At 41.5% G+C, this 101,566-nt stretch overlaps 1 protein-coding gene across 1 annotated transcript; it reads left to right on the forward strand.

Moving 5' to 3' along the window:
• Positions 1-15,514: 15,514 nt before the first annotated feature.
• LOC133008282 (potassium/sodium hyperpolarization-activated cyclic nucleotide-gated channel 1) lies at positions 15,515-83,132 on the forward strand. Its single transcript, XM_061075791.1, has 8 exons — positions 15,515-15,873; positions 22,690-23,113; positions 45,388-45,549; positions 56,269-56,487; positions 61,830-61,976; positions 66,119-66,359; positions 74,259-74,423; positions 82,036-83,132. The coding sequence occupies exons 1-8, from the start codon at positions 15,515-15,517 to the stop codon at positions 83,130-83,132; spliced, it is 2,814 nt and encodes a 937-aa protein (XP_060931774.1).
• Positions 83,133-101,566: the final 18,434 nt, after the last annotated feature.

The raw sequence follows: 101,566 nt of genomic DNA on the forward strand, positions 1-101,566 counted from the left end.
GGCTAGGTCTAGATGACTTACACTTTGTTTTGCATCATATTTAATCTATTCCATCATCTGAGCTCCACCATCACATCAAGGGACACAGTAATGTGGTATCTTGAAAATACCAGAGCTTGGACCCGGTAACAGATATCACACGTCAAGACAAAGCATTAGAATTGAACAGTAGCTGTGAAAAGCGACGTGTATTAGCCCTGATAAATTCACCCAGAGAAAATGGGCAGTAAAATGCAGTAAAAGGAAGATTAGCTCCGTTTGTCTTTCCCCCTGTTAAACCCTTAATATTTAAGGAGGATGAGACAAGCAGGATAATAAAAAAGACTAACAACTGTTCCCTCATCCTCTGGGGAAATAGGAGTTGACGGAGATGAGGCACTAGAGGAGCTCTGACACCTCAAGCTAACACTAGAAGTTAAAGGAGTCATGCTGAAGTGATGCTGGTTAAATGTTGGGTCTACTGGTGTCAGGCCTGATGAGCTAAGTGTGCCATTAGTGATAGATTCATTAGCCTGGGATCGAACTGGGGCACCTTGCCATTGTGGACCTGTTAATTATTCATAAGGAAGAGCTCAAAGGACTTAGACCTGGATTTAAAGCTTTGTCCTGGGCCTCTGTTGACCCTAATGAATCCTGAAAGATAGAGATGCAATGTACAACCACAGTCCCTATACGTCACCATAACAATAACCTATCCCCTTACATATTCATGCAGTAAAGCTATAGGGTTATGAGCATCAATAAGTCTGTATTTACTTAAAACTATAAACCTACCCTGCTCACTACAATCGCGCTTTACTGGATCCTAAGCATTTTGCTCAAGGGCACTTTGGTAACATGGAGCTGCAGTGGTTCCCCATTTAATTTCAACCTATCTGATTAATTAACCAGCAAATAAATCACATGTTTAATCAGGAGTGACACCACACACTTAAAAAACCTGATTCCCTTTGGTCAATGAAACATGACGAGATTGTGTCACTGAGCAGCAGCTTCTTATCTCACTTTCAGTCAGAGAGCGTCATGAATATTGCATCAGTTTGGGATTCTGTCGCAATCCAAGCCAATGCAGTGCGTCACTGACGGATACTGTGTCATGTCAAAAAACACAGATTAAAGACGTTTTAGGTGAAAAGTGTTATCAGGACAATTGCCATTGCTTTGTAGCAATAGAACAATCCACACGTAAAACGTAAATGTATTTTACATGAACAGGTGGAAGCGTGTATGTTGCATTTAAGCCCCTACAAGGAGTTTTTAACTGGTTATCAAATGTTTTTATTTTAATATTGATGCCTCTTTATGACCTAGAACCAAAAGTGAGATAATATGGGAGAAAATCAGCTAGGTTAAAAGCTAACCAATACACACCAGCACTCCCGAGTCTGTTCCTCGCCAACTCCCCGTCCCTGACAAACGGTGAGATGGATGAGATCAGAATGAGCGTTACGATACATTACCTCATCACTCTGCATCCTTCAATCAGAGGTGTGTGAAGGTGTGGTTTGATATTCCAGCCGACTTTAAGTCCCTGTATATCAAGTGCCTTGGTACTGTCTCAGGTGGGATGTTCCATTTGCCCACAATTAGAGAAGGGGGTGTATAGTCTTCTCGTACCTCTATAAATGTATTTAATACTCAATGGTTATGTTAAATAGGCTCTAATATTGTTAGAGGGTTGTCTTTACTGACAAATGGGTTTGACATTAGTTGTGATGGTTAAGGTTAAGGTAAGGGACTAGGGAGTGTATTGTACCTATTGGTGTCCTCACTTAGATAGAAGTACAAGAATGTTTGTGTGGTTGATTGCACTGTTTATTCAAGAATGCTAACCAGAGGTTGTTATAAGTGATGTTAACATCTTGTTCTTACACTGCTGTGTATCAGACAGCCTGGAACAACATGTGCATAAAGGAAGTTCCACATAATAGAGCTATTAAACTGAAGCCAATCCTGAGACAGATTGCCCACATGAGACTGTAAAATCATTAGCTCCTAAAGTAACTTCTCTGAAACGACACCACATTATCCCCCGCAGACACGTCTCCGCTGTGTTTCTGTCAGGAGCTGGCGGTTGCACGCGTGGCTAACAGGCCTTTTCTCACCGCGGATGTTTTGACATGGCAGAGCGGGAAAAGCATAGGTGTGATTACTAATCACAGCAACCGACTGAAGTGTCCCAGGAAGCCCTGCCAATCAGCCAGCATGCAGAGCAGCAGGACCCTGGGACCGGCTCAGGCACCAGAACTAATGTTCTTAGCTGCAAATGTGTCAGACGATGCAAAATGGCCACTGCAGGAATGGTCTATGACCTGTTGTTATTAAACCTCTGTGCTACAGCATTAGATCTCCCTGTGTTTGTTTCAGAGATGCACTTTTGACCATTTTATATGACATTGTCCTGTAAAGTAAAACTACTCGCCAAACTTTGACTGAAAATATAATGAGGGAATGCAGACAAGATTTGTCAGTGTGCTAAAGTGTTGTACGTGTAGCTTTAGTAAGATGGATGCTTGAATTAAGGGGCAACGTGTCTCCCCTTCTCAAAACTATATGAGCTCTAACACAATGCTATGTGTATAATCCAAGTGTTTAGTTAAATTACCACCTGCAGTATTAACAGTGTTACCTTAAAGGAAATAGTACATTATTATTTTGTTAAGTTACATTTAAGATGAATTATAGTCAGTTTTTTTAAAAACTGATTGAGCCATGTAACATGTATAAGGGGTCTGAATCCATTTGTTTAGTGTAGATGAGTGAATCTACACTGATTTTCAAGACTTTTGCTTCATTTACATATTTTTATATATTTTATGCCTCAGTCTTTCAGCAAAATATGACATGGTATAATACAATACCAATATATCTGCCATCAAGTGCGTATTTCAGAAGTGTCAAACATCCAGTTTATAGTAGTTGGGATTTCCAGTGCTAAATCCCTTTTATTATATAATTCATAAAATGACCAGGGTTATTCTTTAATAATCATGCAACTCATCATCATGTATTTCACAATGCAACAGGATGAGGCTCATAAAAAATATAATTTGATCCTTATCAACGATGAAACTATCAATTAATTGAACAGGACCTCTGTGTTCCAGGCGACACTGTGGCTGCTTATACACACACTGGCATCATCTTGAGGATTTGTCAACCCGGAACATAATCATACGATTGGTGGAGCTTGTTGGGGACAGCTTGGGATTAAGCTCTGCCCGAGGGCCTGAATTCAAGACAAGAAAGTTCAGAGATTAAGAGGCGTGCGGTCGATGTGAAATGACCCTGACTGCTCCTTGACCACCTCAAATCTCACAACCTCGCCACCTTCATCACAGCAGAGTTCTCACGACACGCTGATCTGCTCTGTAACAGATGCAGTTAACTGGTGCTTAGACAAACACACTCTGCTCTTATTGATCATTGAAATTCACACCGGCACATTCACCAAGCTGCATGTTCTTCCAACGCTTCCCCTTTGTTTCCCCTTTTTGTAAAAATGTTGTGAAAAGTATAATCAGGCCTGAACACTGTCATTCTGCCAAGGTGAGGGCACTGTATCTGGTAAATGGGCCGAGCTGCAGGGAACCTTGCTCTCTTGGCTGATTTAACCTTGCTGTGTTGCTGCTGAGGCAGCAAGACTGAAACACCAGGAAGCCTCACGGCCATGACAGACAGTACAAAAGAGCTGAGAGATGCACGGGTCGGGGTTTAGAGAGGACAGCCGATAAGGTAACAGGAGGATAAAAAGGGAAGGGCTGGCGTCACTTTTGAAAAATATGGTTTGAGAGGAGTAGAGTCAGCGAGGAGGCTCGGTGTTTGCACAGAAGAACGAGGGATGAGGCAGTAGACGGATGAGAGGAGAGGCGACGTCACGGGTTATGTATTTGCGGCGAGTCCTGAAGAGTAACCCTTCACTTCATTTCCCCAGCCTTGGACCAGGAACACATCGTATCCTCTTGCCCTAAAACGTTCTGAATTCATCTAAAGTAATTCCCTCCTCTTGTTCCCTACCCCAAATGCAGACAGACACACACATATGCCCATGTGTGCACACACAAACACACATATGGACACACACTTGTCTGTCTGCAGCTGGCTGTGGCCTGCGCTGTCTGGGAGCTAGAGTACTTCAGATCACCATGGATTAATACGGGATTTTCCCGACAGCCTCTAAAATCTCTGGCTTTCAAAGTTTAGGAGATTTGACTTTTTGGAGCCATAATTAACATTTGGATTCCTCTCATACTCAGCCAGCCATGACGTAGCCATTGTTCCCATCAGGGGTTTCAACTCGCTCGTGGCATGGCAGACGTGTATGACCAGCATTTCTGAAATGACCCATGGATTATTCATTTACCCTAAGAAAGTAGAAAAGTCACTCTATAATCATGAGGAAATGTTAAAACTGCAGACTGCAGGTCCATCCACTGTCAGGTAGAATCTTGCCTTGGAGAGAAAAGCCAAACCAACACACACGATGAGACCCAGAGCTGAAATCTTCACCCACACTAACTCAGCTGTTTATTCAAGATTGAAGAGCTTCATACAGAAGTATATTACAAATTTTCATTTAATACGATTTTTTTCATTCCCTAAGGATGGAGAGTTTGTAGGTTGTGTGTGGTCTGTGCACTCAGCGGTCTCTGAAGGTGTGTGTGACAGTCTTTTGTATGCTGGAGGTAATGATGCCATCAGAGAGGCAGTGCTAAGGTGTGAGAGTTCCCAGAATCATGTTCTTATATAAATAACTCATTCATTTTTTGTAAGTAAAAGACTTAAAGGGATATATCACCAAAAAATGTAAATCCACCCATTATCTAACAACCAGATGACAGTTTAGAGACATTTATATATTTTTTTCTTTTACTTCCATTGCATTGGATTTGGCTGCAACGCTGTTTACCCCTGAAACTCCTAAAGTGTTTTGTGGACTCAAACACTTCGCCCACCCATCCATCGGCATTGTGAGTAGATAATGAGTGAAATTTCATTTTAAGGTGAACTATCACTTTAAGACAGAGACTTAGTTAGGGAGTTAGGGACTCATGCCTGTTTGAAAGGGCCTGTGTTAATGCTGGTTATATCTTTCTTTATGAAAGTATGTAAGAACCCGACCTGAGGAATCAGTTGTCGTTGCCGGTTTTGTGATCAACAACGTCGCTTAGGTTAATGAGTCCCCTCCTCTGCTGCTACAGAGGGCTGGTCACCTGTTCATTCAACATTTATCGATAACAAATGTATTACATGTCCAAATTACACCAGAATCTACAGTGCCAATAAGATGAACTGTTCTCGAGACACACAAATTACAGAGAGAGATTTCTGGAACTAGTACACAGACAGTGAGAATAGGGAGAAGCCGTTTTTCTTTCCTGATTGCTGCACAAAATTGCTTCCAAAGATTCATAGAGGTAAGATGCACCGTTCGCCTCTGACTGAGCCAGAAGCAGAAAGGTGTGATGGGCAATCACAGATGCATTAGCGGAGCCACTTTGAAAACACATGGGTGGGCCAGAGTCGAGGAACAGCGTAAAGACGGAAAATGCTGTGTTCCTTACATCTTTGATGTGCGAGTCAAATCACAGCTCTCATTTCTTCACCTGCTCTTATTTCAGCTCAGCGGGTATCAACTCTGCCCCGACAAATCATTTGTCCTATAGGTTATCAAACATCTGGTCCTCGTGGAGCAGAAAAGAAGATGGGATGACGGCGAAAGCAAACTTGGCAGGAACGGACAGTTGGACAAATCAACAGTGCTGAACCCACAGAGGAATAACCTGTGACAGCCACGAGAAGATCGCCATCAGATTCTTGTTTGGTTTTCATTACGACCAGTTTCTGAAAGAATGGAAGACAGGGTGGAAAAAAAACCACATTGCAACTTTCTTAAATTGATGGGAAACCTGATTTAATTTCTCCATAGGGTCACTCAAGTACTGCAGTTGAATCTGGAAGAAGATCTACACACACACACGCGCACACACACACAGACGCACGTGCATACTGATCAACACTTTGCTCAGCAAGGCTGGGACGGGACACTCCTCCATGACTGTTCTGAAAGACGCCACCCATCAAGGGATCAACGGACGTCAGTAAATCCATTACTAAAAATACTTGCCAATCCTTTGGGATTACTACGCTTAGCAAGTGGACACTGTGTATGCCACAAATCTGGAATTAGGCAATGAAATCACCTGATCCACTGTCTAGGCACATGTGTCGCCACAAGGCAAAAGGTGCCTCTACCTGGGGGCACTCACTCAGGTGACCTGCATCATATGTTACAGTCAACTTTAAATAGGTCCGGTACATTTTTTGTTTGTTTGTTTGCCTGTTTGTAAGCAGGAACACGCAAACACCACCTGACAGATGAAACCAGTGGATGGATCTGGTAATGCTCAGGGAGGAAGTCTACATTTTTCTCAGATCGGGCCGTGAATTTGGTTTCTCTTTCTTTAACATTGTGAAATAAGGAGTTTTGCATGATTTTCATTGATTTATTCAGTGATAATTCAAATATCTTGATGAAAATAATTAGGCATTGTAAGGGGTCTGATATTTAAGAGTCTGTCCAAATGAGGCTTCATGAGGAGACTGCGATGGCTGAATGCATTGAAAATAGTATACATCCTTCTGTGTTAATAAACTAGACACTAGTTCTGTGGTTAGAACTCGGCACAGTAGACACACATGAAGAGAAAATCCATTATAAAAGCAATTACATACACCTACTGTTTATTTGAAATTCAACAGGCAGTAAAAGGCTGCAGTTTTATAATGCTGTCAAAGCACTTCATGTGTGCATATTATACTGTGATCGTCGGATGCGTGGTTTGTTAGGTTTAATAAGCAAGACAAGAGAGAACCAACCTGTTGCTGCAGCGTTCCACCCCGGATCACTTCTCTGGTTAGTGATGGGGGGGGGGGGGCTCAGTGGTTTCACAGTGGTGTGAGGTTCGTGTGTGTGTGTGCACAGTTTGATGAGCCTTTAAGAAAACCACGTAAATAATTCAACTTGTAATAGGCCTCAATTATGAGCCCTCCAAGCTTATCGTGATCAGGTGTTGGGTCACATTGTTGTGGTGATGCAGGGTTGTGTCCGCGCTAGGCAGGAACTAACTGTGGCTGTGTCTCGATTCTATAATGCATGATACTTACGACACCATCGTGCTGTAAACACATCTTCATGGTTTACTGTTTGAACGGCGAAGTCATTGTGAAGCAACCTTAGGAAACCACTGACTATCACACGTAACACAGAGGAAAAAATTAGATTACTTTCTACCTAGCAAATAAATTATATTTAATTTTTATATCATATTTATAATAATATACAAATTAAATGATTTTGTTTTTGCAGCTATAGGCATCTCTTTCATTCTCTTATTGTGTTGCCGCTGTGAAACAATAGTAGCTATTCATACTAGCTTTCTTCCAAGCACATTTACTTTTCCTTTTTTTAATTGTATATATATATATAAAGTAAAAACAGAAAATCCAAGCAACACAGTGTAATTTTTTTTGTTTTTTAATTAAAATAAAGGCTTCAAAATCATTTTGATTGTACATAAATTAACAACAGGCATCTCTGTCATTCAATCAAATTCAATCAAATTTGATTTGTATAGCCCATATTAACAAATCACAATTTTTCTCATAGGGCTTTAACAAGGTGTGACATCCTCTGCCCTTAACCATTAACCATTCCTGCACCTCTCCCGAAACGCCTGCTATTGCACAATGTAATTCTGATTTACTGTGCAGGCACACGTTGCTGCTTCTGTCATGCACCAACAACCAGAGCCAGAGTTAGCAGCGAGGGAATAGAAAGAAAGCATCTCGCCATTCCCATATCCCTGCAGATCCAGGGCAGAAAGAGAATAGGACGTTGTTGAAGGAATAAAAGAAAGTGACCAAACCGAAACCAAAGAAACGGTACAAGAGTGAATATGGGACCAGCTTTTACTTGTTGCTAAAACCACCTGACCTGGTCTTGTTGCAGTTAGAATATTAAGTGATAAGAAATTGAGTATTCAATTATATGGATTAATTGATTAGTTCATATACGGAAAAAGTAATTGTAACAATTTAAATAATCGTTTGAGGAAGTTTCTAATAAGCAACATTCACTGAATATGCGTTGATTTTTATAGTTGTTTACAGGAAACGGAGTATCTATAATATAAAACCAGTAATAATAATAATAATTTGAGTTTTCAGACATCCAAAAGATCAAATGATTAATCCATTATTGAAGAAATAACTATCAAAATAATCAAAAATGAAAATAATCGTTAGTTGCAACCCACAATTAATCTACTGAATATACCAGTACAGGTCAGGCACCTGCCCCAGTAGAACCATGCCCCTATGGAACCTGACAGGACTGTTACAAAAAACTCTCCGTGGGACACAACATCTCTTCCTTACGTTGCATTTTTAAGCGTCGGAATTCACGGGTATGAGCTTAAAGGTTAAATGCAGCTGCAGCCTCATAGCTGATAATCTGCAGAGGTTAAACAAGAGCTCAGCTGTGTGGATCTAATTATGATATGGTAATGCCAACCGTCACATTAACCCCACTAACATGTCACGCTTCACTGATTTGATTGAGGCGGTAAGTCACACCCCTCTGTCCTGTTGCAACTCGCAGTGTATGGGGATGCTCTTCAAGTGTTTTCTTATAACTTTTAGTTTGACAAATAAATGTTTTCTATGCTGTGATAGGATCCAGACTATCAAGTAGTAGGAATTCTTCTGTACAAATTCATAGCTCAGTGCTAGAGTGACACAATGGGATGCCGTGCCTTTGTCCATCCAGAAATTGGGTATCGCATTAAGATGTTCATGATGCTACACCCCATCATTTTATGATAATCATCTTTTTGATTGAGCCTCCTAATGCTTTCATTCGCTCTGTCCCTTTGCTGATTAAGTCAACCTTGGTCTCGGCATGTCAGCGTCCAACGCCTCGGCATCATCCCTGATGTCCATGATACTCTGATAGTCGCCGCTGGAGACGGACCAAAGCTCACAATCCTATTACAACTCTACCATCTTCCCCAGCCCCAATCACGGTTTAGTTAAAGTAGTCAGTCAGGGGACATGAGTCCAAAGAGGACAAGCGAATTAGTAGTCGTGTCTGGGCCGGGGAGGTGGAAGATTTGTGTTCTTAATTCGTGTCCTTTATTGAGCTCTGTGTCGCAGGCGTTTCAGTGATCATACAATAGGTGATTTACAAGAGAGGGAATGTTTTCATCCAAAATGTACTATATGATGACCAAGATTAAACATCTAATCCAGTGGATGGTGACAGAAAAGATTTATTCCATTTTCAAAAATGATGAAATGCCTTTTTCTTTACATTTTGTGACTTTAAGATTTACTCGACATGCTTTCTTAAAATGATTGTAACCAGGAATGTTGTCTCTGTGAATGAGAAACTATACATTGAATGACTTGCAGAAAATTAAAAGAGGCATACGGGGTGGGGGGTGAGCATTGTAACACAATGCTTCCATGCTTTAGCAGACTGATGCTATTTGGGGCATAAGAAATGGCTGGCAGTGCGGGAGTATGTAAGGTTTCATGTCCAGATGAGGTATTGACTGTAAGCGGAGATGACTGGATGTAATCTTAGAGAAACAATGCAATATCAGCAGAGCCAATGAGACCATCAGAAGAATCAGGAACTCATTATTTTACCCAACAGAATGGAGTGGGACATTGGGGCTGAATATTTTTTTCTGGATAGTCTGTATTACAGTATATATTGTGAGGCCGGATTAAGACCCAGCAGCTTAAACCTGATTCAACATACAGTTTATTCAAATGTTTGATGTAAATATGCATGAGATTAGAAATCCAAAGCATTCACTGAACATGATGAAAAATGTGGATTGAAATGTATATTAAAATAGATAAGCTTTGTGATTGAGGGCATCACACCGTGTGGTTACTTGTTCGGGGCTGATCCTGAAGCACCAGATGTATTGACCACACGTGGGGCCGATGCAGAGAATTGGCCAAATCAAAAACAAGGTTTACCATTTCCTACTGTGACGCACATCCTCTATCCTGTACGTATGTTCTTGTTGTTTTTTATCCCTGACATGTGATTGGGACATCTGGGATTTGCGCTTTGTTCAATATCAGTATTACTTTAAGCCATAAATGTTATGCAACATTTTTTTTTCTCTCTGAGTATCCCCCCTCCCTGCCCTATTAACTGTGTAATTGAAGTTACACAAGCCTTGTGTAGGGGAAACAGTTGGCATGCCAGCTAATCCAATTCAACACAAACCCAGATGAGGGAGAAAACGCAGACACACACACACCCACACACACACACACACACACACACACACACACACACACACACACACACACACACACACACAAAAAGGCAAGGAATGTCTGTTTTAATTAGAAAAACATTTGGATCATTACATAATAATCCACTGCCAAACATGCAAAATATCCGAGCTAATGTCCTGCATGGTGATGTGCGCAGCCAGCTGTTGTTTTGTGCAGCCACGGAAAGGCCGAGTGCACGAGTGGGTTCAGCGTGGGTATGTCAGGCCACGGTGTAGAAAGAGGCACAGCAGCTTTACTCACTGGTGCGCTCTGACTTCACACTTTAATCAGGATCTCACTTATTGCCAAGTAGGTTTTTAACGTACAAAGAATGTGCACGACAAACATATTACGTAGAAAAAAATAGAGGGAGAGAAAAAAGGAAAGTATCGTTGTTGAAAGAGAAAAAATGCCAGAGCAATGACTAAAAAGATATACAATAAATTAAATATACTAAGAATAAGTTATATATATTATATATATACAGATAGATAGATAGATAGATAGATAGATAGATAGATAGATAGATAGATAGATAGATAGATAGATAGATAGATAGATAGATAGATAGATAGATAGATAGATAGATAGATAGATAGATAGATAGATAGATAGATAGATAGATAGATAGATAGATAGATAGATAGATAGATAGATAGATAGATAGATAGATAGATAAGATATAAGATCAAAACTATATAAAATATAAAGAATAAAAATATCAAAAAAAATAATATAAAATATGTATAACGTGAAAATATATGGGGAATATATTACGGTTATGGTTCACTCAACATTTATTTAGTCATATAAGAATTTTAATGCTTAGCAATAACTCACAATAAAAGACAAAATAAAATAAAGATAACATAAAACAGACAAAAGTCTCAAAAGCCTTAAAAAGACCTGCAGCAGTGGTGGTTATTAAAAGTACTAGTGGAGGAAGTACACAAACATTTTACTGAAGTAAAAGTACAAATAAATAGACAAAATTAAAAGATTATATTCAGTTGTATTCATTTATCATATAATTACAATATTTATAAAGAATGCTGCCGAAGATGCTGAAAACACTTGGAGTGAAAAGTACAGATATTTGCTGATATATGTAGGGGAGTAAAATAATAGAAAAATACTATATTACAAGTCCTGCGTTCAAAATGAAGTTGTCACGACTCTGGCCTTGTCTTGAGCCTTTGAGGAGAGATATTATTTTGTACTAATCCTTGTGGATAATCTTTTGTTGGATTCATGGTTGTGTTTATGGATGTCAGCCTTATTCTTTTTCTTCCGTTTGGTTTTTGGATTTGTGAGTTGTTGGCACTTCCTGTTTTATTTTGTAGTTACCAGTGTTTCTCATTTCAGAGCTCTTCACTTCCTTCCCTCACTTCCTGAAAACCTCTGATTAGCTTCACATGTGTTAGGCCTTACCTGAGTGTTGAGTGTGTTTGTCTGTTCTGAACCAGCTTGTCTGTCGGTTTTCTGTCAGTGTTCCTTCGTCCCAGTGTTTGTTCCACACAATTTTTGACATTTGCCTCAGGACACCTCTGTCTGACCTGCTCACAGAAGACAGTTTATTGGAACTGTCAGCTTGTGGGTCCTCATCTGTGATCAGTGATCACTCTTGACATAAAAAGTACTATCAGCAAATGCTTATTTAAGTTTTAAAGTAAAACGACTCATTAGAGAAATGTTATATTATTAATACTAATACATACAGGAGAAGCAGTTGTCATAGCAAAGTTAATTTTTATGACCTCTGCCATTGAGGTGAGGTTTTATCGGATGTTTTGCTGTTTGTTTGCAGGATCACACGACCTTTTCCATGACATTTTGCTTTGTTTTTTCAGTTCACATCTATCAGTGTGTGCAATTTGCTACAGACCCAAATAAAAATATCGATCTAGTACATTTAAATGTGGTTTAAATGGACTGTTGGGCTCTAGTGAAGCTATACGCTCTGCTGAGTTCTATTCTAGTTTATATGCTGTACTATTTAATCTATAACAATACATAATGTTTATTCACTGAAAGTTTTTTGAAAATAAAATTAAACACACACATAATTTTAAAAGGTAAAAGTAATAAAATATATGCATTAAATGTAATCGTACTTAAGTATATTTACTTGAGTGAATGAAAGTAGTTACAATTCAGCACTGACCCAGGGATACACGTACTTTACTAATTTAAATATAACCAACATGGATAAATATACTGTATGTTTGTATGTATGTATATATGTATATGTGTGTGTGTACACATACACAATCACAGTATTGTACAATGTCTTTGTGTATATAGGCTGTATGCATGTTTGTCAGCCAATACCACAGCTCCATGTGAATAGATGGTGCAGTGGCTTGACATTTTAGTAATATACATTTATGCAGTATTTACCTGACAGAAGGGGCAGCAGTGGATTTCCCTGCAGAATCTGTGGTGACTCCAGCACTTTTACAAAATGCTCTGCCTGTTAGCAGGGATGTCTGTGCTGTATGTCCAGAGCAGATGGGTTTTTGTGGCACTGCAACAAAGCCACCGGGAAGCGAGCATGGACCTGGGGTATCCCTGCAGAGAAACAGCTCGGTGTGCTCGTATGACCTCCGCTCCTCTTCATCCACTGATGCAAGCTAGTTATTAAGATCTACACCTGATTGTTGGTTTGTAAGCGAGATAACATAGAAATGACAGAACGGATTACCATGGAATTTAGTGGTAGGCTGTGGTCAGGGAAGAAGTCGAATCACAGGGTAGATTCAGAAATCACTTTCTTCTTTCTGGCTTCTTTTTTTGACATTTTCACTGTTTTCCCAATGAATAATTCATGGCTCTCTGTGAAAAGAATCTGATATATTTAGAGAACAGATATCTTTAGATTTGGTGCAGCTTGATTGTATTGAAGGGGCCTGTTGGTGGAGGTGGGCGCTCCTCTGAGTACCATTCTATATTTCAAAATCAGATCATCTGCAAATTCATTGTTGATCAATCAACATTCGATCTATAAAAACCTTTAAAACAACCAACGCTCCAAAGATATCCAATTTATACATATAAATATATTAAATAACATGTATACAACAATATAAAATATAATATATGAATATATATATATAGTATATCCCCCACTAACTTCAAACAAGCACCAGCCACAGATTGCACAGGTAGGAGCTGTTTGCACTTTTTAAGTAAAGAACAACTACACGAGGATTTATTTCACTCTAGAGAGAAATTGCAGTCTAGTTTTTTAAAGCACCATAGTGCACTTTCTTAAATTCAACTAGCTGGAAGGGTTCAGAAGTCTCCAGACTCATATTACTCATACGAGTGTTAAGTTGTTGATGTTGTAATCGACAAGTCACCACTCAACAGCTTCTGGTGTTTTGCGCCGTCCTTCTGCTGTCGCTGTTCTCCATAATAAGTGTCCTCCAACACTTTACTCCTCTGCTATTTTCTCCCAACTCAGTTTTTTTGTATGTGTTTGTGAATCCTCCAGATTCACCTCCCTGTAAGATTTCCTCTCTTTTTCTGGCAGGGTCTGTTTTCGGTTGCCCTCCATCTTCATTTATTTTGGACTGGTGCCCCAAATAAGATGCTGGTTTCTCAACACAGCAATAAATCCCCTAATTTAATTATAAATGTCTGGCCAAACGTTGTCGGGGCTGCAGCCTGTTGTGTAACAGAGTATTTGGTTATAATGCATTCTGCAAGACATTTGGCATCATCTAATCTCATCCATCAAGGAGGTCACGTTTCCAAAAGCTGCTGAATGGATTATTGCAAACCTCAGTGAAAGGACGTGAGTCAGGGAAGAACCCGATAAACTTTGGTGTGTTGATTCCAGAACTATACCTGAGTTTGGTCAGTGGAGAGTTTGATCACATGTCAGCTCAGGTCGTTGTGGGATGAATTGTCAGTGCTGATTGGCTCTTGTGACATTGTGTCACACTCATTTCTTGACAGAGTTCAAATATATTTCAACCAGGGCGATGGAGGCGAATGATGTGATTCACGTGCCGGGTGCCGTCAAACTATCTTTTGGTCCGAGTTGAAGTATTTCAACTCAAGCGAATGTCGTGAATGGTGAAATTAGCATTGCCTTGAGTGACAGAAGCACTTCCATTGAAGCACTAACCCTCATCGAGTGAAAGGTTAGCATCGTGCTTAGTGTGGGAGTATAAAAGAGAATGAAACAACCATGTATTCAACTCTAATTCTGCAAGTGGGCAGTGATGCTGTGGTATTATTCCGATTAAATGTTAACCACACAACTCAAAGAGTAGTTTGCATTATTGCTTAAATGATTATAATACCCTAAACATAATGTGTATCATAACCACAGGTACACGCCTATACAAACCCACATTTCTTCGTGACAGTTGCAATGCATTCGGCTTGCAACTATATAGTGCAATCACAACCTACATGTAGGATGGTATCTGCAACACCTTGAGAAGGTGCGATATCCTCAAGATGTTGCAACTTCTCTCACGTGACCGGCAGCATCAACTCAATGATCCCACACCGACGTTAACAATCTGTTTCACCGTGTTGTCTTCTATTATCACTCCTCTGCAGGAAGCTCAACCTAACAACATAAAGTGTATGAAATGATTTTATTTTTGAAAAAGAGAGAAAAGAAAACATGTCTCATTAACTTCATGTGACACTGCATACATTCCCTCTGCTCCCACAGTGTTGGCCCTCACCTGCTTTGTGTGAAAGTGATGACAGTGGAGAAGAGGGTGGGGGGGGGGGGCGGGGGGGCGCTATCATGAGCCACATTATGTAAATAAGGTGCAGGAGCATGTGCCAGTTAAACCGCAGTGCTGTGAGAAGTGAGACTATACAGGCGGAGGGAGGCTTTGGACGCCAGAAGCCGGGTCCGTCGGTAGATGGCGGTAACCCAAGAAACCTGATCCAGCGGGCTCTCGGGCACTCTGTCTCAGTTTGCAGCACTGAGCGGTGAAGGCACAGAGGAGCCGATCACTTTTTGAAGGACACTGAAACACGGAGAGACACCGGAGAGCCCGCGCCGCGCGTCCTCTCCAGTCTTTACGCGCAGCCCTCCTCCCGAGCCGGAGCCGGAGCCGTTCCGTCCTGCCCTGCCTCGTCTCACAGCAGAAGCGACGGGACAAGCCAAGGCACCATGGAAGACAAATCCAATTCGTTCTCCAGCAACAAGGAGGAGAAGGCGGATGGGAATAATGTTTTTCAGAGGCAAGACTCCATACAGAAGAACAACACGGGCAGCCAGAACAGCAAGGACCACGGCAACTCCGTGGGCTTCAAGGGGGAGCGCGGGGAAGAGGCCATGGTGGGCTTTGACGACCTGGAGGGGGAGTCCAGGGCGCACGGTTTCATGCAGCGGCAGTTTGGGGCCATGATGCAGCCGGGAGTCAATAAGTTCTCCCTGCGAATGTTCGGCAGTCAGAAAGCGGTGGAGAAAGAGCAGGAGAGGGTCCAGACGGCCGGATACTGGATCATTCATCCATATAGCGATTTTAGGTAAGGGGCTAGAAGAAGAAGGAAAAAAAAAAAAAAAGACCCCCACACCCCTCCACCCTTTCTCCTCCTCACCCCTTTTCATCCACCCCTCCCGTCACCCCTGGGGTCCATACACTCTCACACATACCGCTCTGTCATCGCGCCCCCCCACCCCTCCACCCCTCCTTCCAAAGCCATAATCCATCTCCTGTATTTAGGCAATCAGGCGACTCCGCTGTCATAAATGTGCGTGTGTGCGTCCGCGTGTGTGTGCGGTCCATTGCGGCATTTTTATTATAATAAGCGAGGGAATGTGTCGAGGCTACCCAAGGTGTGCGAGTCAGATGTCCTTGGAAAAAGCCCGGTGAATGTCAGTGGTTCGGAGGCGAGGGACGCGCGCACCAGCCCCGGCTCTCACACGCACACTCGAGCCCACAGACCCCCAGTCAGATCCAGTCAGATCCGTGTCTCTTCATTGCGACAGATTCCGGCTCTCGTGTCTCGGGGCGACAGTACCTGGACACAACGTGACAATGCCACTGCACCACACCACGGCTTGTCAACATCAAGTCATAGGCGGCGGCCTGTGTGCAGAGCGGAGAAGATGCACAGAATGCGGTGAAAAAAAGAAAAGAAAGATACCGTACAGGGGATGAATTTAAAGGGGGAAATGGCCGTGTTTTGAATGCATTAGTTGAAACTGATCTTGGGATCTGTTTGACAGCGCTGGTGCATGCATGAGTGGTGGCTTGTTTTCATTCTGTGCAGCTGCCCTGCTGGGGAAATGTGCTGGAATGTGTTTGTTTGGAGGGAGGGAGCTTGCAGAAAGCCTCATGCCACACTTGTTTCCCTGGCATCCCCTAAATGCCACAGGGACTTTATCTCTGTTTTTTTTAATTTATTTTTTTCTCTATTGGCCATGGCTGAATAAACCCACAGTGCATTGTCCGACTGAGAGAAGCTCAGATAATCCACATGAGAAGGTATAGTGAAACCTGCTCGTCATCTGTGGCCCAGTGACTGCGTTCAGATGGTAAACAAATGAGATCAGGTTCAGGCAGGACTGGTTGTCCACAAGCCGCATGTTTACAGTTCACCACTTAACCAATTAAGCATTAGTCTGTGCACTAGTGTCCCCTGGCACGGCACAGCACGGCTCAGCATGGCTCAGCACGGTGGTGATACTCCCCCCCCCCCCCCCCCTCCAGTTGTCTCTGCTGTAGCAACGTGCCAGGGCACGTAGACAGAGCTGTCCGTGGTCCTGAACTTAGAGCAGGCCTTAAGCACTGAGTGTTCTCCCTGCTGCTGATGGAGCCGGCATTAGGAGCATATGTTCCCTGGAAGTTGAATTGACTCTTTCACTGCGGCTTTATAACTGTGTAGCTCTCTGCAGAAGGATAAGTAGATCACATTGATATGTTTTAGTACAGCACAATGTGCATATCGGCTCCAAACTCCATCAGTTGTCACGAGGCATTATGTTTTGTTTCACCTTTGGACTTACCCCATATGACTACACACAAGAGTGCTGCTAACAGGGATATCCTGAGCTCCCCACACAAAAACACAGGCATATGCACATGCCCATGTGCGCACACAGATGTACAATGATGGTGGGCACGGATTAGTAGCACTACACAACAGTCAATGAGCTTAGCAGTCTCTGAAAACAATTATGTAAGGAGATTTGACCCCTGCTTCTGAAAGATGGCCAAGGGTAGGGAAGGAGCTCTTCACTGATGATGCCTACAGTACCTTTTTTCAGTTATTAACGATTTATTCAATCCATTGCAGTTATGTTTGAATGTGCTTAAAACTAAATAAATATAAGCAGGGAAGGCAGATGAGGCAGTAAATTCCTACAAGGGGTATGAAGGAGTTAAAAACGTTTTTCAAGTCCATGATTCTCAATCTGAACAAACTAAAACCAAACATTTAGACAAAACAAGAACAGGACAATCTGAATAAATACATACCTCAGTCACACGATCCAAGAACAAATCCGTCAGTGTAGCAACCAACATCGCATCGTAAATCCATCCTATAGCCATCAATGATTTTTAAAGGATCTTTTAAATAAGATTAATGTTCCACATAGTTTAATTTCTGCAGTTGTTGGGTTAGGGTTAGAGTTACCCTATTCTGATTTTCCTATTTAATACAAGAGAAGAGGAAAATTAAGAGTGAAAGTGCAGGAAAAGGCTTCATACGAGGAAAAGATTGCTGATGTCACTGTACTGCACATATGTTCAGTACAGTATGTTTCAGAGCTTTTTCTGACTGTGTCGAATCAGAGACAAATTGGGTCATCAATGGGGGTTCTGTCATATAATCTCTGCTCAAGGACTCTTTAATTTCTGCTGTATTAGAAAAAAAACCTAGAAGAGGAAGGGGAACGCCACCTTAGGTTCATGTCTAATGTAATTTCCTTAAGAGAAGCTCCACGTCCTCTAGTGACGACACAACCCTCATATATACCCTTGTATATATCGTATAAGAGTCTGCATCCTGACTCCAAAGTGGTGCTGTGAGGTTGTATCTTAATTATTTTTGGGGCTTTTACTGTTTGTGCGTATCACTAGCAATCTTTGCATAATTAAATACACACATACAGCCCCGCATTCATTGCTGTTTCATTCTCTCACTGAAAAGTCTTGCGTAAGTGCCGTCCATGAATGACACCACTATCCACATGGGCTTTATATTGCTTTGTGGGAGTGTTTGAAACTTAATATCCAACATATTCTTCGTACACAGTGGCTGCTTAAAGATTAATGGCAAGTTAGTAATATTCATTATTCATAGATCTTTAGAGGGGCCTCGTGCACGGCCTCATACACCTCTGTTTATGCCGAGGAGAGGCCTTAGTGCCAGTCGAAAACACTCTGGTGATGTTGTTTCTCCCAAATAACAGAATAGACACTTGGGTTTGTTTCAGCCATCACATCTGCTCATGGTGCAGTGACACGTTCTTGTCGTTTTGCTTGACATTGAAATTTGTCCCTGGTGCCTTTCATTACCGGTGCCGAAAACGGAGGGCAATTTATTCTCAGCAATCTCCCCAGAACCATAAATAATGACTCATGTTTATGTTATAAATATGGTAAAATAGCATTAATGCGTGATATCCTAGGACAGTTTCTGCAATAACTGCATGTGTAGATGTCCAAATGTAATTATACCTCTTTATTATCCCGATAAGACATTCTTCTATTTAAAGTTTTAAGGATGTTTTAACCATTTTAGCATTTGCAAATACATTTATTGATCTTGATATCTAGAGGGAATTATGTGGCAGATGTTTCTGTACCAATATGCACAGATACATAATCATTCCAACTTGTGACCTCAGCAGCACAGTTCATACCCATTACGTTGCAGATTGGCCTGGCTCGGGCTGTGCTGAGTAAGATCGTGTGGGGTTCCCTCAGCTGCTTGCAGGAGTAGTCGGACATTGATTATGTTGTATTCGGAGGAAACGTACAAGAACAAAGCGGGTCGGCTTCATGTGCAGCAGGATTAGTACGATAGAGATTCCTCTTCCTGGTTTATTAATCAGCCACTGGGCTGCCAAGTTATCAGATGTCACTATATTATTATGGCTATAATGATATTACAGAATATGAACCTCTATCTACAAGTTTACATTTTGTTGGAATCTGGATATGATCTGGATTTTGTGGATCAAAATAAGTATGTTTTGGGGGTCTATCTTTATTCCGATATTATATGGTAGTATATTTTAATTTTTTAAACATATTGGAACATTTATTTATTGTAAACAGTTTGCAGAAAGTGCACATTGTATGCTCTAAATCCACCACAGTAGTGGTAGCTTCAGTATGCGTGTTTTTTCTTTCATGGCATTAACCAGCACCTTCAATTGCTTGGTTCATTGAGCTGAATTCTAAGAGCTGAATTGTTTTTCCTCTTGGTTGGGTTTATCATTTGAAAGCCTTTTTTTCCTTTTTTTTACCTGTGATGTATTGGTGTAACATCGGCACATTTCTCTTTCTCAGCTCTTGCACTGTGTATAAATCAGCCAGAGGACCCGGTGCTGTCTCTGCAGCGATACTGCAGCACCCACAGTGTTTGGGAACAGTGATCTAGTGATTGCATCTCCCACTTTATCAATCAGAGCCAAGGCTTGTGTTTCTGAGCGGATTTAAAAATACCAAAAATATACAAAACGCTGAATACCAGATAAAATTATCTTTCAAAGGGCAGCAGAATGCAAAGCTCTCCTTGATGTGATTCCATAGCTGGGACGGGACCTGGGGTGTTCGTGTGGAGGTGAGCGTGCGAGAATAACCATGTGAATAGGAGTGGGGTACTTAAGGTGCGCTGCTGGAGCTGTCAAACCTGAAGGAGTAGTCACTGAAATCACTGCTGGTGCTGGAGCTGCGTGTTACAGTCGGGTGCACTGCACTCGTTTACTGGTTTAACTGGGACTGGCTTCATTCTGAGATTAGGGTCACTGGAGCAAGAGCCTGATACAATGATGTGGCGAGAATTGGTCACAGTGGTAGAGCTGTTAAAGAACGGAGGCAGTGGCATGATTTTTTTACCAGCAAGTAACTTAGAATTGCTTTTCAATGCGAAATGTCACTTAGTCTTCAAATATCAGATCTAATCTTCATGTTTTTCAAGTCTGATACGAGTAAAACTTCTTCCGAGCTCCGCTGCTTTAATTCAACACACAGAGAAACATTATGTTTTATTCATTAGATAAGTGGGCGTCTCAGAGGTTAAGGCCAGTGTACCACCTACCTCAGCCAAGAGAGAAATGGAAATAACTCAGAGATGTGGGCACTCGGTGGGATCTCATTTTCAACACAGGGCAATTGATTATGTTAATATGGGAGGAAAAGATCCACCATCTAAATGATTTGAAACATAGTCATTTAACAGATAAGGATAATGAATTCTGCAGTGGTATGTGGGTAATACTGATTTCTCCTTTAAATGCTCACTCGTGGTTTTGAATGAGTGTCAGAGGTACTGGAATTTTGTGTTGTTAAATTTTCACATTTTATTATATAAATTACTTACTTTGACTCTGAAAGGTATTTTTATTTGTTCTAGATTATCACTCTGTTTAACCACAGGCTAATGAAGCTATCTTAAGTATTTCCTACAAATTAGAAGATCTCTTTATAGTCAGAATAATGAATAGTTATTTTCATCTTGTTCTGAGGCCGTTATAGAAGATGGATTTTAGCAGATGTTTTGACTTGAAACCACGTATTCCATTTTCATATATAAATAATGAAAGTAGAACATATCTTGCACGCACATAGTGTATACGCATTAGCCTAGCACGTCGAAGTAAAGGGTATCGACACACTGACATGTTGTATGTTGCGAGTATTTACACTTGGGAGGAATGAAGAGCATCACAAACCCATCAGTGCGTCATGCTATCTGCTCAAGGTGTTAAGTCAAGGCTCTCCATAGAGGGGTCCACTCCACAGGCCTCAGTTCGATGCCTGCTGGTGTAGAAATACTGATTAAGGATATCACAAACCACCTCGCTGACCGCTGTTTAGATGGAGCACAGACTATGATCGGACACTTGATCTGTGGATATTTATAAATCCAAGGCCTCTGCTTAATTTACTTCCCAAAACCGATCCATTACTGGGTGGCCAGTCTGCCAGACAGACAGGCAGGCAGCCTGCCAACTAGCCAGTCCATTTCCACCTTTGACAACGAGTCACGACCGGACGGCGAGGCGGAGCAGAGGCAGGCTGCAGCGATGGCGTCAGCAGAGGTTTTAGCATGAGATAGGATTCCTGAAAGCATCTATTTTCATTCATGGTTGCTCTGCCTTTATGCCTGATGAATCACGTCTGACTCTGATCATCACCAAACAGAGGGCAAGGACATAAACAAAGCCAGACTTTTGGTAACAACACAAGCAGATGAACTTGTCAGAGTTCCCCTTGACAGCTTGTCAGGGCCTCAGAGACTCGCAACGTCAGCACCACAGACCAGAATTTTCTACTTATTATTCTCAGTTTCAGCAATCTGTGATCTATTGTACAGGACATGTGTATGCACACAGCTGCCATAGCAGGAAATAACTCAGACAATAACAATTGTTAGGATTTTTTTTCAGGGATCTTAGAGAGACAGTTGTGGGTTTGGTCAACTACTCTGGTTGAAGCTAAAATCTGCCACCAAATTTTTTTTAAATAATAATTCATGTTCCCCAGATGATGCACCAGATACATTCTGATACCTATACCAGGATCAGAGATGCTGCGGAAAATGCCGACTCAAGCATCGTCAAATACGCTAATCTATCCACGGGGAAGTCCCCCAAGTTAATGACTGTGTGGGCCATCTGCAAGACTTTAGTTAGAGGGGATTCACTAGTGTTGCCAATAACAACAACAGCAACAGGCCGTACTCAGTAACAGCCAACACACAGATAAATCGGCGAAATGGGAATGAAACATCTCTACAACCGACACCTAAGATTGAAGATACCCAGGTTTTGTTCCAACGGCGTCATTAAATCAAAATCTCACTTTATTTCCAACACCTGCTCCGTACTCTCATGTTCTTCACTTGCATTACATTCATGTTTATATGATTTCCTGCCTCCCACAAAACATCTGATGAAAAACCTGGACAGTTTTATATTCTCAGGACATTCTCTAAAGATGTAGTTGGAATCCGTCTTGATAACTTGTTTTAAACTTGTAGAGTCTGACCTGTTTTAAGTCAATTACAATTGTTACCGACACATTCTCCTGCTTGATGGACTATTTCTAATTGAATGTCTCCATGTTTTCTGATTTGTATGTATGTGTGCGTTGCTCCTCGCAGGTTCTACTGGGACTTGATAATGCTCATCATGATGATGGGCAATCTAATCATCATTCCTGTGGGAATAACCTTCTTCTCAGAGCAGACCACCACCACCTGGCTGGTGTTCAACGTGGCCTCGGACACAATCTTCCTCGTGGACCTGGTCATGAACTTCAGGACGGGCATCGTCAACGAGGAGAGCTCCGAGATCATCCTCGACCCCAAGATCATCAAGATGAATTACCTGAAGAGCTGGTTCGTCGTGGACTTCCTCTCCTCCATTCCAGTGGATTATATATTTTTAATAGTGGAGAAAGGTTTTGACTCTGAGGTTTATAAAACGGCCCGCGCCCTGCGAATCGTCCGCTTCACCAAGATCCTCAGTCTCCTGCGTCTGTTAAGACTGTCCCGACTCATCAGATACATACATCAGTGGGAGGAGGTGCGTATATATATTCTTTGTTTTTTCATGAATGCTGAATAGAATAAAAAAAAAACTGAAAAAGAAATTGACATAAGAGCTGAGAGCCCGGCAGTGACTCAGAGTTCTAGTGCACTGTATATGCCTGTGATATATTTGTGCAGCGGGGTGTGTCTCTCTGTGGCTGGGTGCTCTCCCCAGCAGCACAGCAACAACCTTGAAAGGTTAATGCACAGATATAATTGTGCATGTAGAAAACTAATGGGTGCTGTCAATCAGCACCGGTCAGAAGGCTTATCTGTAGATAACAAGTGGGTTTGCAGTTTCAGCTCAGTGATGGATGAAATCAATTCAAAAGGAGAAAAGGTAATTGGCTCCACTTCCGTGTTATAGTTAGAACTATATACTGGATACACATGGATCCAGGGTATAATATAGAGTGGTTTAAAAATTGAGAGAGAGATTTATAGCGGAGGTTAAAGCAACTACACCATGGATGTTTTGCTGGTGTGGTTGTTACGTGACTCTGGTGTATTTCCTGTGAACACCCACAAGGTTAAACAAACACCGGACATAACCCAGAGCGAGACATTATAACCCTCCATCGAGTCACTGGGCTGCCTGACTCAGACTATTTAACCAAGCTCTAGTGTCCTTCTCCTCATCCTCCTCCACCTCCTCCTGCTCATCCACCTCCTCCTCCACCTCTTCCTCCTCCTCCTCCTCCTCCTCCCGGTAACGATTTCATTACACTGACTGATCTAAAGATTGCGCTACCCCACATCACGACCCAACCATTTCAGCAGCTGCAGCTATGACACTGTGGCCGAACCAATGATGTTATTTGCCCTGAAATGCAGCTCAGTTCAAATGCGAATAGGCGACCATTACACCATTAACTGTAATGAGCCGGCCTCACGCTCCTCCTGAATGTCCTTGCCTGTCCTGCTCCCCGTCCACCTCCCACCCTCATTGTTATTACTGCCGCGGTTATCCACGCTGCTTGTTGTTGTTGTAAGGGCACATACTGCAAGGTTCACTGATACATCTGCTATAATGATGATGCAGGAATGGATAATTCACCGGGTAAAGATGTGTTTGGCAACGTAAGAGGTTGAATAAGTGAATATTTACAGAGCAGGAAACGATCACACAAGTAGCAATGAACATCAGACTTTACAGATATAATATATACAGTAACTGTGCATCATTAAAATGTCTAAAAAATGACCAGAGCTACTTTCAAGGACGTAACTATGAGTTGAACATTGTGGGGGTTGAGGACGTACTTATCGGGGGGGTTTGTACAGTCAGATTATTTTGATAATTGGGAGGGTTAGAGCCCCCTCAAACAACGTATTACGAAGGGGAAATGCACAGTTAGCTCGTCAACAGTTTTATCCTTCCACTGTTTGTATTGGTCACTTGTAACAGAATACTTTTGGCCATTAGCAGCGTAACTTTTATAACATCACCTCATCCGTGAACATGAATTTGCATCGCATTGTGTAGATTCTCATCGACAACCGCGGTGAAGACAACAACTCCCGTGTTCCCACTCTGCTTCACGATATCTACAAACTAGGTCTCCTGTTATTGTTTTGATTGAGAGACCCCTAGTGGCCAAAGTAACATATCATTTGTTTAATCGACACATACAGCGCTATTAGTGCTTTGAACAGCACTGTATAGGTTTAGTGTCATTCTCTTCCTGGATAGGGCAACAATGAAAAACAAAAAACATGTTTCAGCAAAGTGTTATTCAACCTTTCTGAAATATGGGTTTAGGATCCACAGACACACACAAGCGCACCCTAACAAACTCACTCACCCACTGCAAATGATATTCTGAAAGTGAGAATCATATGGATTTCACCCTGACATCCACCCTATGTGGGAAGTTTTGTCATGAAATTCAGATAAGGGCAGCAGCACATTATGCTGCAGTATAGTTTGCAGAGCTGTGTGCAGTGGGAGGATGAGACGGTTTGGACCGGGGTTAGCAACACAAATAGATGGTGCCGCAAGGTTAATGAAAATCTGCAGTGAACATGCAGGGAGGCAGTGCAGTATAGCAGAGGGATGTGTCATAATGCCTGGATCCAACAGTCGAGCTCAGCCCTGCACCCTTGGTTCCTCTCTCTCACGCTCGCTCATTCCTCTTTGTCTCTATCCGTCTTCCTGCTTATCAAATTCTTCCCCTTTACTTCTCCCCCTCTCTTTCCCTCCCATGTCTTTTTCACACGAAATGTCATCCTCCTTTAGCACTGGTTGTCTCAAGACGTCGTCGCTTCTAACTTAAAAAATACAGGTAATGTATTGAAATCGAGTCGAGTTCAGCGCAATGACATTATGTGGACACGCCCAATGATATAATGGCGACTCAGACACATCCACAGGAGACGTGAGAGGAAAGACAAGGCACTCAGTGGAAAAATCCCAAGCTGTCGTAACGTGTTAGGTGCAGGGCGCAGGATCAGAGCTATAATGGAAGGACAAATGCAGTCTTCTGCGATCATAATGGGTTTCAAGCAGTGAACCATCATTACATCAGCCTTAGGACGGACTCAACTTAGTTAATCAGTCAATTTCTACAGTAAGTCATCCTCCAGCCTTGATGTCTGTCATTTCCCTCAGCTGTTGTGATCTCTCTGCCCCACTTTTTCACTTTGTTGCCGTTTCTTCTCTCCATCTGTGAAGCGTGCAGGCCGGACGGTCAGCGACGAGCTGTAGTCAGTTTTTTATCAATACTATCGGGAAAATTCATAGGTTTCATTAACCCTAATGAGCAACAAGCAGATGGAGATTGATGTTTGTTGAGAAAATGATTTGATGGTTTGTCTCAATCTTTTTTAATAAGTATCTATGAGCCCTTGTGCTGAAGAAGAAACCTCTTATAGGCATTACTGCTGGGAAGTGGATGCTGAGTATTATAGTCAGGATCTGATGCATCTCACGTGTTTATTTATTGTTCACCCTCTTATCGACATGATGCTCAGAGATAGATATTCAAGTGGTTGGAGTGTGTGTGTTTAAGTAGAACAAATCTAACTTCATTTTGGACCAATTTGACAGTAGATGATACTATTTTTATCTTGGTGCATGATTCTCCGTGGGTCAAATGCAACATGAACTGTGCCACACATGAAGCCCAGTGAATTGTAGTTCTGCAGCATTTTAGCATCTTTCAGCTGAATGTTTTGGTTTCACATCCACAAATTGCACTGCCTTGATTCAACCCTGCAGTAACTAATGTATATCTGATCTTAATAATGTCTCCGGAACATTTCCCACCCCGACAGGAAACAAAAGCCCTTAGTCATAGTCTTCTACCACTAATTGTGACCTCCTGGGAATCATTAAAGACTGCATATTTAACAATTCAGTGAAATAATGAGACTAGTCATCGAGGGCACTTTTTGCCCTTTCGTTTTTAATTTCACCGACATTTGTTTTTGATCTTTCAAGGACATTTTGGCCCTCTACTCCTCTTTATTAATTATTCTACCTCCCTTATGTTTCTCTTATTATTTCATACCCTCTCAGATAAAGAGCTAATTATCCTAATGACCTTACAGTCACAGTAGACTCCTACTACTGGTGTTACCTTCGAATATCCACTAATGCAGCAGAGATCTTTGGGAGTTTCTTCCTTCCCGGGAACCGTTTGAGAAACAACCTCATCCAGTGCTGAATTTTAATAATGAATACCAACAGCAGACTGAGAGGGTATAACATTTTTAAACTGCTGCGGCGAATCCCCATAGCTCCCAGTGCCACATCTGGCTCATCACAGCCACCAGGCCTCCTGCCAGATCCCGACTCGAGCTCAGGGGCTCAGGTTGGGCTTGTGGCAGGAGACCGGTCCCCCAGGGGCGGCCCTGCACTTTTCAGAGCCCCGGGCAGAATCTGTCTGCTTCTCCACCCATCAGTAACAAATCAGTAAACATGATCCTTATTAAGTTTGCCAACATACTGAATTACTCATCTTCTGTAAATAATGGCATATTGGGATCAAGAACATCAACAAACCAACACTAACAAAGAGCAGCTCACCTTCAGGCTAAAGTTTATGTTTTGACTACGTCTAAGCGTTTTGAATGTACATCCGTCAAAAATACAACTTCAATTTAACTTGGCTCCTTCACAATTAGTTCCATTTTTAAAGTCTTTTCTCTGCAGAAAGACTCATCAGTGATTGCCTTGTAACACATCTGCTGGGACCTAATTATTGTTTCCCTCTGTGATGCTGCAGTGGAAATGTTAATGAATACATAACTATAACATTTTGACAGCTAATTTAGCAACCTGCATAAAATCAGAGGGCTCACGTTTACCTAAGCTTTTATAACTGAGGTTAATTATTGAATATTTTTCAATAAACAGTATTTCTATTGATAAATTATAGTAGCTCTGGCTTTGTGATACCTTCCCCATATGATACTGAGGGAGATTTGTCCCTGGCACATTCTGAGTCTGTGTGTGTACTTGTTTTACACGCAAGCATGAACCCGACCTTGTCATGACCCATTAGCCTCATGGGGACCAGGGCCAAGTCCCGATGAGCCAAAACTTAAGTTCTAGGTTGTGTTTATGCTTGGGTTAAGGTTCGGGTTATTCATGAATTAGTAATGGTTAAGGTTAGGGAGAAGGTGTTGGTAAGGCTGTCCACAGTGAATGGAACTCAATGCCAAGACCTAATGATGGCTGCACAAAAACCTGTGTGTAATATGGAGACAGTTTGCCTTTAATTCAGGGTTTGTTTTCATCTTCACTGAAGCAGATATTGTGTGTATGTTGTATTTGGTCCCATTTCAGTCAACTGTAGTTTGATACTTTGTCCCACCTGCTTCACACAATGATTCCCACCTCCTACAGTTGATGATGATCTACCCAGTTACACCTGCACCTGCTGTGACCTGGTTTCTTTTCTTATTTATATTTATTCCTACGAAATAGTGCTGAATCATGGCATTGGCAAAAGCCACAGTATAGATGCTGGCAGGTGTTTCCCTTTATTCAAATGTTTAAACATTTCTGGAAGTATGAAACTTTATCGTCACCTCCTGCCATCATGTCATCACCGGAGTTGCCTTTGCTGTAGAGGGACACCCTGACATATCATTTGTTAGTGACTTTTGCCAATCGCAGGCACAGTCGGTGGGTGGATGGGTTGTTCATCACGTTGATTTGATCCCTGGCACGCAATAAGGGCTTTATTCATATTTTATAGGAGAATAAACTGAATTTGCGTGCTGCACTTAGCAAGTGCTTGTGGGACGAGGCAGCTCCGGCAGCCCCAACGTGCAGCTCCAATTTGTTATCGTGTCATTGTCATTCAAATTGTTGGGCTTCCTGTAAAAATAAAACATGTATCGACAAACATCAGATAAGATTGTTCTTTTCAGTCATGACTAATATATAACGCATATTTTGCACAAACCCTAACCCTCTGAATACACAGATACTGGTTATGGCGGATGTGTTTTTCTCTGGGCTGTATTTGGGAGGTAGAGTCTGCTGCAGCTGCCTGCAGAGCATGATGCAAGGGATCTGTTTAATTAGAGTGTCTGCAGGGATCCGTCGTCCCGAGCGAAGGTGCACAGTTGATTCACAGCTCAGTCGGTAAATTGATCTGAAAGGGGGGAAAATGTGAGCTGACTGACCTGGGTATCTAGTTCACTGCGTGGGATCAGTAGAGGAGACTTTAACTACATTACACTGGCTAAATGTGGTCTCCACTGAAGTCACCCATGAACTACTGGCTGACAGCAGGCATTTGTTTCCTCCTCTATATTGAGATAAAGCATTTTAAACAGACGATGTGGATATTGGTATTTTTTTAAGGGTAATTGTTGAATTTAAGACAGGACACAACGTTAAAGGCTTAAAGTTTTGTGATTTAGTGTTTTAAGAAACTGTAATTTAAAGGTTTTTGTTTTTATAAATTAAGTGTAAATGCCATAAAAACACAGTAAATTACTAAAATATTAACCGTATAATAAATGTGGTCTGGGTTAGGGTGTGTTAATCTGTAAATTAATATAATGGGGAAAATGGTCTTAAATATCAAATTATATTGTATTTATTTTGATGCAGTGTGTAGCATATACAATCTCAAATAATATATCTACACATACCGACAAAATTAGGCTTCTACATTAAAAAAAACAGACGTTTGAAATCAAGGTATAGATGATCAAGCCAGAGTTTACTGTCGTCTCCCTCCTTAGCAACAGAGGAGCCGTCTCAGAGCAGTTTTACAAAGTGTTTGGTGGCTTGAGGCCCCCGCAGTCTAAGTGCATAATCTCTCCCTCACTCACACACAGAAGGTGTGCTGAATCATGTAGTGCTGAATCATACGTGAGGTTGAAAGAGAGACGGCAAGACCGATGGAGGAGGAAGTGTGTAAAGAGAAATGTGTGCTGTGTTTTATCTCTGTGTGTGTGTATCCTCATCATACAGCAGCAACTGGGATTCCTGTACCACGTTTCCCTGATTGATTTTCTATTGCGTCGACCCGGCTTCTTTCTGTAATTACACCTTGTAGAATGACCCTAAAAGAAATAAAGGAGAAAGGTTTTTAAATGTGATCCGATAAGGGTTTTTTTCTGGCTTTACATTTAGGACACGCGATCCACCTTTGTTCTTTTGAAGCTGCACACACATGCAATCTATCACAGTGACTGTAGAGCTAAACAAAAACCTGTTTAATCTATAAAGAACGTATACAATCCATTTATCACACAGAACATCCAATGACATTTATAGGAGGATAATTAGAAGGAGCCTGGCCTCATTACCACGTTTTCTCAAATGCCATTCGGTTGTAACACACACACACACACACACTTACACACACACACTTACACACACACACTTACACACACACACTTACACACACACACACACACACACACACACACACACTCACACACACACACACACACACAAACACACACACACACACACACACACACACACACACACACACACACACACACACACACACACACACACACACACACACACACACACACACACACACACACACATGCACACACAGCAGTGAGGAGCAGGGATGTCACTGGCTGCAGGACTCTCCTCTGTGGTAGAGTGGTGTCGCAGCAGAGCCTATGGCTGATGACTGTATACAACTGTTCCCTGTTATTGGACGTGATTTGATGTGAGTTGATGTGATGTATGAGGCTGAGGACCGTTGAGGGACTGTGTCATATCCGTGTTTGTGTGTGTGTGGGTGTTTGTATATCTGGATAGCTCATACCCTGTAGCTTAGACATGGCATATGGTAGCTTCGTGGGACAACTGATCTTTTTTATTCCTGTATTCACAGGCAAATACTTAGAGAATATCCATCCAGCAAAGACAAAACTGAAAAGAAATGAAGCTTTTAAGCAAAACAAAGACATAAATTAATCATAGGATCATTAAAGTTTACAGATTAATCTTGCTTGAAACTGTGAGTGGAGAAACTCTGACCACTGATCAGTTCTACGGAGTTTAGAGCAGGTGTGAGTTAGCCCAGATTCTGTGTTCCTGCTAGAGGAGGCGCACGTAGCCAAGGATGCACAGCTGGTCGTGTCCATTTAATGTCCCAACAACAACCCGGCACAGTGGGCGCTGCAGTGCAAAGCACAGAAAGGTCTGATATCACGTTAAGGTACGCTGAGGACACGGAGGAGCTACTTTGTTCTGTGCCTGGAGACGCTCGTGTCATTTATCAAACAGTGGCAGCAGCCTGGAAGTGCAGTTCTTAATCTGAGGTGTTGCTTGTTAGGTTTCTTTCCAGTGCACGGCAGGAAGAGATACCAGTCTGGTTGAATGAGGTTTGGGAAAACGGCAAAGACGTCCGGATAAACGTGCAGATTTGAATGGGAATGTGCAAGTTCCTAAAGAGAAACCTAGCATCATATCAGTCCCACCAATATTTTACATCTATTTTCTCTTTTTAGTATTTTTAAATTGCAGTGCTTTAAATGTTTGCTTTGTATTCCTCTTGTATTCCAATTTATAAATCTATCTCCTAATGCATATTATACACAATATTTCCAGGTGTAGGTAAATTATGAACTCTATTTTGTATACACATGGAACATTTTCACAACGTAACTGCACCTTGAAAATGCATCTGTTGACAGTATTGTGCTGACTTTAAATCAATTAAAAGCCCCTTAAATAAAAGGATGCAGTGGGTATTTGACCTTAGCTTAAGTACTATAGCATATAGTAGAAATTTAAAAAAAATTGGACCTATGACAGAAATGGACAAAAGGAATGCAAGTCAGTTATGGTGTCCAGACAAATGTAGCCACATTTCAATGTAATATCAGTAAAATAATAATATAATTGTCTCTTAAGCCTGTGCAGAAACACATTTGCTGTCCAGTCCTGCTAAGCACTTGGCTGCGGAGAAGTGAATTCACTTTTTCCTCCTCTTCTCATGCATTTCTCATCGGCGCTCAGGCTCCACAGTGATGTTTGTGCATGCTTTGTTGCATTTGGTTCAGCAAATCTTAAAACATTTATTTACAGACAGAAATAAGACGTTTGTATATTTTATGTTTTTCCTCAGGTTCAACTTTCTGTAAAGAAAGCTTTCTGTGAGGGCCAAACAGGATATCGAGATGATTTTTGTGATCCTCGGCTTTGCTCATACTTTGGAACCCCAACCATTTTACATTGCTGCATAGCATGGCCCGGTGAAGTGCAACTATCTGACTCATACCATTCACAAGATGTGCATTGCAAGCCATAATTTCTGTAAAAGATTTAGGATTAATTGAAATTTCAGATTGGGCCTCATCTATTCCATTGAGGTATTTAACATGTAGAGTTGATATTATCCTTGCTAAATTTAGTTTAATGAAAGCTTTCACAAATCTTTCTTTTGAAGCAGCTTCTACACTATCTCTCTCACTTTCCTCCCTTTTGGTCAATTTGCCTCCACCCTCAAACACACACACACATCTACAAACAGACGAGCAAGAAACGTCACACACACACACACACGCCTAATGGACTCCTGCAGTACAATTTTGTGAAGCAGACAAAAATGAGGGACAGTGCTCTTTTTTCTCTTGCTCTCATGCTGTCTGTGCTCATGTCTTCTCTGTTTTAAGACGCAGCTCTGACCATGAACATAATGCGCCTTGATTCCTTGATCTTGCTCAGCTCGCAGAGGGAAGCTCACTCTTGGCCCACAGGGTGGAAAATCCCAGACTCCAGCGCCTGCAACAAAGAAAGACGAGTTCCTCTCATCGTCCCCTGTAGATTTAACCCATTTTCCCTTGCCAGTACACTGAGCACTCCTTCTGTTGCTAGTTGGTCTTGTTAACTGCAGTAGGGAGTGTTAATTGCTGAACCATATGGTTTCAGAGTCCAGAGTTAGTTGTAGGAGCAGTGGAGAGAGAAGCAGCGTTGCACGGTATGACGATACCAGAAAAGTATCGCAATACCATGTCGGTTAAAACAGAACAATACCTAATTTTACTAGATTGTGTCGACGCGAATAGGCGTAGTGGGCGTGCAAACTGTTTTGAGCTTTCATGATGACAAGACCAGAGCTCATGGGCGCAGGAGTAATTATTCATTATTTTTCTTCAGTAGTCGGCAGTTGGGTAAAGCCCAGGGACACAATAAATCCTTCCTGTAAAAGCTGCGTACCCACAGACACGGGTATTTGGATGTGATAAATAACATAGTAGCAATAAGCCCTCAATTAAGAGTCAATAAACTCAGATTTATTTAATGACACAACTTTTTTCACTATAACAGTTTGATGAGGCAGTTAAGAGCAATGATAATGTTTAAATGTTACTTCTGCTTTACGAGCTGCTAAATAGAAAATAGCAAAAACAACACCAGTTACATATCATTAATTTATACTCGATCAGCGCTGGTAATAGTAATCCTGCATGTCAATTTCAATTATTCCTACTTGTATGTGGTCAGTAGCACAAACAAGTGTATGAAGTGTTATTTAACACTTTTTGATAAAATCGCAAAGAAAACAAATATAAACAAAAATAATCCATACCCCTCCGTCACAGAGGTCTGCTCTATACTCATCTACTGACGACATACTCTAATTTTCATATTTTGTAAAATTAGACATAATTATGGCAATTAATGAGAACAGACTTTCCCTTGGCCATACCGGGTTTTGCAGTGGTATTGTATTAGTATCAAGGTACTCTTAGTCACATGTTCACATTGTAACAACACAGGAGACAAGTACAGCTATGAAGACACTTATTATACAGCTTAACTTTATTACCGGGTTAAATATATTCCAATCCACGATGTCATTAAAACATATCACATTCAATTGTGGATGTCAAATTGTTAAGTAGGGAATGAAAATGTGTGTTGTTTTTCCATTATCCTCTGATGAGACAATCACTAGCTGCTAAACTCCAGTGGCATTGTCATCTCTAATGCTCCTTTTCCGCTGGTCTAAAAAACACACCAACACCAGCTCAACATCTGGCTTCTGTCTGCAATGGAAATGGATATAAACGGCCTTCACTCCTGGCCAGGCAGTAGACACAGGCTTTTATCGGCTTAAACAATTTATTTCCTCTCAGCTGATGCAGTTTGGCATGTATGTATGTATGTATGTATGCATGTATGTAATTTAAAAGCTGCTATAGTATCATGCTGGTGCTGGATTTCATTTTCATCCACACCAGCTTCGCAAGTCACCGTGCGTCATGCCCTCATTGTGAGCATATGTATGACATTTAAAAAGCTGCATACTCATCCACTGAGACTATACCTCTATTTATCTCTCCCTCCCTCTCTCTTCTCGTCCCTCACTGTCGTTGTCAGTCTGCCTCTCCCTCTGCATTTGACGTAGGATATATAAACAGACATGTCTGCACAGTGTAGACAGTGAGACAGAAAGGCAGTGACTGGGGGGAGAAAGAGGAGGAAGAGTTTGTCAAGAAAAGGAGGACAAATCTTAAAAAAAAGCAGTAGAAAACAGTAGTGTTTTAATCATCCGCATTTCTTTTGAAGGATTAAATGAACCAGGTTTCATGCTATACAACATTAGTGAATTAGAGAAGCGAGCAACACACACAGTGCCCCCCAACCACTGCCATCTTCTGTTATCGAGCATGTGCTGTAGCAGCCCCACAGCAGTCAAACCAAATCAACATCTGCCATTTCTCCCGACATCTGCTGGTTATTTTTAGCATAATTTTGTTTTTAGGATCATGTCATGTTTTGATACTCCGCACCGACATTATTCTTATTTCTTCTCCCGATTTGAACGAACCCCCTCCAGAGTTCCGAGCGGAGAAACTCGTGAGTGAACAGTGCTTTGATCTCCTGTCCATCCCCATGGGATACCCCCACCCTCACCCACCACCCCCACCCGTGAACACAAGTCTCCCTCTGCATGGTGTGCACGATACAGTAAGCAGACAGATGACAGATATAGTCTTGGGAGGGGGGCTGATGTGATAAGAGCGGAGATTAGGCTAATCGCGGTTATTTTTGCTTTGTGTGTGTGTGCGCATGTGTGTGTGTGAGTGAGTGATGGGTATGCCGGGGGGTATTTGGGGAAACGGATGCATTGGTGATCCCTGCTTGTTAGCTGGGGAAAGCTATTATAACCTCTGCTCCACTGTCCATACTAGTAACGGTTGTTCTCACCACTGACCGAAAATTGCGGAAAAAAACAGCAGAAAAAAATCAATCCCAGTTCCGAAAAGTCGAGGGTAAAATGTCATGATTTTTTAGAGGAAAAATAAAAAAAAAGGAATTGAACTTTCTTTGATTTAAAGGTAAAAAATAAACAGTTTTTTGTTGAAATCCAGAAGGCCATAATCAGACCCTTGCAGGACTAAGTGTCAGTAACCGACCTGCCTGTGCCCCCCCCCTAACCGTGCTCTGACTGCCCATCACCAGTGTCTTCCAATCCGGGGACGACTGAGTCAGAGGCGATAGCCATAAGTAAGCGAGTGAGTAATGGAAAAGTCTCGGTTGTCAGTCAGTGCACGTTCATGTGTTTTGGGGGCGTGGCTTTGCTGAGAGGGCCAATGGGAGGGGGGGGTGTATCGGTGGCATTTCATCAAAGTGTCGCCTGCCCTCGCTGGGTTTTCCGAGATTTCCAACCCTATCTTTAAAATCTGAAACCCAATGATATTAAATCACTTTAATTCAAGTTAAGGCAAATGGAACAACCTCTTAGTTAGATGCTTGCATCATTACAGCTTTGGCATCTTGCTTGAACCACAATTCGAATGATAAATCCCATGTTTAAAATAGTTCCTGATATATTTTCAGTCAGTTTACCAATTAATCCTCCCAGCCCTACATACGTGACTGATGCAGGAGGCACATAATGATCCATTGGTTATTTAGGAGTGGGCGACAAAATGTTTGTAAGACATCCTGTAATTACGCCTAGTGCAAATGAATTAATTAGTGACTAGTGATGCATTTGGTGTTTGTCTACTTTCACTTCCCAAGAGTTAATGTAGTGGTGGATTGATGTAGACTGTTGGATCAACCATCTCTCTGTCATGACGAAAGCCGTGCAGCAGCAGTTTATATCGTCTCGTTTCATTTTAGAAATACACACTACTATATAGATATGTATTATTATAGTGTGACGACACTGCAGATTAGATTAAGCAGCATCAGGTGTAGCCATGATGCAACAGGCAACACAGTGGGAGGTATGTGAGACCAGATAACGTGCTGTAGCTTTACTGTGGATCATATGACTGATTATAATACGCTGCCCTCATTGTGCTGTGTATTTACAGCTGAGCTGCTATTGAGCTACCTGTGTATAGCACTTGTTTCCCTCTGCAGTATAAATGGTCACTTTTTGGATGCATCACACTGAGAGGTGACAAGGCCTGTGTTAGAGTCTCCAAGAAATATCAAGTGCAGCTCTGCCTATGGATGATTCATCAGTGTGAAATCCCACCGCGAGGCCGGCTCTGCCCATCCTGGGACGTGAGGCAGGTGTGTCTCAGTGGTGGACTGTGGGAGGAAGGCTCCGTCCTGCTGGTGTTAACCCGATCAGGTCACCCTGTGCAATCCAATCAAATCCTTCCTTCTCTCACATGGGCACTAATCTGCCCTGACTGCCTTCTTAGCACAACTACAACTCAGGCTACAACACTCAGGCTTCCTTCCTCTCTCTCACTCCCCCCACTACATCAAAGACTTGTAGTCTTCTTCCCTCCTTTGCAAATTTCTTACTATTTTTCCTTTTTTTTCAATATCTGTCTCTCTCTTTCTTTTTTTTTGGTCTTTTTTATATAATTGCATCATTGCCTGTAATATTATTGTATTAATAATAGTCGCCCAAAAGATATGAAAGCTTTACTCCTCCAAATTTGGTTTGGTTTAGTAAATCTGGATTGAATATTGAAGATTTAACATTACAGGTGAGTTTGACATTTTGGAAACACATCAACTTTATTCGTTTACTCAGCATCATTTAAGACATGCTGGCTGTAGAAAGAGAAAGTGATGAAGATTTTATATATTGAGATGTGTTAAAAGTTGTAATGTAAAAGTAAATATATCAAAGTAACTAGTTATATTACGCAAATAAAACAGTGGGTTTTTGAGACACCGAATAATATATTATGTGATGATATATAACACTGCAGCCAATGGATCAGGAATAAAGACCCCAGCCGCACCCTAGGATGTTAGGGACACACACCAAGGATGCTAAGTTTGAGCATCTGCTGCTGGGCGCCAACATCTGCTGGTGGTCAAACTAGTTACTAAGACCTTAAAACATACAAGAGATATTCACCATCTTGTCCTATGTCCTAAAAAAGTTCACATACAGTACATATACACATTAAAGCTTTATAAATGAAGGATCCTTGATGACCGACCTGCATACAAACCAATGAGATGTCATATTCATCCTCCGTCACCTTCCTGTTGCCTCTTGTTTGTCTCTGCCCCTCCGCCGTCTGTCGGCCCTCCATCACAGACAGACTGACAGACTGATTGACTATGATTTAATTCCTGGAACGAGGCTGTCAAACTGTCGGGCTGAAACAGACTTGCACAACCAGACAATTCGTGTGGAAAGAGGGGTCGCATGGGAAAACGGTGGTTCTCCAGCCAACTGGCGCGTTTTTGAACAATATGTCCACTCGCACTGCAGAATTAATTCTGTGTCTCTCGTCGATTTTCTGATGAGCTGCGACGTCGCTCGTGTTTGGAGATGTCGCTCGTGTGTGTGCATGTTTTCTTAGAGGCGAGCTGATGTTATTTTGTCGCCACTGCTCAGGTTGCAGGTACAAATCAATAGAACATTCAACCTCTTCCTCACCCATACATACATTCACTTGTTCATCAGACACACTGGGGCCTTTTCCTGCACATAGAGAAGCCTTGCAAGAAGTTCCTTAGAAGAATGTGCACAAATTAGCTGCATACATTAATCCCCTCTGAGAATAATGACCACATAGGGACATGTGGAGGCTTAGCAGAGAGTGAGGGTCACACGTTTTAAAGGTACAGGATTCTTATAGAAGATTTGAAGTCAGTGTTCCAGTCGTGAAGCACTTTTCGCCACACGGTTTCCTGCGTCCACGCTTCACAAAATGAGTTCCATGCAGAAAAACAGCATAAACATGACTCCTGTGGCTGTGGGAGCCTGCGCCCCAGAGGATGCTGCCTCTGCCAACGCCGCTCTGAATGGTAGAGCACAGATTAAGGCGGAACAGAAGCGTCGGGGTTATCACGCTCACACGACCAAAATAGACGCAGAGCGGGTGAGACAGCGGGCAAGGCAGCGAGGCTTGCGGTGGAGTGTGATGTGCTTAGTGGAAGAACAAGAGAATACTGCTGACGGACAGAGAAATGATGGAAAACGGAGCGGATGAGCGGCAGAGCTCCCATAGGAGAGGGAGAGAGAGAGCGACTCAGGCAGGAGGAGTCTTTATTCCAACTTGTGACTGACACATCAGCCAGAGATGACTCATCCAATTAAATGAATGCTTTGATTAATGGCTGGCACAGGCTAAGCGGGTAAAGAATGGCATTACTACACGTTCTACAACCATCTATTTTAACCTTACACTCACAAGCTTAAACGTGCATTTAGCACCTCAATTTAAAGACTAGTTGTATTTAATGATAAAAAAACCAGGCCCTTATACTGATGCTGCATTCAGATATTTAAATGGTGAACAGAATCTATATCGAAATAAAGCTCAAAATAAAAACAGGAGAGAAACTAGAGTTGCACTCAGAGAGTATACCTCAACTATAGACCCAACAGTCCCTTAAGGAAATCACATTTAAATTCACTAGATCCAGATTTTTATTTGGATCTCCAACGAATTGCACACCCTCATGAATATCAGTCCCTTAAATGCCAGATTTCTTTCTTGCATCAAGATCCATGAATTATGACCTGAGAAGTTACCTAAAATATATAAAACCTGGATCCGCCCCCTGATCCACATCTAAATTTGACTGGGGCGTCCTTGGGCCATGCCCGATTCCTCCTCAACATTTTAATGGGAATCAGTTTGGTAGTTTTTTGCAATATCCTGCTTAGTATTAAACACTGACAAAAACATAACCTCTTTGGAGCAGCTGATAATGATGTTTTCTTTCCAAAAGAAAGAAATTATTATTTTCTTGTGATATTCTCTGGATAACTTCGCTTCTCAAAGTGTTTGTCAAATGTCTGTTTTTTCTCTTTCATTAAAGAGCTTTACAACAATCAGGTTTTAACAGCTTCAAATGGTAACCAACTAAACAAGACCAATGAGTTACGGGCTGTATATGGGATGAATCACCTCGTAAGAAAAGGATTTGTATTTATGACTACTAAAATAATATCAGGGGAAAAGACAGAGCCTGATATTTCTATTAATGATTGTTCTCTTCTCACAGAGAGTTTACAGATTTCTATTATCTCGATATACAGATTCTGAAATGCATCAGCTATCCGCTTTCTAAAAAGTATCTCTGCTTGGGTCTGTGTGGGGAAAGGTTAGACTCGTGGGCTCGTGGGTCTGTAAACGGAAGACGGAATCTTGGCCCTGAAATCAACTGTCTACACCGGAACAAAATATTGTCTCTGGGTTCAAAGATCAACACAAAGGGTTATTGCAGATGTTTTATACAAAACATCCATCCGTTTGTTACGCGTACTTCTTCCCCTTTGAGGGCCATGGGTGGGGCTGTGGCCAATCGCAGCTGACATTGGGCAGGAGGCGGGGTACAGCCCTGGACATGCCGCCAGCTTATCGCATGCCAACACACAGAGACGAGCAGCGATTCCAATTAACCTAACCCTGATCTGCACGTCTTTGGACTGTGGGAGGAAGCCGAAGGACCAGGAATAAAAACCCATGCAGACACGAGGAGAACATACACACACAGAAAGAATTCGACCAAACCAGGATTCAAACTCAGAGTGTGTACCTGATGTGAGACAACCATGCCAAAAACTGCAACATGTACAAAACATGATCAGCTAAATATAAAATACTCTGAGGCCATGATCACACATGTGCAAAGTAATCAGTGGTGGACATTTGACTCCCGGTCCACTTCCATCAGCACGAGCGAGAGGGGCGAATAAAACCTTAAACTGCGTATGTGTGACTAATCCATAATATATATATATATATATATATAATATACATATACTGCATAGTAATCATGCAGTTGCTTAAAAATAAATGCATTTTCACTGGTAATACTGATGTCCTCTAACCTCCTTCCCTATTACTTCTTGGATTCCACTCTGTGGTGGGCGTGTAAAGCAGAAGTGCGTGAAGTGAAGACGTAATGACCTCCTCTTTCAAGAGTTGTGTTACATTAATAGATCTCCACTTGTTTTCTGGCTGTGCAAAGATCCCATCGATTACCACCTGCCTTTTAATTAAGTCTCTGCCTACAAATTACTGCCAGGCCTCATTACCCAAATGTGCTGCCTCTTTGCTAAAGATTCACTGCTCTTCTTCTGCACGGTAAATCATTGTTTTGCCGTTTGTTTCTTTGACGTGATCGAGAGGAAGCCAAGTAGAGTTCCTGCTCATCTTGTGCCTGTGTTGTGTGCAGATTTGCAGACTGATTAGCTTGTCCGAGCATACACTACGCTGCCTGAAGCTCTGAAATAATGCCAAGGCTATTTATATTTATTTAATGCTGTACTATACATATATCAACATGATTACACATAGCACATTAGAGCAACGTGAATTACGATTACTTCCAGCGAATTGCTTTTCTTTAGGGGAAGAGGGCGGCCACGGAAATGTATTTATGGAAATTGTCCATTTTCAGATTTGTCCACAAAAACTAATTATAAACTGGGAGATTCATTAAAAAACGAGATGGAAACAGAAGAAGAAGAAAACACTTTGCTAAATCCCAGTGAATTCCCCCGTACATGATAATATGATTTTTCAAATCCAAGTTCAACTGTAATTTTGTGCTTAAGCAAAACCAGGAGAGAGATCCAGAAAGGAGATTTGCAAGACGACGCTAAGCGGGAGAATTCCAGATTTTCCTGGAAGCAGTTTTGTCATCCTCCAATGTAATAGCCAGTGGTGGATTTAATCCCCTCAAATTAGTCCCTCGCTAATCCTCACTAACCTCAAACAGAGGTCACTTGTGTCCAATTTGAAGATGCATAAAGAGCACTTTGTAATTGCGTGTTCCAGGCCCACAGCTTGATGATGAGTAATTCTCCTGCATGTTCTTTTCTCCGCACATCAGATTCAAAAAGTCAAGTCTACAGAATGCACACACAAACACGTCAGCCTATCAGACAGCTGTGCTGTAAACCCGTTTAAAGTCAAAGCAAAACACATGTTGGATCACAATTGCGATTTTCATACTCACGCACTCACCCTCGTTCAAAGAAGTGTATGAAGCTCCTTTGTTCACGTCTCGTACTCCTCAATTCTGTATTTTGATGAATGGACGGGGAAGGGCCAAATGTGACTGAGCGCTGATCTGGCGAGACACAGCCGGCGTGTGACCTTGTGTGGCTATCACATCACATCTTGGCTGTTTGACTGCACTGTATTAGAGGATTATGTCGACCTCTGCCCCTGTCCCCGGTCAAACTTAAGCCTGATGCACTTAATTCTAAGCCTATATTCTGCCCATGAAAGCTGTGAGTGATGGTGTTGCTTTTTGCTCCGTCAGTGCTTCTATTTCCTGGAGTAAATATGGTGCATGATGGCTTATAGTGGCAGGGATCACTTAGAAAACCAAAAAATCAGAGTTTGAAATTCAGAGCTCGCTTGATTGCCTTTTTGGGACAATGTTCTCGAATATGGGTTTAATGTCACCAGCCTCCTCTCTGTGTATTTATATTGCGAGCAGGTGAGTTTTACATGGTTCAGTTCAACCTGAGACACGCACGGGCACAGTCGTTTTACTGCACAAACACTGGATACATGGATTAACACAAACAAACGGCCACAGTCCCTAAACCAAATCAATACACCGATGAAGGAGAAACACAAATACACATCAGACCATACAAATGCAAAAAGATGCTGGGTCCTGCATGACAGCACAGTGGAAGCTTAAACTAGTGCTTCTCCTGAGCAGCAACCAATCAGAAGCCTTGAATCTTGTTGCTCAACTTCTAAAAATTTTCAATGGGCTTTGTTTCATAGTTTTTTTGTTCTTCTGTAAAACCAGGGTTGATGCTCCCAATAGATAGTTATAATGTTATAATGGCCTCTTCAATCCCTCATAGCTGTTCTGCTCTGCTGCTTGAATAGTTAAAAAAAACCTGCAATGATTCCTTAATGTGCTGTACTTTCCAGCGGTGCTAGATCACTAAACACACAAAATGCTGACCAAAGACTGTGAAACATATCCTGAAAATGCGAATTTTAAACAAAGTGGTACAAACCCATTCTTTGTATTACAAAGTAGATTTGCTACATGGCCAGATGGTTTTTTATCTTAATAGATAACAGCAACTGAAACTTTGCATAGTTTAATTACCTCCAAATATATTCCTTCATCACAATGAAGGTTAACCTGTATAATCCTCTGGCCAGTGATCTCCACTCCGCGTGTCTATTATTAGGAGCGCTAATAATAGACCACTACCTTGTGGCTATACCTGCTGCCCCCTAGCAGACTTGTTAAATTGACACCCCTGAAATACAAACCCAAACAAAACCCACATCGCGTTAATGAGTTTCTACATCTTTCCCTCCCCGGCCTTGGTGAGTCAGCGTGACCCCAAAGGTCGCTGAGGCCTCACAGCGAAGTGAAATAATCCCAGGGAATTTGCAAAATCCTCTGTAACCTTTTGAACACACACACGACCTCCTCACTTGCTGCACCCCATTTCCCCGAGGTCCCTTTGTTGTGGTATTTAAACTCCCACAGCAGTTGAAGGAGGATAAGTGCAGAGCAGCATTTGACCCTTTGCTATTTCTTGCCTGGTGTGAATCATTTTCAATTCAAAGAGGCAGCAAAGTGCCGCTCGCTGTCTTCCACGCCTCAAACCCTCCAGGAATATGTAGTTACCTTTTTGTCTTTCTTTTGTGTCTAGCTCTATTCTTTTATATCATCAAATTGTGATGAATGTGAAGACACACTCACAACCACACACAAAGAGAGAGAGGGAGAGAGATAGAGAGAGTGTTCTGCTAAATTAAGAATAAAGATGTAGGCAGCCATCCTGTACGCCAGTTGCTAATTTTAGCCCTTCAGGCCAGTGCACTGTTTCTCCCCGTGGATGAGTTGAGCCGTGGAGGGATCTGGGCCTCGGCTCAGCCTCTTGTTCTCTCCTCTCCTCCGCGCCTGGTCACTGTCCTTTGTGCAGAGAGGTTACGGAGCAGCCACAATGGACCAGGGTGGAGAGCTGTGGAATCAAAGAGCTTCTGATGGGCTTTGATTGGTGAATATTGCAAACGCATCGGTGAGACTGGATCAGAATTGTGCCTGAATATACCAAGTCCTCACTCAGGCCCTCTGTGTTTTCGAGAGTAACTGCACAGAATGAGATGAGGATGTGAGTTTGCAATTGGGTCAGAGGTGCTCAATATTCCAAATCTTCAGGTAAACAATCCTGAGGTTGCAAAACATGGCTGAAGAGGAGAATAAGTGAACAATTAGAATGGCTGCGAGTAGAGTGCATACAGCACCATCATCAAGGCCAAACAATCCAACACATAATACTTTGTCCAAAACAATAAGATCTGTGCATTACTCAGATTAATTATTGAAAATGTTGCAACAAGTGAAATATCACTTTTATCTGCTCCTTAAACTGCAGATACAAAATGTAATTGGATCTTGCAAGACACAGGCTCAAGTTTGGTGGAAATCAGTTTGGTAGGTTTGTCGTAATCCTGTTAAACAAATCTCCTCGGCGAAGGTAGTAGAATTGGAATAAAGATTGACGACGTAATGTGCAATATAAGTACTGCAGCTCATTTAATTTCTTTCTCGATTTCTCTTTCATTACCTCCGCAAAAGAGGTTATGTTTTAACCTCTGTTGTTTGTTTGTATACAGGATTACGTTAAAAAACAACTAAATGGATTTCAACAATCCATGATAGGAGGATGTGCTATGACTCAGGGAAATATCCATTAAATGTTGGTGCACATCTGGATCAGGGGGTGAATCCAGGAACGTGTTTTGTCATTTCCTCTAAAATTGTAAGATGGGATGTTTTCCAACATTTTCGTTTATATCTCTGAGAATAATTCATGGATCCTGATAAAAAAAATCGATCATATTTAGGAGACCGAAATTTACTGTTGGGCCTTGGCAGAGGTCTGTGCTCTGCTGAGTGCCATTCTAGCTTTAGAAATGATTTCCATAAGTTGTAATTGAATATAAATTTAGGCCTGTCTGACTTCAACACCCCTAAACAACTTTGACACTGATTTAAAAATTTACAAGACAAGAAGTACACAATTTCTACCTCTATATAATTCTATTTTGACAGTGAGGCGTCCCACTCTCCAATCACTGCAACTATTATGAGCAGACTGGGCAGTTCACAAGAAATGGAAAGCCATCAACTTAAGTACAGATAATTACCTGCGACCTCATATTCAACAAATTGGCCAATGGGTCAGGTTTATTATGCAAAACCCATCAACTTTGGAAGGAGAATCAAGCTTCAGCGTGAGGATGAGCGTTGAATAACTTACCTGGAAAGAAGTAATGGGTTTCACATGCTAATGGGAGACTCATGAATTAGAGCCCCAGCCAACCGGGAATGAGTCAATTCTCTTTGCCCAGATACAGTGTAAATGAAATGGCTTCTCAACGCAGATATGGTTACTCATCCTGCTGATGACTTTCTATTCTGAAAACTTCCCGCAGTGATTAAAACAGCCGCACGAGTGCTAACACTCGCCCCAGAGCCGGCATTTAAAAAGAACACCCACTTTGTGGCTGATTATTCCAGAGGTCTGCACACTCTCTTCATCGTTTAGCATTTCATTCTCTCCACATTACCTCCTCTGTGCTGTATGTGTGTTTCCTACACTGGGTCTGTGTGTTTTGGACAGCAGCCATTTTGGATTATGAACAGTCTGACATTTGTGAATGCAAGGATGCACACATATAAACACACACACACTTTCACACACATGGCTACAAGCACAATGGCACGCGATGCCTCAACTTCCAAGTGATGTCTTACCTTTATGAACGTTTTAAGTCTTAATTATGCTGCAGAAAGATATGACTGTTTTAAGCCATGTAACTGTCACTACCCACTTACTCCCATGCATCTATAATGGCATGGGTGTTAAGCAATACATCCACTAGAGGGCGATGCTGACGTCAGAAAAGCGCAAAAAACGTCCTTCTGTCCTATTGTACGGGCAAAACATCATCATATAAGCTGCCTGTAGTTTCTTACCAACTTTCTTTCCACCATCGTTGAAATTCCTTCCTCGTATCCAATGGTCATCTTGCCTGAACTATTGGCTACCCTGCCCCCCCCCCCCCCGGTGATTTCCAGTGGTATACAGTTCGGTTTCGTCCATAAGCTTTCAGAAGAAGTGAAAAGAGGAAATGAACACAGAGCACGTACAGAACTGACTGTTCCTATATCGTTGAGGATAAATGAACTTTTAAGCATTTTTTTTTAATCTGTTATATTGTTTTGGGTTTCATTTGGTGTCTCTGAAATACCAGAGCCTGAGAGACACCATTCAAACCAGTGTGTGACTGTATGACTCCAGTTTGATGTATGATCAGACACGATGACGAGGTCTAACCGATGTCCCTCTTTCTCTCTTCTCTCTCTGGCAGATTTTCCATATGACCTATGACCTGGCTAGTGCAGTGGTAAGAATATTTAATTTGATAGGGATGATGCTGCTTCTGTGTCACTGGGATGGCTGTCTACAGTATCTGGTGCCTCTCCTCCAAGACTTCCCTCCCGACTGCTGGGTGTCCCTAAATGGCATGGTTGTAAGTATTACCCACTCTTCTCCTTTGTTTGTTATTTTTGGAAATGGCAATATAAAATGTATGTGATGATGGCACTGACTTCTTATTGACCATTCACTAAGCACCCACACAGTGAGTTACTTTTGCTTTTCCTGTCAAGCTCTTTGTTCTTGTCCCACACAGATTGAGTTAACAGTAGTAACAGTGGCAGATTCACCACTTGACATTCTATAAAAATTAAGATCATACTCGATTATAAGAAACAAAAGCAGGATTCTCATTTTCTTCCGGCAATTTTGGTTATCGTTTAGAAGATATTCAGTTGAGCTCAGGCGAGATTGGCTTTGTATTGATCTTATATAGTCATATGAAACCTTATCCTGTCACCTTTTTAAAAATAAAATTGAAAAGTCCCCCCTATTCAAACTCTTAAATGCAAAGTATTGCTCCAACTAGAGCCTCATGTGTTCTGGTAACACATGCAAAGATGAACCTTCTTTTATAAACTGCAAAGTCACTTTGTGTGGTTGGGTTTAGTGACCAGTCAATGTGTGTGTATACTTTCTATGGGGCTGTGTTCTCTAGGTAAGTACATTCAGCTTGAGGAATTAAATCAAGAGCTGAAAGTGCAATCAACCACAAAGAACAAGCTAAAACAGACTTAAGATATTGTAAAATATTTAAAGAAGGGGATCAAAATCAGCCTCTTTGCTCTGCATGCATTTGAATAGGTAATCAAATCAAGCTCTCACTCAAATCTGAGTGATTATGAGTGCACATCAGTCTGTATATAAATAGAGTAGTTCAGCTTCAGACGACAGGAAAAAGAAAACATGTAGTCTACATAAAAAAAAATGTAAGTCCAGGAACACCTGCATTGAAGCATCTGAATTTGATCTGCAGCAAGGCTGTTCACAGAGCACCACAGGATAACACGCGTCTCAGATGATACACCTGTCAGCCCGACTGCAATGATTATGGAGAATCTGTAGACGAGATAACAGCACCAGCCACTCGCTACCCGCTCTTCACTTGTTACAGCTTCTCCTGCCACAGCTCCTGGTGAACAACGATTTGAACACAGCTAATGATCATGTTCGCGACAGGAACCGAACTAAACTGTGAGTCTAAAGCGTGACGACTTGATATGGAGCCGGAGTTCAGCCTGGAGTGGAGTTTAAAAGTACAATGACTGAAGATGTAGTGTTTCTCCGGTTGCTGTAAGTGCGAAAGAAGAAAAGGCTCAGGTTATAATGAGCATTTTTAAAAATAGTGTTTCAAATATCTGTAGATAAAAATACCATAGACAAAAAGCAGGATCCAGTGAGTTCCATGACATGTTGAGGTGTGGACACAGGCGCGGTGTTTTGTTTTCATATGCTTTCTAATTTGGAGCGCGGGGCTATAAATAAGAGTTGCAGGCACATTTCATCAGGGACATTGTTGCAGGTACATTAATGTTCCGCCAAACTACAAAGAAAAAACACTGAAGCCTAATGAGGCAGCGAACAGGACAACAGTAGAGCTGCTTAATTTCTACCTGTGCAAAAAGCAGCGTAAACAACAGAACATGATGATTCCCACAACGCCGTCTCACACGTACAGCTGTGAACAGAGTATAGAGCTGAATAAAAGCGATCAATAAGTCTGCACGAAAAAATATTGAACTTGCATACATGTTTATGTAAATAGCAAATATAGCGGCCTGACTTTCTAAGGATCAAAAGCAGATTACCAAAACACCTCCGGTGCTGAGTGGATTGTGAGGGAAATATTGAATAAGTTATTTCAATAAAGTGTTTCCCATTAATCATCTGGGACTTTGGTGGCCCATTGTTGCATGATGAACCAAAAATATTTATCTCTCAACAACATAAGAGATCTCTTGCTTGGTGTATTGTACAGCGCTGTTCATTGGGTGCTAGCTCGTGCGATCGCCCATAAAGTTGCTACTGTCCACGCAGACACTCGTACTTGCAGGTGCCATGTAATGCAGTTCTTTCTCTCACAGGATAACTTGTCTGTCACTCTTCAGTCTGTGAACCTCTCACTCACAATCTGTTGCACATGACGGCCATTCAATGAATAAACAATGGAGGGGAAAAAAGTGAATCAGAATTCCTGCATTCGCTCATTTATTCAGAGCCGCTCCAAAGGATAGTAGATTATGATCTGACCCATATCGTTCCACCAAGTTTTGTGTAAGTCTTTCTAGTAATTATTGTATAATCCTGCTTAATAACAGATGGAGCTCTCTTTCCTAACTTAGTCTTATTTGAAATGTTCTATTATATTTTATTCTTTTACTTTACTTTACTTTGATTTATTAATACCTTGTCTGTTACTGTTTCCTCATATATTTCAATATTTCCTTTTTAGAGCTTCTAACACAGTACCTTTCCCCTTAGTGGGACTAATACAGGATTATCTTATCTCAATATCAAACAAAGTGAAAACTCAACCTCCATGGCGAAGGTAATAACGATTATATATGGTTTAACTATTTATTTGACAGTACTAATTGGTTAAAGGTTAAATGTTTAATTATTAACAACCATAATGAATGTTTCATTATCTTTAGTTCATCAATATTAGTCCATTTGATGTCTTGTTTTCCTAAAGAACAAGTGATGCTTTATTGAACTGTCAGATATATTTAAGTTATCTTTGAGCGTATTTGTGCCAATTTAAAATGGATGAAAGATTTATCTTTTTTTTCCCGACAATAGTAGATAAAAGTCAAAAAATATATCATATTAAGTTGTCGATAGTTGTAAATCCTTGCCAGCAGAAAGCAAAAATAACGTTATCTGGATGCAGAGCGGGCAGCTGCCTCCGTCTCCGTTGGCCTCACGCTGGGTCCGGGTCTGCAGCTGCCTGTACTCGTCTCTTCACTGAGAGAACAGGACGACTTGACATGGTGGAATGATTTAAGTAGCATGAAAGCAAGAAGCGCTCCCACTGCAGAAGTGCACTGCAGACTGACTGAAGAAAAATAGCTATATGACGTTCAAGGGGCAGCAGAAAGTACACAAACTGCATTTCTTTTTTTCCTTTTTTTTACATTAAAAACGTTCACAGCGAGTGTCAAATCTTGACCCCCCACCCCCCCACCCCTACACAGAATACTGCTTATTCTGACTGTTTCGTCTCTCTGTTCTTTCTGAGCTGGGGTCAAACTGACTGCGGCTGCTGCTCCCACAGAAATGTGAGGGTGTATGGTGTGTGCAGGCCTCCTGGCCGATGCTGATTGTAAATGCTTGCCCGGGGAACTACTCTTCTGCCTTTTCGATCCCCCCCCCCCCACTCTCTCTATCTCACATCCCTGCGCTGCACGTGCACGCTGACTGCTCAGAGGCATCAGATTGAAGGTGCAAATGTCAGCTTCCCTAAACATCACCGCTCTGCTTCCCACTCTTATCTTTTATTTGACTTGCCCGAGTGAGACCAACACCGACGAGCATGTGTTATTCATCCGAACAGACGTTGTCAATCTCTGCTGGCAATGAAATGAATTTGCGGCGATAGAATTTCCCACGTTAACGATCACAGTTGTATAAAAGCCAATCTGAAGGCAACCCGAATGTTGTCTTACTCCCCTCTAATCGACATTTCTCTGGATCCATATTAACAGCGTCTATTGCTTCCATAAATTCTTCTTCTTTTATCCAAAACAATGGCAATTGTGTAAAGCAGGAAAATCAAACGAGGAAATCAGAGCAGGAAATGCAAACATAGGAAGTCGAACGGATACGACATTCGCAAAAACCTGGGATACATCAAATCTGAAAGCAATTTACAGAAATGTCCTGATCACTTTCTGCATTGATTTCTCCCTCATTTCTGTTAAAACCGTCACTGGACCTAGGTCCTGCAGAGTCTTCCCTTTCAAAAAGATCCACGATAAAAAAAAATTAAAGTGCTGACGAAAATATTAATTAGCTGAAGGCCCACATGAGACATATCGGCGTTAAAAGCTATGTACATGTAATTAGTGCTGTATGTCAGCTGATGAGTGGCCAACATAGTGTTACTGACTGGGATGTGGTGGGATGTGCAGTTTGTGGTAACACTTCCCCAGTTGACCCTGCGTGCTGAAGTCTGTGCTTACCGGGGTCTGGTAAATTCAAAGTGAAAAGCCTGAGCCACATGTGGGAACGCTCCTCTCACACCATCACAATGCATTAGCCTTCATAAGCAAAAAACAGAAATCTTGATAAGATATCGCCCCCTTTCTATTTACCGCGACTTAAATACATAATGTCATCATCTGACAGGAGAGCGACTGGCGGCTGAAGGTTACGTCTTTCAGCTGCGTTCGCTTGGTGACGACTCAAAATTCAGAATGCGTCATGTCTTTTTTTTCCCTCTTCTCGGTGTCGTTGGCTCTGTACTTTCTGTCTCCAGCTGTGAGAAGAGGAGTGGGGCCCATCGAGGCCTGCAGATACTGCTGAGTGGTGCAGTACAGGGTGTAGGGCCGTTATCTGCTTGACTAATGGCCTGAGAGTAGCTTCTTACTCTTTAGAGGCTGCATTTACCTAATCACCACACAAGATAATGCTCGCTGTCGCTGTGTCAGCTCGGGTGAGAGGGCGCTGGGTTGTTTGCTTTTGTCTGCAGGTACAGTAGAAAGATATAGCGTGTTTTCAGAGTGCACATGTGCTTATACTGTTTCTGTCCACGCCCAATGATAAGATCAGATAAGATAGAGGCATGTGAGGAGGATTAATATTCAGAAGAGCGTCAGAGAACAGACGGGCAGATAGTATAGAAAAGAAAAGCCTTTCCTAACCAGGCACAACTGCCCTTCAGCATCAGTCACCCTTTCCAGTCTCTTTTATCTGCGGACCACCCACTACTTACCCGGGCCTTTCTTCCCAAATCCCTGAATGAGTCACATCCAACAGCCTGGCTCAGAAATCAGTTATGAAATAATCAAACTTCTTTATTCGCTCTCTCTTCTCTCCCCTTCAAAAAGGAGACAATCTAGTTTCCTGTTTGTAAAATTCAAGGCAGCCATTGGGATTGTTGTGAAAAGCACCTCTTCTCGGCTCTTGAAGGGGTGCGGATTACACACGAGGGGTTGACGCTGTGTTTCTTTGTTGAGTGGGTTATTTACCCCTCAGCCTCAGAGTCCTCACATACGATAGAAGGGTTTAATAAGAGTTGTCGGGTTTCGGTTTATTTAGAAACGCAGGTGTTTTTCCTTCAGGCTCATTGAGATGGAACACGGCATTGAAAGACACCAAGGAGGTTATGTTTTCGTCTGCGTTTGTTTGTCTGGGGATTTTTGCAGCTTTCGCATCGATTTCTCAGAAAACACTTCACGAATCTTGATGAAAAATAAAACCAGGCATGTTAAGAAGACTCATAGTTTGGCAATTTGGGGCACATCCAAATAGAAATGTGGATCTAGTGAATTGAAATGTGGTTTTGTAAGGGGACTGTTCGCCCTCAGTGGATTTCCAAACATGTACCTTGCTGAGTTTAACCTTTTCTGATTGAAGATATGCTAAGCAGTGAACGTGGCTGGTGCAGATTTGTTTGCCAATATTGATTGAGAAATGGAGAAGTCATTTGTCTTTTCAGAATGTCATTCTTTATTCATTCATAACCCTTCAGAGGCAGTTGAAACGAAGGGACTTACAGGGTTGAAAAGATAAGAAATGTATTAAGTGTAAGTATCGGAAAATCACAGAAGAACATGTTTGAAAAGACTTTGCATGCCAGAAACTGACAGACAAGATGAGCTGAAACACATCGTTGATTAAACATTTGACAGAAAATGAATAAGCAATTGTTTTGATGCATTATTTTAGTCATGTTTCAAGCAACAATGCGACTCAGATGTGAGAATTTGAACAAACACAAATGGCATTTAGTTTAGCACTGTTGGTCGGACAAAACAAGGAATTTCAAGATGTTCTTTTTCTGATATTTTGTTAATTAAATCAAAACAATAAATTGCATAACTATAGTGGTTATTCCAGCCCTATACCAACATACCATAATGCAATCCTTGAGCAGTCTGTTCCCAAGAAGGATCCTTTAACACTTCATGGCCAACTTAGTGTTTGCTACGCATGCATGGCTGCTAACCCCTTCACTTCAACGCTCATGTGTTCAAAGACTGCTGTGCCTTCTGTGCCCTTCAAGGGAGAACAGCTTGTATGTAATGTTTGATTATGTAATTGAAAAATGAATATTGTGCGCCGCGTTCGTTTTCCCTGCACAGGACAGCTTGTCGGGCTTTAGAGAGTTTTATGAATGAGAAATTCAAACCATCAATCAAGACGTTTTCAAATGGAAATTAAAAAAAAAAAAAAAGGGTAGAAATCTAAAATGCATTATGTAACACTCTCTAAAGTTTAATTTCCATAAGAATGCGAAAGCAGATGTAGTTTCCGATGTTATGCTGCTGCAGGGAAACTAGGACAACTAATGAATCACTGAGCATTCGTGGGAGTACAGATGTGAACTCGCTGGGATTTTCGTATTTTGAAGTACGAGCACGGCTGTTGTCGGGGGTCAAACTGTCCTTTGCAGCCACGCATTACTTCCTGTTAGCCTCAGAGTTATTCGTCAGTGTCAACAACAACCGACGCCTCTGGGTCACACTCGGCACTGGGACGCCTGTGAATCATCGATTGCCTCCGTGGTCACATCACCAGTTACATCTTGTGTGAGAAGACTGTCGGAGGCACGATGTTGTGATTATGCACAAGCACACAGTCAGGCGGCTCGCTCTAATTGCAGAAACTTATAAGCTGTTGATTTTTGACAATGATGTGGGACGGAATTAGTTTGATTGCGTGTAATAGTGACGTCTGTGAGTTCCAGAAATAAAACAAAGTAAGAAAGATTAATATGAAGAATGTGAGGCCACTTGTTCTGCTGCATCTGTGCTTATTTATTTTTTCATCATATTTACAACAACTCTGGAGGAACCAAAAACATCTGATGTGTCAGTCACATTCATTAAAACAAGGAAAATGTGTGAGAGGAAAATGTATTTTCAGCAATGACTCATGCTTCCCAAAGGACAGAAGGCTATACAGTAATTCTTTGAATCAGATATTTCTGGCGATTCTTAAACATTGAACATAGTGAAAATGCAAGTGCATGTTTGCCTGCTACGAACCTAATGAACTGCACCAGACCTGCATGTGAGTCACTTCCTGTGGTGGCAGAGGGTATAAAAGACATTCAAAGAATAAAACTCAGAAACTATAAAAATCATAAACAGAAAATATGATTCAACTATGTTAACAATGGTTTCTCTTTCTCACAGTCTGATAAAAGTCTCACAACTGACAAATTAATCACAACCCAACACTGATGCATCCCTTTGCTGAATGGAGAGAATAATAAATTAGGGCTCAAACTTTTATTCAGGGACTCAAAGGAAATTTGATCCAGTAAGTATTTTTGCAATTGATCGCCAAACATTCACAAGTTCTGATTTTCCATTGTGAGTATTTGCAAATTCACTCTGTTATTTTGTGATATCAAACTGATATAAGAATTTCTTTAATATGAATCATTTTCATTATCTAAACCTTTAAAAGCTAGGGCTGGTAAAAATGTTAAGTAAGAGCAGGTTATAGAAAACAGATAACTCTCATAACCTTTTATTGGACTTCTTGTGAAACCTGCGCTAAAACAATATGGACACACTCTGCCGTCATTACATTCCTGCGAGGGCCAAAGACATCAGGTTTATTTATATTTTAAACTATCTGTTCTTGAGGAGGATTTCAACAAAAGAGATAAAAGGTGTTTCAGAAATTTCCAATCCTTCCTTTCAATGGAGAAATACATTGCAGAGTAATTCCTAAGGTCTGTATGACTAAGCTGAATTCTGACAGAGAGATGCAGACACGACCCCTGTTATATCCATTTGTCTGAGCTCCGAACACGTACAAGGACACACAGTGAAAAAAGTGCAGTGAGTCACTCCAGCCTACCTGATATTATGTAGTGAATTCTCTCTTCCACCCACACTAATATGTCAAGACAAAGCGTCTGCAGTTTTGCTCAATAAGAGGTCGCCCACTGTCTCAACCCACACAGGCTAAATGTACAAATGTGGAAGGACACCCTAAGGTTCATGACCTCCCAAATGGCATTTGTTCCAGGGACACGCTCTGGTGCGCTTCTCCTCCTTCAGTGGATGTGTTGTGTACCACAGCAAAATAATAGATATTCACATGCAGTAACTCCAAATATCTGCATTCCAGTTCATACTATGGAGAACAAACAAATCCATGGCACTTGGGGAAAAATGGCATTGTGTTGGCTTAACTTTTTGGAGAAAAATCTAAACTATCAAAGCAAACAAACTGGGCTGAAAGTCTGCAGGTATAAATTTATCCGATTTTCTAATCTGTCACTTGAAGAAGCAACTAATTAGATTGGACGATGGAATCGTTTTTCAGTCATCCATTGGCTGTAAATTTACTCATTTACTAAATCCTAGTTGACGAATTTTGTGGAGGAGAGCAGAACCCAGAGGGGCATGACAAATGGAGACAGTGGTGCATCGTGGAGAAGGTGAAACTATGTCAGACCAAGAAGAGCTATATATTCAATAGGTCTCCTTTTTCTTTTATTAGCTGTTCTGTTTTGAGTGAAGAAGGTTTTTGGAATGGAACGCTTCCTGAGCACGTCTGGTTCACGGGGAGTGAAGGTATTAGAGGAGTCAGCAATTTGGCTATACGGCTACAAAGCCTGTACCGGAGAGCCGTTGCATTTGTCTCCAGATCGGGACTTACTGGGTCTTTGCACGTCCCCGGAGAAAAAGCACACTTTCACATTTGACGTGTACTGTATTAATGAGGAGGCAAAATCCTGCTCCGACTCCTAGACATGATTTCTCCTCAGGCTGAGGCCAACAATAAAAGTAAATCTGGAAATATTTGAAATTGTTGTTGAAAAGGCAGTACATTTCATAAGGAGTGATTACTTAATGCACAGTAAAAAGGCAAAAAGTTGTTTTATAAAGAGTGAATGCCTTGCCTAAAGGCTGGGATGTGCTCAAAACAGACTCATACAATGAGACACAGCTGAAGGCAGAAGGGTTTATAGCCTCTCAAAAAGCAGAGAGACGAGCCTGGCGTCACAGCGAGGGGCGAGATGCAATAATCATTCAAATGGGGACAACAAAGCACATGATTGGACAATCTCCACTCTGAGGCATTCATGTTGTGATGCAGACATTTGCACAAAAGAAAACTGTCTGTAGTCATGTATACAAAGAGAGCTTGAGGGTAGGCATGTACAATTTGAATATTTTTTCCAACCAATATCCAATGCTCATTAACCGATTATTTAAATTTAACTGTTTAAATTAAAATCAACAACAATCAACCTTATTAACAGGCCAGCTCAGCTCAGTCGACAGTGTTTTCTACATGGTTATTACTCTGATGTAGCAACATGGCCGGATGTTGTGGGGTTAGGCTTCTTCTTCTTTTAAACTGATTAACCAAAAGTATTAGTCATCAAAATGCTGCTAGTCAGTTAATGGTTAATGATGAACATCCCTAAAGGGTGCTTGCTTGTCAGATAGTTGATTTCAGAAATTGAGGGAGGCGGTTTCAGACACTGATGAACGATTCGACCGCCACTTTGCTCGAAGCAGATCCTCTCACTACTTAATGTAGGATTAACCCCTAAGGACTCCACATCTCTGTATCTGGTCAAAGAAATAACACAACTCGACAACTGTGTGGTCCCCTTCAGGCAATCTATGCCGGGAAGTTGTCTGTAATTTCATATTCACATCCATAACTCCCACTTCCCCAGGATTAGAGTCCATGTTGTCAAACTTCAGAGCGTGCCACTGTTGTGGTTCTGTTTAAAGGACTTAGTTTGATTAATGAGGAGTCAACAATAAGATCAACCCAGCTGGACACAGCCAGATAACAAGGGCGTCATGAACCCAGCTCCAGATATTATTATGTAGTTAAAGGCGCATATGACGCCACGACTTTGCGAGGAGAACGCACGCCGCAAACGATAAAAGGAATGACTTTCACTGGGTGCTAATCACTTCCCTCCTTTTGTGACAAAGAGCTGATGAAGCGAGTCGCTGGTGACTGACTCACTTCCGCAGGGTAGACGCTCATACAGCCAAGCTGGTATGTTACATGACTGTCAGCTCTGAATGAATCCTGACGACCGAAGTCTGCGTGTCTGTTCCTGCCTCTAATGCACACAGAATTACAACACTTATGAAAAATAGACCTGAGAGAGCGGACACAATCAAGCCACTTGCTTCCATGGGCCACACGCTGTTAAGTAGGCCCTGGGCTTTTTGGGAAACGATGCCTCAGACTTCTGTAAATAATGCAAGTTTGGCTGCTCGTTACGCACTTGAAACAAACATGAACTTGTTCCCACCCTGTGGCGAACGGGAAAACAAACGAGGCCTGGTATATCCGGGCAGAGGGAGAAAAAATAATGTGACAAGCAGAAGGGCCGAGGGCTGAGTGAAGGAGGAGGCAGAATAAGAGGAAGGTAGAAAGTTCATTCACTGAGTGAGGGCATTAGGCTTGAGGCATGGAGAGTGTGCTGGCAGAATGTTTGGTAGAGGTTCAGTGATCCATCAAAGGGAAGCCTGTCTTTCCACTCTGCCTGCCGGAGAACCTTCCCTCTCTGCTTCGCCTCGCAGTAACTCCCCCCACTCCCTCTTTTTCTCCCCCTCTCTCTCTCTCTCTCCATCTCCATCTTTTACAGAACGTGTCCTGGGGTAAGCAGTACTCTTACGCCCTCTTCAAAGCAATGAGCCACATGCTGTGCATCGGGTATGGTGCCCGGGCGCCCGTTAGCATGTCTGACCTGTGGATCACCATGCTGAGTATGATAGTAGGCGCCACGTGCTACGCCATGTTTGTGGGTCATGCTACCGCTCTAATTCAATCACTGGACTCCTCGCGCAGGCAATACCAGGAGAAGGTAAGATCCGTGCAGTGACACACATTCCAACGTTTAATACCTGAGCTAGAAAAAGGCGGAGCTTAGGTTTAAATGAGATGCATGATAATGGATATTGATAAGAAAGAAGAAATCTTTCAAAATGGAAACTCCATATTGTTTGTTTTGTTGTTTCCAGGTAAGTTATTACCACTGGGATGGTCTTATGTCATTCGGAGGGTTTTGTTCTTTTCAACTACATCAAATCCTGCTCATTGGAGCTGGACTTAAATAAATTAGGTCTTCTCTCAGTGGCCCTGTGGACCAATAGGTCATGCTCTCACGGATCACGATATCCGGGGCGCTGACCGGGAAAGAGGATTTTCTCCCCCCAAGCAGATCACACAGGGCCAATGGGGTGAGGAGGTCTGTGACATGACGAGCCACCTCACAGCCCATGTTCTGCCAGTGAACACATTTCATTCTTCCATTTCATTTCAGTCCCTATTGCATCTTTTTTTTTTTTTTTTTTGCATAGAGAATGATTATCCAGCATTTCAGCCTAGCCACCATCTGTGATCCCGCTGAGGGGCATGGGCAATTCCCCAGAACACACGGCCATGACTGATGCTCCGTGTGCTCGCACGCGAGAACCCGAGTTTAACCCCCCCAAACTTTCCCTGTGCTTGTGCTGCAGAATTCAAAGTACATAAGCATTGTAGTGCGGGGGATTATAGCCCTCGCATGGTATATCTTGATCCGCTTAAAAGGAAGAGCGGATCTTTGACTTATGCAATACCAAAGATGATGTAGGTTTGGTGGATGGATCCATCCTTGTAAACAGTCTTTACTATGAGTGATGTGTCAAAGGAACCAGTGCTTATGATCATTTAAGGCCACAGAGTCAAGTAAAAGGGCAATCAACAGAAATCAGAAGGAATAATAAGTTGTGGTTGTGGAGTCATGTTAAATTTGCATTTAAAGTGTTAAAGATGACACGATGAGCGAGAAAAATTAAACTACATCAATGTTAATACAAGGTTAACTGCTCTTACATTTTGAGGACTTGCAGATTGTCTCCCTATTCAAAAGTAAACCAATTCAGAACTGCAACGAGTTCAGTTTCACCTTTTACAGAGTGAAAAGTTGCTTCCCTCGTCCATGGAAGATTCCTTTTGCCAGTTTTAATATTCTCTGAAATTGCACAGACAAAAATAATCAACAAATGATTCTATTATAAAAATAATCCTGAGGTGCAGGGCTAGTATGAATGTATTCAGGCTCTGGGTGCTTGGGTACAAGAACTTAAATTCTGATGGATCTGACAACAATGTTCATCATCAATTAATCCATTGATAATTTTCTCACTTAATTGTTTTGTCTTTTTAATGACACGGAATGCTGAAAAAATACCATTTAATTTGTATCAACAGGTTAAAACAACCGCAGAAAATCATCACATCTGGAAGCAACCAGTGAATAATAAGCATGTTTGCTTAACTCATATTTGTTTGACTGATCATTTCAACTCTACAAACAATGAATGGATAATAAAGACAAAAGTTGCAGCTCTGTTATCTCTATGTCCACACACACACCAACGCAGGCTAGACTAAGTACTCAAAGTTCTGGTAAAAGCATTTATCTGTTTTCAATGTTCTCTGCAGTAAAATCATGGCCTGAACTTGCCTCCCTCTTCTGTTGTCAGATCAATCTGGAGAAACCATGCTTATGTTTTACATGGCATTTCAAACTCTACAAAGTCACCCACAATTTAGCCAACGAGACTAATCTGGTCTACTGAAGACGTTAACGTCAGTGAGCTCATGCCTGGAACGCTGATTACTCAATTTCATTGCTCCGTGACAGACTCAATTTCAGCCTCACAGCGATCCCCAGCAGGTCTAGTCTGTAAATCAGCTGCTGATTTAGACTGAACTGACAGCAGATCAGAAAAAGACAATGCAAACATGCAGAGTACATATATGTATTAAATTCACAGTAAAAGGATTTCTTCATAAGCAGGTTTTTATCGGGACTTCAACATTTTATTATTGATTTGAAACGGGTGTCACAGAAAATTCCACGGAAAATGGAGAGCAGGTCGCCCACAGCGAACTATTTAGCCGTTCGAAGTCACCTTTTGAATTAGTGACATATCTTCTGCTCAGTATGTGATTTACATCTGCTTCACAGCAAATCCTCCTAATCTACATCCCACTTTATCCATTGGACATCTCCCCAGGCATTGAACTGACAACTCTGAGGCTGCGAATGCCATGTTCCTGGTAACGGAGCCCCAGTGTGTAGCCAGATTCAGCTAGTGCTGATTTGCTGCATGGCCGTGCATATCGGTGGAGCAGGCCAAGGAGCAGCAGGGATGAGTTGAGGCTGCTCAGCCTCTAGTCATCACATCTATCACTGCCACAGCTGGGGGGCTGGGAACATGAATGGAGAGTGGGGGAGGGAGGGACGTCAGAAGTGAGCTCAGGACAGAGATGTTTATTAGAAGGACACGAGATGATAAAAGAGCAGAGAGAATGAATCTTGTCGATATATGAGTCCTTCGAGTACTTTTTATCGGAGAACGGAGGTAACATGATAAATATGAAAGGAAATGCACAAAGATAAAGATATCAAGAGGGAGGGGATTTAGAGAAGTGGTTGGTGTGTGTGGAAGGAAATGAGGGTGTAAAGCGAGACATGATCTGTGCCTGCTGTGATGCCCCGGTGCTGAACCACTGTGATCCAGCATACAGCTGCATGTCATTCATGTCAACGTTATTTCAGACATGTTCAGGCCGAGCCACGATTCATACGTAGGCTTTCAGGTCTTATGTTAACCTGCTTGTTTGCTCTGTATTGATTGGAATCAAGTTAAAGAAATGAAAGTGAATAGTTTCAATCAGTCTCAAATATTTTAGACTTGAATAAATAATAGGAGCAGCCAAGCTTGAAGAAAATAGAAAATGTTGGGGAACACTTGCTTTGTTTCTAAGAGTGACATGAATAGATTCACTCTCATGTCGGTCTGCTAAGTATGTAGCTACAGTATGTCACTAAATGTTAGCCTTGCTTAAAATGAAGACGGCAAACAGTGGGTAACCACTAGCCCGGCTCTCATTAATAAACATAATGTATTGGAACCAGACTGTTAATCTTATTTAAAACTATTCCTTTACTTGATAACAGTTAAATTCTATTAACATATCTGAAAACATTTCAACGTAGTATTTTCTATGCATGCACCCACAGGAGATACTGTTATACAAGTGAAAAATGTACTTCATTTTAATATTTAAGTATGATTTAATATAGGCAGTTTATAGTACATGGAAATATATTTCCATGGGATGTTATTGTTGCAGATAACAAAGTGCCTCCAGGCTCCATTTCAGCAACACTGATGCCTGGTCGTGCTACTGGCTAGTGCAGTGGATTAATACCGTGCCAAATGGTTAATCACAATGTGAGGGTATGACTGAGCAGGCCATGACTATTTCTAGAGAGGACTGCCAACAGCATTCATACAAATAAGCCACACCAGCAGGTAAAACTGAATAATTAGCCAATACAATTATAAATTTAAAAAGTGAGATATTAAGTCATCATCAATATAAAAACTTGACATGAGGCTGGAGGCCACAAACCTGAAGTATCTGAAATGCCACATCATGCCACCCTCTCCCTCCGCTGTAAAAATAACCTGAGCTACTGCACACGCTCCAACTTCAACTGTGTGAACTCAAAATAAATCAATTTCCCGCAAACAAAAGCCCTGGCCCCTTATCACCTTTCTGCAGCCGGGTGAGGAATCAATGCAGGAGCCATTGTTGCTCCTGTGTCTCCCTTCTCACCGACAAATGCCTCTTTGCGAACCGCGCTTCGCACCACGCCGGCCACGGATCCCGTCGCCGTCCAGGGCCACAGACGTCACAGCCTGTGTGTGATTACCCGAGACAACGTGATAGACGGTGTTTATTTTCAGGTGTCGGGGCCTTGGACTGGGTGGGAAGATCATGTTCAGCGCCAAGTCTGCAGCAGACTCCGCGAGGAAACGGAGGCTGATCAAAATAGATGTGCCAAAGTATTTTCTCCCTCTTGCTCCTCTTCCTCAGGGTCAATAATTGCCTTCAGGAAAGCGCGGGTCGAATTTTATCTCCCGCTGAGATTCAGCTAATTACTACAAACCGGACCCTTCTCACAACTTTGTTAGTGGCAGTACTGGCACCAATGGAAAAGCCCTGCATCCTGCCAATGGTAGACAATACAATATACATGAAGATGCACCGGCCATCTGGCTTTCCCACAGTGAGGACACAAACTCTCTCATCCTTTCATCAATGTTATTCCTCTGGCAAATGTAGCAATAACACAATGAATGGTTTGTTTTATTCTGAATACCCAACATCCCTCTCAATCCTTAAAAGACCTGAAATCAATACATTTCATGAAATGTATAATGTCATAAAACAATATCGTATTATTGAAATTAAAGTTTCATCAAAGCAATATAACCAAGGTTCAGTATATACTTGTAACTACATTATTATTGAGATTTTAATTTTTGTATAACAGAACCACTATCTACTGAATTGTTTTTGATTTACTTTTTGGTCTATACATATTATGCCCTGAATTGGAAGTCAGATGACATTGATAATCAATAAACTTTAATGCTGATGCATTATCAAGTTGGGGACATGACGGGTTCATCTATAACAACTTAAGCAGTTTCAAAGTGCATCACATACTTTTTAACACCAACCACAGGAAAAAGCAACAAGAGAATCTAAACAAAGGACAAGGGGTCATTGAATTCATTTGGCATCACCTCGGATTCTTGGCAGATACTAAAAATCAATAGAGCTCGTGTTCCTCGGAATTAAAGAAAGCGCAACAAAATATTCAGGAGAAATTGTGTGAATAATTATCACTTCATCAGTCATGCAAGCCGCACCATCTGGTGCATGGCTCCTGCGGCTCCGGGATATCAGGTATACGTTGCTGGTTCACATTAGATCATAGCTCGGTCACCTATTCAAACCGGGCTCCCTGCACGGGTGAGATAATCAGAACGGCTACCTTGGTCTGACATAGCCCAGGGCCTGTTCTCTTTCCTTCTTTCTTTCACCACCTGCCTCCCTCGCTCTGCCTCTTCCTCCCCACACGCAGAACCAGGACATGGCTCCGTGACTGTGTGAGAGCACGGCTTGTCCTCAATACCGAGACGCAAATACACAAAATGTGAAAGGCCGCAGCTTTTTGTGTTTATTCAGGCAAACTGCAGCTTGTTTCTATTAATTATTGAATCTTTCATTACAATTTGGTGTTTTACATTCAATGCAACAGCTCCTCACTGAACCTTTTCTTTGTCTCCCCAGTACAAACAAGTGGAGCAATACATGTCCTTCCACAAGCTTCCAGCAGACATGCGACAGAAAATTCACGACTACTACGAACATCGCTACCAAGGCAAAATCTTTGACGAGGATAATATCTTGAGTGAACTCAACGACCCGCTCAAAGAGGTGAGACAATTTCTCTATTACAGACCCTGAACAGTTTCCATTGTCTTGTTCAGAGGCTCCTTCCCTCCGTTTGAAGGCTGAAGTTTTATTTTTGGAGCAAGTAAAAAATACACGCGTCTTAAGTCTAACAAAAAAAAGGGTTTTGACAGGTGAGCTGTCACACTGTGGGTTTAGTTTTGAAACATGAATGAGTTTATTACCCAAAGATTTTGAGTGAATCGACGTTTTTGCGCCTTTTAAATGCGCAGAACGGGAAACTGAAATACCAACACCTGTCATCTCGTCTTACAAGGTCAAGGAGAAAAAACAACAAAACAGATTCTCCTTAGTATCTTGGGTGAACCCAGAGCAAGAATCAGAATATTATTCACAGGAACAGTTACTGTTCCTCAGTCAGTTTTTACAATATGTACAGGTCTGCACTGCTGCACCAATAAACAGCCACACAGACGCTAACCTGAGCATACGATAACCTATATTATTCTGAAAGGGGAGGTAGGATGGGAGGGACATTAAAGTCAGTGACCAGGATTTAAGTTCCTGGCCGACCTCCGCACAGCTGCACATTACATGGGTAATTATGTACAGGGATATGGGAGAGGAGAGGAATAAAAAAGCAAAGCAGGCATGGAGATCGAGACCATCTCTCATGCAGCCCCATTAAGTCACCTTGCAGAGTCGAACGCTGAGGTGTGGGGTGTGTGTGTGTGTGGGGGGGGATGCTGCACATTCCCAGACACTCGCAGGGACGGACGGGCGGGGATTTAAAAACGATTACTTACAACACAGAAAATCCTACAGGCTTAGTTCACCGTGCATTGCAAGCAAAGTTAAAAATCTGCATGGAGACAGCATCGCGCCACGAAAAAAAAAAGCTTTGCCCCTGCGGGACAGACGGGCAAAAACAAAGTCAGCCGCAGCAGAGCGAAGCAGGACACACACGGACAAGACTTTGTCGTCATTTTGCAGTAGAACAGCTCTCAGGGTGGGACAGTTCTGGATTAATTGAATGGTTTATTTCTACCAGAGAAAGTTAAACCACTTAAACAACAGTATATAACCATTATAAGTAAAAGTCATACAATCAAAATCCTGTGAATTATACTCTTGTGCAATCAGCAAATAGAAATTGAAGTATCAAAAGTGAATTGATTTGTCCCCTACCTCAGATATATACAGTGTAAACCATTATTAGATCAATAATATCGATGCATTGATACATGCATCACGTAGCATTTTACTGTTACACTACTGTTTCAACAATAATCTAGTTGTTGTTATTTCCAGATTTTGCATGATAATTATTCTGTTCTGCACTGACCCCACCTTTTAAAAAGCAATATGAGTAACACCAGCCTTCATGTGCCAGTGACACATTTCCTTTGCCAACTCCCATTTGAATCTTGTTAGACTAAAAGCCATTGTACATTGTATGCACAGACATTAATTGAGGCTTGCCAAAGCTCTGTAGATGCATCTTGATTTATCAGTGTGGCACAACTAATGCCAGGCTTAGCCCAGTTGGCTTTTGGAGTAAAGTGGCCACGAGTTCTGTTATAAAATCAAATGATTAAAGGAGGGGTGAAACTTGTTTTTCAACCTCTGCTGCAGTCTGTGTCTGAGAAATCTATTAAGGCAGCTTAAAGGCAGACGTATTCCAGGTGGACGGACGGAGACCTCTTGGAGGGGGGAGTCGGGCTGATTGCAGCTGAGTGTGGTGCTGCGGCACAATTTTGGGGGCTGCTGAGTTGTAGGTCAATTTTGGATCCGAATCAGCTCCACTTAGCGGCACTCAGACTCGCTTTGGGACAGCGGAGGAGCACAAAATCAGCCCCAAGTATCTGCTGGCTGATTCTGGGTCGTCCTTTATCACAAGGTTTAGGCAGCTGACGGCTCAGGCAGTGATGACGATGTGATATTTAGATAACGTGGATGGATCAACTGTAATGATCACCGCAAAGACATTTTAATGTCCAGCAGTGGACGATATTAATCCATCCACCTATTATCTATACCGCTTATCCTTAAAGGATCACCGAGGGTGTTGGAGCCAATCCCAGCTGACATTAAGTGACACGCAGGTCGGGCATGTCACCAGCCCCGCCCAGGATTTCAACCCTTCACACCCTGATATAAAAGCTGATTACAGACACGCACTGAACTCCAGATTTTCTCCTGAAATTATTCAGAGGGGACACAAATGCCCGAGTCAGTTGCTCCGGACAGTCTCTGGATTTTTTCCCATGACATTGCCAGTGAATGTATGAGTGAGAACACAGCAGGATTATGTCCAGAGATTGATTGCAAATGTTTAGGTCGATTGATGATGTGCCGTGTAACAGATGCAAAACTGGATAAATACATCTCTGGATGAAAAACAAGAGGTGACATGCACTGAAGAAGACAACAAAGAAAAGGCTGTTTGGAAAGAGAACGGGATTTGACAGCTTTTGGGGATAAGGCCTGACTCCGGTGGGTATTTGCTGTAAACAAAAACATGTGATTTCCCCATTGGGATGTTCTGCCTCCTGCAGGCTCTACACAGAGGACATCTCCCAGCTGAAAACTCCAGAGATTTTCAGACCCGTTACTGGGAACGGGTCTGACTCGGCAATCTTCTGCTGCGTTAAAGCAGAAATTCCGTCTGAAAACAGTTATAGGGACGAATGACCCTTTCAAACCTACAGACAATTCAGAGTCTCTAGTTTCCAGACATAGGGATCATTTGCAAGCTCCCAACAGAAAAGGCAGCAGCCGAACCGGGATTCGAGCCAAGAAACCTCTTCTTGTGAAGTGGCGGTGCTCAATATATCTTCAAAATGAAATTACCATAGTACCTACAGTTCCTTTCCAAGAATCATTGATTATGTTTTCGGCTTGCTAAGAAAATCAACTGGCAGCCAAATCACACTTCTTGAAGCCAGTATCCATCTCGCTGGAAGTTTCTTGGTGGTAGGCAACCGTGGGAAGAAACTCTCCCTGGCATTGATTGACCGTCATGAGCTGCCAAGAATCATTTCATCGATGAGTAACAGAAACACGAGAGCTGTGAAAGAAGAAAATGTGGTTGTTTCTTTCATTAAAAGGTTTGTTGTTCAGCAGCCAGTGCCCATTAATGTGCTTTAATGTGTTTTTCCAAACTGCACCTGCCATGCTATCGTAACACGATGACAAAGCAACATTGACAATATAATAAAATAAGAGACAGAAAGACACATTGTGATGGATGGCCGGTCTGGGGCAAGTTTCATATTCTAAAGTTGTTTTTCAGACTCTGTTAAAGGAATAACGAGAAGAAAAAGACGCTTATAAGTAAAATAATGTGAGGTATATGCAGTTTTTCAGGTAATCTTCTAAATCATGCACACAGCAGACTTTGAATATCACAGTGGCCAGACTGCTCTTCTCTCTGCTCGTCCCCCCCCCCTTCCTTTCCTCTGTCTCCCTGATTCTTATTCTCCACCATATGACTGATCTTTAAATAGGCATAGCCAAAGATTGTTTCCCCAAGAGGACTCCTGGCTGGGCATGAAAACTGCTTACTATGTAATTCATTAGTTCTGGTCCGTGATTGAGGTCAGCGCCCCGTGGCATTAGCTGACACCGGCATCTGACTCTGAGCTAACATCTCTCTGCGTCGCCCCCCCGTCTAGCGAGCAGAATGTCTCAGAGATTGGTTATCTCACTGTTAATGTCCTGTTGTTACTGGAGGAGAGTTATCCCTCATGGGGGGTCAACGACACACCGCCGCAGATGCCAAGTGCCCCGGCTTTCCATCTGCACGGCAACAGAGATGTGTGGGTAAACAGACAACAAGCTCCTAATCTCCTGCTGGGTCCGAGGGGACAGGATGAGACCAGAGAGATGGCCGGCGGCCGGCACCAGAGGGCAACCTCATCAGGATCTGCCTCGTGTGCCAGAAAGTCTTTTCTCAGGAGTGAAGGGGGAAGTGCTTTAGAAGTATTAGGGATAAAGCAGCAATATGCATGCAATGTATTTGTGCCAGCAGAGAGGAAGGATTTGCGGTGGCATTTTGTGTCCGACTCCCCAACCGATGCTCATTTGTCATGTTTCACGTGGACCGGAGGTTTATTTATGGCACAATCTCATCATTCTTCTTTTCTCTCTGTCTTCTCCACCAGGAAATTGTCAACTTCAATTGTCGTAAGCTTGTGGCCACCATGCCTCTGTTTGCAAACGCCGACCCCAACTTTGTGACGGGGATGCTGAGCAAGCTGAAGTTCGAGGTCTTTCAACCCAACGACTACATCATCCGGGAGGGCACGGTCGGGAAGAAGATGTATTTCATTCAGCACGGCGTCGCAAGCGTCATCACCAAGTTCAGTAAGGAGATGAAGCTGACGGACGGATCATATTTCGGAGGTAAGAACAAAAACGAGAGGATCCCAAAAAATGGAATTAAAACCAAACATGTTTGTGCTGCAAAGCAAGAGCAAAAAACCCAGTCTGGTGTTTGAAGCTGTTTGAAGTTGAGTAATTATAGAAGTAGATTCTCATTAACCGGTGTTGGAGGTTAGTCAGCTTCCACAGTTACATAACCTCTCATCTGGTAGTTGGAGTGGGCCAAGGCATGGATCAGGCATCCCTCAGGACACAGAGGTCCCTCCCCCACTCTTACCCTCTCTCACACACACACACGCACACGCACACACACACAAACACACACACACACACACACACACACACACACACACACACACACACACAAACTCTTCTCCTTCTCCATACATCCCAGCCTCACATACTTGACACTGACAAGAGCAGCTCCTCTCTGCTGTGCTCTTGTTCTAACTTCATCTCCTCCCCTCTCCGCTCCCCTCTCCTAAACACTACAGACGTCATTCATTTTTTAGATGTCAAATGTAATTTCCCTGCCCGTTGTTTACTCCAATAAAATCTCCAAGGCAGACATTGTCGTGTCTACGTGAAAGCAAAGCAAAGCATCCCATTTTAGAGGTTCTTGCATATTTTATCTCATAAGTTCATCCCCACTATGGAAGTAGGCTGAAGAGTCTAAGAATACCTTCACTTTGGAGTGTCTGCCGCTTGCAGTTCATGTCTCACAGGCGAGCTGAGGAAGGCGGTGAATCAAACACGAGAGGCGTTGTCTTTTTTTCTGTTTGGTCAAAGCACGAGATTATTGTCGTACACCGTTTCATGTCGACGCTCACTCTCTCACTGAAATGTAGGACCGCCAGAGGAGGAGGGGCAGTATCTTAAATTCAGCACAGAGTGAACAGTTATATTCTTTAACGATTAATCTGTGGATTCACTTTCTTCATTAAATGATGCATGGTTTTTTTCCATAAACTGTCTAATTCTTTTTTGAGCTTTGTCTGGAACACTTTATTTCAAAATAATATATCACAAGTATAGTATCAACACAATTTATATTTGTGTGGTTGCAATTGTGGGGTTTGTTCTCACAGCTTGGTCCAACTAGAAAAATATTTATCAGTTCATTTTAAAAACATGATACAGATGTATCCAGATTTATAGTACAATCAAATTACTGGTTAAAGCGCAGTGACGAGGTAAGTTGCCTTGTTGAATGCATGGATGTGTCTGTAAAAGACGAGTAGAGCCTGGTTGCTGTATTGCAGATTATAGAAAACATGAAAATGTTAAATTAAATTGAAGTAATAGTTAGATATTAAAGAAAATATAATAATAAGTCATTAATGAAAGTAATAATTAATGTAATGTCTCTATGTCTGATTTGGATATGCCATATGTTAATTAATTCTTGAATTAGCAAGCAACCAGCAATCCAATTGATAGAGTTGATAGTCTAAAGGCTCTTATATACTACTATGTGTCCGTTTCTCGGAGAGGTCTCAGCGGGGGGGCAAAGAGTCTTTTTGATTTTTACTTCTCCGACACAGTCCGTCGGAAAAAATTCATCGCCAAACCCATAGGTGGCGATGAAGATGCTGATGTAATCGTTTCTTAGCGCAGCGGTTCCCCGGTCTTGTTTCCGAACTGTGTTGCTGATTCCACAGCTTGAATCTGCTTGAGGCTACATGTAGCTAGAAGCTACACGGAGCTAGCTCCCCCCAGCTTCCACACACAGTCAGCAGGGACTCCCGGCACTAACAACTACTATCCAGTGTTTGCTTCTAACCTGACGGTATTATAGAAACAGTGTCATGATAGAAGTGGAATTAAAGTCGTGACGGCGGGTTCTTGCACTGTTACCACCGCAGTTAGCATGGTGGCTAGCCTAGCCTGCTAGCGCCGTTTTGAAAGCTCGTTATAACCGTATGTGACCGTGCACACATGCCCTCAGTGCTCTAACGAGCCACCGTCAGCCGGACAACTCCGCTGGCTTAACACACACGTCACATTAATCGTAGAATCATAGTTGTGTTCGTGTTTGTTGCTACGAGTAAACAGGAAGTTTGAGGTCCGGAAATACGGAAATTACGTCATACGGAAATGATGTTGTTGGCGGACCAATCACAGCCAAGAGCGGTCCGTCGGGTCTCCAACATGAAGACGGATAGTTAGAAAAATCAGACGTGTACGAAAAGCTGTCCGAAGCACTCGGAGAGGGCGTTTCACGACGGATAGGGCGGTCTTATCTGTCCCTAATAGAAAAAACGGAGAGGCATAAATTGGCCTTAAGATCCTGTCAGCATCCAAAACCAGCTCAAAGGGAAACATATTGAGAAACACAGAGAACTAGATACTCTAAATATTATCTTCTTTTGGATAAGGGGGGTGTTTGTTTTGTCGAGTATTTGACCGGCCACCTGCCCTTATCCTTTACCCACCTGGTGTTTTTACCCATTTACATCCATTAGTGGAGTTCCGAACCCACAGTCTCAGATGATTCCCACTCCTCTTATGACCAGACTGAGAAATCAGCGAAGGGGACTGACACAGAAACAGAGGACGGGGGGAGCGAGCGACGAAACCGAGCCCAAAAACAGGAAACTATTAGCATAGTAATGAGCTGGACACGTATGAGGACAGTAGGTCACAAAGCACCTCCAACCATGGCCACTACCTCACCTGCATACTGAAAAGGTATCACGCTATAATCACTTCTGGGCCTGCGTGAATAGGATTACATATTGGTTCCACTGCTCTGCAGTGAGGCCAAGGGACTAATAGAGTTTAACGCTAGAACAATAACAGACAGTGGATAGAAATCCCTGCTGGGCTTCAGCGTCTTCCTCACATGGGACTTCATCCTCCTCTTTCCCGGTCGTGAAGAGGCGACTGGGTATAGGGAGCTGGTTGCCATGGCTGTATACGTGACACATGAAGTGATTGAAAATTATCCGCAATGCCCCTGGGCTCACGGGTAATGCTTTGTGACACGGCAACAGACACGTGTCGGGACACATCATGTGGAGTGTTAGCAGGGCCTCACCTTACCCACACATACACACCTGGAAATACACACAAAGGTCTTCCAGGTGACAGTGCTAATGTTCCCCCTCGGATTGAGTTTGAATAAAGCTTCACTAGTCTAAGTACAGAGGATCCAAAGAGGTTATTTTTCCAAAGTGACATTCACTTTAGTAGGAAACTGCCTCTTTGTGTTACAATTCCTCCACTGCAGTTTAGCAAGAAAACACTGTCAGGCACAGGGGCAGCAATACATGTGATGTATGGATACAGATATATGGAAACATGGGTGTTGGCACCGCCTAAAAATACTGACTTTCCTGCTTTCTTGTTAGCTCAGTGTCGGCATGGCGCTTTCGCGTTCTCCCGACAATCGCTCACAACTGGAGGTCAGCTTGGTCTGACAGAATGAATTAGCACCGTTTGAAGCTGCTATTCCAACAGAGGAAAGCAAGAAAAAAAGGAGAGAAAATAGTTTTTCAGTCCCCAGTTGCTTCTGCCATTATTTTACTGTGGTTATGGAGCGGTGTGGCAACCTGACAACACAGTCAAAGCAGAGCCAGCAAATCATTTATTTGTGGTTTACGATAATATAATCTGTCACCGAGTCTCTGACAGGCATGGTTATTGCTTGTTTTCCCCCGATTACAGACAAAAACATGAGCCCAGACATCGTGATGGACCAGAACCATAATGTCATTAAGAGTTCTTGTCTGAAACCGGCCTGTCAGGAGACATCGGGACCCAACAAGCCAAGCCGGGTTTAGTTTGGGCATCCACACACAAAACTTTTTGCCAAATAAGAAACTAGATTTACTAGACCATTAGCTCGGCTAACTGTCTTCTGGTTCTGGCATGATAACATACAGACTTTCCTCTTGTACTTTACTGGATAAAGTTTCTTTAATATCTAATTATTATATGAAGTATTCCTGTGATTCATGTTTCGCATATTCAGCTACAGCCTTGCAGCAGAAGCATCGGTTCTACTCGTCTGTTAGTTGTATCCAGAGAGAGCAGCAAATTCAACACAGCAGCTTACCTCAGCACCACGTTCAAACTAATAATTTGATTGTACTGAGTACATCTGGACACATCTGTATTGGGTTTTCAATATGAACTGAAGGTGTCATAAGAAGCCTCTCTTGCTTGAGGGGGAAGAAGTTCATTTTTAACTTTAACAAAACTGTCAGGAGAGGAGCTTTGTTGGTTTTAGGTCGTCCTCTCCAGGCGTTACACACTGGCCCTTTACTGCCAAGCACTGCATGTACCCTTTAATGTAGAAACACAGAACGTCATATGAGCTTTCTGGGAGTAAGGAGGGATTTTTATCAACATAGACCAGGGGTCTCAAACTCGTGGCCCGCGGGCCAATTGCGGCCCGCGGGACGATATTTTGTGGCCCCCACCTTAATATGAAAGTTTAATGTTAGTGCGGCCCGCACAAACATTGTAGCAGCTCCGCTGTTAGCTGCTGTGTGGGACAATGTTATGATGTTCTGGTTTCCTACTGTGTTCCTGACCAGTGAACGCAGCATGTAAGTGAGTGACATGGGGGGCGGGGTCGTGTGTGTGTGTGTACGTGTGAGAGTGAGAGAGAGAGAGAGCCGGGAGAGAAAAGAGTGGCTTTGGATGTGCGGTGCAGGAGGGTGAAATTCATAGTTTTCTGCCCTCTTTCGCGCAGGTCATGATGTATCCAGTGCTTCATTTATAAATCACAAGGTGCCGGAACGCTAAGTACATATCACAGCGCAGGTACGACGAGCACAGGTCCCGGAACGCACATAAAACGCCGCTTAAAACAGCACACACATGCCACTTACAATGCAGTGGGACTTATTTAGGCTATACTGCAGTGACGGTATCAGTCTTTATGTCAGTGATTAATAAAGTGGCGTCTTGAGCAAAGGCGACTTCTGTGTCCAGCGGAACGGAACACACACACATACGCACACACACACACACACACACAATTTGTTAAATTGAAGGCAAATTCAAGGGACACCACGGCTCCTTTATGCACACGCTGCGCTGTGAGGTTTTGGGAGCTTCTTTACGCAGACAGATTATTCTAAACCGCAGCAGTTTACAACACGTCATTGAGCTAATATCTACATTTTACAGTCTGGGCTGTTTTACATTATTATTTACACCTGATATGTGTGGATGAATTTTAATGATTTAAATTCCCTCATCCTCTGGTGGTGACATTTACGCACCGAGCCACGGACTGTACATGACGATGTGCTAGTTATTTTGGTTCATCTTAGAAGTCTGCATTTGTTATTATTTTATGAAATTGTGATGCTGTTGTTAAGAAAGCTTTATATATAATTTATTAGATTATCTTGTTATTGCGTGGCCACAAATTAGTAATTCATCCACCGATGTCAACAGGGGCTCCGTAATTTTCTAGTGATTACATTATATTGTTATATTTTATTTTAATCATTTCTTAAAAAACTTTTTTTAATGTTCATATTTTTTTCGATACGAGAGGTACCGGCTCTGCTCAAATAAGTCCCAGAACGCAGGCAAGCCAACACGCCGGCACAAAGTAAGCACAAAAATGAATAGAAAAATGTGAGGCTACAGGAGGAATTTGATCATAGATTTGCAGACTTCAAGACGCACAGAGCGACTTTTACAAAAATTTTGCGGATCCCTTCTCCTTTGATGTGCAAGATGCCCCTCCTGTGCTTCAAATGGAGCTCATTGGCCTGCAGTGCAACTCTGACCTCAAAGCCAAGTTCAGGGAGGTGAGTGGAAAGGAAGACAAGCTGGGGCAATTTTTGTGAGAATTGAACCCCAGCTTCCTTGAGCTTTCCCGAATGTTCAAGCGGACCATGTGCCTTTTTTGGAGCACATATTTGTGTGAAAAGCTCTTCTCCACCTTGAACTTCAATAAGTCCAGGTACAGGTCCAGGCTTACTGATGATCATCTTCAAGCCATACTGAGGGTCTCAACTGCTTCCTCCCTCATCAAGCCAAATGTGGCTCAGCTATGTGAGAGGAAGCGCTGCCAGGTCTCTGGCAGCAAGAAGTAGGCAAGAGAAGCCATGTTTACAAGAACTGTTCGTGTTCTTCAATATTCTATTCATGTTCAGAAGAACCCATTGAAGTTAAATAACTGTTAGTAATGACATTAGAGAAGTTTGGATTTTTTTAGCAAAGTTTTTTTTTTGTGGAATACCTGATGCGGCCCAGCCTCACCCAGATACTGCCTCTAGCGGCCCCCAGGTAATTTGAGTTTGAGACCCCTGACATAGACCAACCAATCAGTAACTGTCTTCCTCTCTTGAGGAGTTACATTTAACAAGACACATGTTTTTTCTGTGCGTGTCGTCTTTGGTTAGCGGAGGTATCACCTGAAGGGAGGTTTTTCCTTTCCAAAGGCACCACACTTCATTTACAGACACAGCGTCGGAGTGTTGCTCACATCTCACACCAGCTCTGCTCTATTCTCGTGACAGCTCACACTGCGAGTTAGCATTTAACAATTTAATTAAGGTGGAAGTTCAACTGTAGGCTGGTGCTAATGTGGGTGGAGGTTGAGCCATGTTGGTGGCTGAACAGAAACGAAGGGAAAGTACATGGATAGTAAAATGTGAATAAATAAGGTCGGATGTACAGGGGATTGTTCACTTTCTTCCTGGTGCCACTGGTTCATGAAAACACAGATATAAGCAGTGGAAGTCAGGTGCTGCACATCGTCTAACACACATATGCTGATCTTGGATTTACTGCCTGATTATCACATCATGCTCATGCAAGGAAATGTAGATCATTTTATACGTCCTTGTTTCCCAGGGAGCTATTATTGTATTCACACGAACACAATGATGCAATACTATCATTGTGAGAAGCAAGGATTTAATCTGTTGTCATTGACTACACAAGTTAAACATTTTATGTTCCATCACTGATCAGTCAGTTACCCAAATGAGAATTTACTCAAGTATTGAACAATTTGAGAAATGTTAGTATTTTCATTTTATTGATATTATAATGTCTTATAAAACCCAATATTCAAATTTTCTTTTTTAAATCCGTGGTCCCTAACCTTTTTAACTCCCCTAGTCGTCTCAGATGTCCGAGTTAAACGTAATGGACTGTATTTATAGAGCTTGTCTACTCTTAATGACGACTCAAGGTGCTTTACCGTTTAATTTACGTTAACACATTTCACACACAATTTCACACGGCGCTTCTATATCTAGCTCTTTGTCTGTCGGTCATGCAGCTCATTCACATGCTGCCCAAACAGCCGTGTGAATGAGACAACATGTGTCTTTGTTACAGATGTCAGGTGAATCATATACAATTTGTCATTTGTAATTTCAGTGTAGTACACACCCATTTGAAGCGTATATACACAATCGTGAAAAGAGATACAGGCTGTGTTATATCCTAAAGTGAGTGTGGGGGGGGATATGGTTATTTTGTGTGCATTCTTCTTTGATTAACACAAAGCAGAAAGTTTACTTCATATTTGCTCATGTGACTGGGTATGAATACAGGAATATACTGTATGTCAATGTACCTGTTCACTTATATGTTACATTAATGTAAACTGATGCACTGATGCTGGAGAGGTTCCTTTTTTTCTTTTTTTGTGAACCGACTGCTGCTTCATATTAAGGGACCATTAGCTCTCTGCAGGATGATGCATTATCTCAGTATAATGCAAGTGACAGCACTGCTGATGGGCTTCTTCTTTTATTTACATTAGCATCTGCTTCTCTACCTTTTCGCACTCTGGGGTCATCACATGCTAATCTGTCCTGTAATTACTGGCTTGATTTCCTTTAAGCTCCTCTGCACCCTCCACTACACTTACTGTTTCTCCATGTGTCTAAATTCCCTCTTTCTCCTCTCTTCCTTTGTGCTCGCGCCGCACAGAGATCTGTCTGCTCACCAAGGGCAGACGAACGGCCAGCGTGAGGGCGGACACCTACTGTCGACTCTTCTCTCTCTCCGTCGACCACTTCAACGAGGTGCTAGAGGAGTACCCCATGATGCGACGCGCTTTCGAAACCGTGGCCATCGACCGACTGGACCGCATCGGTAAGCCCCGCCCTGATCTAGCTGTCCTGTCTGACTGGTCGAATCTCCTGCCTGTCATCGTGCCTTGTTGTCTTGTCTTTCTCAGTATTCGTCTGCCTTCTCTGTTCATAAAAAGCATTGTGTCTGCCATCTTGCGCTGCATGACCTGTATGCTGTTTGTTTTTTTTTCCCCGGTTTCCGTCAATTTTTTGGGGTTTCAATAACATGAAAGGGAAAAAATTATGTAACCAGTATTAATCCTTCTAAAGAACCAAAGTAGCGTTTTGTGGTTGGATTAACTGGGAGGCAGTGCATGCCGCTGTCCGGGAGGGAGTCAGGTCGCCCCCTCGTTGGCTTGGTGTCGACCCCCTCCCCCCCGCTGGATGCCAGCGAGTGGATGGAAGCTAACCTCACTTGCATGTGTGTCTGGTCCTCTTTCCACTCATCTGCACTCCTGGGTATGAGCAGCACCCCACCCCATATTAGAGATGTCAAAATTAACCAGACACAAAGCCCATGAAAAAAAAATGGGTGATGTCAGGGAGTTGTTCCCAAATCCACCGGGTCCAGCCCCGTCCGGGCAGGACCTGTAGTTTCATTCAGCTTTGCCCACGTCATCAATACTACTTCCTTCTCTTCACTGTCTACATTTATAGAAGAACTTGGCCGTGACAGATTAAGTGGTAAGACGCACAATAGATGTGTTACAGTTTAAAAAGGGGCACATGTATGTTTCACAAACAGGGCAATAATTGGTTGCACGATCTCTACTACGACTTTGATTGGAACTGACACTGATAAATAAAACACATAGAATATTATAAGATCACGAGTGTTGTACTAGAACATACGTCTTTGTCTTTGCTCATATTAGAAATATGTATCTTTTTAAAATTGTATTGCTCTCCTTTTAAAAACATTTGTATTGATAAATAACTCGACAAAATACTATTCTTTATGTTTCATGTATCAACTCTATTGGAATGATTTATATTCGCAAAAAATAATAATTTGCTCTTGAGGCTGCAGGTGGTGAAAACGTCTCATTTTGGCAACTCCGCTGTTGCACAGAAAGCTGCTTCCTCAGTTAAACCTATATAAATCTCAGTGTTAATTGTTAATAAATACAATATATTATATAAGCTAAATTAGAGATGATATATAGTTGATATCATTGGCTTTTATGTTAGCACTGCCTTTGCCTCTGGCTTTACGTAATAAAGCTGCCCTCTTGTCAGCGTTTATGCCCGTCGATAAAACTAAAGCACGTTTTGATTATCTAGTCGGTTATTGTCCCTCAATTACATTCACCTCAAAATAATATCACCTGTATAGAAAATTTAAGTTAAACTTGCATAGTGCCAGTGTGCCAATGTTGTCTCATATCAGTGGTTAAGCTTGCAGTCTGTATCCACTTCTCTATCTGTTCCCGTTGTTTTTCTTTGTCATGGCTTTGTGTTTGTGTATTATTTTTGCCTGATACGGGCACGTCGTCAGTATTGAGTTGCTTTGCGACCCAAGTGTTGACCCGACACTGAAACACTGTAGTCAGCGACAGGCAACAACAACAAGACCTCTCCAAGTCAATCAGAACCCAACAACAGATGTGTGTCACTGCTGAGACAACCTTTTCTCCTCAGAGATATGTTCGTATACAACTTTGATTTTGGAGGGAACATCCAGTTGTCTGGATCAGGGCTGGACGATAAGGCCAAATAATATTTCACGATAAAAAATTACATATCGTCGATATTGATTAAGATCAAGATTAATTACATTAAAGACTGATTTCATAAGGACGGACAATCACAAACACTTTGAAACATTTTACGAATCTGAAATAGATTTATTTTGTGTTTCACCTCTTCAATGTGATTGCCCAATGCAGTATATCTTTTCACATTGAACCTTTGTTGTATTGCTATTGATGAAATTGTATTGCGATAATTACTGATATTTCTTTATTGTCCAGCCCTATTCTGGATATATTTTTAATTTAATTCCATAGTAACCATATCTGATTAACGGTTAACAGCCAGTCAGTTTATTCCTCCCAGCAATATCTGCTCATGCTGTGAATATGGTAAGTGCTGGGCAGCTAAATCTGGTTGGTTCAGTCCAGGGAAAGATTGTGGTTACATTCAAATTTCACAACCCTAAAGCTGCCTTCACATGATAAGAAACCTGCTCTTCGTCACAGCTCGGTCGGGGGCGCAGACATTTGCGGAGGCGAAGGGCTGCACAGGTATAGGTAATAATACGTAATAAAGAAGCATATGAGGAGGCACAAAAACAGTTAAGCTAACCATCCTTGAATTGAGCTAGTTCTTAACTATATACCTGTTCATAAACCTGTGAGCTACAAAATACTCTTCCTACCAAGATAGTGGTATCCTTTTATTGTTGTGTTACAGTTAAGAAAACTGAAACACAAAAAATAGTCTCCTCTGCCTGTTGCTTCAGACTATATTTACTGTTATCTTATTGTTTTAGCGCTTCGAGGGGTCAGCTGCCACCGGGGTCGTCGCTTAAATTGTTTGAATTTCGCAGCACTCAGGGCTGGTGCGTTTGCCTCTCTCCCTACAGGAGAACAGTGGTAGAGTCCGCACAGAGCAGTTTTAATCCTGATCATGTGTGGGCGGCATAGTACAAGACAAAAAATTCTTCAATTCACCCACCAAATACTACACTTTATGAATGCCACACTGCATCTTGCATAAGAATTAAACAATAGGAAAATATCTGCATATGAACATATTTCACAGGGGACAAGGTTGCATTTTTTGACTACAAAAAATAAATAAAAACACACATCCTCTGTGTTTCCCCTGTAGTGAAGTGTGTTAATTTGTTTCCACTGTGCCCTTCTCAAACACACTGTATGCCCTTTGACCTCTACAGTCCCTAATCTACATTTGCCCTTTTTCTGAGAGCTGAGTGAAACTTTTCACCGCAGCTGAACGTTAGAAAAAACGAAAGCTGCCCACTCTGAGTGACACCTCTCAGAGTGACATACAGTAGATTGGATCGTTTCAGACTGACCATGAAGGGGGTTTTGTCTCATACGAGGGAAGATACTTTTGTCATGATCCGTGCTGGTTGTATCGTTTCTCTATATGAACTGCATTTGGTGACATGCTTGTCTTGCTCTAAAAAAAAAAGGAAAGAAAAAGTAACCATGCTTTGAAACCAATAACATGTTGCACATTTGACATTATCTTTTATCTATCTAAAAATCATTTGACCAGGAGTCCGTCTTGAGACGAGCACATCTCGTTTTCAAGAGTGTCCTGGCCGACGAGTAGGCATCAGGTAAACACTTTATTCCAATTCCAACGTTCGAACAGGGACAAATTGACCTTTAGAGGTTTGCTAAATGGACCCGGTCTCAGAGTCATCCTCCAAGAGTTTGACCTAAAGGTTACATCAACTGTTATTAATTCTTGCATAAGTGACACGCAAACCAAAGTCACCCACACTAGTCCTGCAGTTGTTTTTTTGGACACATTCAAAATGAGACAATCAAGGAAACAAAGAGACCTCATTCAGTGTCACATGTCATGTTTTATTTTGTGACCAATCCCTGCACCGAATAATCAGATAGATTATGAATACATACTCAGCTCTATTGGTGTGACATTTTTATGTAATCTTTGAATTCTTTGTTCAAAGTCGACTCACAGATGAACTCATGTCTGCAGATTAGTAAAAACCTTACTAATGCAACGCCACCTACAGTTTTTGTTACATGCAGAAATCCCATTTCATTTTTTTATTCATGTTTTCACCAATAGAAAAAAGAAAAAGATTTGTTTCTGATTGTCTGACTTATTAAATATGACTTACGTCTTTTCTGACAATCATTTCTGAAAAGACAATTATGACACTATTGGCACTAATGAGTCCATTTAATATTTTGATTTAAACTTGATGTAGACACAGAGCTGCAGTAATGTCATGTTGTCCACGTGTGGAGCGTAAAAGTTTATTTAATCCATTAAGAATCATTTTGTCACGCACATTTACACCAGTTATACCCTTTCAGTAATGGTGCAGTTAATAAGATCTGAAGAACTGAATCTCTTGTGAAGAGATGAATTAATCGCAACAATTTAATTCATTAAAGAATATATTGTAAGTCCGAATTTAAAATGTGTAATTGTTTGGTGAAGCCGTAAATGCATCTCTAAATGTTGTTTTTTTTTACAAAATACTTATATTACTAATATTATTTATGTGATGTTATTTATGTGTTGTGTTTTGATTGTTTATTTATTGGTTTGTTTGGTGCTTTTGTTGGCTTTCAAGCAGCTGCAGAGGAGTTTCTTTCAGATATGGGTTATTTACTCTATACATTTTTTAATCAAATTGATTGATTGGTGAAAACCATATATTGAACAAATCCCATTGGTTCTATAATGCGAGAAGAGACAATATTTTTTTTAATGGTGATCTAACCCATATCTGATCTGTTTATATTTCAATATTACATGTTTTATATATATAATAGAAACCTTTATGAACCCATGAGTGGTGTTTACATTTTGTTCATGTTTTTATTTGTTTCTTTGTATGTTTGTTTTCATTTTGTTGGTTTGTTTGTTTGTTGACTGACTGACTTTTTTTTTAGTTTATAGATGAATATAAAATGCATTTTGTGGACATGTTCAGAAATTACCACTGGTAGATTGGAATATTTTGAACATATACATAAATAGTATAAGACAGGTTTTGTAAGGTTTAAAGTGTTCCTTTCAGTGGACTCCTAGTGGCGTAGATTTGCAGTGTTCAAATAATTGTGGGTTAAGCTCAATACAGTGGGCAGGGCAGTATCTCATGTCCCTGGAATTGTGTGTGTATGTATTTCACAGGGTTCGCTGACATTCACTGTGATGTACTTTTAAGTACAACTTAAACTTTTCCTACATGGAAGTGGCTCGTGGTTAGTTCATAACATAGACTGTATATAAAGATGGACAACATGAGAGTTCCCCAAAGGTAAAGCCAAATGACTTTGATCGCCCCTTGGTGGCTGGTTACAGTATAGGTAAAACCCGGCCACCTCCATGTTAGTGGATGGGACTGAAATAAATGGTCTACGTGCACGTCAAATAAGTTGTCATTTTCGTTATAGAAGTTATCTTCACACTGATGTTTGTTCAAGTGTTAATTTTTACTATCAAGTTTGGTATGAATTAATCCTTTGATGTGATCTTGTATTGCCGGAACCGCAATTCTTCAGCTGCCCACCCTGATCATAACTGCACAGGTTCCAAATTATATTAAAAGCTTAAGATGGTGGAAACCATATCTGGGACATTTCAGCTCCATATTGTTCATCTTTATTTACAGTCAATGCTTCATACCATATAGTTTTGTTTGGGCAGAATAGGTTTATATCCTCTTTACGTCCAGCCCAACCCCCCCTCTACCTCATATCTACCTCCTTCAAAAGTGACAGCCCCTATATGCTCCATGCTAAATACAAAAAATGGGAAGCTATCATAGCTATTCTCATTGTTTTTACCGATGGAAAAACTACATCCATCAAGCTAAAACCAGCTACAGAAAATATCAGCTTTTAAGTAGAGATGCAAAGTGAAATATTCTGCATATACTATGCTGAAAATAACTCAAATTAATGTGTGTATATAGCTGTATACTGTAGCTCTTAAAGTCAGACAAATGTTTTACGTGCCTATTCATCTTTTGCACGCCCTTAACTGAATAACAAAAAGGATGAGATGAGGAGATTAACTGAATAACAAAAAGGATGAGATGAGATGAAAAGATTAGAGGAGAGAAATAAGAGGAGGCCAGAGGAAAACAAATCTAGGAGGGCAGCAGGAGGAGGAACACATGAGACAGATGGCACGCACCCTGGAATACGTCACGGGGGCCGGTAACCGTGCAATTTGTATGAGCTGTATCTTCTGCCTGATTCAGAAAATTGTATGTACGTGGTACAGGTCACCTCAGTGACAATTTTCCCTTTCACATTATGAATATTTGATACAGTGACTGATGCCAAATGGCCGGAAATCACAGAAATAACCCCTCATCTAACCACCTTGTTGATGAAACCATCAAATATTCACATCCTCACCAGGTTCTGCTTTGGCAAAAATAACAAACATGTGTTGTCCTTCCGATCTACAGGGTTTAACCTCGTCACCTTTAAACATGCAATGAGAGCAGCCTTGTAAGTTCACAGTAGCGCTATAGTCAAGTGCGTGGTGCTAGTTCTTTAGCTCCTGACTACCCGACCTTGTAGTGTCTGTTGCCGTCAAAGTGGACGTGAAACGAAGAACTTGATTCTGAGACGCCTACGGCAAAAATAAACAACATCCATCCACTTTCAGCTGCTCAGGCAGTAAAGGTCCTTTCTTATAGCTGAATGCACGGGTTGTTAGCAGCCTTGAGGAGGAGAGAGCCGTCCAGCAAGCGCTGCAGACTCAACTGGAAACTTGCCTGAGAAAATATTCTGTCCTCAAGGACGGAGCTTAGTGATTGAGTGACTGTGGCTAAAGCCTTCAGCGCACTGAAATCCCACTCCGTCTTCTTTAGCGACAAATAATGCTCCGCAGCCCTGTCGATATGCAAGGTCAAAAGTAATTACAAGAAAAACGCATCCTCTCAATAAATGTGGACACAGTCATTCGGCAGCAAACGCGCTAAAGGGAGCATTACTCTTTATAATCAGTATCACCTGATGTGGCAGCTCCCTCTCCAATAAGAAAACAGTCTCTCATGCTCCTAAACTCCCAGAGCTTTAAACGTGTTTGGTGTTGCACGACAGCATCTGTCACACCTTTAGAGTGGACAACTGTATATTAACTTTATTAAAGAAACAATTTATTTTTATTATACAATCGTGTAGATACTTTACTAAAATAGATGCAAACATAAACAATAACAATAACATTGCATTCTGTGGTAAGATGTATAAAGTTTATTGTTATGTATAAATATTTACCTATAAAATATCTACGGTAAGGTACAGTAGTGTGTATGTAGGAATAGATCTTTGTTGATGTCCTTTTCTTTTCTTTTTATTTAACCTTAGAAACTCTTAAAGGTTATCTGAGTGTCCTTGTGGTGTGTTTTAGTCGAGTTGTCATTGTGATTTAAATAGAATGTGACTTTAAATGTATTCTTCTGGCTAAGACCTTTTGTCTTCTCTTCTTAAAGAAACTGTCCAGTATCGTGTGTGGGTACAACTCATCAGTATTCTTCTGTGTCCCATTGTCCACATCAGCACCTTTTCACAGTCTACGCTATCACGTCACACTTTTAGTAATTTCTGTCTACTTGTGTGTCCTTCACTCCTCTGTATACTTCTCCATAGTCATTACCATACAATGTTCTCCACACTTTTTATTCAATACGACAAAACTTAGTGGACATGAAAAGATGCAGCTTGTAAGATTAGACCATTTGGTGGAATCAGGAACTAAAACTTCTGTTTGAAATTCTGTGCAAATGCAAACATGCCACAGTCTTACTACTGGAATATACAAGCTGCAATCTTTATGAATACTGTCCTCAATTCTGCCCTGTCCCTGTGGTTTGGTGTTACCAAAGTTTGCCATGGCTGTTTGTGTGCTTACTTTTCCCGACTGCACCCCAACAGGGAAGAAGAACTCATTGCTGCTGCAGAAGTTCCAGAAGGATCTGAACGCCGGCGTTTTCAACACGCAGGAGAACGAGATATTGAAGCAGATTATCCGTCAGGACAGGGAGATGGTGATGATGGTGGACCGCAAAATGTCGGTCGGCGGGATGAACTCAACACCAATGTCAGGAAACTCCATCATTAACTCACCAGCCCAGCCACCCTTCTCCAATGCCTTCGGCATCAATCAGCTCCAGCAGTCCTCAGTACCCCTGACCTTCAGTGCTTCAGCTATAGCCAATGCCTCCGCTGCCCGCATGCTGCCGGCTGCTGCCACTGCCGCAGCCCAGGGGATTTACCCCGCACCCAGTGTTTCCCATGGCAGCCTGAGTTCTTCCTCGACCAACCCACAGGGCCCGCTGCAGCAGCAGGGAGCGATCATGTCGCCCTGCTCCTTCACGGCTGCCATGTGCAGTCCGCCCGTGCAGACCCCTCTGGCAAGCCGGAGCTTCCAGTACGGTTCGCGCACAGGCTCCCAGTTGTCACTCCTCCAGCAGCCCCTCGCCCAACCATCTCTATCCACACAGCAGCAGCTCGCTCAGCAGCCCACTGTGTCAGCTGCAGCTGCAACCTCTGCAGCACAGCAGCAGCAGCCGTCGCCTCAGCATCAGCAGCAGGTCCCTTCACCTCAGCGGGGAGACATGCACAAGAGCACACAGGCTCTTCAGTCAGGCAGCTTGGGTCGAGATGTCCGACACTTATCGGCCTCCCAACCGTCACTGCCACATGACACATCTCTGGGGCCCAGGGTGCACCCAGCCTCAGGAGACTCGCTGGCCTCCATCGTGCCACCATCAGCAGCAGCGATCCAGGGAATGAATCTGCCGGGTGGCATCCGCACTACAGTGCCCCAGCGGGTCAACTTGTTCCGGCAGATGTCATCAGGAGCTCTGCCCCCGGTTCGCTCGGCCACGGCAGCGGCGGCGGCAGCAGTGGCAGCGGCAGCATCTTCATCCTCAACCCAGCACAGGGAATCCCCCGGATCGAGGAGAGATTCTGTCCTGAGCAGTACGGAGACTGAGCAAGACAAAATGCGTTTTGCATCAAATTTATGATCCCATTTTTGTTCCCCCTTTTCATTTTTTAAACTTAAACATGTTTGGATTCAATTTTAAAGATGGAGATACAGCAAAAGAGATGAAAATGAGGAACTCCAGCATTTTTGTTTCTCTCCGGTTTTATTCTAAAATAACCTCAAAGAAATCCTGTACATACAAGCCCTTGTATTATATTTTAGACACATTGTCTCCCTAAACTTAAGAATGTATATTATACAGACACATCTGTTTCTTTTACGCCATATTAATCATTTATATATATAAATATATATATATGCTGCTATACACATACATACATACATTTATATATGTATATATATTTATGTATGTATGTATGTATAGCTGTGTGGATGGATGATGTGTGCGAGTGTGTGTGTGTGTATGTGACTGTGTATAAAATCCAACTACAATATTTGGCAATGGCAATTTAAAAGCTGTAGTGTAAACATCAGTCTTCCTTTCTGAGAAATATAAAGAATTATATATGATGTAAGTTTTTTTTTGCTTTCTTTTTTAAAACTGGAATGCATTGTGGATTACGACAATGACTTTTCTTTTTCTTTTTCTTTTTTTTACCACTGAGGAAGAGGAAAATCATCTTCTCCCATTAAGAAGCTTTAGGCACCACTGTGGAATAATAAGTGCGAGCAACTCTGACGAATAATCTCAGAAAGCACATGTAAAAATAAATCTCACACGCCGATTTTCCTGAACCTCCATCCCAGAAACCAACGAATACTGTAACTAAGTGTTGTGTTGCTTTCAGCGATGAGAATCCAGTCTGCTGAGCTGCTATATCCCCACAGCGGCTCGCAAACAAACTCTTGACAGTGTTATGGGTCAAAAAGGGAATAGATAATAGAAATGCTGATTTCTGTATTTTTTTGTTTGGAATGTGGAGAAAGATATGGATGGATGCTATTGTTTTTCTATTTCTGATTTCAGATGGCTGAGATGTTATGTAACGTTGCTTAGAAATTCTGTGTATATTTATAATATTTATAAACTAAAGATTATCACCATTATGCAATAGACTGTGACATAAAGATTACCTATATGTGTGCTGTAAATAGTTTTGTAGAGCTAGTATTTACAGATACTGTGTGGTGCATTCTCTATCATAACAATGTCTTACTTCTATCAGGAACCTGGATCATCTAAATGCGACAAAAAGGTTAAGAGACAAAAAAACGTACGTTTCATAAGAGATAAACCAACCTTAATGCAATAGCTAGCACAACTTAATGCTAATGACATTTAATAACCCCCCTCTCTCTCTGTATACTACTCCTAGTTCTAGTATAGTTCGAGTGAACATATACCTACATTCACATCGTAGAGAAATCACGTCTTTTCTGTCGCCTCATTTCCCGAAAGCAGCTTTTTTGAGAAACCATAATTTTTGTTTTAAAAGTCAAACTGATTATTTTGTGAGATGCATTATGAAAGGACAGAAATGAGGCTCAGATATTTAACATTTTTAATTTAGATTTCAGTGACTGCTCATCTGCTTCTCGAGTATAACCGTACGCTCTCACATCACAATTGCTGTAGTGTAAGAGCCCGGCACATTTTCAACACACACGTTTTTTTTTTTGCTTAAAGACGTCAGCGATCCAGTTTCTCAAGGGTGTAGAGGGGTTCGAATTTTCACTGAGGTCTTTCTGGGCCTCTGCAAGTCGGGGAAGGGGGGGGAAACGCTGGTTTGCATTAAGGTTTCTCTCTCATGTAAATCCATTACGTGGGCTTAGCCACTCTCAACTGACCCAGACTGACGCTGAGATGGGGGAAGCAAGGTCAAGCCAGAATACTGTGACTCACTCTATTAAACAAAAAAAAAAAAAAGGATTTCAAATATTTTAATCTTATAATAGCTAAAGTATTTGATGACTGTGCAGCCATTACGGCTCACAGGTCATTTTTCCTGCACACACTGTTGATTGTACATCGTGCTCAAGCCCCTCCCTGTCTGTGTTCTGTCATTTCACTACTTCTACGTAGAGTCATGGTTTTCAAGGCACCATCAGTTCGGAGTGACTAAGCCCTCTGCGATGACGTTTTTGGAAGAAGACCACAAGTCTCTGCTCCGGATTATGTCGATAGTGTACCGATACAGCCGATCCACCAGTTGTCATGAAAGCATGCACTGTCACAAATACTTAAAAGAAAAAAAGATACTATCTCAAAAATGTTGACGTTAAATGTTAATGTTAGATTACGTTTCGTTCACTGTCCGTCTGCCTAGACTCTGTGTGTGTGTGTGTGTGTGTGTGAACAGAAGCATTGACTCTTCACATGGACATTCTTAAGTATTCGTGCCTAAACTATAGCCATGTTCCATCCTTTGTTAAGCGTGCAAGCTCGTTGCTTGCGGGGGGGGGGGGGGGGATGGAGGGGGGCACTTCCTGCACACGACCGCCTGTTCATTCTTACTATACTCTACGTGTTCTATGTCTCAGTGTTTTTAGACGGGGAAGGAACAAGCGATGATGATGGCCAAATGTCTCCGTTTATTCAATTGGTACCTTTTTAACTTACAATGTGAACTTCTATCTAGAGCCAGGTTTCTTTTCTTCCTCAAGTTCTCAGTCGAGCTATTTAGGATATTTAATGAGGTCGTGTACAGTTTAAAAGTAAAAAAAGAAAAAAAAAGTGCAATCTTTTGACTTCGCAGTCGGGTCACACTCAAAATTTGAAGAACCTTTGTACGTTTCTTTGTCGCGAGTCGCTGATGTTTGGGATGAATTTTGATGCGTGGAAGGAAAACTGGCCAAAGCAAAACATTCTGAGTCATTGTCTTTGTTATTTAAATTGCACTTTCTGATAATTTAAAGAAGGAAAAACAAAAGAAAAGGTAGGGGTTATTTCAGCAAGAGTTAGGGATGTTGAATGAGTCCGAAAAGGGAGCAATATCCCCGAGAGTTTGCGCTGCCCGGATCATGTACGAGGTTCTGAATGAGTAGGTCGGAGGTGGGGGTAGGGAGGGGGTTGTTCTATTTACAACAGAGAGCGCTTAATCGTGAATATGCCATAGTGAATAGGAACTAGTGCACAGTCAAGATGGATAGCAGCACTGTTGGTTTGTGCTGTTTTTGATACTTGCCTTTGGAGGGAGAGCTTCCCAGCGATGTGCTTTTTTTCACTATACCAATCACAAACTAACATACTGGAATGGGCATTAATGGTGATGTACACAAAACTAATGAGCTTACATATTAGCAGTATAGAGACTCTCAACAAACCAGCACATATATTTGTATATTTCTTTTTTTTTCTGTTTTGTTTTGTTGGTTTGAGGATTAAAAAAAAGAATAATAAAGAGATGCAAAAAGAAGTGAGTATAATGCCCAGAGAGGACAAACCAAATGCTCGTTTGGTTTCCGACGACCACAGGTTTCATATGTTTACTGATGATGTGCATAGCGGCGCGAGGGGGGGGGGGAGCCGCAGCAGCAAGCCCCCCCACCCTCCTCGGCGCCGCTCACACTTTCATTGTTCAGCTCATGCTCATGTAATCCAAGGTTTAGAGACAACGAACTATTAGTTGGTTATTTGATACAGACGAAAGAAAGGTAAATGTAGACTTTCTTACAACAATATGCAGACAAACAGTGTTTGTCAAAAAATCTTTTTGATTTTTTTTTGTTTATTTTGTTTGTAAATAATAAACCTTTAAAACATAGAAAATAAACGACAAATTGTCATTTAAAAGCAAGTGTGTGTCATTCTGTTGTCAGGCAGTGTGCGTTTTGTTTGGAAGTAAATGCAGAAGTGAAATCAAAGATGAGGCAGTGACGGAGAGGAGTCAGATGAGTGTCGTTTTGAGGTGAGGAATCTGTCTGTGTGTGGTCACCTGGGACTTCCATTCATTACCAATCCACTTATCAGTCATCTGAGGCTGTTTTCAGACATGAACTCTGGATGATCTCCAGAATTGGGTCCCAACTTTCTCAGGAGGTTCCTCTTCACAATGCAGCAGGGATCATGTGTTTTTCCTTTACACCAAAAGCTCTCTTGACATCTTCGTCTGTCTTCTACGCCTGTGTCACCATTTTTTAGAGCTATTTATATTCTTTTGGTTGTTCTTTCATTTTTGTTTCAGTCGCCCCCCTGTGCATCCTGCGGAGGACCTCCTGCTGTGTCCTCCCATCAGCTACTTCGGACATTCTGGAGGTTTTTTGTCAGGGGACTGTTCAGAGAAAGTCCGGAAGCTCTAACTTGCACATTTGCGTTTACACATCCAGCCCCTCCAGAGTTGAGTACATGTCTGAAAGCAGCTCTCCAAAACACTTATCTCTGTATGACCATGCACACATTTACTAGAGTTATTAAATGCAGGCTAAGGTGTCTTGTACAACAACATTAGAGCTATACTGATTTGGAATGTTTATATGAGCCTCAGAAAATGTATTAGCAGCTATTCTAATGATCGAATAGTAAAAGATGTATTATTTTTATGACCTATATTTGCTGGTTGCTGCTTCTCAAACATGATTGATTGCATTCTTTGTCACATTTGTTTGCAAAATTAATTTCTTTAGTTTTCTTTCTGTTGGTTGGACGGGAAAAAAATGCTGAAGGTGATACAGTTGACAATGATCTAGCATTTAGTAGAACTAAAAAATATATAATGAAAAATAATCGTTTTTTAACATTTAAAGATGAAACAATATGAAAAGGTCTTATCACAGTTGCCACGACTTAAGTTTTAATTATTGTTGTTAATGCCGTAATTGATTATTTATTGGTGTTTGTTATTATTCTCTCAATCCCACACACACTGCCTTTGTACATCTTAAGTCCATGTGACAGTCATTCCAATGAGTACAGTGGAGCCTTGAATGAGGTTCTACTCCCACCAGTCTCTGCCGTTTAGCATATACATATGTCCACTCTGTCTTTCTAAAGCTGCCTATCTGCTCTGTCAGTTATACTGTGAAAAGGGCACAACCATCCATCTTCCATTGAGCTGGTAAAATTGTTCGTCTTCTATTTAATTAAAAAGATAGGCGGTCTTAATTGAGCAAATTAGGCCTGATTAGTACGCTTAGACACTGGTAATTGTGCTACAGCCAACATTATTAGTCCGTATTAAAAAAGAATAAAGAGAAAAACAACCCAGTCCTTCTAGTGCAATCTTATCAGAAGTAGCTGCCCTATCGAAAACAGGGTGAAGAGGGTTGCTATGAGTGAAGAGTTCATGCTCCGACAGTACGAGCCACCCAAGTCCACCCATGACGAAGAGGAGAGCCGAGATGACCAGGGTGAGTGACGTCCACACCAATCCCATGTGTCTCAGATCTTAAAGGAGAAATGGGCTAAAAAAGTTTGGACTCTTTTAGGGAACTGTGACAAAAAGGTTCTCACATTGTTTTAAAGTTCTTTTCCAGCCCCCATATTTATCTAAACAGAATGCTATCTCCAATATAATAAATAACTGCACTGATGATGATTGTTTGTAACAGTTACAGTTTAATTTGCACTTGGTGACAGAGCAATGGAAGCTACTTTCACTCAGATACAGATGTTGGGTTCTTTGTGGCAAAGTCAGGATATCGTGAGGGAGCAGAGATGTCAGACCAGGCTGTCATGCATAAGTAAAATAGGTCTAACTCCCAGGTTGCACTTGTCAACCATGCTAAATCAAAAACTCTTTCCTCCCAGTGTTCCTTAGCCCGTCACTCCCCCTGTTTCATACAGGTTAGGCTTTGTCTTCTCCCGTCCTGCATGACTATGGTTAGGATTAGTGGGCGTTATCTCCTTTGAAACAAGATTAAAATAAGGTTACAGGCTTAGGATTGACCCTCATTGATCCACCTGTAACTCAAGGTTGGCAAAAGTGTTGAGTCAATATTATTTATATGAATAAGAATATATTCTTAAAAGTAACCATCAGTGGGACATCAAGAGCCAGACCGACGTCATATGTCAGAGGGTAGTAGTCACTACTTTTACTGCAAAGCTTTAAATCTATATAATAATATTAATGTGCTTTAACTGTGGCAGGAGGTTTTTGATGAACTTTACTTTTTACTTTACTGTAGTTTTACTGCAGGCTAAAATTAACTCAGTCCATGGAGTTACTATGGAACTGTGAATGTATCAGCTGTACGATACTTGTAAGAAATAAAGTAAGGAATAAAGCTCTGATCTAAAACCAAACTTTGAGGACTCCCCATGAGAGTAACTCCCACAAAGACTCATACATGATTGTGTAAAACTAAACTGAATGCTATCAAGTATTTAAAATCGAACTTTAGATCAGAACTCAGACCAGGAAGTGATAAGAGGAATCATTTAATTTTGTTATAGATATTAAAAACAACATTAGTTGAGCCAAAGTGCTTTATAATCATACAAAAAAAGCAACACAAATATTGATAAAAAAATAATATATTAGAGGCAAAATTTGTAAAAAAGTTTAAAGTTTCTAACCATTACCCTTTAAAAAATACTAAGATTGACTGAGATTCAAGGTCATTCAAGGTAAAAGTGCTAAAAAGAAGAGTCAGTGGAGAGGAGCACAGCTGCAGATGTGCTGTGAGGGGAGGAGGCTCAAACTGCTCCTTATGACTTAACGGGAATTTCTCCATGAAGGAGCAAAGCGGGGAGGACGGCTACTTCCTTGAGAGACCCCATTGACAGTCTTAGACGATCTCCTCGGGCTCCTCTTCCTCTTTTTTCCCTGTAAACAAAAAATAAATACTTTAAACATTCTTTCTGATGTCAGATGATAAAAGCTCAGTGTAACATCATGTAGAGTAACAACGTGAATATGTATGAGTTGTATGGGAGCAGTGAACTTACATAATTGTCCCTTGCTGACCAGTCAGGGTAGAGCTGGTTGTGGATACGTCTCAGCCTCCCATATTCTTCATAATATTTCTCCTGTTGCTTTTTGGTGAGCGCCTTCCACTGTGGAGACACAACATGTCAGTAAACAGTGCACACAGCAACACACAACCACACGTAACTGCAGGCTGACAAGTGCACAAACACAATATGAACAGATCCAGAGGTTTAAGAAGTGTTGTCTCTTAGACGCTGCTCGGTGAGGTGAAGTTCGTGTTACACAGAGTCTCAAAGACACTTACCATCTGTCCAATGATCGTGTTAACGGCCGCACAGTCAGAGTTTCTCAGTTCGGCCAAAACTTTGGGCCTCTGCTCCTGCCTGTACAGCATGAAGGCGTTGGGCGGCTTCTTCACATACTGCGTGTCGTCATCCTCCTCTATCACACGCGTTCTCCTTCTGTGGGGAAACAGACCAAAACCGACAGAGAGCATGAATTACCACTGTGTAAAACTGTGAGAAAAGAAACTAACATGTTAGCTGGGACCTTGGTGCACAAGTCAATATAAATAAATGAAATCTAAGACGACTGGGAACCAGACTTACTCTGTAATGCGGGCGTTCACTGGAGGAGGAACTCTGTCTCCTGGAGCTCCGTAAATCACCTTTTGATCACTACAGAAACACAATCAGACACATTAGATGACAGATAAAAGTAGGGTTGAAGATAAAAACAGAGCCTCGTGTGTGTGTGTGTGTGTGTGTGTGTGTGTGTGTGTGTGTGTGTGTGTGTGTGTGTGTGTGTGTGTGTGTGTGTGTGTGTGTGTGTGTGTGTGTGTGTGTGTGTGTGTGTGTGTGTGTGTGTGTGTACTTACAATACTCCAATAGGTCTCAGCTTCACCTCCGGCTGTTTAGTCTCTGTTTGCTGATTGTCAAACTGAAAGACAAAAAGCAGGAGGTCAGACAAACTGCATTCTCTTTGTCATCAGTCAAAAACACACCTTGAACATATTTAAACCAGAAGCTTGTATAATCACTGTCCCCCATCTTAACATTGTCAATATTTTGTATCCAGTTCTTGTGATTCTATGTCTAACCTGCAGTTAGGACCTTACCTGTCTCTGGCAGGGCACAGGGCTCGGCGGCAGGAAGCGCTGCTGCTGGTACATCAGTGGAGCGACCAAGTCAACGCGTAGCTCATCGAGCAGCTGCTCCAAGGTGAGGCTTGTAGCCACCAGGGGGGTGTATTCTGCAGTTGTCCCCTCCAGGGGGTAAAACCAGTCATCTACCGGGACAGCCTGAGGAGGTGTCGGGTTACTCATCTCTCCACACATCGCCTTTGCAATAACAAAGGTCGAGTCCAGATCATTGTCACTCTCCACATTTTCCCCAAAACCGTAAAAATAAGTGTTAAAATCCATTATCTTCAACTGCGTCTTTGAGATTCAACTTAAGAAATGTCAATTTCCTGTCCAGAAGTTTTTCACTGGGTTTCTCGCTGAGCTCTACAAGTGCAGTGACCCAACTGATGGTTAATGTCTTTGAAGTCCAATGAACGCAGTAAATGGCTTTGATCTCTCAAAAAAAAGTATACTGAAGATTTTTGCTATGCACCAATTGTTCCTTCTATCTTTTACACGCCTTTCTTCTTTTCTTTCCTTTGATCTTTAAAAAAACAAATCTATATTTTTTCATACAGGATCACATATTATATATGTATTTTAACATCTATCATTGTCATATATATAGTTTTACCCCATACTGACATTTTTCTTGTTTTTCACAAAATACAATTTTTTCATTTAATAAGTCAATTAAAAGAGGTCATCATTTTCTTATGAAATTAAACATCAATGCACATATTTTATGCATTGTAAAATAAAAGTGTATAGCGCATATCAGCAAACATTATACACTGATACCAAAAAGTCTGTAAAAAATTCATAGTGATAATTTCATTTGTCTAATTAATGTTTCTCTTTGGTTAAGTGTCATCTATAAGATATTACATAGTCTGTACAACAGAATGATTAAGCAAAACAATTTGCATTGATGCTATTTGTCCTGTGGGAATCATGAAAATGAATCATTCTAGTTCACTATGTTAAATGACTATTTTTACAACTTTAATTTGTCATGTGTACGTTAACATGGGCTCAATAGTACAATGAAAGTGTAGGATGAGAGGAGCAGATCAGCCCGGCAATCAGAGCAATGTCATACAAAATATAAAATAAGGATAAAGGGAAAAAAAATATATATAGTAGTGGTCAATATAAACCAGATCAAAACTTGCTACGTGAATTGACTGCTTGTTGAAATGTATTCCATCAGGGTGAGTTTGAGGTCCTCTCATATTTGTGTGGTAATTCTGTGATGTTGTAGTTTCAGTGTTACATCCATAGAACATGCGCTGTAACCTTGGCGTGACCATAAAATTACTGAAGACCTACAAATAAATGTGCTTGTCCTTTAGAACGCTGTTAACCTACAGATTCAATTTATTTACAGTTGCATATTAAAGTGTTTTATTTGACCTGCAGCTCTTAATGCTAAATTACACCAAGGACAGTACAGTCCATTATACTGGGGAGGGGTGAAGACCACAGAAGTGCGTCATAAAGCATCTCACTGGTGACCAACAGTGGCACTGTTGAGTTTTCTCGACTAATGGTGGATTTTAATATAATCCCTATTCAGATATATTTCAATAAATCTGTGGCACAAGTGGTAATGACTTTACAATTCATCCGCTTAACACACTACACACAAGTACTACACACTACACGCAAGTACTCATTTTTTATAGAAAATGACTTGCTTATATGTTTCATAAGTAGACAAGTATCATTTGCATAAAGCCGTTTCAATCAGTGCCATGTGGTTGGGAATTTTGGTTGATGTGACTTTGCCGACGATTAATCTAATGCTCCAAACATTGGTGCTCTTTCTTTTCCTCCAATCTGAAGCATTGAATTCATTACTACACGCGCATCAGGCAGGTAGCTCCTTTCAGTTTGTGTCCCGTTCGTCCCAGAGATCAAATTTCATCACGTGATTCGAATCAATGTCGGCCTTACTCCCTTCTCCTCCGTCGCATTTCATTTTCAGCAATCACCTCAAGACGTTTGAAACATTAGGAACTAGGCGACCGTTCCTGGGGCGTTCAAGTAAGGTCGCACCCATCAGGAGAGACAAGCGTAGGGTATCCGCGAAGCAATTTTTAGAGGTTCTGATCTGAAATAAGTCATACTTTTCATTTCCAGGACAGGCCAGAGATTGATTGTGGACTTGTTTTTAGCAGGGTCACCTCATTTTCCATCTCCCGCGGTCTCCTGCCTCCTCTCACCTCCTAGATTTCCCCCTGCTCTATCAAGTCAGAGTCATTTTCCTCAGGAAAGTGTGTATGTGTTTGTGTTAACTCTGTGTCTGTGCAAGCACTGATGAGACACACACTGTCCTCGGCCGTTGGATGAGAGCTTCCTGGGAGCCAAAACAGGGGACTGATTAGAATGCAGGAGCTGGCCAGCCGCTGTTTGGCCTCTTCCTCTGCTGCTTTGTCTCTGTCTGTGTCTGCCCACCCTATTTGTCTCTCACACACACACACACACACACACACACACACACACACACACACACACACACACACACACACACACACACACACACACACACACACACACACACCAGCTGGTCTGTTTTGTGTTCTGTTTTGTTTCTCCTGTTCTTTGCTCTCTGGTCCAAATGTCAGTGAGTGGAAAATGAGAAAAAAAAAATGCATATTTCGTGTATAAATACAAAGCAGCAAAAACAAGTTTATGACCTGACTGCAAAGCTTGTTACTCCTTTGACCTGAAAGGGAATACACACATTTCTTCCCCCTTTAGGCACCTGAGCCGTTTTAAAAGTATTGATTTAGCAGCGGTATCAGTAAAAACACAAACAGACGGAGTCAAGTCTGACAAACAAAAATAAAACAAAAGACAAAAAAAGGGGGTTTTGTCAAACCATAAAAAACAATGAGCAGATAACCAGAAATGTATTCTTTTCAGGAAGCAGTGCAAACAATTGTATCCGACGTCTGAGATGATGTTTCCACTCCAGAACGGCAACAACCTGCGGATTTAACAACGCGCATCCCAAAAGGTAACTGGATTATCCTCTATGAGTCTCCTCTCCCCAATACACACAATGACTCAAGCTATTAGTCACTTGCGAAATGTTGGCTCAGATTACGCCAGGTTGTGGTCTGGAGTTGTGATTGGATTATTGAATGATTGTTGTTGTGACTGTGGAAAACCTGAATGAACTCTGATAGGTGACCTGACGTGATCTCACACTGGTCGCTGCAGTTTAACACAGATTGTGAACGAGCCAATGACATGCGTTCTTTTTCAGTTCTGTAGCTTTACAAATGTATTATGGCAGCATGTCCATAAACTATGATATTATACAGAGATGTGCTGTCCAACACCACAGATGCCAAAAAGAGTGCAGGTATAGATTAAAATAAAGTTGGGTCATTTAATATGGACGGCAAAAGATCGGAGGACATTTTAAAATATGCATTGCAATGGAAATGGAGACATCTCACTACGCATCTTCTTCCAAGAGGACACAGCAGGAGCGCTGCCTGTGTGATCTGAACTCAATATTGAAGTCTGAGATGTCGATCAAGATTAGCTCAGTGAGGTCTGCCCTTCACGGGAGGCCATGTTCAATGTGGGACACTGCAACCGCACAGAAATGAACATTTGGAAAGTGTATTTCAAATCCTTCTGTTGAATGGAGATCGATGGGAAATAAAACTGCTGCCTTTAACACACACTCTTATTATTTCATATTTTTCTAAACTTAACGATACACTTACAAGGCAAACGTTTGCTCTGCAGTTTATTTGATTTGCCTCTAGGTTGTCTGTTTCTTGTTTCCAGTTCACTTGACAACAATGGACTTCAAACATGACAGCTCAATAACACAGCCACAATAACAACATTGGCAGATCACACAATTGTTTTCATCTTAAAAGATTCATGACAATCCCAATTCTCTCGGATAAAGTGCAAAACTAGAATCAGAAGCATCGGTATCTGCACTCAGGGCCCAGTCAAATTTTATAACCTGTTGTTTCGGAAACAGATGCTTACAGTTTGCAAAATATGCACAGGTGCAGGCAGCAGCAACAGCAACATCATTTTTTTTTCACATTTCATGCCAGATTATCTGTGACAGTACATTTTTTTTATCTATAATATCCCAAAAGCAGACAAATCTGGAAAACTTGACCCAAACAAAAAGCAAACACTACTTGAAGACAATTAATTTACCTAACAATATATTGTTTGTAGTCTATCATGCCAATTGTAATTATTCATGTCCATTACAAGTTACTAGTGCCCAAAGTGTGTTTTTAATCTATGTATATCTATCTATCTGGTTTATATATGTTACATAACATTTAAAAAACGTTAGGAAATGCAAACAATACTTAAAATAAAACAGTATGACTTCAGCTATCAGATCTATGTAGAGACAGGTGACTGTTACGTTCCTCAAATTAAACAAAAACAACAGAAGACGTTTTCATGTCTAGAGAATTAGTGCCACTATTATCTTGATTAATATTTGTATGTGAATAGAAATAATATTAGTACAACAGTAGTACATTTCTTTCGACAGTTTTCTGGAAATTTGGTTAAAACTTGATCAAAAGATGAAAGACTGAGGAAGAGGAATCTGTGAATCCTCGTTGTATTCAAGAGAAAATACAGTAACCAACAAACAAGTGGTTATTATTTGATTATTAAACTTGCCATTGATTCATTCTCACTTGATTAAACAATGGATCGTTTCATACATGAACTCTTGTACCTGTCAGGCTGCATGTAGCAGCCCCTCTCTCCTCCCTCAGGGATCACACTGAGAACAGCAGACATTTCCTCCATTTCGCAGAATTTCTCTTTTTTTTTTCCTTTTTTCTTTTTTCTTTGCGTGTGGTACCCAGATGTGCTGTGAGTCACTTTAACCTTTTCCAAGCACCTTGCCTTCACATAGCATTTAACCTCAAATATGACTGCTGGGTGTCTCCACTGACCTCACGGTAGAGGTTAGAGGCTTCTTGTTATCTGATAACACACGGACACACGCTCTCTCTCTCTCTCTCTCTCTCTCTCTCTCTCTCTCTCTCTCTCTCTCTCTCTCTCACACACACACACACACACATGATTTTTCGGTTTCACCCTGAGAAAAAGCCTCATATAGCTCCTGCAGTAGCAAAAGCTGAATCCTGATTATCAGCAAGTTTTGAGAGGACAACATGCCTCAGGGGGAACAACAAAACCTAATGACAGATAACAGCGACATGAGGCAAATATGAAATGGGAATATTGTTGTAATAGCCACCTCGGCTGTGTTGTGGCCGGGCCCCTTCATGCTGCTAATGCTGCCTCACCTCCACCTTTCAAACACCTATTGATGAACTGTCAGCAGATGGTGTTCATCATCTCCTTCATGGAACACGTCTTTCCATCCATTACACCTCTCTCTTCTCTAATGCCCTTTGCTGCAGCTGTATTCCCCTCTCATCCTCCCCGCAGCCTCAAAATCCACCCACAGAGTCAAAGAGAGGAAGTAACGAGAACATTTCCTAGGTGGATGGGAGTCTATTGATGAGTGGCTGTGACAGTTCATAACAAACTACGTCAACCTTGTTTCTCCCCAGTGTCCCTTTAGAGAGACCAAGCAATGTGATTAACTCATAGAATGTTGAATCAAATAACTATTGTTATAAACATAGAATTAATCACAGTGAAATACTTAAACTTACACCACACTTTCATAGATTATTGTTGTTCATATTTACTATGTTTTCAAGTTGTCAGCCCATCCCTCTGCCCTATTGCCCTACTGCCCAAGGTCTAAATGAATTCCCTAACCTCTGTTTTGCCTTGAGAAAAATCTGGCACAACTGATTAAATGTGGGTCAAAAGTCAAGACCCTCTTGGCCTCACAAATCATGATTTTGGTCTCTTGAACATATCTCAAATCTGTCTTTTGGGGAATTTCTTCACATTTTGACCAGTTGACTCAAAGATTAAACGATTAGATATTGGTGGTCAAAGGTCACAGTGACCTTATATGAGTCTTAAAAATGTTTTATGTAGGCTGAAACTGCTCTGGTTGACAAAGGCATACAGTTGCAGGGCGGTAATTCTATTTTGTGGATTTATATTTTGTGGATTTGCAGAGTAAAGTCAATGAATACATTGCCATAAAGTGACAGCAATTATTTAAATAAGTCAAAGAGCACCACAGGTTTGTCTCAGTTCAATTGAGCCTTACAATCTAGAAATAACTGCTGCATAAACTATTGACTAACTGCAGGGAGAAGAACAGATTTTGTGGCCTTCCCCGTCATCATTTCTCTTAATTTACAAGCACAAACGCAATTTAGAAATCATCTAGAAAATATAATTTATTTGTCAACGCTACGTATCAAACAAATCATCTTGTCTTGCGCTGTTTAATATGACATCCAATGCATGACACAGCACTGTGGATGAAAGCTTGATCCCGTGAGCAGCTCCGTATCTTCAGTTGCTCATCGGAATCCCTCTCTCTTTCTGACTCGTGGCTTTGATCGCGCACACATGCAGCAGGGGTCCTCTTAAGGGGTCTCGATCAGTAGATTATCTTATAACTGCATCAGCGACCACAATGCAATATCCCCTCACCAGACCCACTGTTCTGCTCTCCAACATTAATCTGTCAGGATTAATACTTTCCTAGAAATGTCAGCCTGCAATATGAACAAGTGACGTGGCAAAGGGAAACCCGACGTGCTCCGACTGATCCCTCTAAGATCGAGGCCTCGTACGCACAAAACAGATAGTGCTGACAAATGTGCACTTAGCGCGAATCAGTTGTGCACTGGACTGATCTACACTTTGTGTTAAAACAAAACACAATATTGCAAAGAGGTTAGGATGTTATAAGGGCTGCAATTAACGTCATGATAGAAAAATCTGCCAATACTTTATTCTCATTAAGGTTTCAGTCTATGAAACGTCTCGAAATATTGATCACAATTTCTCAGAGCCAAGGGTGACCTCATTAAATGTGTTTTTCTTTGGTCCAAAATATTTAATATAACTCAGAAATGCGGCAGATTCTTAGGTTTCAGAGCCTGGATCTGTCAATTAATTGGTTTTCTAATATTGGACCAGTAAGGTTCTGCTTAATTATTTTGACAAGTGACTAATTGATTGACTAATTAAGCTGTGTTGATTGCTAACATTTGCTAATTCACAATACAGTTAAGAAATCACCAAGGAGATAGCAATTTATCCTGAGGGGGACATGAAAGTGTGTAATTAACTTCTTGACAAAGTTTCTGGATATACAGTAAGGTAGAATAAAAGTGGTTTTAAATACAATACAGGTCTGTTTTTCATTGGTATCGTTTTGGTTAAGCATCTCACAGTATCAGAATTATTTCTAAATAATATTTCACTTTGTTTATCACTAAATATTCTCTTGCTAACTACTAAGACTATTTCTATTTTTTATCTCCGCAGCAGTAACTCCCGAAATGCCCCCGACACATTGCACCCTGACACTGTCATTGCTTCCAGATCAAGTGCAACATGTGGCTCAATTAGCTGCAATGACCCTGACATTGTTGTGATGTGACACACAATACTCACCACTCTCCCCAGCAGGACTCTCTGCAGCATCAGTAATTCTGCCCTGTAATGAGGTTCTTTTTTACTGTAGGAGAGGATATGTGTAATAATTAATTCCTGGACTCTCCATTACAATGATGGAGCACCACACACAGAGAAGGTTACTGACAGATTAAAAAGATTAATGGTCAATCTGATTCAATAGCTAATCAATTTATACTAAGTGGATTATCTAGCCTGTGTTATAAAAGAGAACTATTACGCTCAGTTTGCAAACTACTGTAAATAAGAAAATAAGATGATGTGTGCGCACTCATACGCAATATTTAATTTGTTAATTTATTTGCATGTGCAATATGAGTAAAATTATTATTGGAATGTAATTAGTATAACAAAAACAACATGTAGACCCATATGAGTTGGAAGTCTCATAGTGGGAAACCTGAATTGATAGCTTCTGTTTTTGAGCTGTAATAACAGCAATTAGTCAGTGTCAGAAAATATCTTAGAGTGCCCCCCACCTCCCCAACAACAGCGGTTAATCTCTCTACCTTTGCTTTCACAATAAAATTATTTGATTTGGTAGCGCTTGCACTTGAGTGTTTGTTTGAACACAATTTCATGGATGTTGCTTCCATTGCCGCATGAAAAGTTCAGGACGTTCAATGCACATTCAATGCACCTTTCTAGGTTATTATACGTAGAACTGCTTTAACGTTCTTATTTCAGAAAACGTAACATGTTGCTCATCCCGGTACCAAGTTCCTATATATACTCATATAAGATTATGGAGACGGACTTCAGAGAGCTTTCTTCATTTTCAACAAAGATATTACAGTACATCTTTAGGCCTGGGACGCTGTTTTAATTAAGGTCTAGTATCACTAACACAATAAATCATCACGTCCTCTCCTGTATTCTGCTGTGTCTGCTTTCATATTTATTGGCTTGTCAATGACAATGTGCATATCTAATCACTTCAGGAAGCTGCATCCATTACCGACTGATCGTATACATGCTACAATGCTTCTAAGCGATTTGACTCACAGTGACTGTCTCTCATGTAGAAAGTAAGCCAAAGTAAAGGCACACGGGTGACTGCATCAACAGACATCGGATCCATAACTTCAGAGGTGCTTCTTTCCGAGCCGACAGATAGTTTTTTAAATTAGTGTGTGATTAGATATTGATTATATATAGCACCATGGTAAGTTTAGGTTATTAGTTGGAGAGGTCGCTTATCAATTAAGTGGCTATACTTTCCTTTAAGTAAACTATCCAGATTGAGGAAAAGAAGAGCAGTTGGAAAGATAAACAGCGTGATGCTTATTTGTTTATTGTGGCCTAACAGTAACATGCATGTAAAGATGGTGTGACTTAAAACCGTGTGCATGTTTATACATTTCCATCCTAAAAATATTTTTTATAACAATGTATTATATTACTTTTGACCTTTACAGCTATTTTAAGAGAAAAAAATGTCTAACAATGATCGCACACCTCCTGTGCTCCAAACAGAAGATACGATACGAGACACGGCAGTGAACGATGCAGCTTATTCAAGAGCAAGTGGAGACCAAAACTTGAGCTAAAACAAAGTGGCAATGGACGCACATTGAACAGGGGCTGGACAGAAACTCAATTCTGCTCCATTACAAGCTCACCTATCAACTCATAAGAGCATATGTCAGTTTTATGATCCTAATTATTTTTTGCTGCCCTACAGTGGCCGACAAAATTCACACACAAGCGATTTTAATCCTGTGTGGTGGGAGACATGTGCAACTGCAAAGGTGATGGTCTGCCTCGGTCATTCTGCATTAAATCACCTCCAACTAATAGACAGATGATGTTTTGATATACTGAGATGGTAAATCTGAACCGAACAATCCACAAATATTGAGGGAAACAGTCAAAAAAATGCAGCCGACCACCTCCTCTATACAAACACATGTAAGATGTAATGCCTTAAAACCTTGAATGACCACGACTGATATGCTGAATGTTAAGTGCAATCAGAAAACCCTGTCACCTAAGCCATGTTGAGTTTCAGATGCATTGTAAGTATGTTACTCAACAATAATATATCATCAGTTGTGTGCAGAGAAAAGTCGTGTCCCTGCAACATGCACTTCTACTGAAGGTTCCCTGGTTAAATATTACACAGAGAGAGTTTGGCCTAAAGCACTGCACTCCATACTCAGACTTCATATTTCAAAACAGTTTGTTTGTAAAGCATCATTAGGTTTTAATTTTAGAGGGTGTTTCATACACAGAGGTAGATTCATGGGGCTGTAAAGGAACATCAAAACAATGCAGAGACGACATTAAAATAAATCAAGTTATGATTAGAAAGCAGAGTTTTAAACCATTTTCCAAGAAGTATAAATTGATTAAAAAGGACAGAATAAAGGAGGTAAAGATATTGAAAGATGTGAAATAAACAAAAAGGATGAATTTGCATAGGCTAAGAATTCAAAAATAAGTTACAAGGAGTAAAATAAGTAAAATAAAATAAGCATTTAATACAGACACACACACACACACACACACAGAGAGAGAGAGAGAAAGTCACTGCAGGTCCAGGAGGAGAAGGTAAAACATTTATTCCCAAGTTAGCAGCAACAGAAGCTTCTTCCTCCACCTCCTCGGCTCACCTGGCTCAGAGCTAGCTACATGCTAGCTACTTGCTAGCTACATGCTAGCTGCTGGACAAGTGTGAGTATATCCTACACATTCATAACAACACAAAGAGAGCCATGACGGAGCTGCTAGCAGGTGTAGCTACATGACACATGTTGTAAAAGCAGCAGAGGAACGAGCCTTGTAGTTTAGTGAGCTAGCATCGAAATAATCTGACAGGTGCCAGTTAATTAGGAACACCTAGCTAAAAGCTAATGCAGGGTCAATACAACAGTACTGCAGTGAAGCATTTAGCTTTATAAGGCGTAACTG

This window comes from Limanda limanda, chromosome 1, assembly GCF_963576545.1.
Source record: "Limanda limanda chromosome 1, fLimLim1.1, whole genome shotgun sequence".
In the NCBI taxonomy this organism is placed as follows: Eukaryota; Metazoa; Chordata; class Actinopteri; order Pleuronectiformes; family Pleuronectidae; genus Limanda; species Limanda limanda.

Bases quoted from the DNA above. Each gene is read 5' to 3' on its own strand.
- LOC133008282 (XM_061075791.1), top strand. From the start codon at position 15,515: ATGGAAGACAAATCCAATTCGTTCTCCAGCAACAAGGAGGAGAAGGCG. The intron at 23,114-45,387 runs GTGCGTATATAT...TCTCTCTGGCAG, and splicing joins ACATACATCAGTGGGAGGAG to ATTTTCCATATGACCTATGA. The intron at 45,550-56,268 runs GTAAGTATTACC...CATCTTTTACAG, and splicing joins TGTCCCTAAATGGCATGGTT to AACGTGTCCTGGGGTAAGCA.